This window comes from Lampetra fluviatilis, chromosome 4 (assembly GCF_964198595.1).
Source record: "Lampetra fluviatilis chromosome 4, kcLamFluv1.1, whole genome shotgun sequence".
NCBI lineage: Eukaryota > Metazoa > Chordata > Hyperoartia > Petromyzontiformes > Petromyzontidae > Lampetra > Lampetra fluviatilis.
In genome coordinates, this window is record NC_136278.1 from 25054704 (window position 1) to 25198882 (window position 144179).

General features: G+C 43.4%; 2 protein-coding genes across 2 annotated transcripts; both read right to left on the reverse strand.

Annotated features, from left to right (window-relative positions):
• Window positions 1-35766: 35766 nt before the first annotated feature.
• LOC144931335 (angiopoietin-2-like) lies at window positions 35767-57850 on the reverse strand. Its single transcript, XM_078855136.1, has 10 exons — window positions 57814-57850; window positions 57027-57420; window positions 47934-48089; window positions 45787-45908; window positions 44580-44800; window positions 42892-43019; window positions 41577-41678; window positions 40827-40993; window positions 38913-39043; window positions 35767-35927 (listed from the first exon to the last, which is right to left on the reverse strand). Exons 2-10 carry the CDS (start codon window positions 57417-57419, stop codon window positions 35767-35769), a joined length of 1581 nt encoding a protein of 526 aa, XP_078711262.1. The 5' UTR covers window position 57420; window positions 57814-57850.
• A 13431-nt stretch (window positions 57851-71281) lies between these two features.
• On the reverse strand, window positions 71282-99019 carry LOC144931336 (angiopoietin-4-like). The gene is made up of 9 exons (XM_078855137.1): window positions 98690-99019; window positions 92949-93104; window positions 91500-91621; window positions 89507-89739; window positions 85873-85976; window positions 83639-83740; window positions 81697-81863; window positions 75967-76097; window positions 71282-71442 (listed from the first exon to the last, which is right to left on the reverse strand). The coding sequence occupies exons 1-9, from the start codon at window positions 99017-99019 to the stop codon at window positions 71282-71284; spliced, it is 1506 nt and encodes a 501-aa protein (XP_078711263.1).
• Between the last annotated feature and the right edge of the window lie 45160 nt (window positions 99020-144179).

Sequence of the window (144179 nt, forward strand, 5' to 3'; positions counted from 1 at the left end):
ATGGATGGTGGTGGGAATCCGGTTTTAGATAAGCATCCGTGTGGGTGGCTTTCCTGTAGACAGAGTGGCTCATTGAACCATCAGGTCTCCTTTTGATTAGGACATCCAAAAAGGGTAGCTTGCCATCATTTTCGACTTCCATGGTGAATCTGATGGCTGGGTGTATGGAATTGATATGGTCGAGAAATTGGTCTAGAGCAGGCCGGCCATGTGGCCAGATGACAAAAGTGTCGTCTACGTACCTCTTCCATAAGGTCGGGCGTAGAGTCGCAGTCTGGATGGCGTCCGTCTCAAATTTCTCCATGAAGATGTTGGCTACAACCGGAGATAAGGGGGAGCCCATTGGGGTGCCCTCAATTTGCTTGTAGAAGGTTCCATTCCAGGTGAAGTATGTATTGGTTAAGCAGTGTCTCACCAGGGGGGGTACCCCAGCATTCAGTCCTTGATGAACCAAGTCTTCAATGATTGCGATGGTGTCAGGCACAGGCACCTTGGTGAACAAGGAAACCACATCAAAACTGACAAGCAGGTCGTCTGGGGACAGGGCAATCCCCTTGATTGTTGATACCAAGTCAGTAGAGTTTAGTACTGCAGAGGTGGTTTTTCCAGTGAAAGGCCGTAGGATTTCGGACAAAAAACGAGCCAGTTTGTAAGTCGGGGAGTTGATAGTAGAGACAATGGGACGAAGAGGTGTATCTTCTTTATGTATCTTTGGCAAGCCGTACAATCTTGGTGGCCTGGCTGCAGAAGGTTTCAACGAGAACTGTTTGGTCTGATCAATTAATGCGGTTGAAGCAGAAATGATGTTGTTGGTTTTGGAGACGAGGCTGTTGGTGGGGTCTCTTTTTATTTTTGTATAGCTGCCATCGGTGAGTAGTTCTTGAATTTTGTTGTTGTATTCTATTTTGTCCATGATGACAGTGGCATTGCCTTTGTCGGCTGAGAGGATGACAATGTCATCCCTCTTTTTTAATTGAGCTAATTCAAAACGCTCATCTTTGCTGATGTTGCTAGCTGGCATCTTAGCGTTTTTGAGGGTTACAGAGATTTCCGATCTTGCTACGTCTGCAGCGATGTGACTCAAGCCCTTGAGAGCTACATCTACTCGAGCAATTATATCATTAACTGGTATGTGTCTAGGTGTGACTGCAAAGTTTAGTCCTTTAGCTAAAACGGATTTCAAACCTTCAGAAATAGGACTGTTACTGCGATTAATTACGACTTTGTTAACATCTAGCTTTTCAATGTGTGGGTCCGGTTTCTTGTTTGAGAGGCGGTTGAATTTGGAAATCAAGTTGTCCTTACATTTAGTCGACATAGCGGCAGCTGAAGAGGCAGTCATTTTTTCCACATGTTCCCAATCCGATGTGGACATTGTTGCACTCAAGGATAAGTGTGATTTGTAGAGTGTCTTGTCTAACTGATCTAGTTCGGTGCGCGTAAGTCTGATTTTCTCTGAGATAAGAGCTAAGCTAGTTCTAGACAGAATTCGTTTCGCATTAGAAGAAGTTACAGCAGCAGATGTTAGTGTAAATGCGTTCGGTATTACCTTAGAGTCGCGGCATCTCTTCAGAAAGGTGAGAGACTCGATTAGCTGAGCCTTCTTGTCCCGGAGCTTGTTGAAGGATCTCAAAGTTATGTGGAAACCCTCCCCGTAGAGGCGGTTAAATTTCGATTTAAAGCTTTCGTGACTGCAGGGATTCATCTTCTTGGTTCTTTCGGTAAAGTCACGTAGAAGGGAAGTAATAAAATAATAAAAATAAAACATAATAAAGCAATTCTCACGACGTTTCGGCCACAACGCAAGCAGCCATCCTCAGGCGAAGAATGAAACACCCCAAGCTTGGAGCGTATATTTAAGCTGGGTTAGAGGGGGGGGAGGTGGGAAGAAGAGCGCCTAAACAAAATAATTTGCATATCAAGAGGAATTCAGCATATGGAAAATGCGTAGGAGGTGGGCGGGGGGGGTTCCAAATCAATACTATGCCCGTGCATTATGCAGGATTAGCAGCATCAAAGGGGGGGGGGAAGGGGGGGAGCATTAACAAAGGAAAGGAATGTTAATAGTATGTAGCTGTAGTTACTAAACAACCACGTAAAAAACTACAGTATAAACTGCATGACAAACTAAAGTATAAACTACATAGCATCATCAGTAAACTTACTATACTCTACAATAAGCTGAGTTACTAACAGTAAGTAATACATGAAAAATTCTACGTTGTAAAAAATTATATAATATGCTTCCATCTAAACTTTATTCTCTTACATCACACGCGTCTATACCGTACTATATACTTCCATAGGCAAAACCAACATTAAATTACATACTGTATTGCTATAAACCACCCTATACCTTATACATTTTTAATAAAACACTATGTATTATTCTACCCACCCTAATGTGTATCAAAATGGTTTATTACGTCCTTCCAGTGATTGCTAAGCCAGAATCCATCTTCTCGGTTAAAATTGTCTCTGTGTTTGTAAATGTGGATCGCCTCATGTACGAATCTCTCATGATAGCCAGATGGCTTGCAGAGAACCTCTGTCTTGGAGAAGTCAATGTCATGTGAGCCCACTGAGTTGTAACAGTGATCTGCCACGGCTTGAGTGCAACAATGTCCACATCGGATTGGGAACATGTGGAAAAAATGACTGCCTCTTCAGCTGCCGCTATGTCGACTAAATGTAAGGACAACTTGATTTCCAAATTCAACCGCCTCTCAAACAAGAAACCGGACCCACACATTGAAAAGCTAGATGTTAACAAAGTCGTAATTAATCGCAGTAACAGTCCTATTTCTGAAGGTTTGAAATCCGTTTTAGCTAAAGGACTAAACTTTGCAGTCACACCTAGACACATACCAGTTAATGATATAATTGCTCGAGTAGATGTAGCTCTCAAGGGCTTGAGTCACATCGCTGCAGACGTAGCAAGATCGGAAATCTCTGTAACCCTCAAAAACGCTAAGATGCCAGCTAGCAACATCAGCAAAGATGAGCGTTTTGAATTAGCTCAATTAAAAAAGAGGGATGACATTGTCATCCTCTCAGCCGACAAAGGCAATGCCACTGTCATCATGGACAAAATAGAATACAACAACAAAATTCAAGAACTACTCACCGATGGCAGCTATACAAAAATAAAAAGAGACCCCACCAACAGCCTCGTCTCCAAAACCAACAACATCATTTCTGCTTCAACCGCATTAATTGATCAGACCAAACAGTTCTCGTTGAAACCTTCTGCAGCCAGGCCACCAAGATTGTACGGCTTGCCAAAGATACATAAAGAAGATACACCTCTTCGTCCCATTGTCTCTACTATCAACTCCCCGACTTACAAACTGGCTCGTTTTTTGTCCGAAATCCTACGGCCTTTCACTGGAAAAACCACCTCTGCAGTACTAAACTCTACTGACTTGGTATCAACAATCAAGGGGATTGCCCTGTCCCCAGACGACCTGCTTGTCAGTTTTGATGTGGTTTCCTTGTTCACCAAGGTGCCTGTGCCTGACACCATCGCAATCATTGAAGACTTGGTTCATCAAGGACTGAATGCTGGGGTACCCCCCCTGGTGAGACACTGCTTAACCAATACATACTTCACCTGGAATGGAACCTTCTACAAGCAAATTGAGGGCACCCCAATGGGCTCCCCCTTATCTCCGGTTGTAGCCAACATCTTCATGGAGAAATTTGAGACGGACGCCATCCAGACTGCGACTCTACGCCCGACCTTATGGAAGAGGTACGTAGACGACACTTTTGTCATCTGGCCACATGGCCGGCCTGCTCTAGACCAATTTCTCGACCATATCAATTCCATACACCCAGCCATCAGATTCACCATGGAAGTCGAAAATGATGGCAAGCTACCCTTTTTGGATGTCCTAATCAAAAGGAGACCTGATGGTTCAATGAGCCACTCTGTCTACAGGAAAGCCACCCACACGGATGCTTATCTAAAACCGGATTCCCACCACCATCCATCCCAGAAGAATTCTCTCATCAAGACTCTATATCATAGAGCCCAATGCATCTCCGACCATGAACACATTTCCAGTGAACTCAAACACGTACGCCAAGCTCTTAAGGCTAATGGTTACTCCGACTACACAATCCGCAAAGCCATCACTCCAACCACCAAGAAAGATCCTGTTGAGGAGCCTTTCAAGACCATCACCTTACCCTACATTGCTGGGGTCACAAAAAAGATCTCCAAAATCCTGATTAAACACAAGATCCAGGTCCGATTCAACACAGTACATAAAATCCGTGATCTGGTACCGTCTGTAAAAGATGTGGTTCCAGACATACAGTACCCTGGTGTCTACAAACTAAGTTGCCTCTGTGGTAGCAGTTACATTGGGGAAACCAAACGACATGTCTCGGACCGCATCCGTGAACATAAAGCTGACCTGAAACACTGTAGGACAAACACCTCAGCCGTGGCAGATCACTGTTACAACTCAGTGGGCTCACATGACATTGACTTCTCCAAGACAGAGGTTCTCTGCAAGCCATCTGGCTATCATGAGAGATTCGTACATGAGGCGATCCACATTTACAAACACAGAGACAATTTTAACCGAGAAGATGGATTCTGGCTTAGCAATCACTGGAAGGACGTAATAAACCATTTTGATACACATTAGGGTGGGTAGAATAATACATAGTGTTTTATTAAAAATGTATAAGGTATAGGGTGGTTTATAGCAATACAGTATGTAATTTAATGTTGGTTTTGCCTATGGAAGTATATAGTACGGTATAGACGCGTGTGATGTAAGAGAATAAAGTTTAGATGGAAGCATATTATATAATTTTTTACAACGTAGAATTTTTCATGTATTACTTACTGTTAGTAACTCAGCTTATTGTAGAGTATAGTAAGTTTACTGATGATGCTATGTAGTTTATACTTTAGTTTGTCATGCAGTTTATACTGTAGTTTTTTACGTGGTTGTTTAGTAACTACAGCTACATACTATTAACATTCCTTTCCTTTGTTAATGCTCCCCCCCTTCCCCCCCCCCCTTTGATGCTGCTAATCCTGCATAATGCACGGGCATAGTATTGATTTGGAACCCCCCCCGCCCACCTCCTACGCATTTTCCATATGCTGAATTCCTCTTGATATGCAAATTATTTTGTTTAGGCGCTCTTCTTCCCACCTCCCCCCCCTCTAACCCAGCTTAAATATACGCTCCAAGCTTGGGGTGTTTCATTCTTCGCCTGAGGATGGCTGCTTGCGTTGTGGCCGAAACGTCGTGAGAATTGTTTTATTATGTTTTATTTTTTATTATTTTATTACTTCCCTTCTACGTGACTTTACCGAAAGAACCAAGAAGATAAACTTTTAGGTTGAGGTGTAGATTTTTGCAGTAGTTTCAGGCTGCCGCGCCCGCCGCAATAAGTTATAATGTAATTATTTCATTTATACCTGATGATGATTGCTTGTGTTGCAATCGAAACGTCGTGATTTTTATTTTATTTTACTTTTATTAATTTTAATTTTAATTTTTTACCTACGTGACTTTACCGAAAAAACCTAAGAATAATAATGTAACGTTGTAAGCCTCATTTTGGCGCCCCTTTACCTTTGCGCCCGGGGACATATGTACCCCCTGCCCCCCCCTAGTTACGCCTCTGTTAGTGGGCTCCTTCAGTAATTGAACAAGCAGCCATATCAATTTCAACCCGTGTTACCATCGTTTTGCTCTGCCATGTTTACACATTTTTCTGAACTTCATCTGGACACACGTCTCACAGCAACACACCCCAAGTCTGTTAAAACGCGTCTTGTGCGGAGTTATTACTGGATACACACCACTGTATCATGCCACCCTTCAGAACATGTTTGGTATGTTTGCCTGAACTTTGATCACCGCCAATTCAAATAGACATTTGACTCTGTAATGGGGAATGCATGGGCTACATTGCAACAACAAAAAACTGCAGGAAAGTGGCATTTCCATTCACCCCGAGGCCCACAGTAGCTGCAGCAGCCGCAACTATACTGAGAAAGGTGCACGAGGTATTTTTGGCGATATATTTTGTTACCGTATTACATTACGAGAGTCACTAGCGAACGCAGTCTGTTCTCCCATAATGCGGCAGTTGCGTTCCTGAAGAACACCACGTTCTGGAAAAATCGCGTTCTAGTTAATGATCTATAATATTCGGGTAAAACACGTGAGATGGGTACGCAGGCTAAACAAAGACTGAGGCCACGTGGGTAGCATCCAGAAGCATCCAGCAGCATCCCAACCTTACGTGATGCTACACCGAGGCAGCCGTACAACCGCTTTCATTCATCCTCGCGTGACGTAATTCTGTTCACTCAATCGCGTTACATTTAATTCGCGTCTTGAAAACACGCGTTCTAGGAGAACAGACCAAACATCAATTCTTTGACCGAGCCCCTCCTCAACTCCGTTTTCAGGGCATTTCAAGTCGTGATCGTACATTGCGAATTCAAGTCATGGTTTGGGATTGACTCAGGCCCATCATCTCACTACGGTGAATATGATGGGTGCCACTTTGTGAGAAAGTCGCGCCGTGGACTTCCCACCGTTGGCTCGGGCCTGTAAAGGGGAGTTGAGGCATTCCGGTGCTCGTTTGGAGCAGGAAACCACTGCCAATTGATTTGTGTGAGTACTACAGGCAGTCCCCGATTAAACAAGGTCGATGCGTTCTTGAAAATCTTCGTGCAAGGTGAAATTGTGTTAATCAAACGCTAATTTCCAGTAAGAAATAATCTAAATTGGGGAGTGGGGGTGCGTTCCAAGCAACCAACTCAATCGACACTTTTATCGTTATTACCCATTTATTATGACTATGATTGGTTTTAGATTTGAAGTTTTCGTGACTGCAAGGGTCCATACTCTTTGATTTTTTCGGTAAAGTCACGTATGTAAGAAAAGAGAAAATAAGTTAAATCACGACGTTTCAGAAGCAACACAAGCAACCGTCATCAGGTATAAGTGAGATTCCTCCCCGTAGAGGGAATTAATTCCTGATGACGGTTGCTTGTGTTGCTTCCGAAACGTCGTGATTTTATTTATTTTCTCTTTTTTTTACCTACATGACTTTACCGAAAAAAACAAAGAATATGTTTTGGTTAATGATTTTCATTGTTGCCTTTTTGTGTATATTTTATGCATGAATGTAATTTTTAACAAGTTAATAAACAATAATTAAGGTAACCCAAAGTAAATAATGCTGTAGTCTGCGTCATTTCAACTGTGATGGTGGAGTGGAGAGAAAGAGAAAACGAATAGGTGCAAAAGGGGTGGATTTCACCGATACGAATTTGTACGCTTTTAACACATTCTAACACTTTAGCACTCTATATTATTTTGGCGAAACAAAATTCATTTTACAGAACAAAGGCAGTGCTGTAACATTATTCGAGGTTGCGCATAAACGTGAAACGTACGCTGGTTTAGCCACCCAACGCACAAAGATGGCTATGCAGATATGATTTTGAATTACGCGAGTTCATACACTGATGTTGCCACGGTAAAGCGACAGTACAGCGCCACCCAGTGCACATGGCCGAGTACTGCAGATCGCCTTGAACGAGTAATTCCTGTAGTCCACTGTCGAAACTAAACTATTACACTATTTTTCGATTTAAAGCTTTCGTGAATGCAGTGATTCATCTTCTTGGTTCTTTCGATAAAAAACAGGTCTGTCTTTCCGACAGACCTGTTCTTCACCTGAGGACGGCTGCTTGCGTTGTGACCGAAACGTCGTGAGAATTTTATCTTATTGCGTTTTATTTTTATTATTTTATTATTTCACTTCTACGTGACTTTACCTATTTTACTTTACCAGGTTAGACCAACTGAGCTAAACAGCATAACTCTTTTTCAGAAGAGATCTGGCAACAAATGATAGCTGAAGGTAGTGGCTCATCATGTGGAAGTCTATTGCAGCCACATACTCTAAACGCGTGTTTCTAAATGTGGACGGGAAAACCGTACTACCCGGGAGAAAAGTCCACACAACTAAGGGGAAAACATGCAAACTCCAAATATACAGGCGTCAAGGTCGTGATCGAACCCACGTGCTCCTGCATGCCAGGTAAGGGAGTTAAGTTCTTACCACTGCGGCGCCAAATGTTGTGGCTACAACCACACACTGTCCCCTGACCATGTGTGTGGTTACATGCGGTGACCGGTGGAAATGAGGCAGTGGGCTAGAAATATTGTATGAGAAACACCGCCCTGATTATTTTTAATTCCCTTATTAGAATGGTTAGTTTTCTAGATTGAATAGGACTGTTGCTTGCGATTGGTTCTCGTAAAATAATTGATAAAATACATAACACTTGTGCATAAACTTAGATTCGGCATACAGGTAAAACCAGGTGAGAGTGCAACTCCACAAACACGTGCTCACGCCGCTATGTTGTTCCCATGTGTAAGACCAAAGATTCGTCCATGAGGCCATCCAGATATACAAACACAGACATAACTTCAACCGAGATGATGGATTCAGATTGAGCAATCATTGGAAAGATGTAATTATATTTCGATTTAAAGCTTTCGTGACTGCAGGGATTCATCTTCTTGGTTCTTTCGGTAAAGTCACGTAGAAGGGAAATAATAAAATAATAAAAATAAAACATGATAAAATAATTCTCACGACGTTTCGGCCACAACACAAGCAGCCGTCATCAGGTGAAGAACGTGTCTGTCGGGAAGACAGCGTCATTTCCCTTCTACGTGACTTTTCCGAAAGAACCAAGAAGAAGATGTAATTAACCAAGTTAAACTTTAGTTACCGTGCAGTTTACTGATAGACAGACAGTTTAGATTTATCTTCTTAAACATATCCATATTACCAGTCTGTTACCCCCAGCTCCACGCACCACCATCAACATCACCACACGTTGCTTGTCATGTTTAGCTTCTTTTTTACTTTAGTTACCTGCTTTAAATTTTACCCACCCAGCAGCATAACAAAAGGCGGAATAATCCTAGCTTGCTTATCTACTTCTGCCATCTACATTACAAAGGCTCAGTTACAGCAGCAGTACTGACCATCTCACAACTCCTCCTCTCCCGCAGCCCATCCTGTCTCCTCCCCCCTTAGCCAGTATATAAGGTCGTGCCTCTTGGGACTTTTCTTCACATGATACAGCAATTTTGCTGTGACGGTTTCACCTGAAGACGGAAGCTTGTGTTGCCTCCGAAACGTCGTGATTTAATGTATTTGTTTTCTTTTTTAACCTACGTGACTTTACCGAAAAAACCAAAGAGTATGAATCCTTGCAGTCACGAAAGTTTCAAATCTAGAACTCTGTGTTGTACCCGTGTGTACTAGACTTTGCGCAGTTCCCGTGTGTACTAGACTGCTGTGTGGACAACGCGGGGCGGATTTAATCAGTTTGCTCATTGATTCAACTACCGTGTAACGAGAATTAAGCGGTGACCTCTGGATTGAAAGTTTGGTGTGCTAACCATTTCACCATGGTTGCACCCTATCGGCTAATATATATAAACAAAATCCAGTTTCTTGGTGTAGTCTTGTAAATATCTGCAAGGACTCCAGCTTGTGTAACCGAATCCTTGTTTATACAAGTGGACTGTTTTATAACCAACAGTGTCTCCAAAGGCAATGTTATAAGAGTATAACTTTTATGAAAAGGAAAGCAAGCATCCCACACCGATAGTTTTTGTCAATATTTACCGACAAATTATTGTTCCTTTAGAGGATCTCTCTAGACCAGCAACACGAGTAAGAAATTGCAAAGATTCGCGTTTAGTTTCGCCTATCATTTATGGCCAAAAAGAGCTCACATCTGCTGCGCTTAAAGTTCATGTTACTGTTTGTTTTAACAGCAGCCGCAAACTCCTCAAATGGATTCGTACAAACTATAAGCAGCATATTATCTTTATACTTCACCGTCGAAAATGATATTTGAAATAAATCGGGGGGGGGGGGGGGGTGTGAGAATTGTCAATAAACGAGCAGGATTCAGAAGTGACAGGGCACGTGTACAGTACTATAATGAATATGGCAAGCTGTTAACTCCCTCGCCTGGTATGCAGGAGGTCGTGGGTTCGATCGCGTCCCTTGACGCCTGTACATTTGGAGTTTGCGTGTCTCTCTCCCCGTGGTCGCGTGGATTGTTCTCCAGGTCCTCCAGTTTCCTCCCCCCACACATTTAGAATCATGCGTTTAGAGTATTTGGCTGCTTTAAATGACCACATGATAAGCTATTTCGTTGAATTTCGATTTAAAGCTTTCGTGACTGCAGGGATTCATCTTCTTGGTTCTTTCGGTAAAGTCACGTAGAAGGGAAATAAAAAAATAATAAAAATAATAAATTTTTATATTACTTTTTTTATTATGTTTTTTTTTCGACGTGACTTTACCGAAATAACCAAGAATACTATTTCGTTGAGTTAACATTCGTGATAGCCAGGTCGCTCTGAAAAAGATATATATAGCTCAATGGGTCTTAACTGTTAAAAGAAAGTTTTCGTTTTTAAATGTTGCAAGGAACCTGAGGCTACGGCTGTATCGATGCAGCAGAGGGCAGAGAGGAGCAGTTTTGCTAATCCATCGATTTTGTCGCTCCACCGAGTGACGTTGGAAGTTCCCCCATTGACAAAACTCTGCCAAATGTTTGTCAATATTTTGGATACACGTGTAGGATGGACAACAAATTCGGAAAAATCAAAGGAACTGGAAAGAGTGGAAGACCTAACAAGATATTGGCTTGACGGCATAAAGAGATTGGTGCCAGAAATGTGTGCACTCCACTTCAGCATACTGGCACAAGACAAAGGAAAGTGGACACAAATAACGAAATGTGCAGTGGACACCTCTGGGCTACATGCTCATGGGCCGTGATGCTGATGATGATTAATGTTTGGTCACGTCATCCTGATGGCGGTCACCAAATAATACAAACTGGCCGAGGCAAATTACTTAACTCCGCGACTGGGGTACCAATCGATCCGAAGTCGGTGGTGCTACTCCACGATGTCGAAACGCAGCGAGGACGACTGCGCTGAAACCCTGAACGCTCGCACGTGGCACCGTGGTGGTGCATCGCACACAGCTCGTCGAGATGAGTCGATTGCCGCATCGCCGACCATCAACAGACTAAAAACGACTGCATCGCGGACATTATTCGAGAGCCTATGACACCCCGGGGTACCGCCATAAGGTTCAAGTATCTGATGACATGATTCCACTTGTGCATTCAGGGTGTTGGCGAATTTTCCACTGTAAGTAGTTGCCATGGCTGCACAAGTGAGTATGCAAATTGCCTGCAGACGTTTCACGCAGCTGAATGTCCGTAACGTAGGGATGGAACAATTCCGCTCAACGTCAACTTGGTGAATTGTCGCGATTCACGATCCCAATAATTTTCATGAAATCATCACAGTAGTATACGTTGTGGTGAAGGGTAACGCCTCCTGTGTTTGGGTTACACGACCTGGCTACAAGAACACCAGTATAGATTGAAAGATCATTATAAACTCGTTCGCATTTGATTCATGTATCAGGAGTCAAATAATCAATACTAAATCAAATCACGACTTAAAGCATTCGTGAATGCAGGAATTCTTATTATTTGGGTCTTTCGGTAAAAGCCACGTTATTATTTTGATTATTTTTTTCTACCTACGTGGCTTTGCCGAAAGACCCAAAGAATATAATATTTAATCAACTAAACGATGGCATCGTGCAATTGTTAATGCAGGGTACTTGAACTGGACATAAAATGTCCCCAGATATAACTGCACCCTACAATGCCATACCCATACGTACACCCCTGACAACTTCATCATCATCATCATCCACGGCCATTGTCAATCCACTGCTGGATAAAGGTTCTCCCCAAACTGCCACCAACCTCTCGCGTTCCTGCGCTGTAACAATCCACCTGGGGGCCGAGCACACCGGAGGTCATTTGCACGATTCAGATGCATTGCGGGAGCCTCATCCCTCCACCGTACACGCCACACCTGGCAATCTGATTTTTCATCGTTTGGCACTCCGAAAGATGGCTGTATGTGGAAATTACACTGCAGAGGTGGCCGGGTGGCTCAGCTGTGAGCTGCTCAACTTATAATGAAGTGAATTTTGTTTTTAATTCCCGAAGAAGCTCCCAGTACATGGAGCGAAACTTTAGAAATTGTGCTCAACCAGCACGCGTCAACAAGCCGAAGACGGCAGCAACCGCGAAAGTGCCACGCAGCAGCATCAGTTTCACACACAGTCGGTCGCAACCACGAGGACACGAGAGGGCAGCACAGGCACACGAATTGATACCCCCCCCCCCAACCCCGGATTACGTCGAGGATGCGTTCGTGCACGGTGCGACGACGAATATAAAAACGCTGTAAATCAAAGCGATTCACACAGGGGAGGTGGAGGCGAAGTTCGAGGCGACCGGATACGACACGGGACGGACGATGCCGCCTGAGGCGACGCAAATCGGGTGGCTGTGTTGATAAATCGTCGACGTTTTTGCGAAGCGAAGTCAAAAAGGGGACTACCCAAACTGGAGTGTTGCTGTACAAGACCGTAGCAGCAGCTCCAGGTGGAACTTTGATCGAAATAAAATTAAAATCCTTAATTACGCCGCTTTTCAGAAATCGAATTAATATATGAACAATGTGAACCTCGTTAAAGTTGCAAATTATGCCTCTGCGATATATTTTGAGCTCGGCACGAAGGTTATTTAGCGGTTATCTGGTTACAGCAAGTGAATTAAGGGGGGGGGGGGTGCGGGACGTGCATATCACAGGCTCTGGTCACGTACTGATTCTCTGTATATAAAAGAAAATCTGTGCACACTTCATGCATCACCCACACTGGATTAATTATTTAGGCCCTGCCTGCCCAACACAGCACATTGTTTTACGTATGAACACCGTCAGTGGGGCAATGCATACAGATACCATTTTTTATGAAGTGTTGCACAGACTTAACTCGTGATCACACATAGTTTCCTATAATTAGTTCAACAGAGTACTGCAAATGCGTATGCCACAGAAATTGGGCCAAAACACTGGCTCATATTATTGTGTTAACAAACCCACATTTTGATTTGTTTACTCACTTCTGATTATAATGGAATACACCACCCACAAAATGCAGTCCTTTGCCGCATGTACTATGTTCAGATGAAGCAAGCCTTTATTATTGGCTCGGACTTGTGGCACAGTGGTGAGCGCATTACACTACGCAATTACTTGAGTTAAATCTCTGAACACGGCTAACATCAGTGGCCAGCGATATCTGGACGGATCTTGGGAACCCCTCTTCACGAATCTGCAGTTATCCTTGATTACCAATTTGACGTGGGGAGGTATTCATCCAGCAGTGGATTTACAAAGGTCTGCACATTACATTACTGTATCATTGTTCTTGTAAATGCGGGGCCAGGCGAATTGCCCACTACTTTATATCCACTTGCAGAAATGATCATTGAAATGAGAAAGGTTTTATATAGCATCATTCATGCGAATTGCATTTCGCAACAATTGCCCAAAACTCTCCAGTCCTCTATATATTAAGATATGTTCAGGAAATTAACGAGTGTTCATATACTCTTAAGGAATGTGGAGCACCGAGAAAAACAACGTGTGCGAGGGGGCAACACTCTATCCCATACAGATGGAAAAGGTGGGGTCCATATTTGGTGCAGCGCATTCTCCTGGAGCGAGGCGATGGTACCAAGACGCTCACGGGAAGGGAGTTTCACAACATTTGTCTGATCCACCAACCCTCGTCTCCACGTGCTGGATCACACGCTACAGCCCGGCAAAGTAGTTCTAAACAAGTTGAGTCGTCTGCACAACACAGGAAAGACTCGAGTCACTGGCTCTCGGGTGTGGATCAATCAATTTCAAGGACAGTGCATACATTATAAGAGTTGTGTTTTTTGTTTGCATTCCGACCGCAGGTATTGTGGTCAATGCAAACATATCTTCTTGTAAAAAAAAGGTGTTAGTTTTGTTGCCAGATAAAAGGGTAAAAAAACAATTGTCATATTTTGCTACTGGCAAAGGAGGTTCCAATAGTCTATGGGATGCTGTTGAGATTTTTGTATTGACAGAAGTGTATTTATCCTGGCAACTTCACCGAGATGTTTAACAAGTGAAATGCCTTTGGGAATGTGCAGGGCGAAGGCTCATCCATAGCATATTATAATTAAGGGAAACATTTCAGAAAATTGCACAATAGATTGAACTTCCACAATAAAGTTTTAACAAGGACATTATTTTATATAAATCCCCTCGTTAAATTGTATTCCAGTATTGGATGGATTTCCAAATTATTTCTACCAATATTAACGTACAAATTGGCCCATCAAACAAAGCTACAATCTAGCACCTCTAATGAAGTTGTATTAGATGTTTTTTAATCAAAATCGCAAGTATCAGTTACTTGCGATATACAGACATATTCTTTTAAAGTACCCGCTGAAAAAATACAGAAAGTGAATCTGAACTATCATCTTCGTGGCAATTCAGCACGCAGATGCGGAGAGGCATGTTCTGCACGGGATGCTAACAATTTGAGCGGTCAAGCGTTAAATTATGACACCAATTACCATCGCTACCAGCAAAGATAAACGAACAATTACAGAAAGGGTTTATTCTGGGAGACTGCACATGCTACCATGTGTGTGCCCTTGGAGCCAGAGATTGTAACGCGAAATCAATGGCACCTTTGTTTCATGAGCAGAAAGCACACGTTCCGCCATTTGTCAGTAAAAGGACACCCAGGATTTACATAACGCCAAAGACAGAAAATGCCAGCTAGTATCCCTGGAATAGATCAGTGTGTAGACCACACAGGTCTGCATTTATTATAAATGACCGATTGAATTAAGAGAACATTAGGGTGGCATATCGCAGATGTCCTCAGTAGGAATCGGATAGACATTGCATCATGGAATTGGACAGCTGTTTGAATACATTATATTGTCTCCACGAGTATTACTCGCTTTGAGTATTTTTACTAGATGAATATATCTTTTTGGTTTAGCTTGGAACATTTACACGTTTAAGATGAAATATTTTGGCACAACAATAACTGTACATTCTAGATTTGAAGTTTTCGTGACTGCAAGAATTCATACTCTTTGGTTCTTTCGGTAAAGTCACGTAGATGAAAAATAAAAATAATAATAAAAATATTAAAATGAGTTATTTTCATTTTATTATTTTTATTTGTATTTTTCATCTACGTTACTTTACCGAAAGAACCAAAGAGTAATAACTGTACAGATTTTTGGAATTGGTTGCAAAAGGCACGAAACTACTTGCTTTAATAGAAAAGGTATTTTTTTATATCTTATATCATTGATGGTATTTAACTCCAAAATACACCACATTTAACATAGTTTTAACTCTGGAAGTTCATAAAATTGTCTTTGATCAAAGAAAATCTGTAAAACAACGAACGAAAGTGGTTGTATATGAAAGCATGGTGGTGTTGAAGATGTATGCCATGTGATACACGGCTCTTTGATATGCTCACCACTTACTTTGCTCAGGAAATAGATACCTTTAAAAAAATGTGCGCTTCAGCGGGAAGTTTTTTCTAAAATACTTCACGTAGGTCAAAAACGGAACTGGGACAAGATGAAAAACATTTTTTTAGCCAGAGTCCACATACCTGTATTTCTTAAAAGTGTCAATTTAGATCATAGTTTCTCATAAAATTATGAAAAGGACACAAACAAAATAGTGGTAACCCTCCCGTTTTCTCACAAACACACCTACATATATTTTGTACACTAGAGAAAATAATTAAATCACTTCGGTTAGAGAATGTGAGGCCAATATCAAGGTTAGCAGCCAACAGAAGCACTCAAGACTGTGATAAAATCGTCACCTCTGCCACATCCTTAATGGCTAATCATATCAGGAAATGTCTTCTTTGGCAGTGATATTTATTCAACGTCTCCCCACGTCTTCCTTCAAAAGAGTTGAATGTGAACAAGCCCTGGAGTTGAAGCCCAGAGAAACCTCCTGGGCAAAATTAGAAAACTCAGCACAGCATTCTAGATTTGAAGCTTTCGTGACTGCAGGAATCCATACTCTTTGGTTCTTTCGGTAAAGTCACGTAGGTATAAAATCAAATAAATCACGACGTTTCGATCGCAACACAAGCAATCGTCATCAGGTGGGAAAAGCACAGCGAGAATTTTTCACTTTCTCCACCGCTGAGGGAGACACGACAACAGATTCCTGGCAACTGCAGCCAATCCTCCATATCTGGGGAGGTGGCCTTCTTGCTACGCGCAAGGTTTATCAAGCCACCTAGTCAGTTCAATCCAGCAAGCCTCACTTGAACCAATGTGAAGGGTGCGTGGCGAGGCAATGGCACAGTGATTGTCACCTTCTGAAATTCCACGTGTTTACGAGGGAAGACGCATCTACACTTTGCTCTGAATGTCTGATAGATAACGAACGTCTCAAAAGCAAAAAGGGCAACAAATATATTCTTGGATCTTTCGGTAAAGTCACGTAGAAGGGAAATAATACAATAATAAAAATGAAACAAAATAAAATTCTCACGACGTTTCGGCCACAACACAGCGTCCAACAAATATGTTAAAAGAACTCAGTTCCATGTAAAATGAATAATAACGTTTTAACTTTATATTGTACAATAGGAATTGCAAAGTTGTAGTCAGGTTTTCCAATAATATTAAGAAATGCTTTGATAATACCATAGATGGTTACCTATAACAAATATTTAGAAAATTCAATGTGTTTCTTATTGCAGTAATATTTGTTAAAGGTCGATAGTTCTTTAAGTTTTGTTTAAGTTTATTTCTTTCACCTCCTCTATGTCTGTATATGTTCAGAAGCTCTCATGACTCAGGTGTTGCCTTCCTCAGTCTTCACTTAAATCCTTTAACAGTTCAGTGGCTTGTTTTAAGAAACATGTTAAAACACACAAATATATTCCAAAGTAAAATGTCCAAACATTTGCTGTCTGCTCGCACAATTTAGGGAGGAAGACATTGCATGGCCAGCCAATAACTTAAAGGAATTCTGTTCCACATCCCTGTTCTTGTAAACTGTTTACACTCCCGCAACCCTTATCACTGGAGCCAGCAGACATTCTCAAAAGAACACACACACACACATTCCTTCACAAAATAGTCTTCACTTTTGGTTACAATTTTTTTTAAATCATTAAGATGCAATCCTTTTATTGTTTTCTCACATTGACGGAAGGGCCTTGCACTAGAGCCCACCTAGCGGGTATTATTGGACTACTCTTCCTACACCTCCACACTGGACAGACGTCTTGGAGGAGGTGGGAGTGCACACACTTTACCCCACCACACGTGACGTGCCAATCGACTTGCTGTGGTGAACCTATTTAGACTTAGATGCCACGGTACACTACCTCACGTGGTGTGCCGGAGGTCGTGGGTCGATCCCGACCCTGAAGCCTGTATATTTGAAGTTTGCATGTTCTCTCCGTGCTTGTGTGGATCTTTTTTTTCTCCAGGTCCTCCGGTTTTTTCCTCCACATTTAGAAACGTGCGTTTTGAGTATTTGGCTGCGATACATTTCCACGTGATAAGTCACTTCGTTGTGCAATTATTGTGGTCAGGTCCCTTCTGAAAAAAAGCTATCTAGCTCAGTGGGCCTTACCTGGTAAAATAAAAAATATATCTAGTTTCGTTTAAATAGTTTATACTGCTGGGTGGAAAGAAGCGAGGGGATGTAAGAAACTGGCACCATTGTTTCAACTCTAGCCGAGAGAGTGAATCGGACCAGTTACCTCTGAGTTTAAAGACCAGTTGACTCACCGTTGCACCACAGCAGCAAGCTTAGATATCATAGCATGCGACATTTCTCTTCTGGTTGCATGCATATGCTTTTTTTAAAGATGCATTGGTTTTTTTGACGATGGTAAAGTTTACATTTTGTAGAATATTCAATGCTATGTTGTTGTAACGCCTTGGCTGTGTTTTATACAGTACTTTAACTCGCTATGATTTATGCCCTTCCTGTCTTTGTGGCTTATATAAGCAATACATTTATTGGTGGTCAGCTTTTATTTACAGAAACACTGTTGTACTTGCATAAACTATATTGCAATATGACATACAGTACGGAATGTTCTGTAGATATAAAATTGCAACATTAAATTCAAGCACTTTGTCGACTTGAATATGCAATTCAACAGCCATAAATATGTTCATGCAGACTGAAAACAAACTATAAACATGAATGAAAAAAATCTAAAATCACACCAAATGTTACACCTCACGATGGCAACAACATCTTTATTTGAGGTCAACATCTTTGATGTCATCAACATCTTTGTTGCCATTAACAATCTGTTTAAAGCCCAGGGATGCCCACCAGTTCAACACAGCAGATTTTAAAACGGGTTTTATTTTTTAAATATGATTTTTTTTCTCAACAATAATACAGAGAACTAGAGGACACACGTCCTCCAATTGACTGACGTGTCCCCACTTAACCGTCGTGATCGCCACCCGTGATCCCAGAGGGGGGAGAAAAGAGAAAGTCAGCAAAAGGATCAGAGAGAAAGCGGCAAAAATGAACAGAAAACAGAAAGGAGAAGACGAGAAAATCGGAACAAGGATTGTGAAAGGAGATTGCGACATTCTTTATTTTATGTAAGCACCCGTTTGCACGCACGCACACAGTCCTATCAAATAAGTACAAAAAAATGCTCAAAAGGTTACCGATTTTTGAAACCCCTTCCTTAACCACTTTTTTCTCTCTCCCATACCTCGCTAATGTGATACAGAAAAAAGCATGTTCTAGGACACACTCCACATACGAAATAATTTTCAGGACAAACAAATCATTCCCATTTGAGTCATTCTTTTTCGAGCCAAACAGAACAGTGTAAGAATTCTCTACTGTGCAGCGTGTCTTATGAGACCTCTCATTTTAATATTACTACTCTCGAAAAGGCAAGCACACAGTTCGTTCCTGTTAGTAGATTATAACCATTCCTGTGTATTTGGTAGTGATAACATGAAATCAATGTACGACTGCAGTGCCTGTAGCCAAACATCTACTAAAATGTGTTTTTTCGCCTCTCCTTGAACTTAACCTCTGAATGACAAACCTGAACCAGCACCTACAAAGCCCCATGGGTAAAATGAAGAGTGCACAGTTGTAAGGCCTTTCTGTTTCAACCTCAAAACTCCACAACTACATGATTCACAGATCAGGTCATGTCCTCGTGATAAAAGCACACAAAGTAGTAACGTTGCAACAAAGTCCCTTTCACACAAATCACAAATCTACCTTTCATCTACCAACTCGCACAGTGAATTTGAATTGATTGTTTAGCGCTCATTAACGACAACTTTATACAGTCATAACACAAGGGTGATCTCTCCAGTTTCATCTTTTAAAAGGAACACCAACACAACAAGTATGTGCGCGCTTACAAAGCACCATTATGTCTATTGATGTTAGTAATGGCCAAATTCCCTACTGCATTGACTGAACTTTTTTTATATAAATAAAATATATCACATTCATCAAACCCATTACTCTGTTAAAATAAGATTGGTATCGTAACTACTAGACAGATAAGCCCAGGTAGTGTGCTTCAAACAGAAAAATATTAAAGTTTTTATTGCATCTTTCAACGTGACCATTTGCAATACTCTTTCTTAGTAGTTCTATCTAAAGCACATAAGGAAATGCCTTGCATTTTTACCAAGCTTCGTAATCTAAATGTTGACGATGGGTGACTACGCTTTGAAAAAAGCTGATGGGGCTTTATTTTCGCAGAGATGACAAGTTTGTGAAAGCAAACGGGCTTTGTTGCTTTGCCAAAAGGCCACGCCGTCTTGTGCACCAGAGGCTGCACAAGTAAACAACCAAAACAACAACAACAACAACACGAGTGCCCATTGCTAAAGATACAGCGGCTGCTTTGGATGCGCACATTTTGAAGCGTCGTCTTCATAGTCGTGATTTTAATCGAATGACTGACAATGAGGCATCGAGCAATCAAATCAGCTCATAGTGCATTTGGATTGTCACATCAGAAGCAGAATATTTATGTTGGAGGAATCCGATGAGCTATAAAGATCATTTTCACAGATGTCCAGTAGCAGCCAGAAGCAGCGAGTCTTCCTCACTTGATGCGATAACCTCGAAGTGCACCTAGCCTGGCACGAGCGACGGATGTTGACGTGACCAGCCGCTCACTGGGAACAACATCGTCATCATCATCGTCATCACCATCATTATTGTGACAAATAGAAGCAGCTTGGGGAAGGTTTCATACAACAGTGGATAGATCATGGCTAATGACGATGAGAAATTGATGTAAATGTCAGAGTGTGTTTTGCTGACTTTTGGTGCTGTTCAAATTTGGCTAAGGTTACTGTGCAATATATTTCCAGTTTGATGCTGTAAAAAAATGAATAATATGCATGTGTATTTATGTATGTTGAACTTCTTTCACACCGTACGTAGCCAACCATGCTAATCGGAGGTGTGTGGGAAGGACAAAAATATAAACACAAAAAGCAGTGCGTGAATAATCCCCTTGCATTTCCTCTATGGCTCTGGGTTGTTGGGTACGGTTCAGGCTAAATGCAGCAGAACCAAAAGTTATGTTAAATAGCGTTATTTTTCAGGTCATACTTTGCAAGCATGAAACAATCTCATGAAAACATCTCTATTCTTATTGCTGAACCCAGGTTTTGACCCGTGAAATTTAAAATAAATAAATGTTGCTATGTGTCTAAACAGAAATAATAAAGCACATCTATTTTCAATGTCTGTCAGTGTGTGCAGCCATGTTATGAATGCTTTTGACATATACTGCATTTACAATTATGTTTCACTATGATTTGTAATGTGGTAATAGACATGACTACGTTTTTATTACCGCCTGTCTCAACAAAATTCTGAACACTTTTTGCAATATAATTCTCGATATAAAACCCTTAATGTCAACATTTTATTTAAAAATAAAGTGTTTTAATGCACTATGTATAGCACGTCTGGAAGCTATTGCTCTTACTCCATGAAAAGGAACAATGCAAAATATAATGGCATTCAAATTTTATGTTTCCTTTTGTCTGAAATATCAACATAATCATCAACCATAATCAATCCACTGCTGGAAAAAATGCCTCTCAATGCCATCATCATCATAGATGGTGCAGACACCTAAATTCGAATGCTATTCCATTACTACAAAATGCATTTAAATATTATAGTTTTCCATACGATATCAACGTTTTTACATTTACAGTATCCATTTAGGCAGGCATACACTCTCAAAGTATTCCAGTATTCCATTACGAACATAAGAATGACAGAAATATGTCTCTACGGTGACTCCTGGTTTGATGCAAATAGAAAAAGCCATCAGCTAACATACATCAGATTGCCGAGCCAATAATTGTCAAGAACTATAAATGCTAAATTCAAGGCTATATAAATGAAGGATGAAAGCAAGCTGCTCAATTCAGTTCCCGAAGAAGCTCCCAGTAGACTTGAAACTTTCGTGACTGCAGGAATTCATATTCTTGGTTCTTTCGGTAAAGTCACGTAAATAGGAAACAAAAAAATCTAAAATATAAGCAAAAAACCCACAACGTTTCGATCGCAACACAAGCGGTCTTCATCAGGCGCCTGTTTACGTGACTTTACTGAAAGAACCAAGAATATGAAGCTCCCAGTACATGGAATAAAATGTTTGTTCTCATGCTGACCAAACACACGTTCAAACCCCGATTACACATCGGATAGCCATACAGCATCACTGCAAACACGTACGCAGAATTATTCTCTTGGTTTGGGTTTGGGAAAAGAGTTTCTTATTTAGTACATGGCACTGTGAAAGTTGTGGACATGCCTTAGGTTCAATTGGAACCCATCAGAGGAATTTTTACCACAATATTTATTGCGAAGTACCGAAATTAGTTTTGCAAGAGCACGCATTTGAGGTTTAAGATCAAATATGGCCCTGCATGATGGAAATTAAACAGGAATTAAGATGTTCAAACCCAAATAGATACCTATTGCACTGCATCAGGTCTGCATTAACTACGTGCATGCATAAGTGGCTCATGAGAGACAGCAGAAGCTTGGGGAGGTCTTCATTCAGCAACGGATTGACCAACAATGCTGATGATGAGGCATGCATTCCCTCCTTTTCACAGTAACCCAAAACTCTCATTTGCAATATTCGCCTTTGAACATTACACTGCAGGATTAGCTCCAACAGCCCATGAAATACTATTACCTGTTAACTCCCAATACGACACAATCTAATTGCCATGACAAACATTTTGCTTTAGTAGTCCCTAGGTGGACCACCATAATTACGGGGCCTTGCTTTAAGACCATTACCAAGGTGACTGTGTATATGTGGCTGTGTAGTGCGAGGTCAGAACTTGCTCATTACCTTCTCCCAGTTCCTTTGAGGCCGGTCATCACGCCTAACCCTCTTCACATTTTGACCCCCCCCCCCCCGCCCCAACTCCTCTTGCCCTCTTTCACTTCCCATAACACTGGGTTTTTTTGCAATTAAGAAATTGAAACGTGGAATTTACCAGTAAAGTTTGCTTCAAAACATGGGTCTCCAAAACGCAATTTTCACAAGCCTGCCTTAAAATGTACACAAAATCGTAAACTGGTTCCACACCAATTTAACAAATTTATATTTACATGTAATTTGAGGCTTCATTGTAGATTTTCCAGCTGTGGTCAATAATAGATTAATTTTAAGAGTCAAATAGTAAACCTTTTCACTTCATATTAGAAGCATCGTAGGCAGTTTGAAAAGGAAGTTAAAAAAATCGCGGGGCAGCGTATACATCTGACTCTTCAAATCTTAAAATGCCCTTTTTACGAAATTCCCAGCAGTGGTTGTTAATGGCAGTAGATGGTGGCATTGAGGAGGCGTGTTGTGTGCGTGTGTGCCTATTGGCAGACTGGGCTCTTACTATGCAGCAAACTGTTTGGTTTGGTTTTATCGTCTGGAACAAATGTTGATGCAAGTTAAATTTAAATTATGAAATAATAATGGGTTTTAACCTTTTTGGCAATGAAATATGTGTTAAATGTCCCAAAAACCAAAGAGATACCTTTTGCAAGGAATCAAAGTCTGCATTAACCACACGTACTTGTGGTGAACATGCAAACAAGCATGCTCTGATAATATATGCATTGTCTTTGAAACTGATTGGCCTGGTATCTGCCAATCAGTATAAAAATATATCTATTTGGTATTTGAACATATTAACACCTGTTTTATTGCCAGAAAGGGTAAGTCTTGATTTGAAGCTTTCGTGACTGCAGGAATCCATACTCTTTGGTTCTTTCAGTAAAGTCACGTAGGTATAAAATAAAATAAATCACGACGTTTCGGGCGCAACAACAGCGTCCGTCATCAGGTGGCAAACCTGATTAATAGGGTAAAGCCTATTCCTATTTTTCATACTTTAATCTTCGCAAAAAAGGTCCCGTTGAATTGAAAGCGTAACAAGCATGGAGGGAAAAAAATGTGCGTACGTTATTATTCTGACTTGGCTGAACTGACATTTGTTTTTTGGAAATAATGTGACCGTAAGGTGAAAGTATATTCACGTAATTAAAGAAAGGAATTTGTAAACGTATACCTTTGGGGAGTTAGCCACGTGGACCAAGTATGGTTTTGGTTTGACGCAATGCAAATAATGTCTTTTGATGCATGTGTTGGTTCTTTCAAATTATTCCAAGGTCTTTTGCATATACATTTCAAATTGCTTGCCTAAATCTGTACACAATTAGCCCACGCGGTCTGATAGCAGCGAGGTACAAGTGAAGACTGTTTGTTTGTTTTCATTTTGCAGCATTACAAGGCTGATGACAGTGATCAATCTTTTTAGCAATAATACGTGAATAGTGAATGCACTTTTGATTCATGACTTCAAATGTCAATGTGTTCACACTTTGGAAAGCAAATAAATAAGGATCTTCCAGAGTTGCTATTGAAGAAGGGTAAGTTTATGATAACGTCACCTATTATTTTAGATTTTCCCTGTTTTAGGGCAGTAACATTGGGAAAAGTCGCACTCATGACACACAAAGCGCTTGCAACAAATGAACCACAATACCTTGCTGATAAAGGAGCACAAACCATCACGCGAACTCCGGTCATCCTCACACTTTAGATGCACTTCTGCGGCCATCTGGAACGCTCAATCCTTCTGATATTAGGAACCCACTGGATCAATGCACGTTTAAATCAAAATTTTAAAGTTATTTATTTACAACTGCTTTTAGTGTTTCGTTTGCTATCCTTCCCCTATGGATCTCCGATTAGCATGATTGACTACGTACGTTGCGAAAGTTCAATATAAATACAAGCATGTTATTTGTGATTGTGCACGACTGCCAATACAGTATCACACAGTTATTTTTTTGCTTTTATTAAGTCATCAATGCTCAATTTGCTAAAGGCATTTATGAACCAAGTGTTGAGTGAATGAGTGCACTTTATTCGCGGTCGTGAAAGTGGGTACACAGTTTATTCTAACACGGTCACAACGAGGAAGTAATGTTTATGTTTTTTTATGGAAATGTGAGTCTGTTGGATTACCAACCCAATGGAGAGTATTTACATACTAGCCTTTTGCCCGTCCAAGGACGGGTGTATTGCAGTAAATTTGAAACTTGCAAGCGAAAAATCAGACCGCGACGTGATATATTCATTGCATCCATTCATGTGCAATTTGTAAGGGCGCGGTGACACAGACTTATTTCATTTAAAGGTTGTAATCCCTTGTTCATTGTGACGTCATTTTTACTTCTATGTCTCAATAGCGTTACGGAGATCGCGTGACGTGAGGGTTCTGCCTTTGTAGTGAGGGTTGTGAGTTGACGCCGAGGAGGGGGGAGGAGGCGCCTCGCCCCCCGTCCATGTGGAGTGATGTCACCTGCTTATGATTATTAATGAGGGGGGAGGTTCATGTGGAAGACGTCACTTGTTCATGAGTATTAATGAGGGGGGGCTGGCAGACGTAGAGTGACGTCACGCGCGGGACACACAGACATGCTTGGCTCATTATAGTAGTACATTACAACAATGTTGAGGGAAGATTGCCAGTATGGATTTAGTCAACCTAATGTTGTCTGAAAACTTGTAGTTGTACATAGTATGCCACTTCAAATCTATCACCGATTTATTTTTATACAGTCTGCAGATGTTAAAGCAAAAAAATGTTGCCGTTATATCATCAACAAACAGAAAATGCTTTCTAAAACACAACACAGACAAGCAACACGTACCTGGTGCTGACCGAGTTTTCGTGCCTACATTTGGAATTATCAGTTCACAAAAACACACGACACCTTGAAGGTGACCTCGATTTACATCACTCGTCAAGCCAAACTCCCTTTTGAGTAAATAGAAAACATCATCAGCGCCACAATCGTACTGCATCAGACGTCGGTGCTGAACTTCGGTTAGTTGATTGGTAGAGAATTTAGGTCAATATACGAGCAGGATAAACCGGTTAGAGCAGAGCCGGGCTGAATGAGAGCGTGGATCCAGGTGCACGTTCTATGGAATCCCCGTCAGCTGTAGTGCTAATCAGCTGTAGTGCTAATCAGCTGACCTGTACCGACTCCTGCAGTTTGGCTTGCATGTCATTCCGGGCTGGAATATTGCCCCCTGAGATCACTCAATAGACATGTGCGCAGTGCACTCACCTTTAGTTTATGCTCTCATTTCCGTGCTAAGGCAATCACAGCATGAAAATACTCCATTTCCTAGGAGGTCCTTCAGGGATGTGTGTGTGTTCGTCTTTGCAGGGGATCCAGATGGCAAGCTATTTCACTCACAACTGGGTCAATCAGCCTTCTAAAATTGTGAGAAAACAATCTTTTTCGGTTGGAAACCACATCAATATTCATCATTCAACGCTCGTGTAACGAAGAAGTAAAGTGTTTCAGCTGACGATAGCTTGCATGATCAAATTACAGTGTTGGTTTAAGTCGAGGTTTTTTAAGGACAGTGGTCATTTGTAAAATTGTTGGTGAAATATTGCACGCATACACACACGTGTACCATTGTCCACGTGGGATTTTTGAAATCCGTAACAAGCAGTGATGTCATATATATTTGAGTATATACGCTAATAAGTCGTATTATTTGTATGTTGGTAAATCCAAGCGTATTGGGCATTTCATGCAATCGTCGCAAAAACATTTGCATTCCTACACACCAAATTAAGCTCGTCTTTGCAAAGATAAACGTGTAGCGCTGCAATTGTTTGCTCAATCCACTGCTGGCAGAAGTTTACCCACGAGAGGGAGCTCTAGAAAGCCCCCTCTAGAGGACATTTGGCCTACTTATCCACTCTGGCCAGACGATTTGAAGTACCCACACTTTACCCCACCACACGTGACCAGCCGAATGACTAACTGTGATGTACCCATCCATACTGCTTGTGGTTGTCATCTAACCAAAACTCTTTGGCTGTAAATTAACCACTTTGGCCTGGCCAATAGGCTTGAATACCACATGTTGAGTGAAATTGGGCAGGACAGTAATAAGCCTTCACCAATGGTGCGGGATTACACGGGGATTCCATACCAGCTTTGAATAAAGTGTTAGAGTCTGGGATTAGAGATAACACTCAAAACATAAGTGCATGCGAATGTAATATGACTATCTGATAACACCCACATTGTCTTGTTTACCAGCCAAAGATATGTGGTTTGCGCCAGAGATTACTGATGTCTGAACAAGTGGTGTTCATTGAGAACACCTGTATGTATGTATTTGAACTTCTTTCGCACCGTACGTAGGCAACCGTGCTAATCGAAGGTGCGGGAATCGGTATTATTATGCCTGATGTAATCATACACTAAAAAATCACCCAACCGGTTTCTAAAACTATTATTTTAAAATTATAATCACTCATCAATATCGCCTTCGCCTAAGAAACAAACCCGTAACCATTAGCAGTGTCTCGGCTGGAAGCTAGCAGGAGTCCATCTTAGTTTTAGGGTCATTAATGTGTGCAAACAAATTAATAGCCATCTCTGTTTCTCTGCAATTCCAAGCATGCACCTCTTTATTCATGCTTCTTTGCATACTTTTCATCTTTGTTCCATTTTTTTCTCAATGTCCACGTATCTGATCCTTGGTATGCACAGGCATTTTTATCTGAGTGGGATTAGTGTACTTCAACCTGGATATGCAATGTTCAAATGTCCATACATATTGGCAATTGTATTTTTTTTAATGTCTGCGGTATAAAGAAACATTCTAAAGCCATGTGATACACAGGTCTAAAGCAATACCCCACAGTATAAACAACATTCATTACTATTGTAGGGATCTGAAAGTGTTCTTTTTTAAAAAGAAGAGCAGTTAAAATAGGAATATAAATGTGATAGAATAGAATGCAGTGGTATACACCCTTGATGTATGTGGCACAATGACTTCTCTGAATATTTGTCTTGGTGCAAAAAGTTATTTTTCCTTCTTGACAGATACAGATTTCCAACTGCTGTAAATTTTAGAGGATTTCAGTCTGTCCCTCTTTTTTGCGGAATGAATCAAAGAGAAATTCTTTTGTACAAATAAATGCTGGGCTCGTCCATGAAATGTCAGTGACATTGTGTGGTTTTCAATGATTGCGGTAAAGTTGCGAACTCTAAAGATCGTCAAGAGCCCCATCACTTTTACACATACAATCGCACCGCTGTATTTAGCATGCTAGGTATTTTTTTCAGTGACCGCTATTGCCAATAAAACACTTGAAGTTACCATACACCATAAAAAGACCACACACTGTGCTGCTGTCCCACAGCACTAGCAACATATTTGGACATGTGAGCAGGAGCCTTGTCAGCTGATGACAAAAATACTGCATTTTTGCAATGAGCAGTGATGCAGGCTTGCCAGCGATCCGCTTTTGCTATCATGACAGCTTTTCAGTTTGCCCCTCTGTGTTAATAAATTTAACTAAAATATTTAGTTTTTACCAGGTAAGGCCTACTGAGCTATATAGCTCTTTTTCAGAAGCGACCTGGCCATAAATGATTGCTCGATGAAGTGGCTTATCGTGTGGAAATGTATAGCAGCCAAAAACTCTGAACACATGTTTCTAAATGTGGAGGGGAAAACCGGAGGACCCGGACAAAAATACACGCAACAAAGGGGAGAGCATGCAAACTACAAATATATAGGCGTCAGGATCAAGATCAAACCCACTACCTCCTGTATACCAGGAGAGGTAGTTAACATTTTGCTACCGCTGCGCCCCACCTCCTTACAGAGGCTCCCTTTAATCATACATGTCTGCGCAATCGTTTATGTACCACAAATAAAAGGTTGTTTTCTAAAACAACTGAATATAATACGTAAGACTATTATATAAAAGTACACACACAACACACCTTTGATGGTAAGGATTTGTTTTTAAATATCTAAAAAAAGAGAAATATTAACCAAAGAAAATTTGTATAAAAATGTAAACTAAATGTACTTAATAGGTATAGAGCCATTCATAAATAGCTAATAATGGTGTTAAAATTCTGATATGAATCACTTTTGGGCCATTGTGCACTTCATAGCGTATTAATGGAGCCGAGCTTCATTTGTTGCATGGGAGATACGTGATGATGGGAATTTGCGATGTTGTACTGTTTAACAGAATAAATGACAATTACAGCCGCAAACATGTTGACAAAACTCCCATAGAAAAACACAGGCAGTGTGGTCTATGTGCAGTTGTGCTGCACGTATTTCACAGCTCAGGTCTGCCCAGCTCATAGAATGTCTGAATTCCACCATAAGCCCAGCATTTTACTCAAGCAAACATGAGGGCACTGAAAAAATATTAAGTTTCTGCGTGGCAGCATTAATGGCACTGGTAGGGTGCAGGTGGCTTTCATTGCTTTTGTGATTTTTAGTGAGTAACCATTTAATACAAAAGGCTGATACCATCTTGAATCTAGCATATGTCATCACTAAAAAAACCTTTAATAACCGCTCACTATAAACATTGGCACAATAATGCATTCCTTACTGTGAAATGCAAATGTGAGAAATGCATTCTTTGTTTGTAGATAATTGGAATGTCATGTAGTTTAGGTGATATTCTCATAGCCAACAGATATGACTTAAACATTTTCCAAATTGCGTTGAATGTCTTACAAATCGTGCACATTTATTGAAATTTGTCAATTGTGTGCCAGGACTCAAGTTTTTATTGGCATAGTACCATATTAATGATTTAAACTGGTGCAATAAAGCGTTATAGAATGTCATATTTTGACACTTAAAACCTTTAACATATTTGGGGGAGAAATGTGTTTAAAGCTGCATTCTTGGCATTTGCTTTACATATATACACTCACTCTGGCGATGCATTTACGGTTTGTAATAAATGTTACAGATATGTTATGCAGTGGCTTTTGGGTGCGAAGAGACACTTATTGTCAGGACTGATTCATAAAGTGATGAGGAGTCTCACGCATCACGTCTAACCAATCCAGTCTATTTAACCTTATCATTTGACATTGATTTTATAAATGTCATCAGCAATATGCTCAACCTGAGGTCAAACACGCTAAATTAACTGCTTGTTGAATCTTAAGACCTGATTTTATGATTTATCTTTTAAACATACATATCAAATTCAAAATGCCATAGAACGGAGCTAAATATTTAAATGTCATATAATTCATGGACACACTCTAGCAGTTAGGGGTATTAATTCTGCTACATGCTCATTAAATCTCAAATATGAAAACATATCACGAATACATTTCAGAAATATCAATATTGCCATACTTTACAGTGAAATATGGTCAAAATAACCCCCACATCATGCACGCTGTGAGGAGGCCTTCATCCAGCAATGGATTGGAAAAAGATTGTAGATTCACAATAGAAATGGTTTGGACAATAGCGGGGCTAACAAGCCCCTGTGCTGATCTAGGAAGGTTCCATCTCATTCGTTTTTTTTCAATGCTATTAATTTCTGCACAGATGGATATGTTTATGGTGCGTGGGCGGTGATGTCAAGAATAATGTGCAGTGCTACTCTGACCCTTACGACACGTGAAGAGAGCTAACAACCATGTCAGTTCGCCTCGGACACACACGGTGCCAAGTGAGGCTTTGCATCTGTCTCGTCACCTCTCAACCCCTTCCTCCCTCATTGTTTCCTCTCCCACCTCCCCCTACGTCCACCCGCCCCCTCCACCACCTCGCCCAATTGAGGGCGTCAATGCAATAAGTAAAACTGGGCTACTCGTAACAACCTCTGCAAGCCACGTGGTGGGGGATGAGGTGTAGTTTCACAGGTGCGAACATATTACCTCAGACCAGGGCTCTTAAGCCGACTGAGATCATTGTCCTAAATTCCTGCCAGACTTCGCATTAAGAGCACAGACAACTATTTGGTCTTAGCAGCACATTACATGTCCCCCTATGAGCCTAAACCTAAATAAACATCCCAAGATGTGTGCAGTGCAAGCCACTCTAGATCCACTCTAGATCTAGTCTCAATAAAATGTGAGACACACCACATTATTTAAGTTATTAGGCTAATATATGTTTTATTCAGGCCTCGGTTGGTAAGAGCTTGGATGGCTGCATCAAGTTCATCTGAATCAAATTCCACGTCATAATCTATAAAGGCTAGGGAGGCATTTTATTTGATATTCATTAGTCTTTTTCCGGATTGTGACCGTTGATGTCTATGGTGAATATATATCGTAAAACTCCGGTAAAAGTTAGACCCTGGATAACCATATTTAGTATTTAGCCACACCAGATCAGCTGAAGAGTAACATTACTCAGCAAGCAACCTCCGATCTCCACAGGCCTCGAGAACAAGTTTCTAAACCACTGGAGCGGGTGGGGACGGTCACGGCCCACCACTTTACCCGCCAAATTATTTCCAGTATTGTTGGCCCCGTGACAACGCGGTGTTAGTGCTAGGGTCCGAACTTCAAACATCTTTTTTAACTTGAACGTCTCTGAATAAATATTCTGAGTGTTCTCTTAAACTCAGGTTTGGTTGTTTCAACTGTCACCATTCTATTGCTGCTTTTCTTGTTCAGCTTTAGCGGTGTTTTATCACCATGTTTAAGGGATTTTTTCACGTTGTTTTAAAGTCTATGATGTATTTTATATCCCTGAACTTTTGCATTGCCGTTTAAAAAAATATATTATGCACCTGTAGTGTATCCCAGATAGTAACCCCACAGCTGTCTCAGATTCCCAGAGTCGCTCTTGCAGTTTTAAAGATGAGTTCAACAGAACTATAACAAAACACAGATATGTAGAGTCTCCTCCTGGATTGAATACACCCTGTAGCAGTGTTCTTCACTCATTTTCTAGAGGGGGGAACCCTTTTCGCCGATAAGACATCATCAGTGTGAGGGCCGCCGCACACATTTGACACCATTGGGGTTTGCCAACACGACGATGGGGAGGATGGTGTTTTCACTTTTTGTTTATTATCGGGGGCCGCACGTCAGGGGCCACACTAAAGGCCACCAGGGACCGCCAGTGGCCCACGGGCCTTGCGATGAAGAACGCTGCCCTTTGGGGAGTCTCGACTCAGGCAAACTCAGTGCCCACACTCCGACCATCCAAAACCGGCTGGAGCCAATCTTAACTTTTTTTTAAATCCAGTCTAGCCTCTCAACCAATTGGCACATTGTCAAATTTAAATACCCGCGCAGCATGTCGTCTCGTACCCAATCACAGAGCCTTCAATTGGAGTCAGGGCTGTCTTGTCTCCGAGCGGATTATATCAAATCCTGGAAGGAATTACCTGTGGGACTTGCCACCTGGTGGTGCCTATGTAACTTCTGATGCCCCGACCGGCGGCCCGGTTGCACACCTCGCTGTGCCCTGCATTGTGCGGGAGGGCACTCCACACCCCCAGCGCATCGGGAGAGGCTCGGCATTGCTTGGACTCACGGTGCAAAGCCCTTTTTTGTACTAACGCTCTTAACCTTCAACAATGCGTGTTCAACCCCCCAACCCCCCTCCGATGAAGCTTGGAGAGGTGAATGGAGTGCAAAATAACTCACAACTGCCTCGTTGTTAAAGAGCTAACGTAGAAGATCCCCAAGGTTTTGATCTTCCACGAAGCTAATGGTCCCCACCCTAAATAGCATTCGCACAAACCAAGGCAGATGCGGATTACTGATGCACACGTGGAAATTTAAAAACTTTCCAGTGTGCGACTGTGGTCATCCAGAACAGACTGTAACCAAATAATGACGCAATTCCCGATCGACAAATGCGAAGGAGACATTACAGCGATGCACTCCGCTGCTGTTGACCCGGTTATCTTGCCTCCACCACCCCAGTGTGACATTTGTAGTCGTTCAATCTTGATTTGAAGCTCTCGTGACTGCAGGTGTCCGTACTCTCTGGTTCTTGCGGTAAAGTCACGTAGATCGAAAAAATAATAAAAATAACACCTTTCGGTCGCAACACAAGCGTGTTGGATCTACATCAGCCGTACGAGAATAAGAAGCGTTGATTTAAGGCGTTGGAGGGCAACACACGTGCATGGCTAGTGCTGCACATAACCACACAGTGCACATTAAACACAACTTACGAATTGTTTTTATTGTATCACATGTAACAGTATTTACAGGAGAATAAATGCATGTATACTTAATTTTATACGCGTGTGTAATGGTGGGTGTAATGTGTAGAGAGTTGTTAGCAATATATTACATCGGTTTGCATTGCTGTAAGTAGCTCGTCGAACCGTTTGCGTTCCCTCAATTATCCTCGATAGACAGAGTTTACCGACTCGACGTATCAACTAAAACGACCACAAACTTGCACAACCGCACCGAGATTTCATAAAGAAACTAACAAACGCACGTTGATTATTATTAGGAGAGTCAGACAAAGACATTAACAGCGACGTGTTCTCAGACGGTGGATTGGTAAAATAAAAGCATGAATATCAACAGCAGCAACCACGACCAAGCCACTGATGGATGGAATTGCCTCCCCAAGTGATCACCGCCCCCTCAACCCCGTCCACGAGAAGCAACAATCCATCTAGCTTCTGCACACGGTCCGAGTTCATGAATCCATTGTGATTGATGTTCTCTTGGGCGCGTTCCCTCCTTTGCCTGCCGCTCGACTGCTGACCATTATCCCATCAAACATTGTCGCCTTGCCCAAGCCCACTTTCCTTAGCGAATATGTCAATACGATGTCTTTAAGTTGCTGGTGTTAAAGCTATCGACGTAACCGCGCGTCGATTGACGTGCACATTACCCGTTGTGACACGTGGATCAGAAATATGCCCCTTTGACAAAGAATATGGAAGAAAAAAAGATGCAAAATGCGCCGCAAAAACAATGCCTGCTGGTAATGCACCTTTAGAGACGAAGAGAGGAACACATGAGGCATAGAACACGAGCAAGTTAGATGCATCATGTTGCACGAGCCAGTTGGATTGTTGAATTGCAGGACTTAGTGGTGCAGATGTGCATCATGGCAGTAAATATGATGATGATAGGCCGATACGAATTTTTTTTTTATCTAGTTGTGATGGATTAGTGTTTCTGGAGCGAAGAGCTGTAAAACGATCACTTGAAACAAATGTTGTCAAAATCTGATTTTGCTTTGTGTAATTATACCACTCAGGGGGGTGGGGTGTTACAAGTCTGTATTCACCACAATGTGTTCAATATGGCAAGAGTGATTCATTGTACACGTGTTAAAAATAAAACAGAATGTTGCAATGCACATGAAGCCATATTTTACAATTTACTTTCTGGTGTTGCAAATAATCCACCAACTAATAACATTTTAAAACCTGGCAATATAACAATAAGGATGTATATTACATTTTTCTTATAAAACATAAGAAAACAAAAAATCTTTAAAAAACTGACTGCCAAGTTGATAATTATGCTTTATAAGAAAACATTAAATAATCAACTTAATCACGTGACATGGCATATATATACTTAGCATACATGGCGACATCATACATTAACTAAAAACATTAACAATGAAAAAGGTAATCCATAAATGAATTTCTGTGTTTTCTATTTAACAATGGATAATTAAACACATTCCAAGAATTCACAATTATAGAGCAACTATATTGACCATACGTGGTATTCCGGGCCAGTTGTTCCTTTAAATAAAGCGACAGTATGTATATGTATAAAGCCAAGTCGATGATACTAAACTAGAATTTGAAGAAATATAAAAGCCTATAGACTTTTTGGACAAAAACTTTGTAGGTTTAATAAACTTGAGCCTGCAGGAAGACGCGCATACCTTTCATTTTATACCAGGCATTTCATTACTTCAGCTCCTTAGATGGCTCGGTGGGCTGACACCATGCTTCACAGTTACTTCAGAGCCACACCGGGGCCATGCTCAGCCAGCCCGTGTGGCTCAGGAGGCTCCAGGTATTTTCTTTGTCCACTGCGGAACCCAAGCCGTTGCCACTGACTTTGCACGCAATAAACGATTTGAGTCGCTTGTAGATGCAAAATACGACTCAAATTATGAAAATGCTCAACCCAACCCCTGGCCCTGCTTTTGCCCCGAGCCAATTTCAGATGTCTTGTGATGCAAGAGTTTCACCAGTGGAAACCAGCCATGGTGTGAGGCCCCTTCGCTGGCATGGCCCAGATGTGTCAGTGGAAAATGGTATATGTCTAGCCCAAGAAGAAGCATTTGAAATTGGTTCTTAATGTGCATTGATTGCAATACACAGAATAAAACACATAACAAAAATGAAGATTCCCTATACTGTATAAATACACTTTCATTTGTAAGAGGATTTTGGAATTACGGAGGTAGTTGAAAGTAGTAGATATTCCAAAGTGATCATTAACGTGTTGCACGCAGTGCCGATTTAAATGCTGGGATGGTGCAATGATCGCCCTATTAGCCAATGGGAGTGGCAATTTTGACTCCAGGAAAAGGGAAAGAATTCCACTTATGATTTATATCAGTCAGAAGACATCTATATATTAAACATTTGCTGGTATATGCCAACTGAAAGTCCAACATTACAATCCTCCGTACATCTCATACCATGCTGCCAATGATTACATATCGAGCCCCACGTTGCATATCCAACTCGCTTGGGGACTGACAAATAGGTGTATATGTGAAAAGTTCAGACATGTGAACATATATAGCAAATTACAATTACACCGAAGACAAATACTATACAGGACATGGGCAGTCAATTGGTCAGGGTGGATATGTGATGGTCGACTCTGTGACGTTGTCCTGTACTTTTAAATTACAAATTATGCATTTTTGTGATTCCAGTAAAAAGAACGCAAATGGACATCGAATACATGTATTTTACTTTTCACAGAACATCATGGGACCTCCTTTGCCAGGACCAAAATATGAAACTGATTGGTCCACACCAGAGACAATTTTCTCTGGTGTGGACCAATCAGTTTCAAAGACAATGTATATATTATCAGAGTATGTTTTTGTTTGCATTCTGACCACAAGTACTGTATTGTGGTTATTGCAGACATGATTCCTTGTAAAAGGTTTCAGTTTGGTGTTTTAACATCTTAACACCTGTTTTATTGGCAGAAAAAAGGGGAAAACCTATTCTCATATTTCACAGAACATGTCAGAATTAACAATATTTCACTCAGCCGTAAAAACAAAAATCATTTACGTTCGTGACACTTAAACATGCGGTTGGCGTGATGTTGATGTGCTCTTATCTTTGTAATGTTGTTATATATCTATTGGGCGAATCATGATGGTGGTGGCACGCAAAGAGTAACTTGAACCTTTCCAGTAATGCCACTTGATACCATTAAACCTACCCACGTTCTGCCCAGCAGAGTAGTACATCCCATTGAGGTTGGACGGCCCGCAGGCATCAAACCACCAGCCTGTAGTAGGACAACAACAACAAAGACATAAACAACAACATTATTGGGCGCCATGGTGGCGAGCTGTTATCTCCCTCGCCTCGTATGCAGGAGGCCGTGGGTTTGATCCCGACCATGACACCTGTTGTATATTTGGAGTTTGCATGTCTCTCTCCTACCGTGGTCGAGTGCATTTTTCTCCTGGTCCTCTCGTTTTTTCCTTCATAATTAGAAACATGCTGCTGTTATAAATTTACACGAAATAAGCCACTTCATTGAACTGTCATTTCTGGCCAGGTCGCTTCTAAAAAGGAGACATATACAGTAGCTTTGTGTTTTTACCTGGTCAAATAAAAATTGTAGTAAAATAAAAAAAATAGTTGTAAAAGTAGTAGTCGTAGTAATTGTTCGTTATAATAAAATGTAAATGTGCAGCCCCGCAAATCATTGCTCACCCCACTGCTTGTGGAAGGGCCTCTACTAGAGGCAGGCTGTAGAGAGCCCCACTAAGAGGGTATTTGGACACATTTTCCAAGATATACGGCCTACACTTTACCCCACCACACATCACCTACCGATTGACTAACTGCTGTGTAACTATTTATGCAACTGGGTGGACAGAGGCAGGAGGATTTAAGAAACTTGCACCTTTATTTTAACTACCAAGCCATGAGATTGATCGAGCGACCTCTGGATGTACAAGTCCAGTGTGATAGCCATTAACACCACCGCAAAATCCTACATAAAGAATTAAATTGATCATTCCTGACCTTGGCTTGAATATAACACTTTCCCTGTTGGTGATAACCAGTATTAATTGCACCAAAAAAGAGGTGAACACTTCATAGCAGTTAGTTGCAGAGGACAGTCAATGAACAGTGAATTCCACCATCGCTGGCGGTTCTCAATCACTAGATGATGAAGCAGTTCAAAGAACAAATTTAAAAAAAAACAGCCCTGGGAGTGACTAAAAACAACATCGTCTTCATGGACATATGGACATTCATTGCTTGATGAAGTGTGTACATTGAAACTAAGACTGCTTCTAAAATTGCTTCAAACATATCTCGAAATTTGTTATATATTTTAAACTAAATTTAAATAGTTTTTACTCTATCCCTAATAATCAGTCTCCGTGTGTAAGGTACGATGGACATAATCCTCACAGAAAGAAAATTTTGCAATTTGTTCTATTTCACGTGTGCTTTACGTACAAATAAATACCATACATTTCTAAGAGAACAACGCAATGGTGGCTGTACAAATAAATACTTCTGGTGGTCAGTTTTACTCAAATAATAATGACTTCCATGCTTCTGCACTTGTTTAATAAATCGGAAAAAATTTGTTACAGTGTAAAAAATCTGTTCAACCCATCTCATTTTCATTGCCTCCACGTGCCGATGCATTGTAATGTTGAGAGCAGTTTTTGGCATTACTGCCAACATACTGTTCTGCTTAGTTTCCATAAAACATTGTGGAATCTTGGAAAGGTTGCTGGCAGTGTTGAGATAGCCATTGTCTTTAGCAAAGCAATTCTCTAAAATCTCCAGGGTGTTTCTTTTTCAAGTTTGTTCTCGTAAAAAGGCCACAACCACGGGTCAATAAAGTTAGTTAGTTGATATCAATCAGTAAATACCATCTTGTTTAAAATCTAAATACTGCGTAATTAAAGGGGTTTTGGGCAATTTAGTTTGAAAAATAAGCAGAACAAATTACAGATCATTATGTTTAAAAAATAGTTTCATGCTACGGTGAAAAGAGTTTTATATGTTCAAACCAGTTAATATGGAAATAAATATTATAGAATGCATCCACTAAGTTGGAAATAATACAAAACTGGTGATGTTCTTTTTTCATAAAAATGTAATAACATGTATATAACCACACATTTCCTACAATAAACTTCTTAAATTTACGAGAAAATGTTTATAGAGGTGAGTGGTCAATGCACACGTATCTCTAAATCACCCATAATGTTCCCCATAGCATCATATTTTGGAAGCTAAGCAGGGCTTTAGCCGGCATTGCACCTTTGCTACTTGGATGGGAAATTCTCAGATGGGCGACCAATCCTGCATAAAACAGGTGCTTGCGGCTCCTTCAGGGGTTACGTTGTCAGCAAAGGGCAGTACAGCAAAATCCAATGTTGTACAGCACTTCTATGCTCCAACATCTCTGCACCATACCTTTACTAACCTTCACTGACTGGCATGTTGTTGCATGGTTAAACGTATACAGTGTGGTGATGCCCCCATCCAGTGGTGAATTGACAAAAGGGTTGTACATGTTGCATGAATGATCAAAGTACCAAGGCACTGAGCCCCCGCATAATGAAATGCACTTCGAGTAATTCAAAGCAAATGCAAGGGAGCAATCAATCATTAGTGAATGTTGTACCATTTAGAGAAAATTATGGTTTTGGACAGGGGTTCAGCCACTGTGGGTGTGCAGACACTCACGCAATCTTGTGCCCCTGGTTAATGTTAAGCATATCTTAAAGAGGGATTATTTTTGTTACATGTACCATGGCAAGTCTTTAATGGCAGCATAAGCAAAGGACAAATAACATGCATCTGTATCCCAACCAATAACCACTGGGAACCATTCGCTAGCAGGACAGCACCAACTTCCAGAGTGGTGGCTGTTGCCGCTGGTTTATGGTTACACTCCAACTTGTCAGTTCCACATTGTTATCATAATCAGAATCTTTACTCATACTGGACGAATCCAGTGAGCTGTGAAGCTCTTTTTCACAGATGTCCAGTAGGGGAGGGTCAGAAAGTTACGATAACAAATAATACAAAAAGACGATAGGAGTGCAAAGTGTGGTAAAGGTAAGCAAATCATTTTTTTATCTTACGCGGTAAATCCCACTGAGCTATTCGCTTTTTTTTCAGAAGTGACCTGGCCACAAATGACAGCTCGAAGAAGCGGCTGATGACGTGGCAATGTATCGTGGCCAAATAACCTCCACAAGTGTGTGAGGCTGCCTATCGCTCGTACCTCCTGTGCTCATCTGCGCACATCTGCAGGGGCAGTTGTCGTTGTCCGCGTCCCTGGTGCTGAAGCTGCTGCTTCCTTGGCCGAGGCTGCTGTGCTTGCCCGCCGTGCCTCCGTAGCCCCGAGCGTGCAGCCTGAAGCGGCGAGGAGACACCCGCGTTCACGTCAGCAGGGCGCATCGGGCGGGGCCTCCGGCATTGGCGCCTTCATTGCAAATGAGTGCCCGATGATGCTGGATGTAATTAGCAGCGAAACTTCGTACTCAAAAAAATTGGAAATGTTGTGGATTCACTCTTCAACACACCGGTGGGCTAAAGTAGTGAACTATTTGTCTTTTGTCAACGTGAGACTTTTTTGCTGATTGGCCGTGTCGGGTGGTGGAGGGTTACGACACATTTATAAATAACGCGATCTAACCCAAAAACGTTTATTATGAATAATATTGGTCGCGAAAGCCTACGTGTTAAACTGAATAGTAAACTAAACTATTTTACTAAACTAAACTATTTTATTTTTACCAGGTAAGGCCCAATGAGCTATGATAGCTCTTTTTCAGATGCGACCTGGCCACAAATGATAACTCGACGAAGTGGTTTATCACGTGAAAATGTAAAGCAGCAGCCACATATTCTAAAAGCGTGATGTTGATTCTAAATGTAAAGGGAAAGACCGAAGGACCCGGAGAAAAATCCACACGGCCATGGGGAGCAAAAACATGCAAACCCCAAAGATACAGGCGTCAGGGTCGGGATCGAACCCACAACCTCCTATACACAAGGCGAGGTAGTTAACATCTTGCCACTGTAGCGAGATCTTAAATAGAAAAGCAACAGGGAGCTCAAAGAGCAGCTGTCCCACGCTACGCTCCGCAAGTGATGAATCTGGCCTGGCAATTGCTGAAACGTGCGTTTTGCTGCTATACATTTCCTGTGAAACAGGAGTGATCATTTGTGATCGCCAGGTCGCTTCTGAAAAAGAGCAGTATGGCTCAGCGGGCCTTACCTGGTAAAATAAAACATAGTTTAGTTTTGCGTAGTGTTGGTGTATACGTTAGAATTGTATTAATAATTCACAGCCCTTTGTCAATCCACTGGCGGATGAAGGCCTCCCCACGCCGCCTCTTGCTTCACCATGATTCACCACATTGTGTCAGTGTGGGTTGTTAAAGGGATCCAGGACCGGTTGACACATACCTCGCAGCTAATGTTAGCCATGTCTGGGAATCGAACTTAGGTTGTTTGTATGTTGAACTTCTTTCGCACCATACGTAGCCAACCGTGCTAATTGAAGGTTGCTGCGATCAAAGCGCAGTGCAGCAAAAGCGCCATACCAACATGTGTACGTGTGTATTGTCTTATCTAGAGGCCAATGTTAAGTGAGGCACTCACTTGCATTTGTTTGTCGGGGATCGAGCTGCAGCTGAAGGAGATTCATCCTCCCACACATCTCCTGCAGACACTTAATGTCTTTCATTTGTAGGCGAGACGTAGTGGTGCTTTTTTAAAACGAAACTTTTCACACCATTAACGCGTGCATTTCACAGCCATTATCCACGTCTGCTCGCGCAGTTGCAGCACCGCTCAGTGAAAATGTACCCACGCACGCATCCCCATGTACCCACAGCGAGAAGCACACAGCAGCTCTGCAGCTGGAGAAGAGGCGAAACTAATAGGGGCAAGGAAAAACGATGTTTGGCTCCCTGATCTGTCTTCTTGAGGTGTGCGTGCGTGTGTTGTTCAGAATTGTGCCTGTTGCTTCGCTGCTGAACCCAGTTCCAGAATTCGCTTTCTGGAGAAGCTCTCAAAACGTGAGCGAAACGTCGGACATCACGGCGATCAACGTGCGGCACAACCCGAAAACACAACGGGAGCCGTACAGTATGACGGCGGAAGCGTATGCAGAAACAGTATTTGTTACCTGTAATTTTGCTTCTCACTTGCAATGGAGAATCGCTCATACGTGGAAAATGCTGTGTTGCCTTCCCAGTCTTTCAATGTTATTCTCATCTGGTGCGTTTTTTGGCTGCACAGTTGATGGATTATTTCATTTCCCAACCAATGTTCACCTGTAGCCTCCCCAAATCCCTAGACACGTAGAGAAAAACAAATCAGTCATATAATCCAGAAATACACTGCATGTGCATATTCATGTGCGTACGAGCATGCATGTATTTCCCTACAACTATGGGGAATACATGCATTTCTATGGATGTAAAATATACACGCATGAGACATAATGCATGTGTGATGTGAATTCATAAAAAACAACGTCTAACCATGTGCATGTACTAACTGGTGAATGTCCTTTATAGCATTGCATTGTATATCTATGACATTTAAGGAATTAGCACAATAATGATGCAGTAAAGACTTGAGCGAAGTGAATGAACAAAGTAATCGTAGTGAAACTCTAATTTATGAATACCTATGCATTCAATTGATACCACGAATGCGATTAAGCATGTTAGTGTAATTAACACATCAAGGGTGAGGTTATCTTTTAAGATCGCTGTGCAAATTTTGAATTCAGAAAAATCACAGTTTTAAAGAGTCACCTGGTGGCAGAACAATTAACATTTTTATTGGCTCCTATCATGGAATTGTGTCTTCTTTGTTTTGCATCTTGCATGAAAACAATATACCGGAGCCGAGTCCTGACAACACTTACCGTTGTGTAGTCTTGCCAGCTTCGGTGGAAATCCACCGACCCGTCTTCTCTGCGCTGAATTACTGTCCAGCCACCGCCATCTGTTTCCATGTCACAGTAGACCTTGTGAAAAACAAAGAATTGGAAAGCATGGAAGAGTTTAAATTGAGGACAGTAAATGAGTTATATTAAAAAGGAAAACAAAAAATATTCGTGTGTAAGCACCCATTTGTATGGGTGAGTGCCAACAATAAACCTGCTAACGACAGTGAACTAACAACATTTAAAAAATGCATTGCATAACAATTCCATTGTGTATATAGTCCTTGTGAAACTTGGCTTCCTAGCTCAATTGTTCTGATTGAAAACATCCCACTTCAGCCGTGAAGCTTGGTTTCTGTTTAGCAAACTTGCCTTTTAGTTCTTCCTGGTTCTTTCGGTAAAGTCACGTAGAATGGAAATAATAAAATAATAAAAATAAAACATAATAAAATTATTCTCACGACGTTTCGGCCACAACGCAAGCAGCCGTCCTCAGGTGGAAAACATGTCTGTCGGAAAGACAGCGTCTGAATGTCTTCTCGACAGACCTGCTCTCCACCTGAGGACGGCTGCTTGCGTTGTGGCCGAAACGTCGTGAGAATTATTTGATTATGTTTTATTTTTATTATTTTATTATTTCCATTCTACATGACTTTACCGAAAGAACCAAGTAGATGAATCCCTGCAGTCACGAAAGCTTTAAATCGAAATTTGCCTTTTAGTTTTCCATATATAATACCCACACATGTGAAGAGCCACATTAACATGAACTGTTCGACTTTAAAATGTATCGCTGTTCGTTTTTCCTGATGATGAATTATGAAATGTAGTGTTTTATTGCTGTATGCACATGATGGAGTTTGATAGCTGCTCACGTTTTTAATTGCTTTGCCATTTGTCAGTTGGTTTGTGTTTACGTTGATGGGATTATTATATTTTAACATTTCTGCTTAGGGGGGGTGAGTGGGGAGAGGGTGAATGATTACGCAGGAGCCACTGAATCCCTTGAGGTCCAATGCTCAGTACGGAAGAGTTCATGTTTTTGAAGCTTATTTTTGAAGGAGGCAATTAAATTATTTATTTAATACAATAAAACAATATAAAAACCACAGACACTGGCAGAGACCTAAGCAATGTGAGTAATACTCAATACAAAACATATGATCCGAAAACCTCATTCATCACTCATCAGTGAAGATTAACATGTGCACGTGGAAATGGCAGTATCCTCACATTGCTGATTGATAAATCAATTACATATATCTTTATGCGGAGATTTTGGAATATAACTTACTTTTGCCGGTACGGTGTCATTGGCAGGGTAAATAACGTACACTCCACTATTTGTATGTCCAGATTTTATGAATTCCCCGCAATCCCGAAATATATTTTTTTCTTCCTTGTCACGGAATGGGAAACGCGCTGTTGGGAAAGAAATACGTTCAATTAAGCATGTGAATATAAGCCACCTGCCACGATTAATTATACATAACTCGAATAATGACTTTTGCGGTTTGGATCAGCAAAATTGTATGAAATGTAACACTACAAAGCATGCTGCAATCTAATTCATAAAGACAGCAAGAGCGCATGACCATGGCTATTAAATAGAAGGAAGTTAGTGTAGTACATGAATAACACTGGTCAACACACTTTTTCTGGCATAAGGTATTCCAAGGGTTTTAATGTAATTTTGAGGTGCTGATTCCAAATCTGGCATCAGTTTTTGTCTATCACATCAGGTTTTTGAGATATCAAATATTGCATTTTCAATCAAAATTGCAGAAGAAAAATATTAAATAAATGTGGATATCTACATAAAATGATATTATAAACACACTATCTTAAAAATACAGCACCATATTTTAACACTAAAGCAGTCACTGACTCGCAACAACTTGCAATCATAAGTGACAGAGTTAATTTCGGGTAAAATCAATGAAAATGGGGTTTGCCGATAGCATAAAAATGAGATGTGATAGAGCAAATCTGAGATCAGATTTGGAATCGGCACCCTGAAATTAGTCTAAACAGCTGCAAAAGTCCAGGCCAGAAAAAAAAATGTTTTGTTGACCAGTGTAATTAATCCTCTGCGAAGCCCCTCCAGAGGGCATATTTGACCTACTCTTCCACACTGGTCCAACATCTTGAAAGAGGTGGGAGTGCCCACGCTTTACCCTACCACACGTGACTTGCCGATCGACGAACTGCAGGGGGATTCATTAAAGTTGCCCCATTGTTTCAACTGCTACGAGTGGATATATAAACACTGACCCCTGGATTACAAGTCCAGCGTTCTAACCATTACACCATAGCAGCATCTTGGGTGAACGCATCCTCGATTAGCACAGTTGGCTACGTACGGAGCAAAATAAATTCAACACGTACAAATATGACATACAATGTATATACATCTCGCGGTGGCAGGATGTTAACCGCCTTGCCTGAATACAGGAGGTGCATGTAGTTAAAATAGTTAATTAGTTCCTAAAAAGTATAACTATTTTTTATTTTACCAGGTAAGGCCCACTGAGCTATGTAGCTCTTTTTCAGACGCGACCTGGCCACAAATGGTAGCTCAACAAAGTGGCTTATCATGTGGAAATTTGTCGGTCTGAACGCACGTCGATTCTAAATGTGGAGGGGTAAACCGGAGGACCCGTAGAAAAATCCACACGACCACGGGGAAAGAGAGAAAGATAGACATGTAAACTACAAATATACAAGCTTCAGGGTCAGGATCGAACCTACAACTTCCTGCATACCAGGCGAGGGAGATAACATCTCACTACCGCAGCGCCCCTTAATGCTGTTGTTAATGTCGTTGTTATTGTTCTTGTCCTACTACAGGCTGGTGGTTTGATGCCTGTGAGCCGTCCAACCTCAACGGAATGTACTACTCTGCTGGGCAGAACGTGGGTAGGTCTAATGGTACCGAGTGGCATTACTGGAAAAGTTCAATGGGATGTTCGTAGCCCTCACCGTCGTCCTGCGTGAGGCGTGCGAGCGTCTCTTGCAGGGCGCTGGCTAGCTGCGCGTGCTGCCGCAGCAGGCGGCCGTGTCCGGCGCCTGCCTCGTCCAGCCGGCGTGCCAGCTCCGCCAGGCGGGCGCCCTGCCCCGAGAGCAGCTCCTGCACGCGGCGCCGCTCCTGGTTCGCTCCGGCCAGCCGGCCCTCCTGTTCTGCGAGCCTGCGCTCCAGCAATCTGCAGAGCGATGTTTGCATGGGTAGATACATTTTAATTGTTGTGTTTTTTTTTTTATGGTTGATTGCAGAATATACTGGCCCACATGCTGGCACACAACTGGCCGGGTGGCTCAGAAGGCCAGATACGCTAAGCTGGCTTCGCTGAGATCCGAGGTTCGTTTGTGATTAACCCGGGTTCTCCAGTGTTGCGAGTTGATTGTCTCAGCATTGCTCATCATTGATTGCACACATAAAAATAAACATTACATTAATGATCGTTTTAACTTATTTTGGCTAAATTCTAGCTGTGAGAATTAAATATTGTGTTGACTGTCATGCTGACGAACATTGCTCTCATATGCAGGGTGAGTGATAAAGTGCTGCCCCCTACTGTGTGGGTCAAAGTTCACTTGAAGGAATCTCAGAGGTAGCTCAATGTTATCCATTTCTGTGGGTCGTTCTCTGTGAGAGATCCACGTGGATACTTCACGTCAATATTACAATCGGAATGAGATTGGATATAAAAAATTACTAAGCTGAAGCTATGGTTAGTGGTCGAAATATATATTTTTCAGCACAATAAGTAACACAGATGAAAAATGAAAATCTTATTGCGAGACCAGCATGATAGCCTGTGTGCCACAGTGCAGTTCTCACAGTAAAGAGGCAGACAAAGATCTCCCATAGAGCCTTAACAGACTTTTTTGGGGCAAGTGCTGTTAGCGAGAAACTATGAAGGCCGGCATGGCACACAAGGGGGTGGGTGGGTGGCCAGCACCACGCCAGACCGTCTTTGTCTCTCCTGAACAACGATGCTTACACATTGTACTAGGTACTTATTCCAGGCTGAGTCGACCTAGGTGAAGCCCAAGAGCGGTTCAGATAATAATCACTGGCGTTGGCTGCGAGCGGGCATCAAACTCATCCGAGAGGTTCGTAGGGCAGCGCATTAACTGCTACTCTACCACGCCCCTAAAAAGGGAGAACATCCTTACACACACGTACACATTTTTCTCCTGGATCCTGCTGATGTCCTGTGCCTGTTGAAGAAGTTGTTTCTCCAGTTTGCTGGTCGAAAGGGAGTTTTCCAGCAGCTGAATCTCCAGCCTTGAAGTATGATTTAGGACCTTGATGTTAAGAGAAACAGCAGAGTTTATTAACGCTGCTACTCCAATACCAATAACTACATATGCCTGAGTAAATAAAATGTCCCTAAATAAACAACGAACGGAACTTCTCAACCGTGAAATCATATAATGACTGTAATTGGAAGTTGTCCATCTGTAAACAAATGATTTGTCTTCAACATTCAAATGGAAATTAAAGCACGTGATGCAGTAGATTGTCGTCATTTATTGTATCAGACTCCCTGCCATATTTATAAATATCCCAATGATTAAACACCTGCTTATGAATCTATTTATTTGACAAGCAAACATTAGCACAGATCATTTTTAAACAATAATTATGTGGGCTGTACTTTTTCCTTATAAAATATATAATGCAACATAACCAGACACATCTTTCTTAAGATATGTTTGCATGTATTTGTGTTACTTTGGTACCGATTTCATTTCCATTAACTGTATGCATTTTTCGTCTTATACCTGTATATTTAAGCATTACATAAAAAGGAAAATATAAACAAAACACCACACCATCATGACCATGAACAACAGTCGCAGCTGTAATGGCATCAGCAGCAAATATCAGGAGCATCAGCATCCTCAGTGAACGTTGATGCCAGAAAACAACAAATAGCACGCCTACCAGACTGAGCCAACATCCACCTGTCTAACAAATGGTGTCAGAATGCAGCGGATACACTGAATCGTCACCAAGATACAGTAAATACCACATTTGATATCGTGCAAGAGGTGCATGGATTGCATGAAATGCACCTCACCCAACAAGTAACTGCAAATCCTCATGAAGAGAACTGCAAACTCTATCCACCTGGGAACATCACCAGCTCATCGTTGCAGAAGGAATGGGATCGGCTCTACCACAGGCTGCAACTCCCACACCATCACTATGCTGAATCAGAATATGTATTTATACTGGAGGGATCCGATGAGCTATAAGGCTTTTCGTTCACAGATGTCAAGTAGGCATGAGCGGCTACCTGGCTTTGAGCTCCTCACCACCTCTGGAGCAACGTTAACAGGTTTCAGGTGTGAGGTTCTCCATTCTGTCGAGACCGCCCAGGCCTGCTTTATTCAGGACACCCCACGGGGCCACGATGGTGTTGTGGAGGAGGGAGAGGATGCACACATGCTGAATGGCTGCTCTGTCCATGCCGGACTTCCCGGAGGTCGTCGAAAGCTGATTACAGCTGACTCCGAGGTCCATGACTGCCTTAGAACCAATTAACTGTTTGTTTGGTGTGTGTGTGTGTGCGTGCGTGCACTCTAAACCTTGTCTTGCAAGGTGGTCGGGTGGCTCAGAGGTCAGGGCGCTGGACTGGCAACGCTGGAGCTCATAGGCTCAAATCCAGGCAGCCGTCCATGATGAAAACAGATTCTCTAGTGCAATGAGTTGGTGGTCTCAATCTGGTCACCAATGACAGCACAAGAAAGGCATCATATTCAATTTGGTTCTGGATTGAATTTGGATAAATTCCAGATTTGAGAACTAATAAAAAAAATCTGTTTGACTGTCATGCAACAGACATTATTCTGAGCGGGCAGTAATGTGACCAGGTAATCTTTGTGATGACCATCTTGTCCACACTGTTCTCTAATATGCAGGGTTGCACTGCTGTGTGAGATAATTTCATGGATTCTTCATTCCAGAACGTCCTTGCCTTCCTCTCGCAGGTAATTTCTCTGTCGTTGTCAGCGACCTTCGTGACCGTCGGACATCCTGCCGATGGTATCATCACTTGTGCGTGCAACTGTAGCTCTCGAAAACAATGTGTTATGAAAATAATCTACCACAACTATAATTGCTAGGATTGTTGGTTCGTACGCAAGCACAGGGTACCTTTGCCCCAATGGGAACGATTCTTGGTTTACACAACCCGCACGTACGATTTTTGGTTTTCACACCCGCACGCGTGCAAGTCTCGGATTACACACTCACACGCACGGGTCTTGGTGTTCGCACTCGCACGTTACGAGTCGAGGTTAACATGTCGACACGTGCTCTACCTGTGCCTCGATGGTGGCGAGCCTGTGCGTCTGCCCAGCGGTGTGCAGCAGCAGGTTGCTGCTTGCCTCCAGCATGGCGGTCGTCTGGTTGTGCATTGAGCGTTGCTGCAGCTGAGCCAGCTCCATCATCACACCTTCCCGAATGGAGTTCTGCAGCTGCGGACAGGGACACCGGAAGACAGGACACTTGACGATTTAGATTCACCCGCCACAGCGACGCAAGGAATTGTCACGAATCGTCGTCGTAATTTTAATTCGAGAATTAATCCTTGGTTTTTTTTGGTCTCGTTATTAGAAGAAAATGAAAAAAAACGTACAAAGTGACCAAAGAAGCATGGACAGGAAACACGCTTGAAATTACATTGACAGACAGAATGGAGGAAAACGTGAATGAGAGAACACACAGAGGTTAAAGACAACATTAATTACCGTTAAGGAAAGTGGACTTGGGAAGGATGCGTCTCAGAAAAGGTCAAGAACAGTGACGGAGTGGCAGCCAAGGAAGTGAACGTGCCAGAGACAACATTCACTGAAGAGATGGTGGAAGGCAGTGAGCTCGCGAGTAGGTGCTAGGGTGATGATGATGATGATGCAGATAGTGCATCACTTGAAATGTATTTTGTTCATTTTATTTGTTGTTTTGCTCATTTTTGTTTCCTCTATTGAACTAAACGACTCAGCGAATGTACATTGAGCATTCACATAACCTTTAATCCGTGAATAAACGCATCAATACATATTCATTTGTATAGCAGATTAAAGATAATGTACGGGGTTGCCCAACACTCGTGCTATAAAAAAAATACAGGAGATTTAATTTACAATATCAACAAAGCAATGTGCCCGAGGCAATATAATATTAAAAACATTTTAAAAAGCTTGTATTACAATTAAGACCAGTGCACTCAACACCAGCATGGAAAAATAAACACGAAGCAATTGTTTATTGTTTATAAACTTCCAGCTAACGCTTGCTCCTTCTCGTCGTCCGCTGCCCTTGATGTGAGGAGATCCCTTCTCCATGGCCCAACAGAAGGCTGCTGCTCAAGCAGAGGTCGCAAACGGGTTTTAATTCCTTACCCGTACCCGGCCGCACCAGGGTCGCAAACGGGTACCCATACCCGGCCGTACCCTACCCGTACCCAGCCGGGTATGGGTAGGGTACGGGTATCGGGTACCTGATTGCGACCTCTGGGATGAAGCCATGTTGCAGGCGCGGGTGGGTTGATTCTAGGAACCGATCTACCCGTACCCGGCCGCACCAGGGTCGCAAACGGGTACCCGTACCCAGCCGGGTACGGGTAGCCGGGTATTGGGTTGGGTACGGGTAACGGGTACCCGGTTGCGACCTCTGTGCTCAAGTCCACGATCAAGGCGGCTTCTCTTCTCCTCTGCTTGTGACTGATATATTTTTTGACCGTTGAACACCGATCTAATTTTCATTTGCAGTGCATCCCAAACCCACTGAGCCGAATTGCACCTTTCCCAGATGGACATAATTCTACTTTACGACCGCTACACTACTTTTAAAAATTAATGAATGTTATGTACATTTAAAATGTTATAGTATGTTTCCCTAGTAGCTACAAATGCACTTCCTATAATGTGCAATAATTCACATTGCAATTCACCTTGGAAATAACATTTAACACCAGATAAATGCAATTAAAATGACGTGCGCTCTCGTGTTGCTTCGAACTATTGAAATATTCATAGACGCAATCTCCACAGGCGGTTTTTATTTCTCCTTTCGAGACCTGTACGTGTCAGTGAATAAACATCTGCGCATTTCCAAGGGAAGAACAAATGACACTTCGCACAAATTAGACAGCCACAGTGGATCATTTTCTGTAATTCAGCCCGGGGGCACGTAATGGCAATCGCATGCACTATGAGACGCATTACAACGCTGAGGAATGTGGCCAAATCCCCACAGAGCTTGAGCGTTAGGGTCTAAAGATGTAGATTGGACAGATTTAGTGGCAATGGCCGAGCCACCCCTTCGCAACAACGGCACCTCAGGACACATACGTTACACACACGCTGGTTCTGACATTCCTAAATTACAACTGTCATTACCAATGTTTTTTTTGCATGTAAAGATGGCAAACATCGCACAGCGCCTGCTGTTTACAAAGCAGTTCATCAAAAATTATATATTTTTTTCTCCTTTCTCTTCTCTCTCTCTCTCTTTCACCCTTCTCTGTTTGTTTTGTAATGAGTTTTTTTTTCGCGAAAAATATGTCAAACAGTAAATAAACCTAAGTGAAATAACAACCTTTATAAAACACTAACAGATGCTGAAGGTATAGGCGAATTTGTACGAAACACAGATTTCTTTCACATCCACAGCGCACAAACCTCGGCTTTGGCCACACAGCGTTCCATTTGAACCCGTTTATTTTATTTGCATTTACCTACCTTCTACGTCTGCTTGTGGAAGCACTCGCCAAGTCCGGTCCACGTGAACCATTAAAGTTTTGGCTTCCCAAAGCAGCTCAATGTCCCATATTCTCGCGGTGGCGAGATGTTAACTACCTCGCCAGGTATACGGGAGGTTTGTGGGTTCGATCCCGACCCTGATGCCTGTATATTTGGAGTTTGCATGTCTCTCTCCCGTGGTCGTGTAGATTTTTTTCTCCGGGTCCTCCAGTTTTTCCCTCCACATTTAGCAACGTGCGTTTAGAGTATTTGGCTGCTTTAAATTTCCACATGATAAGCCACTTCGTTGAGCTATCATTTGTGGCCAGGTCGTTTCTGAAAAAGAGCTATGTAGCTCAGTGGGCCTTACCTGGGAAAATAACAAATATACTTTAATAGTTTAATCGTAAATGTTTTTGTACAAGTGAAATAAGAGGAAAATTACATTAATTGTTACTTTACACTTTTTTCTATAGATTGTAATCATCTGAGTAACAACTGTAACATCTAAATCGATGATCTGAAAATTAATCATTCCAAAATATATTATACAGTATGTAATACATGTAGACTATTACACTGGCACTTTGAGTGGCAGATTTGTGGCAAAAAGGTGTCACGTGGGTAAACAAAAATAAAGTTGACTTCACTTGACAGGAAATGGCCGGCTCTTTAAAAATTGTTTTATTGTTTTAACGCTTTGCAACGAAGGTGTAATGCGTTTATGCCTTGGCTTTATCAATCTGGCTCTCTGCCTGTCCATTTGTCTCTCGAAATGGGGTCGCCATCACCCTCGTAAAGATGATCCAATTTGAGCAAATATTTATGATATAGTTATGTTTCTATTAATAACCAAAGCTATTGAAAAATGGCCCGTTTGATAAATGGGTTGCTCTGAAATTGGAGATAAAAACGAGAACAACAAAAACACACTGTTTGTAAATATGAAAATCTGTTTACCCTAACGATCAACGCGTCGGCTTGCATAGGGCTAATTAAATGCATCTAAAAACAAACGCAAGTTGGAAAGCATTACCTAGCCCGTGCGTATGCATGATTTTTTTTCCAAATCTTGTTTATTAAAGAAACACATTTGAAAAGCATGGCAATACAACTAATTTTTTTTTTAATCAAAGTTACCTACCGCCACAGTCCAAGAATAAACTCTTCAAATGCAAAAGTAATTGGCACGTATGAGTTTCACGGATGACCAAGAACAACATGTGCTTTACATGAATGGTATGCACTTGTATAGAATTTAGTCCCCAAAGGCAAGATGAAAGGCGAGTCAGCCCAGAGTCACGATTGCTTCCGTCACTGCGAAGGCATCGAGACTTCTACGATTTTACCGGGCTCTTATCTTCCTTGGAGAGATACCGTCTAGAAATCCTCGATCTCATCACTTCTCTCCTTCTCTTTTGAATCTTTGTGCAACTCAACCTACCAGAGTTGACAGAGGCCTTACGCTCTCGACACTATAGCAGCAGCCTTATCTCTGGCCGGCAATCTGCCAGCAAAACTATCAAAGGATGGAGAAGAAGAAGCTGACTGACCACTGTTCGCATCAGTAGCCAGGATTGATGACTGCTGCTAAGTGACATTTTCTCCACAGATCGAAAAAATATTCGAAAGCTACCGGGTATTTAAAATACCGCTGCGGACTTATGTACGTGATAACCATCAAATGGGACTTCATGCAACTGTTCATGTGAAATGTTTTCATGAAATAAAATATTAAGGGATTGCCGGCAGTGGTAGGTAAACACAACATGTCATCACACTCGTCATTCACAGGGCCCAGCAGCGCGAGTGTGATTTCCAACTCTTATAATGCCAGTCTCACTCTCTCTGTTGTGATGAAGGCCCCTTGCCTTAAACATCTGGCGATTATATTCAAGATGATGCATTTAAAGATACTCCAATGGAAGAATAGAGATACATTATTGAGAAAACAACACGTTATTCCAAGGTTACTACATGCCTCCCACCATATCTCAATACACGTATTATATATTCTCACACTCTCCCCTGAGATAGATGGGGCCATCGCTTTCGCAATATTAAGTCAGCTGTTGAAATTAAAGTAAGAGAGACATTTTCTATTAGTGAGATGTCTATACATGGATTGTCCTATAATACTCTATTCAACAACATTATCGATAACATGTGGTGATGATTTTAAAATGTTTTTTACTCGTAATTATAGGACGCAGGTGCAAAGTGTGAGTGCGTGACATTGATTGTACGACCATGAATTGCCCACTAATTTCTTAGACACCGCCGTTCTCAAACACTCCACCACACACGGTGCACAATCCGAGGCATGCGGGTGGTCAATGCCCATGACCCATTTTAACAGAGGGCACCCACCCCAATCTACAAAGGTAGAAGCTTGCCATCAAACGACGCCAAATCCAGCACCTCGAGATGTTGAGCTTTGCCTTATGGGAGCAAACAATGGGATCGGCAGAGTGGACAACGTAGCTATCAATTATGAGCACTTGTGATCACGCACAGGCCTTTAAACATGAGAATGTGCACTGCTGCAGAAGAACAATCTCTCACACCATGCATTACTGGTGTCGCATTACAGCGGCTCTCTGCGAGCCTTACAAACGGCGAGCAGTCACAAGTCATATGCAATCAGAAGCACACTATGTTTAGAGATCCCACCTGGTTAAATGCAATTGCTGGCATTGACTATACGAACGACTCTTGCCCACTACACTAATTTGTTTCTTGCTGTGGATGTCCCACCTGATGACGGAAGCTTGTGTTGCTTCCGAAACGTCGTGATTTAATTGATTTTTGATCATTTTTATTTTTTATTTTATACCTACGTGACTTGACCGAAATATCTAAAGAGTATTGACTATATTATTACAAGCAGTTTTTACATGACTCAAGGAAGTGAACGATAACAACAACTTAACAAAAAATGGACAGCCCTTTATCAATCCACTGCTGGATGAAGGATTATTGCATGTCATGCCGGTCACGGGGATTGTTTGCCCAAACCTCACCGTGCTTGTCAGCGACCACTGCAAAAGGGGACCAGGAGTGGTTCCGTTGCTGTGGATATTCGCAGTGGTGCCAAACTGAAGAACGGCTCTTTTAGAGCACACAATCGACAGGAAGTACAAGAACAATGAACTTGCATAACGCGCATGCACAGTGTACGTTGATTACCATATCGGCAATACATACCCATATTCATGTATATGCATTCATTAATCCCCCCCACCCACTGCGCGCAAGAAGAGCACACAAGTGACGTCAGCACATCTATTCCTCTATTTAAGGAACGAAACAGGAGGATTGTTTCGTTCCTCCACAAATCTGGCTGTCGCCTGATGAAGCAAGTTGTAATTACTGGCGAAACGTCGTGTAAATGTTGTCTTTGCTCTCCAACACACCGGTGTGCTGTACTAGTAACGAATTGGCACGTTCTGTTTACGTGACAAACCTTACTAATTGGCTGTGTTGGCTGGTGGCGGGTTTAACGACACATTTATATGTTTACGAGATATAACCCAAAAAAAACTGTATTATGGACAAACTTAAGTTACCGTGTTCATAGTGCAATGTGCTAACCACTGCACCGCTGCCCCCCCCTCATTAAAGGGGATATTATCCGTATATATTTCTGAGCCTTTACTCAGTGCACCTCCTATGAATTGTGAACTTGCAGTGAGTGAAGCTTAATGAACAAACAAACGTGAACCACACCATGATATTTTAAAGCAATATTCCAAATAGAGGCCACTCGTTGCAATGGCGAGTGCGTAATCTCCCTGCGTTCGCTCGGAAGAACGATTGCCGAATATTATGACGTTTAGCACTCAACCGCTAACCGCGAGGTGACATTAAGCCAATCAGCAATTCTAGCGGCCATCCTCTTAGCCCTGTTTGTGGACGGGTTCCTCGTTCACCGTACGATTACGGCTCTCTCTGATCCCACGTTTCAATGTCAAGCAGGGTGACTGCTTTCACGGGCATTGTAAGAACTCCCATCTTGATGCATGTTGGCAGGCACGGTACCAAAACAAAACGCCACACTCTGGTTCTGCGAATTCTTTGAGGAACCCGCACAAATGCAGGCGTGGATATCTGTTACACAATCACTCAAATTCTTTTCTCCTCCGGTGACTTGAAAACAAACAAAGCTGTGGGTCAGCGGTACCTTTCTTTTTGGGGGAAAAATTGTTTAAAACATTCGAAACCGAATTCTGCAGCGGTGTTTATTGTTTTTTTTTTCCCCTTTTAACACATATTTTTAAAAATGTGACCATTCATAAAATTCCTTCGACGAAAAATATTACATCGTTCCAAGCTAAACCCATGCCCTACTCTGGTACAAAATATTATCGACAATATCATTAATCACTGTATAAATAATCGTTTAAATAAATAATTCTAGCTTAAATTTAGCGTAAAACATGTGTGCCAATTTATTTAAGTATGTTAATAAATACATCAATGAGTGAGAAGGGGCACAATTACTTTCCTTAACGATTTAAATTGGTATCACAAAAATCTTTAGACATGAAACGTGTTGATAGAGGCCCACGTGTGATTATTTGAAATCGCTCTTTAAAAAAAGGACGACAAATTATGCTAATTACTGCTTGTTTTTTTTATGAGACAGGGGATAAGCAACTTCGAACATGACTCAGCCCCCAATTGGTTTACTCTGCCAGTAGCAACAACCAAGACATTCCACCAACATCGCTCACCAGCCAGCTGTTTGAACAGTGCAAGAGGGTTCCTACAACAGCAAGTGGAATACCTAGAACAATTCTACGGAAAGATAGCGGCTCTGCAAGAATTACAGATTGTAACCGATTAGGCAAGCTTTAAACATCAAAGCGCAACACTTCAAGTCGAGTTCCTCAATGATGCTAAAAAACAATTACCCCATTAACTTCGTAATGCATTTCACCTGTTGGTGCAGAGTTTGTGTTTTCTGGTTGTTGTCACACACCTCACACTGTAATATAATGACGGCAATTTTAAAGAAAACAAATTGGTCGCAAGGACATTTATCAAATCTGGGGTTAAATGTAGCATTTCTCACAATTCATTTCCCTTAATGTAGCATCTATGAGCACCTGGTGCTACTCCATATTTCAATGGTAATTTTTTATTTTTACTTTGTAAAAAATATTATAACGAAGGGACTCCAAAGTTGAACTTGTTATAACGGATATTTGCGTGGTCATTAATTTGGGGCCGATTTAATTCAATAACTATATACTTAATGTTTGGAACTTCTCTTTGAAGATAAAAGTGACCACATGTTTGCATCAAAATGCTGCTATTATTATGCTAAAATGAAAACAAGACCCATATTTCATTTAAAAACAACTACATTTAAATAGGCGCAAGATTACATAATTTTATTGCCTAACCTGGGGCAATGTTAGTGAACATTAAACAGAGTTCTGCCCTAGTATAAATAGCACTAAACACGATCTTGGGCGAGTATAATTTCGTATAATCATTGACATTTCATTTGCTGCTCTGTCATAATATACAACCAGATTTCCAACTGCTACAAAACCAATTTCTCTATCCACACGTAGTACAACACTCGTTCTTGTGCACTTACACTGCAGACGCATACCATCACACCCATCTATTACCTCTATTTATTTTCTGTAACTTCTACTAAAATACACACATGCGCATACAAACACACCCACGCAACGGCCCACATGCATGCATTGCCTATACTGACATGATATTGGGCCACCATTGCAACGTATATTTCACGACGCATGTGCTTTTATTGTATCAAATATGAAAATGCGAGTGTAGAAAGGAGGAAGGTTATGTTACATCACAAGACAAGTGCATTGTTTACGAATTACCGCACTAAATTTGTGGCGTGCACATTTCTGCAAGGTGATGCTGGCCTCTGGCATTTGTTATCCTCGTTTCAATAACTGTCACCAATCAAATTGTACGAATCTCCCTGATGACATTTACATTTGAGCTCTGTATTTACCTTAACAACATTGACTGTTGCTAGTATTCTTGAAATATTTCAATGAATGAACAAAAGGTAATCGAGTGCTTATCATCCTCCAATGTTTTAATTATAAAACTCTTACGATTGTGCATTTGGATTTCGGTAGTAATTTCATGATTGATATATGAGTACAGTATTCAAAATCGACCTCCAACATATGCTCCACATCCACCTCCACAGTAAATGCTGCAGCAGTTAAACCGTTTAGTACAAACCATAAACGGATGCAGAGTAAATTAAAACCATACCCATCCCTATGGGCATGAAAACACCATTTCTGCAATTTACAACATAATCCCATGTGTGATTTCACAACAACGCACACTTATTAATATTAATAACAAATGAGTTACTCACGCACACGTATTAATATTAATAACAAATGAGTTACTCAACTCATAAACAATGTTTATTTTGTTGCAAAATCACAACTCTGCATTGCACTTTCATTATCCTGATTAACAGTGGCTCAATAGCATTAATAACAATTCACCACTTTTGTTCACAGCGCTGGCTTAATCGGAAAACACAGAAAAATAAGTGACTATTTGGGCAACAGCCCTTCTTCACGACGGCAACATTCAATCGATGCGTTTGGCTACATTAAAGTGGGTGAGTGACGAGTCAATGACACACACCTTCACGAGCCACTGCGTGTTGTTCTCCGTCGCCACCTCGAGCTGCTGCAGCCTCTGCTGAGAGCGGTCGGCCTCAGCGTTCGGCGCGTCTCGCTGCAGCGAGTTGGTGACCAGGCTCTCGGCACCGCTTGGGCAGCCCTGCTGCGGCTGCTGCTGCTGCGGCTGCTGCTGCTGCTGGTGGTGCTCGGCCAGCTCCGGCAACAGGAAGGTGTAGGTGCAGGGCCCGTGCTGGATCCTGTGGTGGGCTCTCCCGGCCGTGTCACCGCCCACCGCCACCGCTGCCGCAGCTGCCACTGCAACCCGGTGGCCCAGCCAGTAACCGGCGATCACGGCTCCCGGGCGCAGAGCGCAGCACAGCAGCACGAGCGCGTCCATCACCCTCGTGGCGAGCATCCTGCCGGGGACAGCCGTTCCAGAGCTGTCAGCCTGTTCACGTAATACGTGCACGAACCGATCGCAGCCCCACAGCTCGCTGCTATATATGCATAGCAGCAGCTGCTTTTACCAATGAAGGGCAAGCATAGCTATGCATTTCCTCCATGAGCTACGAACATGAAAACTATTCCACTCTCAAGAATAATCTACGACTGACAGCACTTGCAGCCAGCCTTGCCGATATGTATTCATCCCATTCAATGCTCTGCACGATCCCTGGTGTCACAGTTTTTTGAGCGGAGCGATGCTTGGGTTCTATCAGGGTGCGAGTCAGCCAAGCCAAGGTGCACGGTTCCCAAGACACATCAAAGAATGCAAACCCAGTAAAACGTATGTGTGCTCTGAATCTCACCCTCGATTTTGCTCTCTGTTTCTCTTGTGTGTGTGTGTCTCTCTCTCTTTTTACACTCTGGAATCAGGCCACTGGCATGCCCAGTGGAGGGTCACAGTGCAGTAAAATTATTAAAACAGCACGCGTTCAGGGACCCCCACCCAAAAACCTTTTAAGCCTGGGCTCCCACACCCACTTCCATTGGCTGAACGTGAACAGATGAGCCACCAATCAAAGTACACTGCCAGATTACCCACAAGGGTGAAAAGTTGATGGGATTATACAACCTTGCTGATTTAACATTTGGGCACACACTTTTATCCAAGTTCATAATATATTGCTCTGTGGACTGTTAGAGGAATACTTTTTTTAAATGGAAGGTAAAGTGTCTGTGTCTGCTTCCTTTGGACATATATGATTGTCCCATAGTATTAATGTTTTGTCTTATTTGCTATTTCTATTTCAGTTCCCCACATTAATTGTGGGGTACCACGATGGCAAGATGTTAACTACCTCGCCTGGTATACAGGAGGTCCTGGGTTCGATCCTGACCCTGACACCTGTATATTTGGAGTTTGCATGCTCTCTCTCCCCGTGGTAGTGTAGATTTTTCTCTGGTTCCTCTGGTTTTTCCATCCAAATTTAGAAAACAGGCGTTTAGAGTTTTTGGCAGCTATACATTTCCACACGACAAGCCACTTCGTTGAGCTGTCATCTGTGCTGGCCAGCTATATCTATATATAGCTCAGTGAGCCTTACCTGGTGGAATAAAAAAAATAGTTTTTTTGTACAAGTGAAATAAGCAGAGGAAAATGACGTTCATCGTTATTTTACACATTTTAAATAAATTATGATCACCGAAGTAGCAGCTGTATCCGTTAAATCAATGATCTGAAAATGTATATGTTATATGTAATGCATTTAGACTATTACACTGCCACTTTGAGTGGTACATTTGCGCCAGAAAAGGCGCCGCGTGTGTAAGCAAAATAAAGTTGACTTCACTTGAAAGGAATTGGCAAACGCTTTAAAACTGTTTCATGTTTTCCTGCTTTCTAACGGAGGTTAAATGCGTCTATTTAACCTTCGAAAACGAACTATATAGCTCAGTGGCCCTTACCAGGTAATATAAAAAAAATTGTAACACTTATTAGTATAGTTGCTGTGCTTCAAATTCCCATTGGAAACAAACATTTTTAATTGGAATACAACTGGGATATATGTATGCATTCACGTTTCAAATTTAATTTCAACTGGTAAAAAACCCGAGCATTTAATTATAATAACAAAACCAACTCATCTCCATTAGACATGCAGTATGTTTATATTGCAAAGAGAAATGCAACACAACCACTTCATGTGAAAGTTTAGCAATTAATTATCTGGCTTTAAGAGATCGATTTCATCAATTGCCACCCTCTAATGTTTCCTGACAAGTATCTGAAGCGACTTTACGTGTTTCTTTGACCTACGGTGCTCCAGTTAAAGGCTCACGTGGGAACGAGGTCTGTAAGAGATATGCATAAGGCGATTACAGGTGTGGGTTCCAAGAACGAGCATTGTTGCAGGTAAAGCTCGACACAGCTGTGTGGCTCAGAGTGAAAAGTTGGGTCAGAGGAAAAGCTGAGCTCATCCCCAGAATGAATGCAAAACGCACAAGCTCGTGTCACGATCCGGGCGGATTAGTGTCCGAGTGGCCAACGCTCTTTCACCGCCGACTCCTTGTGGAATGCAAAACTACATGGGGGCAGAACATTTAAAATGCATGAATTGCTATAGCTCACCGTTGGACCTCTCGCGCTGTTTTATAAAGGACTGGAACATCAAATCATTGCTTATACGGCAACATTGTCACGTGACTATTAAGGGGGGCTTTGGGGATGGTGGGGGAAGGTAAATAAATAACTTTACTTGTAAAGTAAAATCCCTATCCATACACGGTATTATTTAATTGTGCGATTGTTAATAAATAATATTTGTTCTAGCTGTATCAATTGTAATTTGTGCCGTATTATTCCAAAGCAATTTAAAAACATCACACCTGATACGGCTTTTTGTCTGTGCCCAGTGCCCATCATTGTCTCGAGGAATTTTCTTTTGAAAGTGTCCACTTCTTGTCAGTGGGTCATCGATCAGTGGCGATCAGAATCTTTATTCATCCTGGAGAAATCCTATGAGCTACGAAGCTCTATTTCGCAGATGTCCAGTAGGGGCGAGTCAGAAAGTTACAGCAACAAACAAATACAAAAAACGATAGGAGTGCAAAGTATAAGGCGTATAAGCAAATCACTATAAATAAATGCATACATATTCTCAAACTAAACTATTTTTATTTTACCAGGTAAAGCCCACTGATCAGTGGAGATGATCTCAACAGCAAGAAACGTTCGATAAAACAGAGGCAGAACAGGTGATTCATAATATGATACAATTATTTTCACTTACTCGCAGAGATGGTGGCCGCAATGGTTGTGAGATCACACTGCACTCTTGAAATGACACCTGGGTTCGATTGCAGGCCACTGATATATGATACCGGTCCTGGGCATCCCTTTCACCAACCTAGACTAATATTGGTGAAGTATGGTCAAACAACCTCCACAACCTATATGGCAATGGGGGGGGAGGAGGGGCCTCATTCAGTATTGGTAAAATGTTATCATTACTATTTTTATAAATGGAGATGACGAAAGATTCTCAACAATACAAATTGCATTATACCCTTGAGATCGGTAAAGTTTGAGTGCCGAAAAATTTGTAATAACTTTAATACACCAAAATTGTATTAATGGGAGAAATGTACGTGTCTGCGACTAACGTTTGTGTGCTTATAACAGTGCATTGGTTGCAGTACGTGACATATATAAAGGTCCGGCCCTACAACTTCCTCCTCATGCTATTACTACTGGTAGAAAGGTCTCCAATAGAGAGAGCTCAATTAGAGCCCCTCTAGAGCAATGTTTGGCTTCCTCTTTCACGCTCGTCAGACAACTTCATCAGTAAGTCGGTGTGTGGCACAGTTTGCCGCTAGCTATCATAGATTGTGGTCGTGCTGCTTCAGTTATAATATAAATAATTTACATTTATTTGTAAGGCGTCTTCCACTAATGTCTCAAGGCGAGGTGAGTACAAGGCCTTTTAAAAACAACGGCGCTATGCCTCTCGAAATCAATTTAACGCTCACCGCTTGCGCGTCCCGAAATTCAGCGGTGAACGGAACTCACCCTGCAACTTGAAGACGTCACGGAACGGGAAAAGGTTAACAGCGGATGTTACATTATTAAAAATGAGTAAGCCATTGTGTGCCGGCACCATGTTCCAAATGTTGCCAAATTCGAATATGACCTGGAAATGTTTCAATTGAGATTACACATAGCAACCATCGCACCCTACTGGCAGACTAATGCTCATTTGCAGGCCAGGTGGTGAGTCACCGTGTGCCCTCACTGACAGCTGTCACCGGGGAGGGCTTTTTAAATGTTTGAATTTATTGCGTGTAAGATGCTCTCAGATGCCCCAGTGTACAGGGAACTATTTCATAAATAAACAGCCATCATGATTATTCTCATTCTTGTTTCAACTTCCGCGCCGGGAGATTGACTTGAGCCGCCGACCTCTGGATTGCGAGTCCAATGAGCGACCCCATGCACCACAACGGCACCCTGGTTTACAGATACGTCCCACACCATATCCATTAATGGAAGCGCAGCACTTTGTGTTCTTAGGAGCATTTTCAAGTCGTTTTATCTGACCTTCCAGCAGCAAACATTGTATACATTATATTCTCAAAGTATGATGAATGACAGTGATGACCTACTAGTATGCAATGAATAGTGACCTGGATAATGTACACACAAGGTTAATGGCACTAATAATGTCTTCAAGCGGTAATGGGCCCACTTTATCTCATCGATAATAATTGGAGTCGTTTCATCGGAGCATTGCCAGGCAATTGCGGTAAGTAATTGCTTACAGTACCCAGTTATTAACATTTACAGCGTTTGAAAGGCATAATTCCGGCCTAAAAAAGCAGGAAATAACTTAAAATACGACTGCGTAGGTTTTCACGGATGTGCAGTACAGCTCCCTCGTGTGTTTTCGTGTTGTACCAGTTGTTGTTTAGGGACGTTATCCAATGTTTCACTTCATGTGCCTACTTCTTCCTGAAGATACCCCCAGTCGGCGGAGCGAAAAAAACATCATGCGGGACAATGCACGGCACGGCCTCGAAACACCATCGGCGACGAGCTTCAAATGGTGAGCCCGACTTGATATGCAAACGTTTCTCCGTGGTCTTAACATCATTTGCAACAACAAAAATAATTTGACTCAGGACGTATTCAGCCTGGCATCACAGGCAGGAATCTCGCAAGGATACCTGCCCGCCCACCTCATCCAAAACGCAGGAGATGCATCATCCTTGTCAGCAGCAGGAAGAGCTTAACCGCCCCGTTGTTTTTACTCGGGAGCTAATTGAGGGACCCTTGTTTCACTCCACCATGCTTCCTACAGCAAACACTGATAACGCCGCAACTTGCGGTGGAACAGAGGGCAGACGCGGACGCGGAGATTCTCTGCATTCTGGCTGGAAGTGGCTGCCCCCCACCCCCGCTCTGATTGCAGGGAAATCTTTACTTACAGGGGGGGGGTGGCCCTGTTGAAAGAGGGCTCTGCCGCATAGACTTTCATCTCTGGAAGGTTGAAAGATGAGTTATGTCAGGCATGGGTGGTCGTTAGTTATGCTTTAAATTCACCTGCTGAGTCTGCATGTATAATATATAATGTGCATCCAGCGACTTAACATTACAAAATCATAATTTGTGTAGTCGGTATACATAGACTGCACCTGGTGTGGTGTTTGTGTACCTATAATGCAAATACACAGTTGTGTAATTTTGTTACTGACAATGAATAAACCCAAGATCGACAAATCGTTATTCCTTTTTCAGCCGGTGTATGCAAAAATATAAAATAACATTGTATTAACTTATGATTATAAAAGCACAGAGCAGAGTAAAAAGGGTGTGTGTACAACTTGCATGCACTTATTTGATTAAAAATATATATTATTTTAAGAGTTATTTGGGTCCGTGCTTACATATGCTTGACTAATGTTACCCAATAACATTAAGATTATCTGTAGATATACGACAGGCCACTATGTTATACCCCTCTGAAATGGATAGCATTATAAGTGTAGAAATTATATGGTGATGTTCATGTGTCACTGTAAATATTTTTGTTATAAAGCATTTGTTTGGCATTTTGTTGAAAAGTAATACATGATGCAGTACTTTACTTGCCAAACTGCTTAATGTTTATATTCATCTATTTCATAACCATGGCTTTAAATGACTAACATGAAGGCAGTGTGATTTTCATATGCACTTACTGCCCCCTTGAGAATGAGATTTACAAGTTTTCACATGATGCCTATTTTACTTGCGCTAAAATTATTAATATTATTATATTAAACAAAATCCCTAAACAACAATATTTCCCGCACCTCCGATTAGCACGGTGGGCTAGCTATGGTGCAAAAGACGTTCAACACACAGTACATTGTTTCGATTTAAAGCTTTCGTGACTGCAGGGATTCATCTTCTTGGTTCTTTCGGTAAAGTCACGTAGAATGGAAATAATAAAATAATAAAAATAAAACATAATAAAATAATTCTCACGACGTTTCGGCCACAACGCAAGCAGCCGTCCTCAGGTGTAGAACAGGTCTGTCGAGAAGACAGAGTCTGACAGACCTGTTCTCCACCTGAGGACGGCTGCTTGCGTTGTGGCCGAAACGTCATGAGAATTATTTTATCATGTTTTATTATTTTATTATTTCCATTTTACGTGACTTTACCGAATGAACCAAGAAGACAGTACATTGTGTTATGAAAACTTAAGCTATTTTCATTTTACCAGCAAGGCCCCTTTGAGCTAAATAGCTCATTTTCAGAAGTGACCTGGCCACAAATGAAATGTATAGCAACCAAATACTCTAAGCACATGTTTCTAATTGCGTCGGGAAAAACCCAGAGAACCTGGAGAAAAATCCACGCGACCACAGGGAGAACACACAAACTCCAAATATGCAGGCGTCAGGGTCGGCATTGAACCCACGACCTCCTGTAAATCAAGGACGAAGAGGTATAGTGCAGTGGCTAGCACAGCAGCAACCCCAGTTTGATTCCCAGCCAAGACTAACTGAGCCCATCTGCACTGACCAGCGTGGTCATACAAATCCCTGTGACCTACACGGCGGGCATGAGAATGCCTTCATCCAGCAAAAGTTTGACAAATTGGTTTTGATACGTTATTATTCCCAGGGAAATGCTATTTTGTGTAATCGCATAATCGTTAGCATATGTTATCGTTGTAATTATTAGAATTGTTTACTCAGGAAGGCCTCACTGATCCTCGTGACTCTTTCTACAGGAGGGTCCTGCCAAGTGTTTGCAGTAGGGTGCAATGATTGCGATATATAAGCCAACTGAGCAATCTGTGCCTGGATATTGAGTTCTATCACTCACTGCATATTGTCAGCTGTATCACACGGATCAAAAACATGGAAACTGACAAAGGAAATTGAATACAATTAGAAAAGTGCGCAAAGAAGCGTGGGGAGATGCACGCTGGGAATTACACTCATACACATTATATCACCTTATTTTGAGTTATATAGTGCCTTATTCCAAGCGCTTTTACAGCAAATTATAAAAATTGTGCTTAGAAAAAGGAGCGCCTGGATCAGAGAACAATCATTAATCAGACACATCATCGTGACTCTTGAGGCAAGTAAGCGAACTTGCATATGACTCATTGCTGAAATAGGTGGCAGTCAGTGGACAAGACTGGTGACGGAATGACAGCCAAACAAGGGAATGCAGCTGAGATATCAACCACGATAATGACGATTATGTGCATCTTCTTGGTTCTTTCGGTAAAGTCACGTAGAATGGAAATAATAAAATAATAAAAATTAAACATAATAAAATAGCATATGTTATCGTTGTGTGAGAATTATTTTATTATGTTTTATTTTTATTATTTTATTATTTCCATTCTACGTGACTTTACCGAAAGAACCAAGAAGATGAATCCCTGCAGTCACGAAAGCTTTAAATCGAGATTATGTACATGTCACATTAGCTATGGCAAACATTTATATATTATTTCCACTTCGCCCGAGCAAAAAAAAAACCTGATTCACTCAGGCACTGCTTACGATGTTGTAATGACTCTTGTCTGAGCTCGTGACTAACAACTGAGCAAGGTTCCTGTTTAAAAACACTCATTTGTGAGCCAGCCAGCGGTGCGTGGCTAAGTAGGCTACTGCTTGGCTAAGAGAGGCAGGCAGCAGCCAATGATAAACACCAGAAGGCAGACTGCTTAAAACCAACACGAGACGTGACCCATTTGCTTGCTTAGTCGAATGCAAACGCTAATAGCACTCCTTCCATAAACATTCATATAGAGAAATATAACGTTTTGGTAAATGCCACGGCTCACTTTTGACACATTCATGAGAAGTCCCCTGTACAACTCAACGTTACGATTTCACCTTTTTTTTTGTAATAAAGACAAACGACCGCAAGCGGTAGCCATGGAGTGGAACAGATACGAGTCCACTGAGAAGCTGGAGCCAAGAGTGAGTGAGCTGGTTGTGCAAGGTGCCAGGTGGATCATTATCAGATCGGCACGAAACGTGGGGAGAGAGCGAAGACTTTTGGGAGAGGCCTTGATCCGGCAGTGAATTGACGATGAGATACGAATGTTTGTTTACACGTATGCATGTATGTTGAACTTCATTCGCACCCCACGAAGCCACCCGCTTCTAATCGTAAGGAATTGACTTAACATTCCAAGCAAGACCTCATTAAGAAAAATCCTCATGCCTCGGCTGAAGCTCTCCTGGGTAAATAATGGATGGCCATGGTAATTATCAATCAATGCAGGGTTGGTTACGATAAGGGCTTCGTGGTCCTGCCTAAAGGAGAGGCCAACATGAAGCGTGGCATCTCGACATTGAACGTTGCATCGATTAATCAATACCGATTTTCTTACGAGTCATGTGCACAGACAACGAGCGGTTACGATTCGTGAAAGTGACACGCGGAGGCGATGTGCCGGCGTCACATTTTGGTCCCGTGGGTCCGACAACTGAAACGAAACAGAACCGAGTGAGAACGCAACACCATCCCACGGACTCCGGATTGTCAAGAACAACGATGAAGAGACACAAACGTGACGGGAGAAGAACGAGACGAGAATTCCCAAGTGACTTTGCTCATATCCAGACCTTGCGCTTGGACATTAGACTACGTGAGATTATTATCCGACAGCAAACGGTGGCTCTTCGTGTTTTGAGCTTGGCCACTGCAAACCTGGACATGATCAAGGCTTGCCTTTTTTTTTGCGTTCCTCATGATCAGCAACACTACCATGTTTCTCCGTACATACAATGATTAACTTCTTTTTTTTACCTGGCATTATGTACTGCACAATAAACGAATGGCAACTTTAGTAGTTTTGATAAGTGGTGCAAGCCTGTGAAAGAAGAGCAACAGCAATTAAGGTAAAAGCCAACGTTCCCTTTGGAAATGCTTTTTGTCATTTACAAAAGTCACTTGTAATGATAATAAACAAAAGATATGAATCTCCCAAATCGTCCGTGACTTTGGCCAAATGACGTTGCTGCTCCATCTTCCTCACCAAAACTCTCAGGCTGTCCAATGATGTTGAAGAGCCGAGGTCAGGGCTTTTATATGACTGCACCATCTCAAGATGTGGACTCTCAAAGGTGCATTATCACTCGAGTGGGAGTCGGGATTCATCTATTGGGTAGAAGCTACTCAGCAAGACAACGAGACAAATCGAGACCGTGCGATCAAATGTTAACACGTTAGTGGAGGCGTGCGTCGTGGAGATGGAGCAATGAAATCAGCCCGTGCTCACACATGCTCGGTAGATTATCGCCGTTAAACATTTATAACGATGCAAGATCGTGAGAGGTGGCGGCAACGGCTTGGGTAAGCATTCATCCAGCAGTAGATCGACCATGGCTGATGACGATGTTGTTGTTGCTGCGATAATAGCTTAGTTAAGTGGCAACAAATGGAGAATCCATAACGTTTGACCACAGAAATTCGTCAACAGCAACAACAAAAACACCACTTGCCTTCCTTTGTTGTTTTACTCAAGGGGGCTGTGGACATCGGTCATGTCCCACTGTCCAATGCAATTTGCTTTCAAACGCACTCAATTCTACACCAGAGGAGCATTATACCACCCCCTCTCTACCCCATGGTTTTATATCGTGGTAGCCCGAAGCGGTGGTCAAAACAAACCACAAATCCAACAGGAACGCAGGGCCCCCGTTGGTGCGTTGCCACCAAACGGACAGAAGATGGCACTGCAACATTAGCCAGTTTCACGTAAAAAGTGCTTCAAAATGGTATCGAGCGAATATTTCATGTTGACTGATGAAAGTGATTTTTTTTTTTAAACACACATTGCTTTTCATTAAGGTTTACCCTTCGAGTGCAGTATTGGCTCATCAAACTTTAGCAAACGTGACAACAAACGAGGGAGATAAAAATGATCAGCTTATGCTGGCTCACTGACTTATCGGAACATTTAACATTTTCTGTGTTCATTTGTGAGATGGGGGCTCTCTATGAAGGGACATCCTCTATGTGGCGCGATGGTTTTCAGTAACTGTGTATTCCATTTGTCGACCAGCACAAAAGAGGGGAGGCTGAAGGTCAGCTATCAAGTTTACACGGCTGATGCCTCGCTTGATAACTACAATATAGTCAATTTAAACAAATCTATGTGTCCGTACTGATAATGCCATCGGGACATTTCGTCAATTCATTTAAAAGCATGCTTTGCATGTGGGAAGAGACCGAAGTGTCCAGAGAAAGCCCAAGCATACGAGGACTAACAAATGTCTACAACGGTGGATTCAGGAATCTATTGGCTGTACTGCCATCTCCTGGCCAACTCACAGCCCAATGGGTGTATCAGTTTCATAGACTGATGTGACCTACTGACCCTCACTTTGAATACACGGGCTGCCGGACGTATGCCAACACGCCCGGTCATAATAACACAGATTATAGCAACGGCACTCAATGGCCTTCTTTTAATTGTAATTCATGCCGTAAGCCCTACGGTGGCCACGTTACAACCAATAAAACACCATAAATTTGGAGCTTTCGTGACTGCAGGAATTACTCTTTGGTTCTTTCGGTAAAGTCACGTATAAAGATAAAATAATAAATTAAATAATAGCATACGAAGTTTCGATTGCAACACAAGCAATCATCATCAGGTATAAATGAAATAGCAACAAAAATCTAACCAGAAAACTATAGACAGACATATATAGACAGACATATAAGCAGACAGATATCACCAAGATGTGATATCTGTCTGCTTATATGTCTGTCTATAGTTTTCTGGTTAGATTTTTGTTGCTATTTTATACCTGATGATTGCTTTACCGAAAAAACCAAAGAGTAATAAAACACCAATTAAAACTTCCTCCCGTAGCGCTACGCAAGTCAGAGTCGATTCAGTAGTAGGAAGAAAAAAACCTTTGGAATTCACGAGGTGAGTGACAACAGCACAAACCAACAGGCGTATCCAGACACTTCGACCCGCCACTTTGTCTTGCCTGGCCGCACGGCAGGGCATGCAGACGCAACCTGTGGGAATCCGTTCACTGGCGGTGACCTTTGCTTCAGACAGTGAGAGAAGGGCTTGCCAAATGCATTTTAAAGGGCACGCGCTTCGTTGATGCGACTCGTGTTTAATCGCTAGCAATGCTACGTCAAATCACAATACTTTTCATCGTATGGTTTGAATAAAGCCACGTTTTTTTTATTAGCTATTAAACAATCGACTGATTAAAATGTACATTGAATCGAGGTTGACTTTTGGGAAAACTATCAATGCAGCACGTGTTTCAGTGGTTGTATTTAATCTTCTGGTACATATCGGTAATCTTAACTCATTCAAATCACGCTTGCTGCAGAACTTTCTATATGAAGAGGCAGTCTGCCCTGTTTAATGTGCTTGACTGCAGTGTCGTGTTCATGCCCACTGCCTTGGCTAACTTAATCCTGTATTTGGTGGAGTGTAAATGTGTGATGACATTGCATAACCCTATACCGGACACGTACATTTTGAAATGTATGTGTATACGCGTCATTGCAGATTTGCAATATGTATTCGTCCCAACACCCTGGGACACCCTTGCAAATTAAACGTTCCATCTCAAGGAATTATCTAGTGTAATAAATGTCAAGTGCAAAACTTACAATTAAATCCATTAAATGCAACCAAAGTATAGTTATAATCTTGATTTGAAGCTTTCGTAAACAGAAACCCGACGTCATCAGGGCGGACGCTTGTGTTGCGACCGACACGTCGTGTTTCTTTTATTATTTTTTTCTATCTACGTGACTTTACCGAAAGAACCGGAAAGTATAGTTATAATGTGTGTTAACGTATACAAAACGCAAAATTCGCAACGATTTTCCCCATTACATGGCTGCACAATGTTGTGCATGGCAAAAAAAAACCATTGTATTATTAAATGGTCTGCGTTATATTACCTGTAATATTTCTGTACAGGCACAGTTCTCCCAGGCTTATTTGCGCTGAGTAACCTTAGGTGGGAATCTCGCCGTCCTAACACTGCTGAGCACATCCATTTGCACTTGTTACAGAATTCGCCGGAAACAAAATGGAGGTCATACATCTCAAGTAATTGCTCTGCTGCCAGTGAATGACCAAAGAGCCGATCAGATAGTAAACTGCTGTGGCATTATTACTGAAAATAATTCACCGTCGGTGAAATAGTAGGGGTCTCCCTTTAAGAGATCTCGCCTTCAATCTAACTCGGTGATGTAATAACTCAAACCGTGGAAGTGTTGTTTTTACTGGCGACTTTGAAAAGCCTTCGGGCATCTACGACAGCAGATGATTAACGCGGTAATGCATGAACTTTGTTCCTGTCCAAATAATATAAATACTCAGATTTTAGATACCAAAGCAAATACAATCAACCGTCACCCTCTGCAAATGTGTTCAAAACAACACATTGCAATAAATGGAATTTTCAGATGAAATAAATTCATTATATGCAGAGTTCAATTAAGGATGTTTTTCCCATTACTGTTAATGTCTTCTTCCAGTACCTAATTTGAACAACCCCTGTATAAATGTTCTAAGACTCTCGTTTAATAAAATCCTACACCACGTTGGTCACAGAAGTCATTTAGTCAAACTGGATGAAGAATGACTTAAAGCTTTCGTGACTGCAGAAATTCATATTTATTGGGTCTTTCGGTAAAGTCACGTAGATAGGTTGAAAGAAAATAACAAAAACTACGACGTTTCGATCGCAACACAAGCGGTCGAAACGTCGTAGTTTTTGTTATTTTCTTTCAACCTATCTATGTGACTTTACCGAAAGACCCAAAGAATATGGATGAAGAATCTATTATACAAATATTATATGAATAAATATATCAGTCAAGTCGTTAAAACCTGCGAGGCATATGGTAAAAATGTAAGATTTTTTAATATATATAAAGCGTCACATTGCGACTTAAAATATACAAAGCGACAACAGCAATTTACCAAAATCGAGGAATGCACTTAAAATATATATATAGCATTTGTGGCAGGGTGATGTCTGGGTTTGTTTCCCGACTTGGGCACCTTTGGAGTGTCTGTTTAGTTTGTTGTCCTTCCCCCACACGTCTGATTATCACAGTTGGCGACGTAGGGTACGAAAGAAGTTCAACATAATACATACATGTTGTCCCTCTGTTCTGCATATGATTCCTATGGGTTCTCCATTTTTTTTCGCACATCTAAAAAAAAAATCCTACAATGTAACTGGCATTGGTCAAACGTAACAATGCTGAAAACTTAACTGCAAATGACTAAATTTGGATTACACATTGCAACACCAGAGTGGCAGCCAAGGAATTAAACGGACCTGTGAGGCCGTCCTCTGAAGAGATGGAGCGATAAAATCAGCTAGTGTGTAGGTGTTAGATAGATTTTTACATATATAATATATCGATATAAAACGGCCGTTTGGGGAGTTATTTATCCAGCAGTGGATTGACCATCGTTGATTAAGATGAATAAGCATGAGCCTGAGTATTTTGTTACCGTGAGCAACTTTGTTATAATTAGCTTTATTCATTTTGTAGTTTATGAATTTATCATTAAACGTAATCTAACCTTTATTACATTCAAATAAAAAAAGTGTTCTTAAATTGTTCTTAACGTAACCCAGGTCATCCTTGCAAAAGAGGAAATTGTGTTTCATGTGTATCAAAAGCTTTATTTTTCACCCTCCTGGGAAAATAAAGGGTGGACCATTATAACACACATCGTTATATACAACACACAATTAACCGATTATTTAACGAATGCAGTTGGCCATGTGGCCCACGTGGGATCAATAGTCTATGGGACGAATCATCATTGAGGTGCGCGAAAGGGAGTAGCTCCCCCCTCTCCAGTAGTGCCACTTGATCCCATTCAAACGCTGGCTTCTTCTCCCAGAGGTGTAGTGGAGCCCATTGAGGTTAGAAGGACCACACGCATCAAACCACCAACCTGGGGAGCCAGAAGATTAACGATTCTGTCAGCAGGAACACAGCGGAACACACAGGAACACACGGGAGATGTGCAAAGGACGGGAGAAAATGTCCCAATGTGAGTGATGGCAGTTTAGTTTGATGGTTCAATGGCACACCTTACAGATGTGAACTATTGCGTTGGCGACTTAGTATCTGAATAAAGCGATTTGGAACGAATTTATGAATCTGTTTATTAATTCGAAGGCCAGATAGCTCCAGCGGTCAAGCGAGCAGCTCGCAATCAGTAAGTTGAGTTAACGTCCTGGTCGAGGATTGACTCAGCCTATCATCCCGCTGTGGTGAATAAAAACGATGACTATTTTGTTGGAGAGTCAACAGCTGTTGTCCTCTGGATAGACTGGCACCTGCCATAGGAACGTGTGGCATTTCTTAGAGTGGCTCAGGACTCATCTTCTTGGTTCTTTCGGTAAGTCACGTAGAAGGGAAGTAATTAAATAATGAAAATAAAACATAATAAAATAATTCTCACGACGTTTTGGCCACAACGCAAGCAGCCGTCTTCACCTGAGAAAGAACCAAGAAGATGAATCCCTGCAGTCACGAAAGCTTTAAATCGAAATTTGGCTCAGGACTGTAAACAGTGGATGTGCACCGCTTACAATGATGATTTGAGCAGAACATGGCTTCTTCGGCTTATCGACTTTGCTTTATCAAACTTTTGCACGTAAAAAAATGCGTACGCGCTTGTAATTTTATTGTGACAAGGCACGTTCATTTTTGCCTCGGGACACTAACGGAACACATCAGAGGGGGCATCGATGAAGGAGATGGAGCGATTAAATCAGCTCATGTGTGAGTGCTAGTGGATCGTTACGTGGCACGATCGAGAGAGATGGTAGTCGCTTTGGGAGGCCTTCATCAGCCGTGGATTGATGATGATGACCGTATTTATACATTTAACTCACGACGCAGAATTTGACATTCTTCATTAATATAATCACCCAGGATAGTCCTTAACGCTCGTGACGTCACTCCACATCGATCAGCCCCCCTCATTAATATTCATGAGCAGGTGACGTCCTCCAAATGGACACCCCCCCCCCCCCATTATTATTACCTACTATAATGAGCCAAGAATGTCTGTGTGCATCGCTCGTGACGACACTCCACGTCGACCAGCCCCCCTTGTTAATAATCATAAAAGGTGACGTCTTCCAAATGGACCCCCCCCCCCCATTCATAATAATTAGCGGGTGACGTCACTCCACATGGGGGGGGCGAGGCGCCTCCTCCCCCCTCCTCGGCGTCAACTTACAACCCTCACTACAAAGGCAAAACCCTGACGTCACGCGATCTCCGCTATTGAGACATCGAAGTAAAAAGGACGTAATGATGAACAAGGGATTATAACCTTAAAATTAAATATGTCTGTGTCACTGCGCCCTTACAAATTTCACACGAATGGATGCAATGAATATCACGTCGTGGTCTGCCTTTCACTTGCAAGTTTCAGATTTACTGCAATACATCCGTCATTGGACGGGCAAAAGGCTAGTTGCAAATAATTCCCATTATTGTCTTCTTAATCTAATATTTTAATTACCATATGAAACATGTTGATAGCATTTTTCTAACTTGAAGCTGAAACAACCCACGCGTGTTCAGTAATTGCACATAATGGGGTTTGGAACAGTTTTCACTCATTAACCTCAAATGCCAAATACGTTGGGATAATTTTAAGCGGCATTATCTACTTATCGCCCGAACCATGGCGATGTAATTACGTCTGTAGCTAAATCTTCGTAATCACTTTCTCATGGGTGTTTTTCTTTTTTAAGGCCTTTGCATAACATTTACTTTCTTAATATACGCCCGTTTCCAAATGGTCATTCGTGGGGATAATTAAATAAAAGCAAAAAAAAAACCTTTCAAAATGTGTTTTGTATACATGTTATGATTATTATTAGTCACCGATCATCTACTATTACCAAATTCAATAGCAAATAGTAAAAGTGTAATGATTTGCCTCTCTTGTGATTCGTCGGATCGTTACAATTCAGGGCCACAAATCACTTCAAAAATCAATTATTATTTTTACTTTACATTGTAATGAATGCAGTGGCCTCGAGTTGCTCAGTCGGGGGTTATGTGTAACCATTACATACGACATTAGAATTGAAACACATGCAATGCGATGAGCTTCAGAATCAATGTGAATATATTGATGATTTAAAACAACTCACAGTGATTTCTTACTCAAATGAGCATTGAGGCAATGCTTCATCTACAGTATACGGCCCTGAGCCAGTTGTGAAAATTTCACATTCTTATGATGGGGTAGAGTCCATTCTAGAGGACCAACCACTTTTAGTCAACCCCCAACCAGGATTTGAACTCTCAACCTTCGATTACGAGCCGCTCGCTCAATCACCAAGTCACGGGGTCTGGTAGCTCAGCAGTACTGGAGAATCAATGCACCATGAACATCTCTTGTAAAAAGCATGATATCCACATGTTGCATTGTTTTCCCATTACGCTGTATTTGCTGTCGTTTTTGTTCCCTTCCCAGGCTGGCTGAGTAGAGACAGAAAGAGATATTGTGTGTGTGTGGGGAATTGATAGTGTCGTGTATCCTGTAGATACATACACACATTATACGTGGCATCTGGCTGCCAGAAAGAATGATGACCAAATGTTATTGGAACCGAATACAAATAACCAGCCTCGGGACAAGGAACTCAAGTCAACCCATACTTTGACTTTTTGTTCGGCGATGAATATAAAAAACTGCAAAAATAAATCATGAGCTTGTATCCACGTAAATACGTAAATTCGCCCATTTTGAAATGCAGTAAAACCATTGGTTACACACACACACAAAAACCATTGGAATCTATTCGTCTGTGAGCATTTTCAATTTAAATTATAAACAGAGACCTCCTTTTTAAATCCTTTATATTAAGTTCACTTGCTTGCTTGCTTGCGCGCTTACGACCGTGCAAATCTTACGGTCGTTTTTTAACCCACTTCCCGTGATCCAATCGAGCTGACATTTTACACACAGACTCGTTGTGCGTGACAATTTATTTTCGTGAAAAAAAAATTCAAAAATTTTACACTTTTTAGGCAAAAATAAATTATATTTAATTACCAATTGCTTAATGGTGGCAGGCAATCATCTGACCCATAGGTGGCAACCATCTCAAGCCAGAGGACGAGAGGACTCTAGCCGCCACGCATATAAAGGATTTATAGTGAAAAACTTAGTTTTTACGGGTTAATTTTTTGCCAATGCATTATTTGTCAGGCTTCACAATGCTGGTCAGCACGGGTTGGTAAACGTGGGCAGCCTCGCCCGTACGGAATGTTGCACAGGCGCAGCGTCAAAGCACCATCTGCCTTGAAGCAAAAGCTCAAGGCCTTCATAATATTCATAATAAAACCAATTAGCTCAAAGCCTGCCTCTCCAGGCTTGGTGCAAGAGGAACTTTGAGTCCTGGCTTTGCGCCTCAAGAGGTCCCGAACATTGCATCCCATTCGCAAAGTGTGCGTTATTATTATTATTTTTTTGCTGCACGGCCCTCTGCTGACGACGTATACCCAACAGCAGCCTACGACACCTGTTTTATGCGTGCTGGTCACTAATCAACAAACCATTCAGGTTTTTTACCCTGCTTAGCTTCTGGGAGCATGCCCCCGCCATCTAAAGCACTACGCTTGTATCACTGTACATTAAATTAAATTACGTAAAGCGTCTTGAGATAAGGCACTCTATAAACGTAACTAATGATGATATTTGGTCAAAAGTGGCAACCTTCATATGCACAATAAGATGCAGCGTTGGGGTCATGCCACATAAAACTGGTGATTTTTCAATCGTCTCACTTATACATGATTTGATGTTCATTTCTCAGCCACGTAGTCTCAATTTCATCATTCAAAACATGTATTGAGTATATTTACGTGCCGTGCGTTGCTCATACAAGCCGCTCGCCTAAGGTATTTGCGCAGTGTCCATCCTTCTCACAGGCGATTCACGAACCTGCACTCGTACGAGTGCACTGAGAGAGCCACAGGGCTCTCCCTGGTGCCCATGTCAGCTGTGTCCAACAACTTTAATGTGAACTCAGCTGATACGGGCACTCCACCTCGCTAACGGGAAAGGTGCAGATCTGCAATTGCATGATCGCGCCATTGCCTGCAGAAGGGCATCTACTAGGTGGAGGTCAGGACAGTTCGTCTAGAGGGTAATTTTGGCCTACTCTTCCGTGCTTGCCAGACGTCTTGGAAGAAGTGGCAATACCCACACTTTACTCAACCACACGTGACCTGCCAATAAACTAACTGCGGTGCACACATGTACGCCGCTGGGTGGACAAAGGAGGGGCGATTTAAGAAACGTGCCCCTATTGTTTCAGCGGCAACGCGAGGACATCGACTCGAACCGGCAAACCTCCGGGTAGCGAGTCCGGTGTGCGAACCACGACGCCACCGCAGCGGCGTCACGAATGGCCATGGAGTCTAACCCATTCGCTCGCACCTCCTGTGCTCATCTGCGCACATCTGCAGGGGCAGTTGTCGTTGTCCGCGTCCCTGGTGCTGAAGTCGATGCCCCCCTCGACGAGGCTGCTGTGCTTGCCTGCCGTGCCCGAGTAGCCCTTGACAAGGAGCCTCAACAGGGAGAAATCGGGGGAGAATCACAGCACACCGTGAATTGGGAACGGCAAAGGCAAAGTGACTGGGAGATGTCCCAATGGATAATTTGCATGATTCGAGTATTTTTTCTATTGTGCACAGAGTGGCGGTGCTAGCCCGAAGCAGAAATGATTTTTTGGAAGTCCCCTCTTCATGAATTAAATCCCAGTGAGGTAGAAGAGATGTAGACGAGAGAGGTGGCGTGAGATGAAAGAAGATCGCTTCAGACAAGGTCGAGTTGAGAGAGCTCATCGTTTTAGAGATAGGCGAATTAAGAATGTTAATTATCTTCCGTTCATGAAGATTTCCATTTGAGGTGATATTTTATCGCACGTGTTTTTAAGGATGTTGGCGTCCCTTCAGCTGCGTGTGCCCCTGAATATGGTATCGGTTTGCTTATTCCGAGGGCCGCTGAGTGCACAGATGAAACACATTGAAGCCTAAGAAAAAATATCAGCGCTCTTGTTTTTTTTATCTGGTGACACAAAAAATGTCTGCTTATTAAGGCACACACACACCGCACACCGGGTGCCACATATTGATTGTTGCGATACGTTTTCTTTGCCAAAATGAATTGTACTAGCCTATTCTCCTGATCACGTGATGCTACGAAATATAAGACAGTATATCCCAAACGTGTCCCCCGGTGTCAATGAAGTTATTCTGATCAAATTCTCTCTCTCTCTCACATAAACCTAACAGATCATAAAACATTTGACGTAAAATATAGCGAAATAAAATACATCTAATAATAATAGTCCAGAGAATACAGTAATAGGGCAGAGGAAGAAGGCGCGCAAGAGAATGATGAAGGATAAGCACATTATAAGTTAAAATAAAAACAAGCTTCATGCTGAAACAACAGTAGAAAGAGCAATGTTTATTCTATGATATCGTGTACAATGAATGTTCGTGTAAATACAATTTAATTACGCACTATTTACTGTATCAAGGAGATAAAGCCACACTTTACTTGTCTTAAAACTGCAATAAACGCGGTCTTGGACCCACTCTTTGTCGGCTTGCAAAGTCCCGCCACAGGCTCATGATGTGGCATTCAAACGACAAAACCGGCATCACGTGGCGGAGGGGTAAAGTGTATTGCTTTGCAGATGAAAAGCGCGGTCAGAAACATCCGCGTTTGTTGCAGGGTCGCTTCAGCGTTAGCAAACGGGAATCAACTCCCACGATTGGAGCTTGATAGGGGGCACCGCTTAATAGGAGCCTGCACAAAAAAACCTACGGACTCAGTCTGAATGCGATTGCATAATTATGTTTCCCTTTTTGATTGGAAACAGACCACTCGGCTGAAGATTGTTGCTGCGGAGTATACAATTGCTCTATAGCGCTCGGATTTCACCACTCCGTCGTCGGCTACATGTCCGACTTTCCACTCCAATGCGCTGGAATCGGATAGCTTCTGAAACATCGGACATCGTGCAACGTGCGGCATAACCGGTAGACACATCGCAAGGGCTTAAGAACACAACCGTGAAAACCCACGCAAGCAGTATGCTGGCTCTGGTTTGTTTGACCTTCTATCGGCAGCACGAATTTGGCTGTCGCCTGATGATGCTGGTTGTAATTACTGGCGAAACGTCGCACTCGAATTGTAAATGTTGTGCGTTCACTCTCCAACACACCGGTGTGCTGTGCTAGGAACGAATTGCCACGTTTTGTTTTAGGCGACAAAGCTTACTAATTGACTGTATCGGGCGGTGGCGGGTTTTAACGACACGTTTATATATGTGCGCCGCCTAACCCAAAAACCTCTATTATTGACCTCGTAAAGCATTGGTCATCGCTATACATTCATAACACTCGAAATCATAGCTTGTTAACTGTGTAATATTAGATGGGAACTTCTTCTTGGTTCTTTCGGTAAAATCACGTAGAAGGGAAATAATAAAATAATAAAAATAAAACATCATAAAATAATACAATTCTCACGACGTTTCGGCCACAACGCAAGCAGCCGTCCTCAGGTGAAGAACAGGTCTGTCGGAAAGAAAGCGTCTGAATGACGCTGTCTTTCCGGTTGCTTGCGTTGTGGCCGAAACGTCGTGAGAATTGTATTTTATTATGTTTTATTTTTATTATTTTATTATTTCCCTTCTACGTGACTTTACCGAAAGAACCAAGAAGATGAATCCCTGCAGTCACGAAAGCTTTAAATCGAAATTTAGATGGGAACTGTTTCAAGGATCTGACAACAAATCAAAGCCAAAGGCTCACTGCTGCAACAGACGAAGCAGAGAAGTCGACGTTTCTTCACGAGGGCGATATTTGGGGCGCTGAGGTGGTGAGTGGTAGGCAGGGGCGCAGTGTTTCTCAGGTGCTCTGGACACCCAGGCGCTTCTCAAAGACCCTTTCCACACGAGGCTGCAATTGACATAGAGCCCACGTGTGGACACACCGAAGCAGTCACGTGGTGAGCTCACGTTCGTTCTTCGCTAAGCAGAAAAAAATGAACGGGCTTGGCTTGGTTCATGAATTTGCCCTTAAAGTTATTCGTCCTCGTAGTTCTGCGACTTGCAAAGATAGTGCAGCACAAAATGACCGGGTGTTTGTACGAGTGAAAAAAATGCGCTAACACTAACGCGAAAACAACTTGTTTACGCAAGCTTGATTGTAGAGCTGTGTTTCATTCTACTACTGTGCTGTGCTGTACAGCTATGCCCATGCTCTTTCAGGTGTGTACCCTGCGGTGTACGGCAAGATGTCCGGCGTTTCGCTTCGCATGCCGGTGAACTTCTTTATCCAGCTCCAGAAGAAGCCACAGACACACACCAGGGAGCTGTATTCAATTCGGTATTTTTCGCAGATTGGAAATGCCGCAAATTAAATTAATTGTATTTACACCTTTTGACAACTGTATTTAGTCGAATTTTACATCCAGCAAATATGTATTTATACTGGAGGAATCCGATGAGCTAAAACGCTCTTTTTCACACATGTCCAGTAGTTCTCACAGATGTCCAGAATTTGTTTAATCCATAGGCCTACTTTCTACAAGTATTATTATCCAGTGGGTCTGATTGACCTGTGATTCTTCCCACGGTCTATGGATTGGCCTCTCACGATCTGTGATTTTGTGCAGAGGATGAGGAAGAATTTGCTCAGTTGTACATCTGTGGAAAATAGCTTCATAACTCCAGTCCAAACAGAGATTCTGATTCAGTGGTGTCCTTGGATAACATCAATGGATATCCCTGATATAGAAGGCGCACATACAATGCATCCTGAAACTTGATTTATCGACGAAGGAAAGTGACCTATAAAAAAAACACAACGCTCACTCGCGCAATTTGCACTTGCAGAAGCACTCAGCAGCATCGGTAGGAGCTAATCTACTAGCTATGGCAATTGCCCCCCTTCACGCATTGCTGACAGACTGTGTGTGTCTGCCATGGACTGGCATATGGGCTCTTGGCAGCCCCGTACATTGTGAGGGTCCCGGTGCCCGTCAGGGTCAGTGGTCGTAAATGCTCCCAGATGTGCAAACATTTGTTTTGGCAGCTCTGAGTAAGGGCAGATATGCAATCCTCCTAGCAGTGCCCGTCTGCGCTAACCAGCAAACACAGAACTGCTCCCAAGACGTAAACACAAATGGGGATTCGCATATGCTCCGGATTTTAAGACGCACTTTTTTGTCCCCCTGTATTTTAATGGTAAAATGTTGGGGTGCGTTTGATTATAATCCGGTAATCTGCGTGTGCATGTTGTGTGTGCGTGTGTGTGTGGGGGGGGCGGTAGTGTAGCGGTTAGCGCTACGCTGCGCTACAAACCCGGCGACCCGAATTCGATTCCCGCTCACGGCCAACACCCAGTGACGATTATTTGAACCGGTCCTGGGCCTCCCCTAGGTCGACTCGGCCTCAAATGAGTACCTGGTGCGATGTGTAAATATCGCCACTCGGGAGACAAAGGCGGCCGGGCGTGGTGTTGGCCCACCCGCCCTCCCGTGTGCCGTGCCGGCTTTCAAATGTGCTCGCTAACAGCACTTGCCCCAACAGTCTGTTCAGGCTATACGGGGAATCTTTGTCTTTCTTGTGTGCGTGTGTAACCAAGATCGGCCTCTGTGAAGGAGGCTCGTGACGTGCACTCCTGGGCAGTTGGAGACAGTCACCCTCCAACAACATCCGGAGGGCCAGACGAGCGATGCTCACAACAACGAGCGGAGCGCTGGGTGGATAAAATGCAGCGAGTTGGCAGAGTAGGGGTTACAGCTGGTGCATCTGCCAGTCATCTCAGTCAGCCAACCCATGGCACCTGGGTCTGTCCCGTGACCTCCTGTCAGCGAGCCATCGACACTTCACGTAGCCTCTAAGTGCACCTAGCCTGGCACAGGCGCCGTGGTGACGTCACCATGACTTAGTGGTGAACGGATAGGAAAAAAAAACATTGGGTTGAGTCTTACTTTCTGGAGCGCCTTATAATCTTGAGAAAACTGTATTTTAGTATTTTAGAATTGACCAATGACACCGTCATTCCAAAAGTGTTGTTGTGTTAGCTATCGTTTGTGGTGTGTTTGCTGTAAAATACTACTGTAGTTTAATTTTACTAATATGTTACAAAGGCGTAGAATATGAGCTGGCAGCATACGGAGATAGAAAAACATGAATCTAGGACACTCTTTAAATGAAATTGTCCTTTATCTTAAATTATAATCTCGTACAATCTCCAATATATCTCCCATATAATTTTATAGGCTTTTTTTTAATCATAAAACAGTCACTTATTGGTAGATCACACAAATTGTGAGACAACCAAACCCAATGTATTGCAAGGTGGCCAGGAGATGACATCACAGCAAATGCAGTAAATCCAAACTCTGATTGTTTTCTCCTTCTATGTGCCAGCTTTATATGGATACTCCAGTTTCCTCCCACACGAAGCTTTGCGCTTATTGATAGAATTTGCGAACATCATAATGCAAGACTCTCCAAAGAAATCGTCTTCAGATTCAGTGAGGCTTTCTTGAAAAACAAATGACATTGTTAATATTACGTGAAAAAGATAACATTTAATAAATTACAGCTCTTTATCATTTCACTGCTAGATAATGGCTGTACCATGAATTCTAGATTTGAAGTTTTCGTGACTGCAAGGATTCATACTCTTTGGTTTTTTCGGTAAAGTCGCGTAGGTAAAAAAAATAGATCACGACGTTTCGGAGGCAACACAAGCTTCCGTCTTCAGGTGGAACCGACACAGCAAAATTACTGTATCAAGTGAAGAGAACTCTAAGAGACACGAGAATATATAGAGGTTAAGGTGGGGGGGAGGAGCCAGGATGGGCCGTGGGGGGTGGGCTTGCGAGCTGCGAAAGCGATTTGGCCAGACTTCAACCACGTTGATGAGTGTGAGTTTGTAAAGGTGGTGGGGTCGAGCAATGGATTTGGCTGCACTGTCCTCTCCGGCTCACAACACCTCCTACACCTGTCTTTTGCACATGGTGTGGGTCGCCCATCCAAACGCTTATCCAGGCTCAAACCTACTTAGCTTCCAAGATCTGATGAGATCTCTTGGGTGCATTGTGGGCGATTTGGTCACGAGATTTGTGCATAGCCACCTGTAGTTCTGTCTCTCGCCGGCGAGCTGGAAGTCGCTGTAGTGAGCATATGCAGAATGTCCTTCCCAGTCCCACAGGATGATCCTCAGCTGGCTCCGTTTGTTGCTGCTTAGTTGGTGAATCAGCTCGTTACCCAGCCAGTGCTCGCCAGACGGCAGCCCAAAGCCCTTTGGGCACGCGGTTAGCAACACAGAGCACAGAGCAGTTTGAAACAGCGGTTAGGAACGAGCGTCTAAAATTGGATCACTACTCATTGAGCGTAAATCAGAAGTGTGAAATGCATTCACGTGCAAAAATAAACTAAACCAGTCAAACAGATCGCGCATTGTGGGATAAAGAGTGGGTACTCCTACGTCTTCCAAGAAGTCTTGCCAGCATGGAAGAGTAGGCCAAATACCATAGAGATGGGCCCTCTCATGAAAGCCGAGCAGTCTTGTGAGAAAGCCGTTAAACAAATACTCCCAATAGAGTGTGCACTTGTTATAATATTTAAAGACTGTATTACACGGTTGATTTGCTGTTATGTCATTATCATCATCTGTATTTTAGAAACGTTAACCTGGAATTAAGAAACAGGAATTCACCCAGGCAGTAATCGGTATTTGTGGGGCACACTACACAGCGACAAAGTTACAGAATACTGATAAAGAAAATATCATTACAGTAATGATTTGAAAAAAATTACATTTCTCTTATCCAGTTCCAGAGAGCCTCAATTTGTGAAGAAGCTTTGAGCACGTGGAGCAAAATATCAGACATCATGCCGAACAACACGGAGTACACCGTGAAAACACTCAGGCGAGCTGTATAAAGCAATTCTGAACACCGAAGCAGCAGTAGTAAATATGAAGGAGGCGCATTGCCTGAAATGTCACCCATTATATATAATATATATTTGTTCCTGAAGGCGGTGCTTTTGATGAACGTGTTGAGTGTGTATGCAGACAGTCGAACCCTTTACTCATCTGCCTTACTGCCACTACTTATTGCTATGATTTCAGCCATTTTTTTGTCGTTGTATAGAGGTGGCGATATGTATTGTAACACAAACTAAATCTAAAAAATATATATATATATACTTTTACAGCAGCTGTGAATTGGGGCCCGTGGATAAAACATTAATACATTATGTATTCAGTCGTATGACAGTGGTGGATAATTATGATGGTGGAAATAGTCTTGTTAACATTGTGCGCATCTATATTACTGCCAACTGCTGTGGTGAAAATATATATTCGGGGTATGATCGAGAGGATAGTTAGGATGAGTATCATGCACAGTGCAACTTCATCACTAATACACTATGCATCATACTGCTCCTAATCCACCTACTGCTCCTAACCCTGAGAGACGGGGTGAGGAGCAATGTGATGCATAGTACAGCTTCATCACTGCTGCACGAACGTAATCACGGATCACAATCGATCTTATGGCCAACATTCTTAACGCCACCCTTTGGGTCCATCCATTCCATAGCCTCTCCTTGTCAAAATAAATCCCAAAAAGCCACCACATACATCGCCACTGACCCAAGCGCTTGTAAAGGTCAAAGCCAAAGAAACCAAAAATTACAGTTGCAGGAATCGCTCCAACGTAATTAAAATAGACCTCTGTCATCCTGGTACAGCACATATAAATGGTTGGGCACAAAATCATTTTTATTCAATGTCAGTTAAGCTCATTTGATTTATTGAGAAGGAGCTGTATTAGCCACAGTAATTATCGCTTTAAATATAATTGATGGTTCAAAAAAGGGGCCATCTGAGGTCACATTTCTCCGTCATAATTGCTGGGAAGAAGAAAAAACATAATCACTAAACTGAAACAAATGAGCCCTTTTAGAACAAAACTCAAGGCAGGCGTTTGATTACAATTTTTGAAGAGTTTTGTGACCGGTTGCGAATTGCGTAGGCATCTTCTCTTGTAAACGATATCCTCTCACCAATTTGTACTCTTGCCACGAGCGGTGGAAGTCTACCGACCCATCTTGCCGGCGCTGAATCACAGTCCACCCCCCGCCACTCGTGTCCATGTCGCAGTACACCTGAGAGACACGTGGTAAGGTAAGGGAGATGCTCACAAGTAACAACAGCCCGACGACAGAACAACAATCGTCGAATTAGCCGGCCAATAATAATGATGAGGTCGTTAATCCACGAAAGCCTTCGTTGACGTTTTTTTCAGAGGACCCTTGGCCACTTGAGTTTTGGCCACAAATACGTTTTTGACACGTTGAAGAAAACTGGAGTGCCAGAAGATAGACCCATTAATACGAGATAGATTCAAGAATCCATTGCTCCACTTCTGTCGCCTAGCAGTCCAAGCGTATAATGCCTGTTCATTCCAAACAGTTTCCCAGTCAAGTACTAACCAGGCTGAAGCATGATTAGGTTCCAAGATCAGGTTGATTTGGCCCTAGGCATCTTGAGGAATCTCTTCAGGGTGAGAACATGGATTGCAACAGCATAGCAATAAATAACTACGATTTTGCCTTGGTAAACATTAAATTGGAACCATTAGCTATAATTCGACTCACTGATATCATCAAAGCAAATGCTTATGCAGCTCACATCATAATTGCGTTTACATGAATCCAAATCATAATGCATCGAATGCACAAACGTATGATTTAATTCTAAGCAGGACAATCACACTGGATGATAATCAAGTAATGAGATCAGGAGGAGCATCATTGTTTGCCCTGATATAGAACGCGTTGGTTGCATTTAAAGATAAAATGCAATCATTTCAGCCGTGTGGTCCCTGTGTGGTGTGGCGTGGTCAACCATAATCCTTGCAGCTTTCGCGTATAAATTGCGCGTATTTATATGTATTTATGCAGGTGAAATCTGCACTGAAATTTGTTTTGCGCACGTTCGTTTGCTTACAATAGAACCACGTTGCCACCACATAACGAGGGAATTTGGCTCCCGTCGGATTCGTTCTGAAACTATTGTTAGACGGTCCCTGCATTGTACAGTGGCCAGCTTTTGTGCGTTGGGAAGCTTTGTGCAATCCACATCGGCGAAAAGCAAACACCGGGTGAACACTCCCGCCGAGAGTGCGCTGCTAAGTAACTCTCCACTGGTCATTGCTTTAGCAGCAGTTTCTGGTAAGAGGGATGAAAGTAATATATACACAGGGTTGATATGAAGCTTTCGTGACTGCAGGAATCCATACTCTTTGGTTATTTCGGTAAAGTCACGTAGGTAGAAAAATAAAATACAAAATAATAAATCACGACGTTTCGATCGCAACACCAGCGGTCGTCCTCAGGCAGTTGCACTGCTGGATTATTTTTGTTCCGCCTGAGGACGACCGCTTGTGTTGCGATCGAAACGTCGTGATTTATTATTTTTCATTTTATTTTATTTTTCTACCTACGTGACGTTACCGAAAGAAATTACTGTATCAAGTGAAGAGAGCTCTAAGAGACACGAGAATATATAGAGGTTAAAGTGGGGGGGGAGGAGCCATGATGGGCCGTGGGGGGTGGGCTTGCGAGCTGCGAAAGCGATTTGGCCAGACTTCAACCACGTTGATGAGTGTGAGTTGGTAAAGGTGGTGGGGTCGAGCAATGGATTTCAAAAAAATGTTAACGCTTCTGAGAATTTGCAACAACACCACAAGAAATTTGCCTCCGGGCTTTGGAGACCACCTGGAGAAGATTCCAGGCACGTGTTGACAATGATGGCGAACAAGTGGAGACTGACTTTTTGAAGCTATTAACATGACATTTGTTATCATGTCACGGTGTATTGTCCGTCCTTTTTCCATCAAAAACGATAGTCCCTCATAAGTGTAAAACAAAAATTGAAGCACCCTGTATAGGAGTCAAAGAGGAAATCATGCTCCACCAGTCCAATTAAAGAACTGTTCCATTCGTTAACGTGGATGCGGTTACGATGAATCCCTTCGTGTGGAAATGGGCCGTGCTAATTACCTGAGTGTGCAATTGCCCCCCCGTGACAGAGATGTCTTTTAGCAACGGGTTAGGAACACGTCATTTCCTGTTCCAGATTTTTTTTATTTTAATATTATTATTCAAGACATTCTTTTTTTTTGGTCTTCTCACAAACCTTCACAGGTTAGGAACACGTCATTTCCTGTTCCAGATTTTTATTTTATTTTAATATTATTATTCAAGACATTCTTTTTTTTGGTCTTCTCACAAACCTTCACAGGACGGCTGGCGTTGGCCACCCGGATGGTGTACACTCCGCTGACCGTGCCTCCCGAGCGAAGAATCTCTCCGCAATCACCGGCCCGGAGCTCGTTGCCTGCCGAAGTACGGTGACCTCGTTAGACGGACACGAGATGACAGGCACCGACAACGCAACACGTGATCTGCGAAACAGCCGAATAAGAAATGGCATGCTGGCACGTAATAGCGCCAAACACAGATTACACGTTAGTCTTCATGTAGCTGCTTTCAATAGCAGTTAGATTGAATGATTTATTAAATGTTGTTATAAGACTTTTAAAAAACTGTTCAAGTAATTTCCTGAGCATTGAGTCGGTGCTCATCTGCTCTTTGCAGCCCTGAGCAGGAGCAATCGCGTTAACCGCGTTACCTGGAGGCGAACGGCTCAGCAGGGATGGCAAGAACGACATCCTACGGCCCCCTGGCATTTCCAAGCAACCTTGGTCGACGAGTATTTTAATTGGCATGCAGCGCAAGAAATCGGTGCCCAATAGGCATTGGACGGCCAGTGAACGTGAGATCAAAACTGGTCCCTTCGCGGTAATATTCCCGATAGCAATGCGCACATCAACTCGCCCCAAAATACCCATGCTACCCCCATCAGCAGCAACGCACGCATCATTAGCCGGTCGGATCTGTGACGTAGGAATGGAAAGGAGATGAAAAATAACATCGGAAATGATGGTGTTTGACGCGCCAGTATCCACCAGAATACGAACATCGACGCCATCGATCACGTCCCTGCGGTGGCGGGCGAGTCTCTCCGTAGAACAACCCCTATTGACTTCCCCACGAAAAGGGTTCCCATTTTATTGACCCCAGTGGGATGATGGGCTACGGTAACTCCCAACCAGAATTTGAACTCGCAACCTTCCAATTGCGAGTTGCACGCTTTACCGTCACCATCTGGCTGATTAGCTCTCTGCTGATGTATACAAATTAACGATGGGGTGTTTTTTTCATAGTGACACATTAAATAAAAGTCTTTTTCAAATAAGATTTTACTAAAAGATGAGTTAAATCTTGAACGTGCTGCATATAATTTCACACGTGCTAAATCATAGGTTTTACTTTAACATTCCCAGCTTATATGAATACAAAATTTGATTATTATCGTACACATGTGTTTCACTGAAAATCTGTGAAAGAAAATACATTGACTGAACAAGGCACTATAAACAACATTTAACATGTATCGGACACTTTCAAATGTAACAAACTCAAAATAACTTAGAGGCCTATTTTATTTTGCTCATGGGAACCCTACGATTCACTTGCGTGGGAATTTTGTTCATTTATAAACTGCTTTCTTTTGGAATTATGATTATTTAACATGCAGCAAATACATTTTGTTTAATGTCAGCAAAATCCAAGGCGCACAAGCACTCGAATTCACTCTCATGCCATCTGCTTAGCCATTTATTTTAGGCTTTTGAAATCCTTCCAATAACGCATAAGACATGGAGAGCATTTTAGCATGGTCATTAACGGGAGTTGTTTTGTTTTAATACAGAACAGATGCACCAGTCCCACCTGACGTGTGAGTTGCTGGCTGTACCTTTTCACTGCAAAGGGCAAAAGAAACCGGCAAAAGGTGTAACCCAATTATCCCTTCGCCTGTCCAATCACTTTACAACCCAGCTGTACAGAAAGGCAGCTGTACAAAAAAACATTGCCTAATTGTGCTCCTTCCCCTTTCTGGAAGCTTACGCAGAAGCATATTCATTTATTTGTGTTCTCCCAGCATGCTGCCAATATCAGGTTAGGCTATAGCACTGCATTTGTGAATTAAAAGTCATTATAACTGATTTGTGTAAAACGTTCACATTTTACAGAAGGTTAGGGAACTGCCAAATATGAATAATTGATAGATTTCCTGAGAGCATCTAAACTTGCTGATGTTGCTATTTTTCCATGCACGTACACATGTCTTAATTGTCAGAAATACTGTGTAATTATTTTAGAGTAGACGATTGCTTCATAACTGACATATTTGGACGTGTATTAATTACTAATGTAACTAGATTATCTGCCTTACACGCCAATAACTTTAAAATGCATTTGTTTTTTATTGTAAAATTATTGCTTTCTAGAAATGGCACAGACGTTTATCACGTAGGCTTTCGCGATAAATATTATCCATAATAAAAAAAATTTGGATTATATCACGTAAATATAAATGTGTTGTTAACTTGCCACCACCCGACACACCCAATTAGTAAGGGTTTTTCACGTGAACAAAACGTTCCAATTAGTTACTACTTGAGGCAAATCGCCTGATGAAGCTGGTTGTAATCACCAGCAAAACGTCGTGCTCAAATTGTAAATGTTGTGGGGTTACTCTCCTACACACCGGTGTGCTGAAGTTGTAACCAATTGGCATGTTTTGTTTACGTTCCAAACTTTACTAATTGGCTGTGTCGGGTTAATAACACATTTATGTTTACGACATCGAGACCAAAACAACCTCCATTATAAACGCACAAAACTGAGCGTGGCATTTAACCCAAGGAGGGCTCCCTCTATAAAGAGGCCACGTCAGGCGACTGGGCCGGTGAGACATTAAACAGCCCGACATCTACAAACAAGGCACCCTAAAGAAATTCACTGTTCTAGGTCACCTGAAACTCCCCTTGCTGGTGGGGTGACAGGCTGGGCCAAGAGTCATCGTTAATTCCAATCTATAATAAGCAAGTGTGAGTGTGTGTGTTGCAACACACACACTCACATCTGTTTACATATGTATGTTGCTGCATTCGTCGTATAGATAGCTTATATAACACATCTTCAGTGGCAATACACTAAGCCATTGAATACAAATACTGTGAATACTGCGAGTTGGTCAGTGGGATAATTTTTTGTAGTCAATAAAAAATGTTCTTACTTATATTTTTTTATTTTCGATGTGAAAAAAACGTCCAATGTTCGTATGTGAGTTAAGCCGACGATGTGCTCTGAAAGCAAAATGTGACGCCCGTGGCTCTACTGTGAGCAACAACATCATGCACATTGCAAGGACCACACTCTGTTCCCTTGCAAGACGATCTTCAGGTTGCCAGTATAGTCACGTAAATAACGATTCGCGCGAAAACAAGGGAAGAACATGGCACGGGAAGAACCCAGCAAAACGCGAGAAGAAACGGGAACACGGGCCTATGGCCTTGCTCACCAGGACAGCAGACAGTGCACACATTGCTGTTGTGTTTTCAATATCAAATACGCTCGTCCGTTACAATTGCATTGGTTGTCGCTGTTGTGCTGCAGAACTCCCCGTTGTATCTGTGGGTTTTACCGGCTGCGGTTTGGCACGATGTCTGACATTTCACTTTCACGCGCCGGCGTGCGCTTCTACTTCTTCTTCTTCAGGAAGAAGCTCCCAGCACTTTGAGCGCAATGTCAGACAACCTTACCCAAACAACACACGTGGGCACAAGCCGAAAGCCCTTCGGAGAGCCAAAAACGGCGCCTTCTGGACGACGCAATAAAACCCAGGAGGAGCATTGCAGGAGAGTAATGCGCTCGCACGGCCACGCACGGGCACAGCCCACGATCAAAGGCTCAAGCTCGCTGCGCGCTCCTTGTGCGAGTGAATGTAAACGGGAGGACCTCCGCTCTCGACGAGGAGCGCCTGTGCCACGCTGACGCCACGCTCCAGCTGCGCGTGCTGCCGCAGCAGTCGTCCGTGGCCGGCGCCCGCCTCATCCAGCCGGCGCGCCAGCTCCGCCAGGCGGGCCCCCTGCCCCGAGAGGAGCCCCTGCAGGCGACGCCGCTCCTGGTGCGCGCCGGCCAGCCGGCCCTCCCGCCTCCGCTCCAGGGTCGCCGCTGCCGCGTCCAGCTCGCTGCGGAGGAAGCAAGGATTCATATTCTTGGGGTTTTTTTCGGTAAAGTCAAGTTGGTAAAAAATGTAATTAATAAAAGTAAAATTAAATTAAATAAAAATCACGACGTTTCGGAGGCAACACAAGCTTCCGTCTTCAGGTGGAACCGCCACAGCACGCTTTTACTTGATGCAGCAAGCGTGCTGTGGCGGTTCCACCTGAAGACGGAAGCTTGTGTTGCCTCCGAAACGTGATTTTTATTTTATTTTTATTTTATTTTACTTTTATTAATTTTCATTTTTACCTACGTGACTTTACCGAAAAAACCTAAGAACAGGAATCCTTGCAGTCACGAAAGCTTCAAATCTAGAAGGAAGCAAGGAGCAAAGTCTCTCGCCGCAAGCCACCAACTCGAAGGTCTTCAACCGTGGCCTCTGCGTCAGAGTCAGCGGTAGTTCTCAACCGGGGGGTGGCGGGGGGGTGTGTGACATTACATCATGCATGAGAGTCGTTGGTGAATAATTGTGCATGAATATGCCAATAGAAAATAACTACAATGGATACAATATTTACGATCGTTTCTCGTACATTCACTTCTCAGAACCATATTAGGTCAGTCTACTCATTTGAAACAGAATTCAACAAGGGGTACAGTAGCCACACAAGGTTGAGAACCACTGTCATAATGTACACGTACATTTATGCATGTTGAACTTCTTTCGCACCATACATAGCCACCCGTGCTAATAGCTAGGAGGTGCGGGGGAAGGACCACAAACTAAAAACAAAAAGCAATTCGAAAGAAATTAGTTTCCAGTCTAGATTTGAAAGTGCATAGCGCCAGTGCCTTCCTAGTATCAGAAAGGCCATTGTCAATCCACTGCTGGATGAGGGTCCTCTGCATAGCCTCTCAGACCATGAGAGATGTTTGGCCACCGACGACTTCACCATACTGATCGCCGTGGGTCGTGAAGAAGGACGACACGTCACTTGCGACTGATGTTATCCGTGGCCGAGAATCGAACTTGGGTTCCAGATTCGCAGCGGAGTGCGCTGACCAATAGCCCAGCTGTCAGCCCTATCAAAAAATGTCAAATGGCTGTTCACGTCCTTTGCGAAATACACGCTTACAAGGTTGAACAATTTGTTACCGCAAATACTGTTGGCGAGTACCTTTAATGAGCAGCGTGCTGCAGTGTTGGGCTAATTAGGACAGCACTGTGTCTGTCCAGCCCAGCGAAGCACCATTCGCAAGCACACATTGGGGCTGAGTTTCCCGAGTGGGATCCAGCCCAAGTTCAGGTATTATATGAATACATTTCAGGTATATTTCTGCTCGGTATCACTGGGAATCATATTCAACCTGATGGCATAATACACGGAGACGTGTTCATAAATACCTCACTGAAATAATAAATTGGGAGAAATTACGGAGAAAAGAGCGTTTTATCTCCAACCAACCAATGCACCCACGAAATCTGTAAGAAAAACGTTTCCTCTGCAAGATATGGAGCCGTGAATTTCACATAATAAGTCACCTGTTGATAGGAAAGTAAGTGGGCTATTTAAAAACCAGCGAGATATTTATATATGGATCACCCTGTAGGTAGTGTGAAAACCATCACACCACCACGCCCCTTGAAAAATTTACCGTCATCGAATTTCAATCTCTGTCATACACATTCATATAAACAAATACATAAATACGTACAAACGCATTCACATACTCTGTCCAATCCGTTCCGTGTTGTGCATTATTCACGGTTATTTGTGTATTTTACCTATTCCTGCGCTGTAATCTGTCGAGCTCGTGTGCTTGCTGGCCGAGCGCTCTTTCCACTTGCTGAGTGACAAGCGAGTTTTCAAAGAGCCGCTCCTGCAGCCTTGAAGCGTGACTCGAGACCTGCGACACATGACCATCGACTAAAGCCCTAGCCAACGGGGTGACCAAAAGCGTAATTTGTGAGCTATCTACCACACCTCCGACGTGCACGGTTGGCTACGTACGGTGTGAAAGAAGTTCAGCATACATACATCATACATACATCAGTGTCGATTACTGTCAGAACCTATGCTAGGCAATGAACGGTTGGACCAGTGGACAGAAGCAGATGCATTGTTTATTGACCCATGTTTACGATACAGGGAAGTGGAATGGTGTCTGTGTTGACCCCATGACCTCTTTAACCACACACATACCCCAACTTAAGGGAGCCCAGCAATCCATCACGAGTTATCTACAATCTAAACCACTAGCGGTCGCCTTTGATTATTAAGCAGCACATTCTCAATAACTTGTTTTTATTTCACTCACGGCATGCGTTGGGGCACATTCGCAGAATTCTGATTCTCGATTGATACCCAGTAAAAGGAGTTTCAGTAAACAGAACATTATAATTGTTTTTTTTAAACAAAATTCTTTAACACCCCTTTATTTAATGCATGCCCCGGTCTAAAGATCAGCACACTGGATTTACAATCCAGAGGTCACCGGTACTGCAATCCAGAGGTCACTGGCTCGATCTCCTGACGTGGCAGTTGAAACTCGAGGGAGATTTCTTAAATTCCACTCCCCACCTTTAATCATCTCCCAGAAGTACAAATGACTAGTTAAGTGGTCTCTTCCGAGACGTCTGACCCAGCGCAGAAGACGAGGCCAAAATACCCTGTGCGTAGCTATCTAGAGAGCTCCCCATAGTGGGAGCCCTTCTGCCAGCAGTGGCGTGAGCCAGGCAATTGCATGGCGTCCCCTTTACCTCTTCATTAAATCCACTGTCGAATGAAAGTATTCTCACACCACATCTCTCATGCTGGCCCTGTGACTACACATCACTATGCTGGTCAGTGCGGGACAGTGGCGTAGTAGCTACATTATCAACTCAGGGGGTGCGACAATCGTCCAGGTGGAGCCCCACTATTTGATTTGTCTCGTACGGTCGATTCTGGGCTATACAGGGTGCGTCAAAAAAAGTTTAACACTTAGATGGGACTATCCGAAAGAAAAACAATACTGAGAAGTGTTAAAAATAAATTGAAGCACTCTGTACATCACATAATTATGAACGTTTTGTTATTTTACACTGCTAGTGAAAACACATCTCATGGTGGTTGTCAAGAGGGCCGCAACTCGTAACTTTGGCCACCAGTGACGCCAAGGCACCCCCTGCCCCACACTAGCTACACTCCAGGTGCGGGCTGACAACCCCAATAATTCCTCCGCATCCCTTCACCTGGTGCTGTAACGCAGCCACCTTGGCGGCTTGCTGCACGTTCTGACCGAGGAGCCGGCTGCCAAGCTCCACGATGGCCGTGGTGCAGTTCTGCACGGCGCGTTGCTGAACCTGCAACACCTCCTCCCTGGCGCGGCCGGCCGTGCGGCTCTCGAGCTGGAAACATTGCGCCGTCGCAGAGTCACGTACAGGACACGAGAGCATGCTTGGCGGCTCTGGTGGCTCATTGGCTTCCTCCGGCAGGGCGAACAACTCTGAGGTCATACGTTATAGGCTTGAGATAAACAAGCAAAACACGTGAGAGATTGTCACATGCAACCAAGTTGTGATGGGTTCAAGCTTCGTGTTGCACGTAGCACATTACACGTGTTTTTGCAATGGTGATTTCATACATCGACACGCACACACACGCATATGCCAATTACTTGTTAAGTAAATAGATCACGGGTCTGTGTTCTCGCCTCTTATAGTTTGGGAACCAGTGTGGGAATTCAGTGATGGATTCCATTCTGAATCAGAACTTGGCACTGCGACCATTCAGATTCATTGGGGCAATTAAACTTTCCACCACCAGAGTAACTTGCATTGTCTGTTCCGGGCCGTTCTCGGAGCTGCAAATGGATTGTCGAGGTGTAATAATGAATCATATGCGTTTGTAATTGATGCTTTTTTATTTGTACATACCAAATGTAATGAGTTCATGTGACCCATCGAGCCACGAGATGCCGTTACATTCACTACGATGTTAAAATAACAATTGATTATTTAAACAAACCGTGAACCTGATTAAAGACAATTCATTGAAGTGCCAGGGGGAAATGGTTACACCATGAATTTTGAAGTCATCAATATCTCATTATTATATATATATATTTTAAATGTGGATGGAAATATATACATTTATATTGACGTTCAGACCTCGACCAGTGAGAGATAGTACCGTAAAATGTGTTTGCTTACGGAGACAATGACAAAAAGATAAACAACATTTGACATTTCGCAGCATTGCATTACCTCCATTTGACAACATTCTTAAACAACCAAACACAATCCATGTCCTGGTGTATAATATAATTCATTTATGCATCAGCTTTGACAAGACATTTGAACAAAACAGTTTTGCAGCTTCATTGTTTTGCCATCATGTACAGGCTTCCAGCGATGACAATGTACCATGAAATACAATTGTAAATTCCAGCTCTAATTGCAAAGCAGTTATGTTCAGCTTTTAAAATATTTACGCGTATTATTTGGCAAACGCTTAATTAATTGAATTTCAAAGTGGGAACATTTGCCTAATTTAGTCAAATTACTCCAGTCATATTGCTTGAGAACATTTAAATCCAGTACTATATATGTATTCTGCAAAATATGACATTTTCAATCTGTTCTAGATTTGAAGCTTTCGTGACTGCAAGGATTCATATTTTTTGGGGGGTTTTTTCGGTAAAGTCACGTAGGTAAAAAATCTAATAAAATCAAATTCATTATTTTTTTTTTATAAATTATTTTATTTTATTTTTTACCGACGTGACTTTACCGAAAAAAAACAAAGAGTATTTTCAATATGGCCCACAGAAAGGTATGTATAACGTTACCACGTTGTGTACATATTGCGTCAGTAACACACGACATATTTACATTAGGTATTCTATACACACCAGCTCTTGTAAACAATATCGCGATATTTAGTGATTAAAATCGTAGTTTTTTTTTCCCTTTACGGGTATATATTGAGGGAGAAAATAATGTTGTAGGTCGACACAATTTGTGTGTATTACTGGTCAATTCCTCAAACCGATCGAATTCTCATTTTTATTAACTTGAAAATACTGGAAGGTAGAAATCACCACCCACCAATGTGGTCGTGTATCAACAAGTTGACGTATAACAGCGCCGTTTGCCCGCAAAATAAATGTTGTCCTTGAAAATGAGACGTCAGCCGTACTTTACACACATTTTCGTGCTGTCGCTGCTCACTTTTTTTTCCGTCCGAATATTTTCGTGGAAGTGCCCAATCAGCGCCTGTTAGATTTCGTAATAGCTGACGACAAAATGAATCGAGACTTTACTTCGAGTTTCCAACAAAACAACATAGCAGGTTCTTGTGTTTCTTATAGCTGTCCGAATCGCAAATGTGGAGTTAAGAGGAGATGTATAACAGGAGATCGGCAGGTTCCCCCCCCCCCTTCTCCCCCACCCCCTTGAATACACTGCTCCCGATCATTACCGTAGGGCAGCGATCCCCAGACGACCCCGATTGATCCCAAATGTTGACGGTGTATTGCGCCGAGTTTATTAAACGTGACATGCTGGGGGGTGGGGGGGGGGATTCCCCTCTTTTTGAAAATCTACTTTGTATTCTCTGTTCTTGAATTCGTAATAAAGGGGGATTTTTTGGGTTTGATCGCGTAAATATCGATGTGTCGTTAACCCACCACCACCCGACATGGGCAACTAGTAAGGTTTGTCACGTAAACAAAACGTGCCAACTAGTAACTCCTGCAGCAGACCTGTGTGTTGGAGAGTAAACCCACAACATTTAGAATTTGAGTACAACGTCTCGCTGGTGATATTAATCGCAATCGATGTATGTAAGTTCAATGGCGGAGCCAGGATTTTCAGGTAGGGGGTGGGCAACCCCTCCAGCAATGAAAAATGATAAGAGTTGTTAGCAAGTAAGAACTTGTCCCTTGTTTTTTATTCGACGCGTGTGCGGCGATGGCGCAGCCATCGGTCGAGGGTCGAATTCGAACCGCGTTGTGTGATCGGCATCGCGCTCGCTGAAGGTGTTGATGCCTTCGGGGAAGTCGTGTCCTGTAAACGCAACTGCGCACAATTCTGAGTCACTTATAACCGCTTTGCCGTTACTTATTGCCAATTATGGACTCAGACTATTGTCCTATCATCTCATAGAGTCCCTGGCATGTAACAATATGCTACACAGTGGCAGTGGGGGTCGCAAAATGTCGAATTATTACTAATAAACCCCAGTGATCCGATCGAAATCCCTAATTTCGATCAGATCACTGGGGGGGGGGCACGTGCCACCCCACCCCCCACTGGCTCCGCCAGTGTGTATGTTGAACTTCTTTCGCAGCGTATGTAGCCCACCGTGCTAATCGGAGGTGCGGACTGATGGTAGCCATAGCCAAGGATTAAAATCGGGTAGTTGAGTACGTAGTGCAATGTACTCGCCACTGCGTCAGCGGCACAGACACTACACCTATCAAACAATACGTTCGCTACGATTCATATGTATTGTTCAGAAGGAATACATATCGTCACCTTTAGATATACAGTATGTGGTAAACAGAAGAGAGGTCTGAGAGAGTGGTTACATGCCAGCAGCAAATACAGCCAGTTGATTGATGTGCTCCCTGGCGGTTCCCGTTTAATCTAATCTCCCAATCAGATGAGCGGTTCTCGGAGAGACACTCACTGACTTGTTACCAAATGGGACCTTTTTTGCCAGGAGTGATTCCTTGCAAAAAGGTTTCTGTTTGATGGTTGAACATCTTCACGCTTGTTTTATTGATAGAAAGGGTAAAACCTATTGTTATGTTTTCATACTTTGATACTGGCAAAAAGGTCCCATTTTCTGGCTGCTCACCCCGAGCTATAAATGCCCTGAAAGTGGCATCGTCTTTGTGCTGTTCGCATTTTGGCATTCTCTGCTCTGACACTGGTGAGACTAGGCCCTAAAGAAGGCTGTCTCTGGTGTAGACCAATCCGTTTCAAAGACAATGCCCATATATTACTAGAGCATGTTTAGTTTGCACGTTCACCACAAGTATGTGTGGTTAATGCACACATGATTCCTTGAAACATCTTTCTATTTGGTGTTTGAACATCTTAACACCTCCTGTTTTATTGCCAGAAAGGGTAAAACTTATTCTTATTTTTTCATGACTTGCTACTCTTCAGCGTACAGCACAAATGGAATCCTGTCCGCATGTATTGATCGCAGGTCTGTTTAAAACAATATAGCTTTATTACCTGAAACCTGACTCATTTTATACAAGCCAATGTATGAAAAAGTTTTCCAGCTCACGCAAAGTTGCTAACCTGTTGCTGATATTGAACTATCAAATTTGAAACAAGAAGATAAATCTGGAATAAGAAAATTGCAAGAGAGAAATGTGGCTTAGTGGCCTTAACATGTTTGAAGTGCTCATTTTAAAGAAAGTTATTTGATGTATAAATGCCATGTTGCAATTGACTAACATAACTTACAGTTGGCACAAATGTGTATAATCTATTCAATAGAACATGTGGTCTCTTGTGCTTTGATGCTGGTGTAGTTTTATTTTACGAATGTTAAGTACATCAGCACATGTTTGAAACACGTGGAATATATAATTTTTATTTGCACACTTAGAATTGCTACTATTAAATCCGGCCCTGTACATTTTGGCAAAATTGCTAACAATAACGGTTTTGCCAGCTTTGCTCGATTAAACAATGTGATGTATACAGCGTCATTATCGCAATTCAAAAAGCACCATCTCATTGAAATGCAATGTAATAAATAACGTAAGTAATACAATGAAAACAAAACAAGCACATCACCATCTTTTGCTGGTACCTGTGCCGAATCATGCATTTCACATGGCCATCTACCAATTGATCACGGCCAATAAATGGTCATGGGAAGGGCCAGATTAAGTTTGAGGGGGGCTTGTGGCGAGTTATAGTTTTAGGGGCCACGTGTTTATCTGAAATTCCTCGCCTTTACTGTGTTACCACCACCACCCGTGCCCGAAGCAAAATGACCCATTGCAATTTTACCTTGGGTATTTCAGTTCTAGTTTTGGAATGTGATATATTATGAAACTACATCAAAGTTAAAACGAACAACCCTATTTTAATTTCAAATACCCGACACATTCATCAATAACACTGCCTTGAAAGGGAAAAAGAAGTGAAAATTTGGGCAATGGCTGTTCTTCATCACAAATATTGACAAATTGTCAGTTGCTCTTATTATTGCGTGTGCATCTCTGCCAACATAGAATCAACAAGTACCGAGTTTCATTTGTATTTCAACCCACAACTGGCATGAATCCACATCGTGGTGCTATGGGTTTATTGAGCAAATTACCTAGAGAATTCCCCACAGTAAAAGAATATTGCATTTCCACCATTGTAAAGCAGTATATATATGTGAGTATATATGTGTACATACTTTGGGGACCAGATAACATGAGGCCCCTGGCTGCAGCCCATAAACCCTCTCCGTTATTACAGCCCAGGCCGTGGGTATAAACAAAGATTTGGATATTAGGAAGTCACTTAAGCTGCGCGCTTTTAAATCTCCATTGAAAACTAATTTGTGTATTATGGATGATGTTGGTCGCGAAAGCCTACGTGTTAAACCTACGGCTGTGATGTTTATACACTGTAAACACACACATGGGTCATCAAACCACCAGATGTAAAGCAGACTCGACCCGTTCGTTGTCCTTAGAACAACGCATTCAGACGTGGCGGCCGTCTGGAACGCTCTTTGTTCTGATATTCGGAAGCCACTGGAGCTGTGCACTTTTAAATATCGATAAAAAGCTCATTAATGTAGGCCTGATTTTTGTGTTAAGTTTATTGTCCTTCCCCCGCAAGTCCGATTAGCATGGTTGACTACGTACGGTGCGAAAGAAGTTCAACGTACCGTACAGGCAACATTTACACGACGAACACGGCGGAGGAGACCAGAGAGTGGACGCTGGGCGGGTGGGTCTCACCTCCTGCAGGGCATGGGTGTTCTCCTCCACGGCTCTCTCCAGCCGCTGAAGCGCGCGTGCCACCGGCGTCTCCTGCGTGAGCCGGAGAGCGTCCCGGCCGAGCCAGGCGAGATCGCGGACGCACGGAACGACCTCCGGGAGGACAAACGTGTGGGTACACAGGGCGCCGGGCGCCTTCTGCCGGAGGTCCGACGGGGTCGCCACCGCCACCGCCGCCCACGCTTGGCGCAGGAGCAACAGCAGGCGCATCAGTAGCATCAGAGAGGACCCGGGTGCAGGGCTGGAATGCTGACTTGCCATGACGACTCCAAGACTGCCGCTCACCCCCATGCATCGGCGTGCTTGTGTGGCCTTTGCTCGCCGACTGCAGTTTGCAGGGCGATTTAAAAAAAACAAACACTGCCCAAGAGTGACCGTTGTGAGATATCAAATCAAAATTATCGGAGGCCACCTTTTTGTGTTTTTTTTTATGTCTGATTTAATATGACCGGTTAAAATGAATGTTAATATACGTGTAATACTAAAGTAGATACGTTTTGAACCTCAAAGGAAATTTTCCCAAGTAAGTTTTTATGTATTAGAAAACATATCAACGTTGTGTTTGCGATCACAACAAAACAGCTGCGAGCAATTATGAACTCCCCTACCACCTCTTGGTCATTCTCCACTGCAAATGTAAACATCATATATCTGCCTTGCTGGGCCAGCCTCTATATAAATGGCATTTTAAACCCTGAGCAAAGTTTCGGATACCACGTGATGAAGTTTCTAAACAGCCAATTGGGGCAGCCACCCTTTCTGAGTTCAGTCAGAGTATGCGACGTCCTAGTAATAAGCAGTTGCGCAGTCAATAAAAAAAAATCATCATTCTTGCAGCCAAACTACACATCCTCATGTTGGTGAAAACTATATTTTGCTGAAGACAAAAATTTCATGCTGTTGGGATTTTTCTTGGAAGTTTCAGATTTTATATCTCTGTCCATCTCACTTCTTAGAAAACAGTGGATTCTTTGCTTGGGAAATGTGATTTGTGGTCATAAAACGTTAAAGATAAGCATGTCTAAGTATATGCAGTACTACTCATTGCCTAGATGAATACCCACACCCTATATGGGCCCTCTACATTATCATTATGCATATGCAATATTTGTAAAAGGTAGAAGTGCACCACTGCAATTTACTTTACTTACTTCTTAAGCCACTTTTGGTGGATGACCTCCACGAGAGGGAGCTTTCGAAAGCCTCTAGAAATTGGCCTATTCTGCCACGTTATCCAGATGTCTTACATCTGGCTAGCGTGGGCTGGCCATGTTCTGTTTTATCTTCGCTTTTAAGTTCTATGCAGTAATAAATAACAATTAGGCCACTTGCTCCGTTAACCTAAAAACAGCTCCTGGCTGGCAATCACAATAAACAGATCTCTCTGCTTAGGAAATAAACAGGAGAAGCCCTCTGCAGTGTGTTATTGGTCCATTAATCTGCCGCCAGTGTGCATCATGCGAGCCTCTGAGCCAAACAAAAAGCACAGAAAATGGAAAGGGGATTTGGAGTTTCAGATCCGTGAGAGCGCATCGAGTTAGTTGTGCTTAAGTGACACACTTCTTGTGTTTACGCATGCACGGTGGTGAGATGTTCACTACCTTGCCTGGTATACAGGAGGTCGTGGGTTCGATCCCGATCCCGACCCTGACCCCTGTATATTTGGAGTTTACATGTCCCCCCCCCCGTGGTCGTGTGGATTTTGCTCCGGGTCCTCCGGGTTTTCCATCCACATTTAGATGCATACGTTTAGAGTATTTGGTTGCTATAAATTTACACATGATAAGCAGCTTTGTTGAGCTATCATTTATGGCCAGGTTGCTTCTGAAAAAGAGCTATATATCTCAGGGGGCCTCACCGAGTAAAATTGTATATATATAGTTTTAATAGTAAATATAATTCAACAATCAAAATGTCCGTTGGATCCCTGTTCAACTCCCCTGCCAAGACAGATGTGACCAATTAACACGTGAGGCAGCAATACATATTACACTCATGCCAAGTTGAAACACATCAGCCTATATATACTGTTTTTATATTTCAACGAGATTTTTTTATACTTCAGTACGTAGTTGAAACATCTCAATAACATCTGGTAACTCAGTGGCGTTTATTTGACAAGCTGATGTGCTCCAGAATGTCGAAACGAGTTTGCTTGCGTAAACAAAATTAATGCTGCTAGATGATACGAGTCTTGAAAGCCAATAGGATGATGGACTATTTTGTGTACATATATATGGAGACATTATACATGGTTTTACCCATGATGATGCACAACAATAAATAATGAGTTTGTGTATATTATAAAAATGTAGGCAGGTGTGTCCCAACTTATTGTAATGATAAATTACCAATGCTTTCTTCACAGAGACATGCTTTCTCCCTGGCCAGGTCAGGTTGCAATGACATTCACTCACTTTGTATTTGGGATATGTTCTCAATGTTTTGGATGAATTGGAAACAAAATGAAAATTGAGCACAGATATAAAATTTTGCACAATTGGAAAACAATTTAGACGAGCAACCGGCATGTCCTTTGGACGTGGCCGTCTCTCCGTTCCTTCCAACCAACAAAACTTTGATATTTTCTACAGCCCTGTCTCCACCGTTCCCTTGCCTTTTCATTGATGTTTATCCCAATTCGTCTCGATGTCTCGCTTTGTCTCTGTTCTTATTTGTTTCACAATTCTCCTGTTCCCGTCCCTCCTTCCACTGTATCTCACCCACTTCCCTCCCCTACCTCTCTCCCTCTTTCTCTCTCTCACCTCTCCTTATTCCCACCTCTCCATTTCCCGCCTCAATCTCTCTTGCCTCTCCCTAATCCTCTCTCCCACCGCCTTGTCACGTTCCCCCGCTCTTCTCTTTCCGTTTGTCTCTCCATCCTCTCCCTCCCTGCCCCTGTCCCCCTCCATACCTCTCAATCTTTACCTCCCTCCACTATCTCCCTCCTCTGCCTCTACACCACCAGGGTGGAGGGCGTAAGCGGTGGGGGGGGGCAATGTCGTGACGCCAACGCGGTGACGTCATTGCGCAGACGTGCGCGGTTACGTCACTGCCGCGCACCTGTGTGCCAGACAGCCAGCCAGGACAGGAATCCAGCCAGGCGGCCAAGAATTCAGCCAGCAAAAAACTTTTTTGTTTGTAATCAAGAACGATTAGTCCTGAAACATGATGCCGCACGAAGTAACATCACTTTAAAGATGCCACTTCTGTGCTCTCTCCACCAAAAGTGCTGTCGCATGGCATCGGATGATATCATTCTTGTTAGATTTAGGAAAAAAAAATCACTAATGCAAAAAGTATATGATCCAAACATCCCGAAGAGATAAAAAGTCGTCCTTAACATCCAAACATCTGCAATGTTGATATTCTTTGGTTCTTTCGGCAAAAGTCGCGTAGATATAAAATAAAATAAATCACGACGTTTCGATCGCAACACAAGCGGTCGTCCTCAGGCGGAAAAATATAATCCAACAGTGGAACTGCTGAACTTAAGTTTGAAACTCACCCCTACGAAGTATGTATTCAGGATAAGCTCCAGGAGGGAGTGGTATTGATGACCGATGCCCTCCTGTGGTAGAACAAAAGCCGAGTACAGGGACTCCTCTGCTCACGACAAAGTGAGGTTCCAGAAGTCTGTTCGTAAGTCTTTACTCCTGTCGATTCCAAACATGTTGTAACGTCATGTACACTAAACACGGGGAATGGCATTACACGTTGTATGATGTCCTGCAGATGTAGATGCCACTGGTTCTTCACGTTCTGCAGATGTAGATGCCACCACCGTCATCTATTGCGCGGCGGTTGAACTTACAAATCTCGGTCCGAACAGGCAACTGGACATACGGACAGATTTGTCCGTGTTTTTGAAAGTTTGTAAGTCGAGTGTTCGTAAGTAGAGGAGTCCCTGTGGTGGCACAAGGAGCGCAATACCCATTAGAGAAACATTTAACTCCTATGTTATATATTTATTTGATGCTTTCCCACCTGATGACGGACGCTTGTGTTGCGCCCGAAACGTCGTGATTAATTTTATTTTATACCTACGTGACTTTACCGAAAGAACCAAATAGTATCTTATGTTATAGTTTGTACGTTTCGATTTGCTTCTGGATGGATGGCAGGGTGGCGCATCTGCGACACTTGGGCCACCACAGCAAGAAGGAACTAATCTTTTTTTTTACTCTTTTATCTGGCAACAAAACTGACACCTTTTTAACAAGGAGTCATGTTTGCATTGACCACAATACGTGCGGTGAGAATGCAATAAAAACACAACTCTGATAATGTATGCACTGTCCTTGAAATTGATTGGTCCACACCCGAGACAGCTTTTCTCAGAGCCTAGTCTCACATGGTGTTGGACCAGATGACGCCATATTTTGCTACTGGCAAAGGAGGTTCTAATGGTGGAAGAAGGAACTGGTTTCGATTCAGACTTCAGGCACCTGTCTGCGTGGAGTGAAAATGTTCTCCCCCTGTTCATCATGGGTTTCCTCTGAGTCCTCTGGTTAACTCCGATAGCTTAACACCTCCACTGTATCTGGTATTGGACAAAAATACCAATGCTGAAAATGTACTTGCAAATTACTCAAATTACTCAATTCGGATTACACATAGCAATCCTCCTAAAAGAAGTCTTGAGACTCAGTGAGGTTTTCCAGAATTAACAAGCATGGTAATAAACACATTCCTGCGGAGGGAGCTGCTGGTAGGAACGTTGGGTTGCTCGGTCAATGGCCAGGGTCAACGGAGGCGTGGTGTATTCCGCAAATATGCCCGACTGTGAGGGTGGGCACAAGCCGGCGTGAGTAGGTTAAACGTTGAGTTTTATTAGGGCACCACGGGGTGAGCAGCCCCTCCCCACCAAGCCCCACCCCACCCAGCCCCTCCTCCCCACCCAGCCCCTACCTGCACGACCGACGGACACAATAATCCCCTGTGCGCTGGTGTAACCAGGAGGTTCCTACCAGTAACAATATGCATAGACATGAAGTCAACCAGTGTAAACGAGTATGAATGGGTTACGTGAACATTTGATAACGCTATAAATTGAAAATGTCATAACCGTACATGGCCACATAATACATTTGATGTGATTAATAATGTCTCACGGAGTGATTTGTTTGGAAAATGTGACACGTGGAAACTGAAAGATGACTGTTCAATAAATGAATCTGGCTGATTTATACAAACCAGTATAATACGTGAGATTAAAATGTCAAGTTGTAATGCGGTAGTATTTTCTACTGTAAGTTAATAGAGTGTGATGGAAATAATTAGATCGGGCAATAACAATATCTTTGATTCAACGTTCTTTCGAGCAAGAATGTCAAATAAATCTCCACGAAATTCAGAAAACGACTCGTTGCAGTCAAAATAATTTTATGAATATATATCTACAATAGGCGACATGTTAAGCCACCCATGCGGCTAATGAATATGAGTGATTAATGTCCGAATTCAAAAAATCGTTATGCTTTTGGGTGGCCCAGATGATGAAGCGTCGCAGCTGCAGGCTCGCCACAATCCTGCATTATTAACGCTCTGCGATTTTTTTTCGTGGCATCCCAGAACGGCACAAACCATCTGGAAGCAATGGCGAATGCAGTGTAAACACTAAATATTAAAGTGTCAACATTCCACACTCGGGGTCTAATTCATGCCGCTACTTTGGCCATCATTGCATAAACTTCGAAGCAAAATGAAAGCCGGTTCTGCATAAAAATCAGAAATAGTCTGCATTTGGAAGCATTCCGCAATTCAATTGCCTCGGTTCAGTTACTGATTATGGCACCTTTCTGTGCGGAGTGTGTATGTTCTCCCCCTGTGCTGCGTGGATTGCCTCTGAGTTCTTAAGTTTCTTCCCGTTGTAAAAAAACACACACAATGTAACTGGCATTGGCCACATTCCCATGCTAAAAGATTACCTGCAATTTACTCAATTGGGATTACACATAGCCGCAGCCTCGCTCCCTGCTGTGAGATCTTGGCAGGATCGTCCAGTGATGCTTTCCTGGGTAAATAAGCATCGTCCATAATCATTCATGTTGGCTACTCTGTTCAGCATTTTTTGCGTATTTTGCAATTATATTCTTGGTTCTTTCGGTAAGTCACGTAGAAGGGAAATAATAATAATACAATTCTCACGACGTTTCGATTGCAACACAAGCAATCATCATCAGGTGTGAAAACCACAGCAAGAAATTTTGAAAAAGTGGCGGTTTTTTCAAATTTTCTTGCTGTGGTTTTCACACCTGATGATGATTGCTTGTGTTGCAATCGAAACGTCGTGATAATTTTATTGTTTTTTTCCCTTCTACGTGACTTTACCTGCAGTCACGAAAGCTTTAAATCGAAATTTATTCTGCCTTTATTTGGAAAGTTTTTTTTTGGTTTGGAAAGATGATGAAGCCATTGATGATAATGGTATTCATAGAGGATGATGTTGATGATAATGGAAAATTATGATGTACGTTGAACCTCTTTCGCACCGTACGTAGCCAACGGTGCTAATTTTAGTGGTATGAGAGTAGACGATGATGTTACATAAAGATGGTGATAGTAGAATTGATGATGATAAATGGGTACTGATGATCACGTGCTGTTGATGTTGCTTCTGCTGCTGCCGATGAAAATGATCACAAAGATCTATGCAGAAGAGGCAGTGTTCCCAGAAAAATCCATACGGACTCCGAGCACATATATTAAAGAGTATTTGGCACACGGGTAGGACATGGCACTACCCTGATAAAAATATATATATGGGGGAGTCGCACTCAAAGCTCATCATAGCTAGATTCGCTGTAATATCTTTGCTTGGCCATCTTGCCCAGAGTGCTTGTTCGTTTTGACCCACCCATCCATGCCTCCAAATCCATGAATTGCAGGTGTCGTGCGCACACACTGCAACAGTGCCCATTAAAGGCTGAGTTGACCTGGAAGGGGCTCAGAGAACGTTCTGAAACCGCTCATCACTGGCGGTAGGCGAGGCGGGTAATCAAACTCGAGTCACAGGGTTCGTCGCACAGCGCACGGTTCAATGTGCGACCCACATTAGCACGCCACACACGCCACACATACAAAGATCCCCCTATAGCCTTAACAGACTGTTGGGGCAAGTACTGTTTGCGAGCACCTTATGAAGGCCGGCACGGCACACGAGGGGGTGGGTAGCCAGCACCACGCCCGGCCGCCTTTATCTCCCGAGTGGCGATGTTTACACACCCGCCTGGTTACTCATTTGAGGCTGAGTCGACCTCAGGGAGGCCCAGGACCGGTTCAGATAATTAATCGTCACTGGTGTTGGTCGTGAGCGGAAATCGAACTCGGGTCGCAGGGTTCATAGCGCAGCGCGGTAACCGCTACACTGCCGATCCTCACACATTCACACACAGACATTAACACATGCATAGTTACACGCATGCTTGAGCGAACCAGCAGGCAATAATAGGATGTCAGGGATATACTCCCTGCTCCTGGGTCAGAGGTCCCTGTACAGACATGGAATGATATCTGTATGGAAGACAAAATTAGCATACCTGGCAGAATCCAAGCACAAGACTCTCCTTATCACAGCGTTATATTCGCCTTTCTGAGGCTTTCACAATTTCCATTCGCCCACAGTTGATGATGTATTTGACACAGTGTATATTTTGTCCCTGACAACTAACAGCTACATTATATATACGTCTAGAATGAAGAGGAACACATGGGTGAGAGAAGCTACGCGGATTGGTGACACCATGGGACCGTCCATAAATGACGTCACGCTATTTTGGCCGATTTTTAACCCCCCCCCCCTCGTCACACGGCGTCACAAAAAGTCAGACCCCCCCCTCAAATATGACGTCACAAAGCTCTGCCCCCCCCCCCCCCAAAAAACCATATTTCCATTTTGAAAATAAAACATGCTTCAAATCGCTTTAAACTATTGTCATTGTAGTGCGTATTTAATGTGGCGCTGCACTCTGATGTTGTAGGAGAAAACATTTATTTAAAAGTCTATTTAATGAAGTAGAACGTGTTGTCTATATTTATTTAAAGTTGCGCCTTTTGATGTGACGTCACATTTCTCAACCCCCCCACCCCTCCCATCGTCACACATCGTCACAAATGTCTGACCCCCCCCCCCGCCCCCCTAGGTGTGTGACGTCATTTATGGACGGCCCCTTAGGGCCCGGGTTGTCCTCATACGGAATGCTGTTGGCGAGTTGCCTTGAAGACGTGGGTGCTGCCCAGCGATGAACCGTTAGCAAAGCGCTCAACGGAGTGAGTTCAGATATTTATCTTCTTGGTTCTTTCGGTAAAGTCACGTAGAAGGGAAATAATAAAATAATAAAAGTTATTTTTTTATTATCCCTGCAGTCACGAAAGCTTTAAATCGAAATTCAGATATTTAATCAATATATTTCAGAGGTATATATATTTTTCTGGAAGGTATCGCTCGGAACACAAGCTCATGTTAATGGGACAATATACGGTGGTCCGTTTATAGATACCCCAACAAAATTTTGGGGGGAAATTTATTTCAAAGCCTCTACACGTCCGCCGCCAATTTCAGTTATAAACTTCGTCAATATGTTAACAATCCACTCGAAGACATGGAGCCAATGGTTACAATACTCTATTCAATCAACCTGTTGGTAAGAAAACAAGAGGTCCGTTAAACATAAGTGGGGTACCTGTACATAGATCACCCTGTATATTCATATGGAATGAGCAGACTAACTGATATGTTTGTTTGTATGTGGAGACTCAGAACGGAGTTCTGCTTATAGTTGCTTTCATCCTGAAAGCTTCACGGTAACACATAATTGTACTGTATGGCTTTAGTGTTGAACGGGGTACCATAGTTTATATGGAATGCTCTTGCCAATAACATCTGTAAACCGAGCATGCTTTATATAACCAGTCCGACCCTGCTGATGAGATCCAGAATATACAAACATCGCTTGAAAATATTGGCCTGGAAATTAAATAGGCTGATGGACTAGAAATATTTATATGTGGAAACACAGACGGATATTCTGCTCATATGTGTCATTAAATTGGTGTAACTGATTGGGAATGTGATCTCTCCCGATCAGTAAACGACCTGCGGAACCTCCAGTAGAGGGCAGCTGAATGGTGAGACATTACTCTGCGTGATTTCAGAAGCACTCACTCTGATGCTCTCAGATGCCCATTTGCTGCAATCAAACCATCGGCGAGTTCTTGGATGGAAATGAGACATTTTAATTGCCACAATTCGAAGAGCCAAGATTATTGTGATAATTGCACAGCGCCTTCGGGCTACTTGAGCAATTATTATGGACATAAATAAATATTAATGAGTGCAAATGTGACAGTAACACTCTCGTCAAGTTGTTGCGCCACTGAACTTAAATGTGAAAATGCAGTTTAATTTTAAAAATATATAAATCTAACAATAGGTTTTTCATATATGGCGGATACATATACCGTCACTGAGAGGAAAGGAATGTATAGATGTCTTGGCTGCTTCGCCTTCTTCATGAAATATTGAGCTTTACAGACAGCAAGTATCTTCAAGTGCCTTTGGTGTGTGTCAATGGATGCGGTGAGGTGATGGACTGAACATGTGTAGTAAGTTCGAGGAGACGAGGTCGGAGTTGAGGCACACTCTGTTTATTAACTCAGTGACAGGCACAATCGTTGAAGGGGTATCGGCCCCTTCACCCATACTATGGGGAACCCACCCTAGTACTAAGCCCTCTGTCCTGTTTCGCAGTCCTCCTCTAGTGGGCTACGGGAGGCTGACTGATCTGGCCCTGGCAAGCACAGATCTCGGCACCAGCTAAGCCGCCTTGCCCTGACAAGGGCAGAGGTCCGGGAGCTCTTGGTCCGCGCCGCTGGCTTACCCAGCTCGGCCCTGACAAGGGCAGCGAGACAGGGGAGTCCCAGGGCCTAATCTCCGAGTCTTCGATCTTCACTGGTCAGCTTCGTGTCGAACTGGCCTCGAGCTCTCTGGCTCCCCGCCTTTTATAGGGATCCCCTCAGAGGGCCGGGGGCGTGGGGGATAACGGATGCGGACGTCGGTGTGACCACCCGTGTGTGTGAGTGCAGACACCCCTGTGTTTCTCGTCCGCCGCTTCTCCCGTAATAACCCCTACACATGTGTGAAAAAGAGCTTCATAGCTCATCGGATTCTTCCCAGGAGCTGTGCAGTGTTCATGTTTTTGACCTATTGCTCCATGGGCCACGAAGTGACCCATTTAGGCAGTTTCATTATCCTACAAAAATGAACAGAAGATAGAGAATGTGTAAACACAAACAAACTCAAATTGTACGCATCAATTACAGTTCTTTCAAGTCAAATTTATTTCACCAGTTTGTGTCTTAATGTCGGGATATATTTAATCCCTGATTTGTCTGAGCAGTGCTTATAGTCTTAATGTATTTTCTTAGCAAAGCATGGCATTCGTTTTTCATTTAATTCGTTTGATATCTTTATTGGGGTTAATGCTGTGCATGCCACAATCAGCATTCCGTTAAGAAGGCATAGGCTGTCCTAAGCTTGCATGGCAATCATTCAAAGATTATACGCATTTAAAAAATACTAAATTAACGACGTGTTTACTTAAGTTGTAATTTATACATGCCAAATAAATCTGATAATTTAAAATGCAATTAAAACACCGGGAAATAAATGTCTTTTTCCGTGGCACATGAAGCTTCCAGAGTTTGCAATGACAAAAAAGGAGATTCTCAGAATTAATCGGAGAAACCCAGAATTTTAAACAATTGTAAACAATTCTGAGAATGAGGCCACCAAGAAAGCAAAATGATTTGTTGTGGCCACTTTTCAACTTCCTTCAGCTAAGGAAACTTTGCTGAATTCATATTTTTTTTTTACTAAAACAACTGTCTTCTCGATTCTTTCGGTAAAGTCACGTAGAAAGGAAATAATAAAAATAAAACATAATAAAATACAATTCTCACGACGTTTCGGCCACAACGCAAGCAGCCGTCCTCAAGTGAAGAACAGGTCTGTCGGAAAAACAACTGTACCAAACAATTGTTATCTTACTTTACAGCTCTGTCTGGAGGACGTTCTTAATGTTATCAAATAATCAAATATTATTTTTTATCAAATATTTAAAAGCAGCTGACAACTTCAGATAATTAAGGTAGAACTTGCGCTGCCCTATTCAGTTCCTGAAGAAGCTCCCAGCACGTGCTGTGAAACGTCGAACATGATGCCAAACAATACGACTTGAAGAACACATGGGATAGCGATAACAAATCTTAGTCAATGAACAATTATACAATTCACCAGATGAGATGCCACATGCCCTGTAAGCTGACGACGACAATGATTGGTGGCTCACATAGATTCTGTAAAACTCTCACACCCACAAGGTTGACCTGGAGATGGTCTTGCAGCAAATGGGTCATGCACCCTCCCGTGCAGGTGAGTGAGCATTAGTCCGTCGCATATCTGTGGGCTTTCTCCAGGTACTGAAAGAATGTGACACACATTCCAATACAGGACTCTCCTCAAGAGGAGCTATTAAAAACTGTTTTGGGACAATTTAGCAAAATAATTAATTTAATTGCATAGTGCCTATGACCAAGCTACCCAGAATGCACCTAATCTCATGAGATCTCAGAAGCTAAGCAGGGTTTAGCCTAGATAGTGCTTGGTTGAGCAACTACAATGTGTAAACCATGTGCTGTCGGCTGATGTGGAGTTATGCTGCGAACAGAGGGCAGGGCAGCAAAATACATTGTTATACTATACTTCTATGTTCCTATGTCTGTCCGCCTTCACCAACGAACACTGACCAACATGCTGATGTATGGTCAACAAATCACCGTGACCCATATGGTGTGGGATGCCCTCATTTACCAATGGATTCACAAAACATCTGGATATGGAAATTCGATTTAAACTTTGTGTGAAGGGATCCCATTTGTCTATTGCGGTATATTTATTATTCTTCATTTAAAATGGCACGTGTTCAAATAGATCTGAAGAGATTGTACTGGAAGATCGTGTATAAGCACAGACTTTTAAAAAAGACTCACCATTGTCAACATTAACAGACCTTTATAAAAGAAAGATGTAACGGTAGGCGAACATTTATTCCGGCAGTAGTGATTTCATGAATCATGTTTGGTATATACACTGTCTCTGTTAAATATCTCTCAAAACCCATTTCAGCTGTGAACCCGGTGACCCGAGGTCTCACAGATGGCTTTCGAGGTAAGGCCGCCGTGCTAAGCTCTTGAAAGTGTGTGGATCATGTGTGTGCTTGACCTCACAAATGTATCCATGTGCCCGAGGCTATTGAAACCACTAGGGGGTGGTAAGCCTTGCTTGGCCACTATCAGCACACGAGATTAACATGGATCCTAGGAACACAAACTCATCTCACTGGACCAATGCCAAAGCCAAAATGCCAAAAGCATCCACAAATAAGGACAGGATTAATAATGAAAAACAAAATGCGTTTTCGTCAGTGACGAACTTGATGAATTCATAGAATTTAGGTGTTCCATAGAGCTCGCAAATGTGGTAAATATATTGTAAAGTTGCAAACCTGCACTTTACAGGAGACCAGCACTTCATCGTTCGTGTGCTTCATAGCCTACGTGTTAAACTGCTTTGTTTTCATTGTTATTAATCTCGATTTCTTGATTGTGGCTACATCCATTGAAGTTTGCATTTGATTGTATGAAACAGCACTAGCTGTGTTGTAGCCCTTACCACCTTTGCCCAATATTTGTTTCAATGTTTTTCTGAGAGGATGTAAGCAGCCGCGGTGTGTCGGCTACTCTGACTCACTTGAGTGTGAGTTTCTGAATAAACGAATTATATATATAAAAAAACAATATATTAACGATTTATAAGGAACGAAGCAGTAAGACTTCTTCACAAATCTGGCTGTCGCCTGATGAAGCTAGTTGTAATTACTGGCGAAACGTCGTACTCAGTTTGTAAATGTTGTGGCTTGGCTCTCCAACACACCGGTGTGCTGTACTAGTGACGAATTGGCCACGTTCTGTTGACGTGACAACCCTTACTAGTTGGCTGTGTCGGGTGGTGGTGGGTTTTAACGACACATTTATATAGTTATGTTTTTTCACCAAAACACCTTCATTATGGATAAACGATTTATATATAGACGATGTATATATAAAGATGTTTATACATATAAAGGATGTGTGTGTGTATATATAATTGCTTGTGCACGCCACTGGTGGTGGAAGGACCCCCAAGTGGCGGGAGTTGTCGAGGACTTTTAGATCTTCTCTTCAATGCCGCTTTGACGGCTCGGAGGAGGTGGGAATACTCTCTCTTTACCCCACCAAACGCAACCTGCCGATCTCGTAACTGTACGATAATATTTTTTTTCCTTCAACTTTCGTCCATAAAACTCCAACATCAATGCATCCTTTTCCTTGTGATTTGTACCCAGAAATATTGCACATCCATGCGATCATAATGTTGGCACCGCTTTTATAAAATTGTTGGGCATTTCCTGTCGTATTTTATTCTTTTATGAGAAATCATGTGTGTTTATACTCATTTACATGAGAAATCATGTGTGTGTTTATACTCATTTACATAGAAATTAACACTTTGTGTTAAAAATCCTCATGCATAGCGCAATACGGCAGCTTCCATTTGATGGCATTGGCACATGTAAAGCCCTTTGTCAATCCACGTCTGGCTAAGGGGCCTCCTAATGTCAGTTTCAAGTTAGTGATGTGATATATTTTTGCATGGATATAACTTGGAGCAAGTTTGATAATGGAAAGTTTGTAGGTAAATATCCAGATAGTAATTTGGTAACAAATAATTTGATAACATTTTACAGTATATACAATTTATACAAAATATTTCAAAGCCTCTACATATCTCCCACCAATGCCAATCCACTTATTACGTGTACGTACGTATGTATGTTGAGCTTATTTCGGACCGTATGTAGTCAACCGTGCTAATCGGTTGGCGACCACTCTCCTCTGCCAGGATATGCCGCCATTACTTCCTTACTCCTCTTCGCTCCCTGTGAAGCAACAGGCCGCAACAATCCCACGCCATGCCGGACGGTCTTTAGCAGCTTTCTCTGCTTCACCCCAAGACAGGCGGCCCCCCGTGGTCTTCAGTTGGTCTTGAAAGGTGCATCGCCAAGTGGCCTTTGGCCTGCCCCGCGGTCTTTTTCCCTTGCGGTGTCCACCGTAGGGCTGATTTCGCTACGGACTCGGGTTCCATTCTCAACACGTGCCCCAGCCACCCGAGTCTTCTCTCTCTCTATTTGCTACCTCCCGCGTTATGCATCTTGAATTGGTCTCGATGTTACAGGTCCCGGTTTGAAATCTTGTTTGGCCAGAAGATGCGACAGATTTTCCCCAGGCAGTTGTAGTGGAAGGTTGATAGGGAGTTCACGTCTATCTTGGTCGTCCTCCAACTTTCGCTATTGTACAGTAGCACTGATTTTACATTGCTGTTACATATTCGTACCTTTGTCTTTAAACTATATTGGCCAGACTTCCAGATGTTTCTCAGTTGTAAGAAGGTTTGTCTTGCCTTGTTTAGCCTGGACTTGATGTCTTTTGAGGTGGAGTTTTCTTTGCTTATTACAGCGCCAAGGTAAGTAAAACTATCAACCTGTTCCAGTGGCTTTCGCTTGATTGTTGTTGTTGCTGCGTTGATTTTCATTTCTTAGGGTCTTTTCTACATTATCTGCAGGCCCTATTAGGTCAGCAAACTCGTGCGACCGAGTTGTTTTCTCCTGCATATTATGAGTTTGTTGATAAGAGAGCAGAGTCATGTCATCTGCAAAATCAAGATCTTCGAGAATTGAGAAGAGGGTCCACTGGATTCCCCTCGGGAAGTCTCTTGTGGTGCATCTCATAATCCAGTCAATGGCAACCAGGAAGAGAATTGGTGAAAGGATTGCATCCTTGGTGTACCCCTGACGTGACGGCAAACTAGTCTGAGGTAGTGTTGTCGACCAGGATGGCACATTCAAATGCTTCGTAGAAGTCATTGCATTCACACGACATCCAGCCACCTGTTCTAATTTCGTTCATGTACGGAAGTCAGCAAGCTGAGAAAAATGTTACATATTTATTGAGTAGGTCAGATTATTTGCCAAGGTGACGTGTGAATGGTTCCCGCAGGTCATTCCTATGAACGCACCTCTACCGCGTTATACTCGGAGCAGTGAATGAGTGTCCACTCACCACCAGCCGGATCCACTCATCGACCTTCAGCTATCCTTGTAAATCACAAGTAAGTAAGTAAAAATATATTTTTGGTTGTATTTTGTCCTAAGTCTGATTAAAATTGTGCTGCTGCATAGGCAGTGTCATTAGACGAAGCACGGTACCCATTCAGATGTCTCACAGAGCAGTGTGACATTTTTTTTGTCAGAGAACAGCCCATGAAAGTGGATAACAGAGCTGAGTTCCCTTCAAATGACATCTAGTCCACACAATAAAAGGCTGCACTACCACACTCGTTATCTATATGAGAGTAACGTTTGTCAAATGTATTTTTGTAATTTTCAGAGCTGGAATGTATGCATATTTCAGAGCCAAATTCAATGTGATGGTTATTTTTTGCGCAGTCACTGATGACTGGACTGAGACCATCAACTCGCGACACTTAAGAACCAGTTTTACTCATAAGCAGCTACCTAGGATTCAAAACTAGGATTTCAGCGGTGCCATCTCAGAGCTCTGACCTATGAGCCATCCAGCCACCCACTTGCCCATTAAAATTATTCTAATAGGCACAATGCAGTAATGGTGTTCACATGTATTTAATTCAGAATACTTCGTGCGATTTCATGACATCCTGCAAGAAACTTGTGCTGACATTTTGTTTAATTTTATTATCAGCATGACCTCTGAAATATATTCAACTGAAGTGCCGCAGGAGACAGAAAATATACCACCCACGTATCCCCTTCCAATTTATATTGTTCAACTCTTCTGCTAAGTCTGAATAAATTGCCGTGGAATTACACGACTAACCATTCCAAGCAATTCATAATAAAGGTGTTTGGGTTAGATACGCGATCAAACCCTAAAAACCTTTATTATGAATAATTTCGCTCGCGAAAGTCAACGTGTTACATTCGAGGCAAGCTTTTCTGCTCAATCATTATGAGCAGGCTGAGAGTATTCGGGTGCTATTCTTTTCCACGTGATATATGACTTCATTGGGCAATCATTTCTGAACAAAAGATCTATATCTCAGCGGGCCTCACCTGGTAGAATACATAAATAGTAAAAAAAAATACTTCGGTTTAAATACCGATGACAGCCGGTTTCCAGCAACAGCAGGCAGGCTTCCGCCACAACCAACCTCATGCCACCAAAACCTTCATTCGATGAAACTTTGAACGGCAACTTACAGTGGTTATGAATTTAATTGACTTTGGACAAAAGGATAAATGTCACTGAGCATTTATACCAGTGTAGTGGTGATACGCGCTGGGTGTATACGTCGTGTGCCAGCGCGTATGTACGGCTGTGTGCCGGTGACGCGCTGAGAGGGAGTGATCGGGTGGCAGCGCGGTGTGATTGGTCGGGGAGTGGAAACACGCGCTGGGCGGAAACGGATCGTAGAGATAGCGCGTGGTGATTGGGTAACTGAGGAGCGGTGCCGACGTTGAGGTCCGCATCCGCTCCGTCTCCCGGGAAGAAGAGATATATAAGGTGATGCACAGAGGAGTAGGGGGGCAGAAGTGGAACCATCTAAGAATGAAGACGAAGGTGCAGAGATAGAGCCCGGAGAGGAGAGTAATGGAGAGTAGAGGAGAGTAAGGTATAAGTGTGTAGCCAGAGAGAGAGAACGGTCTACACGAGCTGAGTAATGTATAGTGTGTAGCCAGAGAGAGAGAACGGTCTACACGAGCTGAGTAATGTATAGTGTGTAGCCAGAGAGAGAGAACGGTCTACACGAGTTGAGTAATGTATAGTGTGTAGCCAGAGAGAGAGAAAGGTCTACACGAGCCGAGTATGCATACGGTGTAGCCAGAGAGAGAGAAAGGTCTACACGAGCCGAGTATGCATACGGTGTAGCCAGAGAGAGATGCAAAGTCTACACGAGGCGAGTGGAGAGTGTAGCAGAGGCGCAGAGTCTACACGAGACGAGAGAAGAGTGTAGCCGAGGCGCGGAGTCTACACGAGGCACAGAGAGCCAGCAGCACAGAATCTAAGAGAGTCAAGAGAAGCGTAGGGCGGAGAGAAGAGGTCACGAGTTGTACCGTTGTATGGTGACCGCATTGTGAAGAAGAGAGGCCACGCGTTGTATCGTTACAAGTCAAGATTTAATAAAAGAAGTGTGTTCCCGTCAAGGGGTTTCCTGCCGTCATTTTCCAATACTTCATCTGGCGTCAGAAGTGAAACGGGCTTCCAAGCATGGAGACAAGGAAGACCCGTAGGACCCACGGGATTGACCGCGAGGAAAACCTGGACGACTCGGGGCCGCTGGTGGCGGGGGGTGAGGAGGAGGACTTGCCCACGCTACAGGATCCGTCGACGGCGCCGGCCGAGCGACCGGGGACCGACGCCGGGCTTCGTGAGGCGCACTCCCGACTGGCGGAGCTGCTGCTCGCCGCCGCGTCCATCTTGGCGGAGATCAGCTCGTCGGGAGGAGCGGGGACGGTGGGGGACATTTTACAAGGTCGCCCCGCAGATTCCCGCAAAAACGAATGGGGGATTCCCGCCATTGCGCCTGGGCCTACTTTTGGCGGGAACGGCGAGCGCCACGTGGTGGTGGGTTCCCAAGCGCGCGCATCGACGTCATCAGCGCGCGAGGGGGTCCGCCATTTTACGTCTGCTGCTGGAGCCGCCATCTTACACACCGACGGAGAGACGGAGAGGCGGAGAGGAACCACGAGGCGGATGACTTCATTTTTCAGCAGCGCCTGCCCACGTTGTCAGCCTTCAAGGCGGAAGGCGGAGACTGGGGCCAATTTCAGCGAAGGTTTTTGGCGCATCAAGAGATGTCAGCGTGGTCCGATGCTACGGCGCTGCGGGCGTTGCCCGCCATGCTGGACGACGATGCGCTCGCGGCCTTCAGGGCTGCACGGAAGTCGGACCGCTCCACGCTGAAGGATGCGCTGGGTTTGTTGGCCAGGGTCTACGGACCTCCCTCGGCGTGCCGCCATCATTTCTACGCAAGACGGAAAGCGGCCACGGAGACCGCGCTGGCCTATCGCACGGCGTTGCTGGCTCTTGCTGATGCTGCGTTCCCTCGGATGGACGAGGAGGGCCAAGACGCGATGGTTTTGGAGCAGCTGCTTAAGTTGGCGCAGGACCTGGGGGTCCCTATCAACACAGCTGACGAGATTGATATTTCTTCTTTGAGAGTCGCCACGAGTATTCAAGCGCACGAGGCCCTACAACGGAAACAAGGCGTTGGTTGCAACGCTGCTGTCGTCGCAGCCCCGGGTTTGGTGGTCGCCGAACCCCAAGTCGTCAGCCCACGAGAGGAGGCGTTCGCCACGGGACGACCAGGGGACTGGAGGCCGGGGGCCCGGTCGCCTCTGCGATCGGGCCGAAAGTCGGAGCAACCAAGATCTACTCCGACCCTCGTCACGTGCTATAACTGCGGCCTCCGGGGCCACGTGGCGTCCGGGTGCCGCGCTCCGCGGCAGCGCGCCATGGGAGCTCGGCTGGACGACGACCGAGAGCCCAAGTCATCTCTACAATCCCCGGCAAGTCGCGGCACCTCACACGCTCGGCCTGTTTATTCGGCACACATGGGACGCCGCGTTGCGGCGGAGGAGGGCCGGTTAAGGTTCGGGGATTCGGTTCGGCGAGGGGGGTTCGGCCGGGACCAGGGAGACATTGAATGGGCGGAATTGGGGCATAGAATTGTGGCTGCTTCGGCGGGTTCGTCCGTTGTTACGGGATCTATTGATGGGGTTGAGATTAGGGTGTTAGTGGACACGGGGGCATCGGCAACTATTATATCGGACCTCATTTATAATATTCTTCCAGTCCAATGTCGTCCGCTGCTTCCAGTGGATGTGCCATTTTACGCCGCTAATGGGGGATCGTTGGGCATTATCGGTCAGGTTAGGGCGTCCATTTGAATTGGAGATATCAAATTGTCGGGACCCGTTTTCGTTTCGTCTTCTTTGGCAGTTCCGTGTCTTTTGGGCACTGATTTTTTGGCTAAAATGCCTATTAAAATTCTTATCGATCAACGATGCATTGAACTGCCATCGGGTCGCCGGATTTCATTTTTGACGGGCCCTACTGACATTCGGACGGCGTGCGCTACGATACAAGCGGTGGCGACGCAGACCGTGCAAGTGCCCCCGGGTTCACAGATGTTGATTCCCCTCCGGTTGCGGAAACCATGGGTGAGGGAGGCTTCGGGACAAAGTATGCTTTTGGGTCCTTCTAACAAGGCTGTCGGGGGTCTTGATTTATCGGTGGCTCACACTTTGGTGCGGGCTGACAGGGATCCGTTTGTGATGGTTTTGAACGCGGGGTCGCGACCAGCTGTCATTCCGCAGGGCACCGTGCTGGCTCACGCGGCGCGGGTCCCTGTGGATGATGGGTTGGTTGCGCAGGTGGGCTCGAGCCCCGCGCGGAACGTTGAGCCAAGGGAAGACCTTGAGTGGGTCCATTCGCTATGCGCCGCCTCGGACGATTTGTCGGTAGCGCAGTTGGGTGCGCTGCGCGAGTTGCTCATTGAATTCTCTGATGTATTCAGTAAACATAAGTATGACATTGGGTGCACGGATTTGTTGCACCATCACATTGAAACGGGCGATGCGGCGCCGGTCAGGCTAAATCCCTTCCGACTGAGTCCCGTGGAGAAGGAACATGTTCAGTCGGCTGTTAACGAAATGCTAGAAGCCGATATTATTTCGCCCTCCTCTAGCCCGTGGGGAGCGCCTATTGTGCTGGTTAAGAAGCAGGACGGGTCCCTGCGATTCTGCGTTGATTTCCGTCGCCTGAATAAGATCTCTGTGGCTGACGCGTATCCGCTCCCCAGGATGGATGAGTCCCTCGATGCATTGTCTGGTGCGCGATATTTTTCGACTCTTGATTTGTTATCGGGGTTTTGGCAGTTGCCGCTCGACGAAGAGTCGAAACCTAAGACAGCATTTCGGAATCCAGGGGGGCTGTTCCAGTTTAACCGGTTACCCATGGGACTTCACTCCTCTCCAGCGACGTTTCAGCGACTTATGGAGCTGGTTTTGTCGGGCTTGCAGTGGGATACATGCTTGATTTATATGGACGATGTCATTGTTTTCAGTAAAACGTTTGAAGAACACCTCCAGCGATTGAGAGGGGTGTTCTTGCGAATGCGATCGGCTAAGTTGAAATTTAAACCGGCCAAATGTCACCTCCTTCGTAGGTCGGTTAGATACTTGGGTCACATTGTCGATTCTTCGGGGATCTCCACCGATCCCGCGAAGACGGGTTGTGTCGGTTCGTGGCCGACACCTACGTCCGTTTCCGACGTGCGTAGTTTCATCGGGTTTGCTTCTTATTATCGGCGGTTCGTTGAGCACTTCGCCACTATTGCAAAACCCTTGCACGCTCTAACGGCGAAGGGAGTGAAGTTCAAATGGGGACCGGAGGAGGAGGCCGCGTTTCGCTCCCTCCGGGACGCCTTGGTGGGTGCCCCACCCTTGTGTTATCCCGATTTTGCCAGTCCCTTTTTGCTGGACACGGATGCTAGCAACACGGGCATTGGGGGGGTGCTATCCCAAGTCGTTGGGGGTGTCGAAAGAGTTGTCGCCTACGGTAGTAGGGTGTTGTCTCCGGCGGAGCAGCGCTACTGCGTCACCCGTCGCGAGCTGCTTGCCATTGTCTTTTTTGTGCAGCAGTTTAGGCCATATCTCTATGGTCGTCACTTTACGGTCCGAACGGACCACGCGGCGCTACAGTATTCATTGAGGGTCGCCCAGCCCTCGGGCCAGTTGTCGCGTTGGTTGGAAGTCCTCCAGGACTATCAGTTTACGACTACGTACCGTAAGGGGTTGCGACACACAAATGCCGATTGCTTGTCGCGGTTGTTGCCTTGTGATGAATGCGCGTGTTTGTCGGGATCGGCGCGCTGTAAACCGACGCTTGCGGGGGAGATGGGGGCACTGGCTGCGACAGCGGGCGCACCGATCGTGGATGATTCCACTGCCTCTCAGGGTCGGGACTCGCTGCTCTCGCTGTCGCTCAGCGAATGGGGCCGCCTCCAGATGGCGGACAGCTCGCTGCTAGCATTGCGCCGCAAGGTTGGGGGTCCCGAGGGGGACCAGGAGCGTACCGGCTCCTATGTACTTGAGCAGGGCATGTTATTGAGATGGGACAGTTTGTCCCGGCGGAACGCACTCGTGGTGTCTTCCGCTGTGAGGGGGAGGGTTGTCTTGGCGGCACACGAACGCCTCTTGCACTTGGGAGTTAACAAGACGCTTGCCCTGCTTCAGCGTGACTATTACTGGCCGGGAATGGGAAGTGATGTGGTAAATATTCTGAAGGGGTGCGTTGAGTGCGCCAGGCGTAAACCACCGCCCGTGGCAGCTAATCCACCGCTGCAATCTATTCAGGTCTCGCGTACCAACGAGCTCGTTGCACTCGATATTTTGGGGCCCTTCCCAGTCACGCCGAGAGGGAATAAATATTTGTTAGTGGGGGTCGAATACTTTACCCGATGGCCTATGGCGTGGCCTCTCGCTAACCAGTCGGCAGCGGCTGTGACGGATGCCTTCGTCCAGGGCTATGTCCTGGACAAGGGGGCTCCCGAACGCCTGCTGACCGACCAAGGTAAAAAAATTTCGAGTAAATTGTTGCAAGAGGTGTGCGATCTGTTGGGTACCAAGAAGGTGCGTACCTCCCCGTACCACCCGCAGACAGACGGGATGGTGGAGAGACTCCACAAAACTTTGACTTCCATGCTGTGCCAGCAGGTGTGCGAGGCACATGTAGATTGGGACCTGCAGGTCCCGGGAGTCCTTGCCGCGTATAGAATGGCCCCCCATGCAGCTACGGGGTTTTCCCCATTCTATTTGATGTACGGTCGGGAAGCTGACCCGCCAATGGAAACGCAACTTGGCCTGTCCGCTCCACGAACTAATTCTAATTTGGCGGAACATATTAAGTTTAATATTCACAAGCTGACAGAGGCGAGGGAGGCCGCACGGCTTAATTCGCGGGCTCGCCAAATTGCTAATGAACGGTTGCGGGCACGGAAGGTGTCCATGCACGAATGGAAACCAGGTGACAGGGCCTGGCTGCATTGCCCTCAGGCACCCTTGGCTACGTCGCCTAAATTGTTGAGACCGTGGAGGGGACCCGTAGAGGTCGTGCGCGTTGCACGGCCCCAGTGCGTTCAGATAAAGTGGGGAAAGCGCCGTTGGTACGTTCACCCCTCCCGACTGAAACCGTTCTCGCCTCCATATGGCCTCCCCTTGTGTCGTGATGGCCGGGCGTGTGACGTGACCGGCGACCCAGAGGGGGAAATGTCTCTGCCTGATCCACACGTATTTTCGCCTGATCTGCTCCCAGGTGTCTCGGAACTGACAGCTGCCGATCACCGGTGGCCCGATCTCCGCTCCGGGGCCGGCCCTTTCAGGCCCGTTCCGCGCCGTCTGGAGCAGCCGGAACCGCCGGACGGTCGTCAGTGTCCCGCCCCATACGACGGACCAGCCAGACGGACTCGCGCCAGGTCGTGCTACTTTGCATGACCTGCCTCGTGAGGAGTCGGGGCAGTTGGAGCGCCTCGTCACTGCGTGTAGTCGCAGGGACGTGGGGCGCGTTCGTTTTTTGGAATTTGCTTGTATCGTGTTATTGTTGACTTTTCGTGTTCATTGTCAATCTGTACATAGTTATTCTTGTTGTTGTTGTTGTTATGTTACGGGGCACACTGGGGGGGTTACGGGTTTTTTTTGTTGGTTGTCGTCTTATCGTTGCGGTTGGTTGTTGTTAGCAGCCGGGCCGGCTGCGAGCTATGTGGGAGGGGGTGATGTAGTGGTGATACGCGCTGGGTGTATACGTCGTGTGCCAGCGCGTATGTACGGCTGTGTGCCGGTGACGCGCTGAGAGGGAGTGATCGGGTGGCAGCGCGGTGTGATTGGTCGGGGAGTGGAAACACGCGCTGGGCGGAAACGGATCGTAGAGATAGCGCGTGGTGATTGGGTAACTGAGGAGCGGTGCCAACGTTGAGGTCCGCATCCGCTCCGTCTCCCGGGAAGAAGAGATATATAAGGTGATGCACAGAGGAGTAGGGGGGCAGAAGTGGAACCATCTAAGAATGAAGACGAAGGTGCAGAGATAGAGCCCGGAGAGGAGAGTAATGGAGAGTAGAGGAGAGTAAGGTATAAGTGTGTAGCCAGAGAGAGAGAACGGTCTACACGAGCTGAGTAATGTATAGTGTGTAGCCAGAGAGAGAGAACGGTCTACACGAGCTGAGTAATGTATAGTGTGTAGCCAGAGAGAGAGAACGGTCTACACGAGTTGAGTAATGTATAGTGTGTAGCCAGAGAGAGAGAAAGGTCTACACGAGCCGAGTATGCATACGGTGTAGCCAGAGAGAGAGAAAGGTCTACACGAGCCGAGTATGCATACGGTGTAGCCAGAGAGAGATGCAAAGTCTACACGAGGCGAGTGGAGAGTGTAGCAGAGGCGCAGAGTCTACACGAGACGAGAGAAGAGTGTAGCCGAGGCGCGGAGTCTACACGAGGCACAGAGAGCCAGCAGCACAGAATCTAAGAGAGTCAAGAGAAGCGTAGGGCGGAGAGAAGAGGTCACGAGTTGTACCGTTGTATGGTGACCGCATTGTGAAGAAGAGAGGCCACGCGTTGTATCGTTACAAGTCAAGATTTAATAAAAGAAGTGTGTTCCCGTCAAGGAGTTTCCTGCCGTCATTTTCCAATACTTCACCAGGATGCCCATTGTTCATGTACAATCACATCAGGAATTTGCTGTCCAGTGTAATGTGACCACGGAAATTTGACGAGACTGTAGCTTGTCCCCTATCACTATAAATTGTCAAGAAGCAGACTGCCAGCGTGAAACCTGGCATCAAACAGATGGGAGGTGTGTATGTTGAACTTAGTTCACGCCATACGTAGCTAACCATGCTGAGGAAGCAGGACAACAAACTAAACACAAGCAGTTCTACAGAAATGAGTTTTCAATATACAGTAGATTTAAAAGTGCTTGGCAGCTTGGACGTTATACACAACACAACCCTATGAGCTTCGTGATAGTTTTTAAAGTTAGGTGGTGGGTTGGACCCGATTAATTAAGCCATCATCCAAAACACGGCGAGTAAAATACGCAAACAATTTTCGGCTGCGAGCAAAAACACGAAGTCACATGAAGACACTAAACTTTTTGGATTTAAATGGTGTCTAAATCCAACTATATCTCATCGAGACGCCGTTCATAAAGAGTCAAAATAATTCCATTGGAACCTCCTTTGCCAGTAGCAAAATATGATCATTGTTTTTTTACCCTTTTATCTGGCAACAAAAATGACACCTTTTTTTGTTGCCAGATAAAAGGGTAAAAAAACAATTATCAGTCAGGATAATTGTTTTCATTAACTGGGGCTGAGCCTTCAGCAGGGTGGCTCGTATCCTTTCAGCCACTGCCCCCACCCTCCAACACTATAACACGAGAGGACATCTGCATATTCTGGAGGGGATTCAGTGGACAACAAACCACCTCGTGAAATCATCCAAGATGAAAGAACTGCTCAAATGTAAGGCATAGTCACGAATACCTATTTGAATACAGATGGCTGTACTGAAACAAGTCAACAAGTTTAAATATCTAGAAAGTATCAATCAACAGCAGTGGGGAGTGCATCCCCAAATGTTAAACATAGAATCAACAAAACTAGTTCTTTGAAAATGAAATAACATTTGGAAATTGAGCGCCATCGGCGAAATCACTGAACTGAAGATATTCAAATGCAACCGGCGATCTTTCATATGCTATAGATTAGAGTTCTGAAGAAATAATTATGATCAGATCCTTAAGCAAGAAAAACCCGTCTTTGAATTCAAGTGTCAACACCTTTTAGAAACTGAATTTGTTAAAGTCATTCATGAAGATATCATCGAACGGGATGGAGCTCATTACAAAAACACAAATGGCTCTACGATGTGTTTCTGGGTTATACGGAGGTCTCTGAATAATATTGTCTTGCCTCACGGCAGATGGGGAGCGTACGTTCACAGGAAGTTCCTGATTTTTGATGCTAATGTTGGTCACGTGACCAGGAAGTGACGATGTTAGATTTCCACTGTACCACGCGGGCGTCAGCCATTACACAGATAAGTCAAGATGGCGGCACGCATCGCATCTCAGTGAGACCACAGCCGCACTTGTCCATTGTGGGAGCTTAAGAAGCATTATCTGTAAGTTGTTTATATTCCTATATTGGAAATGCTGTTGTAATGTTGGAATGACCGTTATAGCAATGTAAATGCCTTTATGGTGCCGTTAAGTTGTTGTAGTAAATACGAGGCCTAGTTAGTAACGAAGCCTGTGACTTTCCTTATTGTGGATGTTACTTGTGATTTAGTAGGTCGAGTCAGACTTGTGCCTATGTTGCGATCCTGAGAGTGATGACGAAGTATCTCATCCACAGTTTAGTGTTAAGTGTAATGCTGTACATTTGGGGTGCAGTGGGATGAATACACTATGTGCCTGTATGCAACACACCAGCTTGTGCCTTTGTCTAGTTGTTCAGGGGTAATGTGGGGGCCTGGTCCTTCCAGGATCTATTGTTATCTGAGACAATGTTCTGATGCTGTGGTGTTCATTGTGTGGGTGTTTCCGAATTATAACAGATGCTGTATCTGTGTTTTCTCTCCAGTTTTACCTGTTACAATCAATAAATGACGATCGGAGTTGGACGGTCATCCTGGCTCCGAGGGTTTATTGAACACATGGTTATCTACTCGACTAGCGGTGCAACGCAGCGCACAGCGAGGCCGAGATAAATATAGTTCCTGAAGAAGCTCCCAGCACCTGAAGTGAAATGTCAGACATCGAGCCGAAGGACCTAGAGAAAAATCCACGCGACTACAGAGAGAGAGAGAAACTTGCAAACTGCAAACATACAGTTGTCAGGGTCGGGATCGAACCCACGCCCTCTTCTATACAAGGACGAGGAATTGTAGAGTTGAAGTTTTCGTGACTGCAAGGAACCATACTCTTTGTTTTTTTCCCGGTAAAGTCACGTAGGTTAAATAAAACAAATAAATTAAATCACGACGTTTTGGAGGCAACACAAGCTTCCGTCTTCACTGTATCAAGTAATTTTGCTGTGACGGTTCCACCTGAAGACGGAAGCTTGTGTTGCCTCCGAAACGTCGTGATTTAACTTATTTGTTTTCTTTTAACCTACGTGACTTTACCGATGAAAACCAAAGAGTAAGGACGAGGAAGTTAACATCCCACCACCGTGCCACAACCCTTCAAAGCAAGCTGGTGGCCGAGGCAACAACTTTATAGAAGTAACAGTGAGCTTGGAGAATGGGGACGGGACAGAGTCAGGTGGCACCACCTGACCAACTACCTGAAGGTGGAGGTAGATACCAGTGCCATCATCCTTTTTGGCGTCCTCTTTCTGAAAACGTAGACTGGTTGTTGGTATGCATTGTAGAAATAGCTGCCATGAACTAGTAATTATATGTACATATTTAATTTTAAATGTATTTCTTATTGCTCGTTCATAAGAGATGGGGTTATAGTTAAACAGCCCCATGGCACCCTCATAATGCAGCCTGATGTAACAATGCCACACAGCGTATCGCACTATGTGGAAACGGTTAATTAAGCCATCATCCAAAACAAGGCGAGCGAAATGCGCAAAGATTTTAGGCTACGAGCAAAACATGATGTTGCATTAATACCCAGCAGAGCAATATTCGTCACAAACATAATCCGACACGAAATTATTTGGATATAAATGGCGTCTAAATGCAACCATATATCATAAAGACGCTGTTCCTAAAGAGACGAGGATAATTATTGGAGAGACCGAGAGGCAGATGGTCACAGAGGAAACCAATAAAGACCTTTAGCCTGGACTTAAACAAGGCCAGTGGGGTTGGCAGAATGGATGGATGTGGGACACACCGAGTGAAAGTTGACCGGGGGATTTGATAGAACCCCTTGATCGCTTTAGTCGAGAATGTGTGGAGGGATGTAGAGAGGGGAGAGGTAGGTAGGCAGGGGCACATCCGTGGAGGATCTTCAAGACAGTGAGCGTCATTTTGAAATTTGCTACGGAATTGGATCGGGACCCAGTGAAGAGATTGTAGCGTTGGCGCGATGTGGTCTTGTTTACGGGTAGGGGTCAGACGTCTGGCAGTAGCATTTTGGTTCATTTGGAGTTTGGAAATGGGGGATTCGGAGAGGGCAAATCGATAGATGAGGGTGTCAGTGGCAGCTGGGGCAAGAACATGATGGGTGCTAGATATGTTTCGCATATGGAGGTGTGAGCTCCTGCAAAGTTGAGATCTGTAGGAAGAGATCGAGAGCTCGTGATCAATTAAGGCTCCATTAAGCATCCACGTAGCGCAACACTTAAATAATGCGTTTTTTACAGGTAAAAATCACAATGTAAAACTAGTCTTTTTACCACTTTTGAAAAGTCAATGTCAAATGTTTAATCATATTATACATATATATTCATTATACATCTCTTCACTATGTAACACGATTTTTGTTCCTGGGTAGGAAGTGTTATTGTCTAATTGCTTATGCCTCAAAAGCATAGAAAATACACTCAGTAGTCATGTAATCTGTAGCGAATATTTACAACAAAAAATATAAAATTCAAAGAAAAGAAAAAAACTTGGCAAATTTATTCAGTTCAAACATCTCATACTGGTAGGAACCTCCTGGTTACACCAGCCCACAGGGGATTATTGTGTCCGTCCGTCGTGCAGCGAGGGGCTGAGTGGGGAGGGAGGGGAGGGGCTGGGTGGGGAGGGTGGGGCTGGGTGGGGAGGGGCTGGGTGGGGAGGGTGGAGAGGAGCTGGGTGGGGAGGATGGGGCTGGGTGGGGGGTGGGAGGGGTGGGGCTGGGTAGGGAGGGGCTGGTCACCCCGTGGTGCTCTTATAGAACTCAACGTTTAACCTACTCACGCCGGCTTGTACCCGCCCTCACAGTCGGGCATATTTGCGAAATACACCACGCCGCCGTTGACGCTGGCCATTGACCGAGCAACCCAACGTTCCTACCAGCTCCCTCCGCAGGAATGTGTTTATAATCAATTGGCAGCGGTATTTTTTTTCATTCGACTTCAACAGCAACAACAAACAAACAAAAACCACACGCACGCCCCTTTTGAATAAAGTCTTCATCAAGGAGCATCGCGACTGAGCCTCCGCTGTGCGCCAAACCCAGCCTGCGCCTGCCCCAAGGGGGACACACACAACAGGGCTGATAGATTTGGGGAAAATATCTCATTGAGATTTTTTCTGACAGATATTGCGATTGCGATTTGCGATGAAAAAATGTAAGTCAAGCTTCAGTTCAATATTCACGGTGTAATAGATTTAAAACATGTGATGGAGCATTACCACATGATACCATCAAAATATGAACTGCTCTATATATTCTAATACAAGGATGAGAAATTAAAATACATGAATTGCTTCCAGCATGTATTTATATAAAAAAAAAATTAATAGTACAATAAAACATAGAACAATTGTTAATTTAAATAAATAAAGTTCTAATAATCCAAATATTAAACAATTCCAATAAGAAAGTAACAGGTCTTTTCAAATCGCAAAAAAAAATCGCAGCCTTTGCGATTTGCGAATCGCATTGTTTCAAATTGCGATTTCGATTTTAAATCGATTAATCGTTCAGCCCGAATAGACAACGCCACCGCTGCCAGTGCTGCCGCCGCTGCCAGTGCTGCTGCTGCATGGCCGTGGGCTGTTGCCACAAACCCAGGGACCAGACGCTCCACTCCCCCCCCCCCGCCTTTCCGTCTCGATTAGCGCAGCCAAGTCTCGAGGCGGCGGCAGCGGCGTAGCTCGCAAGGTTTCAGATTTATAATCAGAACCCTAAGCGCGCGCTCTTTATTTCTGACTACTCTTTGTCACCTCGGCAACACGTTTCGATTAAAAAAGCAATCTCCTTCCGTGCACAACGTTGGATCTTTGCTAATGTAACCGAGTGTGTTGTTGTCCAGTATGAATGACGAAGTTGAAAAGCATCTCTCCACTTGCTTTTTTTTTTACGCAAAGAACCTGGTTGCCACGAGCCCGGCGGACCCCGAGTTCGTTTCCCGCTCACGAACAATAAGAGTCGCGAATATTTTAACCGTTGCTGGGGCTCCCCTAAGTTGGCTCAGCCTCAAATTAGTACCTGGTACGGTGTGTATACATCGGCACTGGGGAGACAACAGCGGTGGGGCGTGGTGCTGGCCACCCACCCTTTCGTGTACCCTTCTGGCCTTCGCTAACAGCACTTGCCCCTACAGTCTAAGGCTATATGGGGGATCTTTGTCTTTGTTCAGTGTCGTTCCTTCACAGTTCGGTAGGAGTCAAACTAAAATATTTTTATTTCACTAGATAAGGCCCACTGAGCTATATAGCTATTTTTCAGAAGCGACCTGGCCACAAATGATATCCCAGCGAAGTGGCTTATCATGTGGACATTTAAAGCAGCTAAATAGTACTCTAAACGTGTTTTTTTCTAAACAACTCTGCGAACCAGTTACGTTACAAAGCAGATATTTATTTTGCTGATCAATTTAAAGAAAACGAACCACTGCGGTTGCCACACTGGTTACAAAACCCATTTTTGCAAAGTGGCAAAGGAATGAGCATTAACGACAAACGGCTCAAACGTTTTCGTTGCTGATGTGTCGTGACGCCGGGTTGAAAGCACCGACTTTTCCAATCTGGGGATATGTCAGTGTCACATTTCATCTCCTGAGACGCGTGTCTTTTAGGTAAACTTTTGTGGACTCAGATCAGAAGACTCGTGACGTTTGCCCATCGCAGCCACACACCTTGGAAGTTGGCGAGGAGTTTTATTGGCAAATACTTCCCGGTGGTTGATGGTTCGATTCTGGATAGAATCGGCCCGCCACTTGGCCATGGATAAGAGGAGTTGAAGACTGACAGAGATTACGTATTGGCATTCGAAATGTATCGCCACAGGAGGATACTACTGCGTCTGAGATGGACACGAAGAGTGAACAACGTAGACGTAAGAAAAAGGTTGCCCATAGAAGAAGACAACCTGATGATGCAGGCAGCGATGAGAAATAAACTGGCACGAGATGTCGGATGGACCACAGGAGCATTTAAAGTGTCTTGTTTGTTTGGACAAATGAAAGGAACCGGAAAGAGTGGAAGACCTCACAGAGCAGGGCTTGACGACAGAAGAGATTGGTGCCAGAAAGATGTTGCACTGCTTCAGCATATTGGCACAAGACGGAGAGGAAAGTGGGGACAAATGACGAAATGTGCAGTGGACACCTACGGGGCTATCTGCCCACGGACCGTGATGACGATGATGAAGAGGAGTTCGACTGAACCTCTAGCCTGCTGTCTCACCGTTGAGCCCACTGTTCTTGGGACTGCTGTGTCTTTAAAGGCTCTGCCATCGGCAACATCATCAACAACGTGTATGTCACCGTGTTTTGAAGGAAGGAAAAAAACACATGAACTCGACCGTAGCACGATGGAGTTTTGTCCCAAAACGTTGCGGGTGTCTCGGAGCCGTATCTCAACCCGCTGGGGGTGTCTGGGGCACGCGTGACACACCGCCACGGGTCGCCATGCCCCCGAAGCTCGGCCACCTTCACAAATTATCTCCCTCCCACCGAACACTCAACGATCCTGCCAGCGCGGTTTTCGTCTGGGGTTTGTTCGTGCAAATGCTCACAGTTCTGATTCATGTGCGGAAAACTGAAAAACAAAAACCAGCCACAACATTTTCTCATCGGCTGATTAATACTGAGCTAGATAATAAATGCGTATTTGTTCGGTATTTGAAATCCACTTTGCTCTCGCCGGTAATATTGTCAGTTTAATATTAATGTAAATTTAATTCCACTTCACCAGACAACGATGGCATTTAAGCAACATTATGCATAACAGCCGCCAGTGATTGTCACGAACATTCGTGTCTGGTTTGTTCATTCAAGTACACCACTTGCCCAAGGCTACAAGCGCACGCTAGCAGATGCGTTAAAACTCCCCCCCATCCCCCGTCCATGTTTTGATATTTCCCAATTACACAAAGCCCTATGCACCTCAACTGAGGCAAGGCGCACTGAATTTAAACTGGGATTTTCCATCAGGACACGGGCATGAAACGACAGTAATCTATTTACTGTGAACCGATGGCTTGTGGCATGCGTTCATGAATTTGTGCTTGCTTACGCCGTGGTTTGTGCGAACTGATTTAATGATTCATCCTTGCCAAAGAGCTCTTAGGAAAGCAACACGAGCAGAAGTGATCACTTTACTATATCAGCCTAAATCCCATCTCTAATATTGGATACGTCTTTGGTTATCTACCGCTTCGGGAAATGGTCATGGGGAATCCATACTTTGACTAGTTACACACATAAATAACATTGCAGATTGCACGAGTAATAACAACATATATCTTAAAACATGAATACTAATAAAATTCCAAAAGCGTAATTTCCGTCGTCTCTAAAGTACATGCAAGGGATAGTATGAAAGAAAGAAATAGCCAGTATTATATATGTACGTTGAACTTCTTTCTCACCGTACGCAGCCAACCGTCCTAATATGTGGTGCAGGGGAAGGATACCACACTAAACACAAAAAGCAAGAGAATACAAAAAGCAATTATAAAAAAAACGTGTTTTCAATCCGGATTTAAAAGTGCACAGCTCCAATGGCTTCCTAATAAATGTTACACACTTTGTACGCAGGATATGGATTTCTCTATTATTAACTTGAACTACACGAGAGGTCAAGGTCACGCTGCCTTGGCTTTGTTCGCTTACGAAAGAAACCACCTGAAGTAACACGATTGTGCTTCTGAACGCTGCTGTCTCGCCCGCAAGCAAAGAGCCTTTGCCTCAACATATGATCAGTCACATTACAGGGAATGTCCTTGAATATATCGTAATGTGTTCATCTCATACATGACAAACTCTCAGGTCAGATGAAGGGTCAAACCTCTCTTGGAAGCCTAAAAAGGGCAGCGTATTGTGAATGTGCACGTCAGTGTGAAAGCATCGCATGCACCATTAAAATTCATTGATCAAAATCATCGCTACATTTGGTGCATCCACCATTCTGGAAGCACGGAGAAATCACATAGACACCACATCTGTATTCTAAAACACGGATTAAAATAAATATATACTCAGCGGTGTACATGAGATAGAATATTCCAGAACATACATTTCACAAAACAAAATAGACTTCCTCTATATAAAAAAAACAATAAGGCATTTGATTCTGGCCTATTGGGCTGTTATTAAATCCACATGTATAGCTTCCCTTAGTAGTGGCAAATCCACAGCCCCTTAGTACGCGACCATACTTCACCACAATGGTCAGCACGAGCTGTTGATGCCCAGCAGCAAGATCTTGGAGCGCGGTACAGTACAACGTGGGATTTTGTTGCACTGCCCCTCTGCTGTCAACATCGTCTCATATGAGCCTACGATGCCTCTTTTATGCATGGCGATGGTCGCTTATCCAAGCGCTATCCAGGCGTAAACATGCTTAGCTTCCAATATCTGATGAGATTGGGTGCATTCCAGGTGATTTGGTTATATGCATTGTAGGTGACTCAAGTAAAAAATTATATAAGGTTTGCATGCACAGACACGGGTTCTGAGTGTCATGGCTTGTAAATAGACAACATTCGTCATGGTGCTAAGAGAAACATTCAAGAAGCGCTGCAAGAAGCTAAAAAAAGTTGTCAGACAAAACAAACCAGTTATGCAACGATAGAGTCTGCAGATGCAAAAAAAAACAATCCCAATATTTTCTGTTCAGTACAACTGTGAAAAGCTCGCACGACGATGCAATATTTGCACCCTTGATTACTTGAAAAGGAACTCGTTTGGTTAAAATTTGCAGCCAAAAAGTTTGTTTGTGGAAATAAGTGGGGAGGAGGGGAGGAGGGGAAGGGGGTGCCCGTAGACTGCCCCCACACCTTACCCCACCATCCACGACCTGTCGATCAACTAACTGTGGTTGTATCCATTTATACCAATGGGTGAACAAATTATAAATGTTGGGGGGATTTACTCTCCAACACACCGGTCAGTGCCGGATTATCCTAGTCGCAAAAGTGGCCACATAATGCTACGGGCCCCGCACTTTCAAGCTATCAATTCCGGTTCAGTGATTCTGCACTTGCTCTATTACTATAGTACTATACTGCCTTCCACTTTCCTGAACGACTGGGTGTTTAAGGTTAGCGATTTGTTATATTATCTGGCTGTGTGGCAAATGAAAAAATACAATTACTTTACTATGCAAGTTAAAAATTAGTGTTTCTAAAATTAACGTTTTTATTTTTTTTAATTCAGGGCCCCTTTATAACATATTCTACAGGCCACGCACTAGCTTAATCTGGCATTCACACCGGTGCGCTGAAGTAGAAACTAATTGGCGCGTCGTTTACGTGACAAACCTTACCGGCTGTGTCGGGTGGTGGAGGGTTACGACACATTTATGCTTACGCGATCTAACCCAAAAAAACCTTTATTATAATAAAGCGTTTTTGGTTACGTCGATTATTATTAATCGTTAACAATTACTAATTGTTTCAACTGCCACAACGGGAGATCAAACGGGCAACCATCTGTATTTATCAAGTGCAGCGTGCTAACCATTCCAATTTCTGTGTGAACGCACCCACCAATTGTTAATTGGTCAGTGACGGCAGAGTGTACGATCGCCTTTGCCCTCGGAAACGTGTCGTCAGACACCACGTGAAGGATGACATGCGTCAACCATGCCGTGTCCGCCATTCTGCAACAGGGAGTCACGGTGCATGGCAATTAACCCTTTCTGAAGTGTTCGTGTGCATTGTGAGTTGATCGACAGAGATCCTGTACACATGGGCAGATGTACAGGGTGGTCCAGGTGGTTAGTGACCCCCCCACCCCCCCACACACACACACAATTTAAGTTTCTAAAACTTCATATTTTTAAAGTATGATTATTTTAAAACAAAGTTTAATACACAAAGGGAAAACAATGTTAGGGGTCAATTACGGTAATTGGGGGGGGGGGGTCACAAGACATCTGGATCACCCCTGCACACACATATTTTGGGTGGTGGTTTGCCGAAAGCAATTTTTGTTCTACAAAGCATACCATCCCACGAGGCAGTCTGCAAAGGAACTGGTTTCATAGCGACTTCGAATTTAAATATAGCAAACAATGAAATGGTTCACTCTGGTTGTACGACTTCGCTCGGGCACCTTGAGCGAGACCGAAGGGAATTCTAAAGGCACGCCAGGGTGAAGTGGGGGAAATCGGCGAAACATTGAATTACTTGAAATATCCCCACTGCGCCACCTTCACGGTAAGAAAAAATACATATTATCCGCCTTAGATTTGCTCACGATAGTCCCATCACGCCCACTCCGGTCACAAGCTGCCGATCTTCTTGCTGTCCCTCCTCCACCCTGCGCAGAGTTTCGCTTTCGCTCGCCGCTTGCTTCCCCCCCCTTCCACTGCAACAAACTCCTTCTCTTCTTGGTTCTTTCGGTAAAGTCACGTAGACGCTGTCTTCCCGACAGACCTGTTCTTCACCTGAGGACGGCTGCTTGCGTTGTGGCCGAAACGTCGTGAGAATTGTATTTTATTATGTTTTATTTTTATTATTTCTTTTCTACGTGACTTTACCGAAAGAACCAAGAAGATGAATCCCTGCAGTCACGAAAGCTTTAAATCGAAATTTAAACTCCCTCCACACATGCGACTCTCCCCATCGCTTTACTCTTTTCGCACTGCCCTCGGGTCCTATCTGACTGCTCCTGCCTTCTCCCTTCCGTGACCTCTACGAGCATCAACTAAGGGGTCGTCCATAAATGACGTCACGCACCTGGGGGGGGGGAGGGGTCAGACATTTGTGACGATGTGTGACAAGGGGGGGGGGGTTTGAGAAATGTGACGTCACATCAAAATGCGTAACTTTAAATAAATATAGACAACACGTTCTACTTAATTAAATATACTTTTTAATACGTTTTCTCCTACAACATCAGAGTGCAGCGCCACATTAAATACGCACTACAATGACAATAGTTTAAAGCGATTTCAAGCATGTTTTATTTTTTTTTGGGGGGGGGGGGCAGAGCTTTGTGACGTCATATTTGAGGGGGGGGCTGACTTTTTGTGACGCTGTGTGACGAGGGGGGGGGTCAAAAATCGTCCAAAATCACGTGACGTCATTTATGGATGACCCCTAACCCCCCCCCCCCCTTCCCAGCCACAGCCTTCCACCTCGCTCCCTCCATCCTAGTCACTACCCCATCACCACCCCTTATTTTTGATATTTTGTACCGTAGTCGGTAAGCATTGTCAAGTGCCTTGGTGAATGGCGCTTTATACATCCTAAGTAGAATAAAATAGAACATTATTGAAAAAACACCAATAATTCAAACTGCAAATCAAGGCTCATGATACATATTAAAGTAGTGTGCAAGACGTTTGCTAACCAATTGGAGATATCTGTTGGAGGGACAGAACTAGAAGCCACAGTAGAGTATTGTATGTGTACTGACAGCAGTTATTGAAGGCAAACCAGAATCAAATTCATGAAATAAAGAGACTTGAAACAGGAGGAATTCTCCACAATTTTGGCTGCGGCCTGATGATGCTTGTTATAATGTCTGGCGAGTGGTCGCACTCGAATTGTAAATGTTGTGAAGTTAATTCTCCGACACACCGTTGTGCTGTGCTAGTAACGAATTGCCACGTTTATGTTGCACACTCGAAATGAAGGACGTGGGCAGGTGTTCCAAATCGAGGGCAAGCACATTTATTTATTGTGGTTAATATTAATCTTGGGAAGAACAGCACCGTCACTCTGTAAAATGCAACAACACGTGTGTTACAACCAGCCTTGCTCCCGAGCCGCCATTAACCATGTGACTGGTATATCCGCGCGGTCATTCAATAACCCTGCCAGCCACCTACAGGCCCGACTCAGTCATCACATGCTGCTGTACACACATGCATTGATGCACTGCACAGCACATCAGGACTTTCACAGAACCACACTTTACTCCATTGCTGCACAAGGACATACTTAAAAGATTGATTCATTCCTAATGTGCCACATTTACGTGACCAAGCTTGTAAATTGGCTGTGTCAGGTGGTGTGACGGGTTTACACGACACATATTTCCGTGTTCTCACCCAACCTACTGGGTGTTAAACTGGGTGAGAGGAGGTTGGAGTGCTTGGGTAAGACGCAAGCCTGGGGGGGGGGGGGGAAGATCTGCAACTCCTGAGGACGTTTCTCAATTTTTCACATCAGACCCATCAGCAATAAATCCATTCCATCGACCTTCCAAACAAGGGCTAAAGATAATCTTACGTGTGGCCGGTGTGTCGAGAGAAACCTAAAACATGATCGACATCTGTTCAACTGCAGGCATTCTCTTCAGCCTTTGCCTTTGTCATGTCACAAACAGGTTCCTTCTGTCCTGGAGGTGTTTTGGCTGTGGTTCCCCTGTGCAAAGAACACGCTTCAGTAGCAACACATTATTCGCTGACAATCCACTTTTGGCACTGATGCACACGCACAAACACATTACTGCGGAGGGAGCTGGTAGGAGGGTCAACGGCGGCGTGGTGTATTCCGCAAATATGCCCGACTGTAGGGCGGGCACAAGCCGGCGTCAGTAAGTTAAACGTTGAGTTTTATAAGGGCACCCCGGGGTGACCAGCCCCTCCCCTCCCCACCCAGCCCCACCCAGCCCCTCCCCACCCTCTCCACCCAGCCCCTCCCCACCCTCCCCACCCAGCCCCTCCCCTCCCCACCATCCCCTCTCCACCCAGCCCCACCCTCCCCACCCAGCCCCTCCCCACCCTCCCCACCCAGCCCCTCCCTGCACCACGGACGGACACAATAATCCCCTGTGGGCTGGTGTAACCAGGGGGTTCCAGTAATAACAAACGCCTCAACACATTCGTCAACAACAATTCCACAACAGGAAAAGTATCAAATTGGCGACGTTTTGGTCAATGGCACTTCTTTATTTGCTATGAAGAATTGACCATGTGCTATGAAGGAGGGATATTGCCTTTAATGTCATCGATTACGTACCTTTTTTTTCAAGGCAGTGTTGCTAACACAATGTGTTGTGATCCAGTAATGGTTTTCATATTTACGCGCACACACATTTTGGTGATATAAAGCAGCAGTGGCTTGATTACTTATAAAATACACACGACTATTACGATCATTGCCATCAAACACAATTCGCACAACCGTTAGTATACGCAGTGAAGAAGATGTAGCTTTTTAGAAAATAATCAGATTGCATTACAACTCATTAAGTTAACAGCATTAATCTGTACCTTGGGATAATATACAGTACCTGTAAATGGCAAAGTTAACCGGAAAGCCCTCCTAGTTTCACAATGGCCAAGTCTTACACGAAACTGAATTTAAAGCACTGGGCTATATTTAGTGGAATGGCCACAACTTGAATACTCAATAAACCAATTTGAGGACGAGGCTTAAAATGTACCATACATTACGAAGCAGAACAAATTCATACACCGCAAAGATTCCACGGCGGTATTGGGATGAAATAGTAAGCATGGATGTCACTTTTTTCCGTGAATTAATAATTCATTTAAATGTATCTGAGCTCATTAGTACTGTGCACATTCATATTTAAAGCACACCACGCCTGGTGCACAGACTTTATACACCATCGGGGCTTGATGCCGGCTCGTTCATTAGCATATGTGAATGGTTGTCGTGATGGATTGCAGAGGAATATGAAAGATTCATGGCAGAGACTGCTGTCAAGCAGGGCGATGAATTAGGCGCAAGCAGACGTTACTCGTTGTAATCATTCAGGGAAGGTGACGGCGGGAATCGGGACTGGTTTATAGAGGGACCTCTGCGGTCACATTAGTCAGCAAAGTAGAAGATAAATAAAATAAACTGAGCAAGACGTGTCTTTCTCTCCGCACATACACAATGGACAGGCATTGAGTACTGGGAGAGTCGTATGCTTACTCCGGAATGCATTTGAGAAACATGAACTAAGAATGCTTACAGAAAAAGTTTTGAGTTTGTTGTTGATGATTATGACTATGACGATAATGACCTGCAACTTACATTCCAGCACTTTCAGCGCAAATGCAGCATAACTCAAGACAAAAGCCAACACCAATGACTCACTACCATTACACTGTGTAACGACATTTTTTTTCCCTGTGTAAGTGTTATTTCCTAATTGCGTATGCCTCAAAAGTACAGAAAATGGCTATTATTTCCCACAAACTTTGCTTTTGTGACCAGGACAGTGATATTTGAAATGTACCTATTTTCAATGAGAAAACGTGGTGTGCATTTGTGTCATTCCTTCACGTAAAGTTCTGGTCACAAAAGCAAAGTGTGTGGGGAATAATAGCCATTTTCTATACTTTTGTAGTGAGTTCAACTGAGTCGCAGACGCACTTCTTGGAGGCAACACATTTAATATACCAACACACGCGGTTAACAAGATAACAACCTATGGTGGTGGACCACCAAGCTAATTACTCTGTAACTAGCTACAACAGACCGGACCACAGCATGGGCCCGGGTCCACGTGTTGGTGACTCTTCAGGACGTAGAACGTAGACTTCTTCAGGATGACAACAGCAACGCCGAACCACGGTTCCTCTGGGGACCCGGCTTATATCCGCTCTGGCCGTGGCTGGCTCCGCCGTTGGCCACGACCACCTTCCAGAATCCTCGAGCAGGATCTCGCCCCGACACGTGACCACCCCTAGCCCCCACTTGGGGCCCCTGTGTAGACTTTACCAGTCACGTGTCCTCCTGGGTCAACCAGAGTGCCACGGCCTATAGTAACCCCATTCCGTGGCCGGCATCCTCACACCCCATCCTGTAGGGGTCGGCACTGCACACCGAGCGTGGTGCATTACATAGTGACATCCACGATGTCACTAAGCAATTAGAAAATAACTCTTACTACCCAGGAACAAAAATCGTGTTACATAGCGTTACCATGAACACTGCCTTGTAACAGAAAAGTGTGCTTGTATCAGACAGGTGGATTGCTTTTGTAATTTGCTTGCACGACCAATCATCATTCCGGCATTCTCTGCAGGCCGATCAGCCGGGGAGAATTCCTTCCAGTTGGGTCACAGTTGGGGTTGCCACCTGTCCTGGTTTTCCCAGGACCGTCCTCTTTTTGAGAAAGCTGTCCTGGAAAGTCTGTTAATTTTTCTGGGACATTACAAAGTCTGACTTCTGTCAGTTGTATAATATTACGGCACTCAAGGCAATGCATTCACACATGGTTCTCCCTGGTATTGTGGGATGTTCTTCTTCCTGTAAAATGTCCCGTTGTTTTTTTTGCACAAGAGAGTTGACAATCTAAGTAACAGTATCCATCTAAATTGCATTCTCAGTTTATATAAAGACTAGCTTGTTAGCCCGTCCTCGAACTGAAGCTGTAATATTAAATATGTAAATGAACGTTTTATTGTATGATTGTTAAGTTTATTAGGAAATATAGCACATAAAGACATTTTTCTTAACTTATTAAATTAAGGGAAATAAAGGGAAATAATAAAATACTATTAATATTAAAATATATATTCTATAATTGTTTTATTTCCCTTCTACGTGACTTTACCGAAAGAGCCAAGAATATGAATCCCTGCAGTCACGAAAGCTTTAAATCAAGACTTATTAAATGAAATTAAGGACTTCGGAAGATTTCTCGGTACACGATATTTTATGTGAATCTCTTATCACTGTTCAAAAGGTTTGTTGTGCAGTTGGCTCTCCTCGATGACCACTTTGATCCGCTGAGGATATTTAGATCTCGACAGAGCCACGTACAACTGGCCGTGGGAAAATACGGGTCCATTGAGATAAATACCCACATTTTCAAAAGTCTGACCCTGCGACTTGTTGATCGTCATCGCATGAGCAGGAATTATCGGAATTTGTCGTCGTTTCAGTACGAAAGGAAGAGTGACATCACTTGGAGCGTGGTCGATTCTCGGGATGAAGACGATTTTGCCTCGGTTGCAAAGGCGAACAATCTCTGTGGCTGTGTAATTTGAAAAAAACCCTAACTTCACTTCAGCACCGTTTTCAAATCACCTGAAGTTGATAATAGTTTTTCTTTACCCTTTTATCTGGCAACAAAATTGACACCTTTTTTTACAGGGAGTCATGTTTGCATAGACCACAATACCTGCAGTCATAATGCAAACAAAAAACATAACTCTGATCATGTATGCACTGTCCTTGAAGTTGATTGGTCCACACCCGTGACAGCTTTCCTTAGAGCCTAGTCTCACATGGGTTAGACCAGATGACGCCAAAAGGCGCACAACTCAAAGACAATGCACCATCAGAGTATGAGAGCTCGGGTTAAGCATTTACACCATTGGTACCTCATTTGCCAGTAAAAAATATGATCATTGTTTTTTTTACCCTTTTATCTGGCAACAAAACTGACACCTTTTTTACAACTTCAAGGACAGTGCATACATTTTCAGAGTTATGCTTTTTGTTTGCATTATGACTGCAGGTATTGTGGTCTATGAAAACATGACTCCTTGTAAAAAAATAGATGTCAGTTTTGTTGCCCAGATAACAGGGTAAATAAAAAACAATTATCATATTTTTACTGGCAAATGAGGTACCAATGGGGTCACATGAAGTTGTTAACTGACAAATTTACCTTCACCGATGGACGCTTGATCGCGAAGAGTGAAGAAAGTAGAGTGCTGATACCGTCTGAAGTAACTTGGCAAATAACGAAGAGCAAAGAGAAGCATTAGAGTTACGAATAAATTGATCAGAGTATAATTTTATCTTGTCTAAATGTCATGGCAGGGAATATTTAAAAAAAGAACGTCATCAAATACTTAATTGCATTTCACTGTAGCACTGTATTAATGGCAGTGAATGTTGCACAAAAGGAAGTCATAAAAACCTCACAGCATTTGACCGCAGCACTGCATTAATGACAGTGGTTGTTGCACGCAACTAAGTCATCAAACACCTCGCGTAATGTCACAGTAGCACTGCATTTAACGGAAATTCAATTACTTGCAATCCACTGCTCTGATAACTTACTTATCTTCCGCTTTCGCTCGCTGGGGTTGAAAACAATTGGAATTCGATACAATGTCTGCAAAGTAGCAGAGAAATGTTTATTGTAGCATAATTTGGAAGCGTAAAGTAGACTTACCTTTTGTTGGACGTGCCGAAGAAACAAATAAAGGCACCAAAGGCACCGCGATGCGGCGTAGAAATATTTATTGCCTTCACTTTCTATGAAGATACGTAAAATCGAAAGTGAATTTGCGTAAAAAAATATGTTCATAGCTGCTCGACCTTCTGCATTAGTTAAAAAAATGCAGGCAAACATGAATAATAATGAGGGGAGGGGGGGTGTCCATATGGAGGACCCTACCTGTTCATGATTATTAATGAGGGGGGCTGGTCGACGTGGAGTGACGTCACACACGTTACACACAGACATTCTTGGCTCATATTAGCAACTAGCCTTTTGCCCGTCCAAGGACGGGTGTATTTCAGTAAATCTGAAACTTGCAAGCAAAAAGCAGACCGCGACGTGATATTCATTGCACCAATTCGTGTGCAATTTGTACGGGCGCGGTGACACAGATCGATTTAATTTAAAGGTTATAATCCCTTGTTCATCACGATGTCCTTTTTACTTCTATGTCTCAATTGCGTTATGGAGATCGCGTGACGTGAGGGTTCTGCCTTTGTAGTGAGGGTTGTAAGTTGACGCCGAGGGGGGGGGGGAGGCGCCTCACCCCCCATGTGAAGTGACGTCACCCGCTAACTATTATTAATGGGGGGGGGGGGTGTCCATTTGGAAGACGTCACCTCTTCATGATTATTAATGAGGGGGGCTGTTCGATGTGGAGTGACATCACACGCGGGACACACAGACATTATTGGCTCATTATAGTGTTGTGTGGAGACACACACTTGTTCTTGTAGGCAACATGTTTATTACAACACCCCAATAGGGTTCTCCTACATAAACGTCCACTGGTTCTACATCTAGATGATAACTACATGGTTCACTAGACCACAACGGGGTAACTACATAACCGGGTCAGTCAGCTAACACACTGCCTGACCCACGATGTCGTGCGTAAACATCGAAGACCGAAGACCGAGGGACCGAGGATCGAAGAGACGTGGCACCGAGCGGTTCCATTCCAACAGAGAGCCAAGAAGCCTCTTGGGACTGCCCCTTCATGCACCTGGGCGTGGCCTGGCTCTGCCCTCGGCCACGCCCTCTTCTAGATCCTACTAGAAGGCTCTGGCCCATTTCACGTGTCCCTCGAGCCCCCTTTTCGGGCCCCCTTGCTACCCTGCCCTGGTCACGTGTCCTCTCGGGTTCACACAGAGTGTCACGTCCTCACTTGGCCTCTCTCTCCGACCCTCAGCAGAATTATGCCCCCGAGGGCCCGCTTCCATGCCTTATCCACTCTGGTGCCAGAGAGAGACTCAAGACGCACACTTCCACTCCTGTGACAGTAGCAGGCGCTAAACACCATCGTGACTCCATATAAGTCACTACAAAAGTCGTAAATGTACCCAAAATAATGCATCTCATCTCTGTCTCTTTAGTCCTCTGCCAAATGAGAGATCTTCAGCTCAAATCCCCTACATCATGCCGGTTTGATCTTGAGCTTTCTTTATCCTTGCGCTGAACATATAATTTACCATTTCTTAATGCATATGTCCTGTTTAAATCAGGCTAGATTCCCTTAAAATGGTGGGAACAAACCTGATTTTAATATATCAACTATAGAAAATCTACATTACACAATTATTAACAGCATAATAAAGAGTATATGATAATTGAAAAATACGCAAGAATGCAGTGTATATCTAAAATAAATCTAGGTATGTATGTATGTATGCATGTTGAACTTTTTTTCGCACCGGATGTAGCCAACCATGCTAATTGGAGGTGCAAATCTAACTCAATTTACAGTTCCTGCATGTACACTTTAGCTGTGGAATATGGGATATTTGAAAAACAATTATACACTCATGATGACCAAGAAATCAATGCAGTATTCCCATTAAAAATAACTGGGAAGGAAGAGTCTGTATTATTTTTTAAACGATGTAATGTTTTCTTATGTACAAGGGGCATAATGTCAAAAAAATGTATCTCCAAAGTCAGTATTTACTCGTGGGTTATAGCGTGTGCATTTTCAGACATGTCTCAAATTGCAGGGATGACACTTTCAGTTAATAAACCAGGTGGATTCTGTAGGAATTTCTTTGCAAAATGTCATTCATATAAAAACTAAAAAACAGTAAATAATCACGAAGCATAATAATGACGGCCATGTATCCCAATGACATTCTGTAATTAATATTTAAGCATGGTTCATCAACCTCAATGTTCCAGCCGGCTGAACTTTAAGTGCAACTCTGGAAGACATGTCTAATTAAGCATTGGATACAGACTGTCCTGAACCTCACCGTGTGATCTCAGACTCGCGATATATTTATAAGTGACAGCGTGTTTGAAGGCTACATTTCCACTTCAATATCAACGTCCAGATCTGTTGAGAAGCCAAGGAGAAGGCATCAACCCCCTTAGGATTGGGGGTGGGGGGCGGCTGCAAGGAGATGGTGGAGACTAAGCCCCCTGAGTTTAAGGCTCAGCCCAACTGCTAATCTATTACAGTCAACTTTTTGGTTCTTTCGGTAACTTCACGTAGAAGGGAAATAATAAAATAATAAAAATAAAACATAATAAAATAATTCTCACGACGTTTCGGCCACAACGCAAGCAGCCGTCCTCAGGTGAAGAACAGGTCTGTCGGAAAGACAGCGTTCAGACGCTGTCTTTCCGACAGACCTGTTCTTCAGCGTTCAGACGCTGTCTTTCCGACAGACCTGTTCTTCACCTGAGGACGGTTGCTTGCGTTGTGGCCGAAACGTCGTGAGAATTATTTTATTATGTTTTATTTTTATTATTTTATTATTTCCCTTCTACGTGACTTTACCGAAAGAACCAAGAAGATGAATCTCTGCAGTCACGAAAGCTTTAAATCTAAATATTACAGTCAAGTCAATAAAGGTTGGTACGTAATTTCGTCCAATTTAGCAATGGGCATCACGGACTTTATCTCATACACGGCGTGTGAGGGCTAGATGAGGATGTACAATGGACAAAAGCAGATACAATCGTTGCTGATTGTGTTTCAGTGTTTAATTGTTGCTTAAAGTTCGATTCGCATTGACGGTGTGGTGCTCCCCACTGGCTTACTGAACATGTGTGAAAAAGAGCGGCATAATTTGTTGAATTCCTTCGGTGAAAATAAAGATTCTGATTCTGATTCCAATCCTGCGATTTTGTATGCCCCCCCCCTCTCCTCTCACCTTTAAAATCGGCCACTCTAGAGTCCAGAGGGTTGATGGACCGTGGTTATGAACACCACAGATCTATCTAATTGCAAAATTTGGTTGTAAAAATTGTTCTTCGACTTACCTGTGAGGTGAAACAAAAAAACACTATTGGTGCATTAAAGGCTGAGTACACGACAATTTCTTTGGAAGGTTTTTACGATGAAAATTTGGCCAGATCATTACATAGTCAAACCCAACTATAAATTATGAATCGTAATTATTGGCTGCGAAAACCCTACGTGGTGAGTCATATTCTTGCCCCTAACTTGTGTATATTCACGAATACAGCCTGCAGTTCCATTTAGTTTGTCAGTATGAAGATTTCTGATCCATAGGTCAGAGTAGGTAGCACTCACTTATTAAAAACTAAATTGTGATGACAAATGGTTGATCAAAAGTTATGAATGTGCGCCGTTCAAAAAGAAGATTTTTTTTTTTTAGTCTTCAGAAAAAGATCACCTCTGTGCAACCTCATTGCAGCTGTCAATGAGCACATGATCATTGACATTAACTGAGGCATGTGCGGTTTTGATGAGAGCTTCGGTATTTGACATTGTCCTCCGTTTTACTGCAAATATCCACCTCATTCCTCTGTCATATTGGTCTGTAATTGAAAATGGATCAAGTCCTGTGACCAATAAAACCAAAAAATTGAGTAACGCTCAGCCACTGCAAGACAGAATGTAGAAGTCATTATATATGATGCCCCATGTCCTCCCCAAGCTCATAGGGCCGTTGATTTCAATCGTAATGAAATATTAAGCTGCAGTCAATACTTTATGATTCCTCAACTCTGCGTTTCTGA

Coding starts and splice junctions, on each gene's coding strand:
- LOC144931336 (XM_078855137.1), bottom strand. CDS start 99,019: ATGGGGGTGAGCGGCAGTCTTGGAGTCGTCATGGCAAGTCAGCATTCC. Junction 91,622..92,948: donor TGGCTGCGTTACAGCACCAG/GTGAAGGGATGC, acceptor CATGTGTCGCAG/GTCTCGAGTCACGCTTCAAG. Junction 71,443..75,966: donor TGCGCAGATGAGCACAGGAG/GTGCGAGCGAAT, acceptor CTGGCTCCCCAG/GTTGGTGGTTTGATGCGTGT.
- LOC144931335 (XM_078855136.1), bottom strand. CDS start 57,419: ATGCTCGCCACGAGGGTGATGGACGCGCTCGTGCTGCTGTGCTGCGCT. Junction 41,679..42,891: donor ATGACACCGTACCGGCAAAA/GTAAGTTATATT, acceptor GTTTTTCACAAG/GTCTACTGTGACATGGAAAC. Junction 35,928..38,912: donor TGCGCAGATGAGCACAGGAG/GTACGAGCGATA, acceptor GTCCTACTACAG/GCTGGTGGTTTGATGCCTGC.